The 121,896-nt window shown below is 37.1% G+C and overlaps 3 protein-coding genes across 9 annotated transcripts; 2 read left to right on the top strand and 1 right to left on the bottom strand.

Moving 5' to 3' along the window:
• Positions 1-548: 548 nt before the first annotated feature.
• On the top strand, positions 549-29,152 carry slc44a1b (solute carrier family 44 member 1b). Of its 5 annotated transcripts, none has more exons than XM_039649072.2 (16): positions 549-807; positions 4,409-4,498; positions 7,079-7,221; positions 14,047-14,183; positions 16,296-16,389; positions 16,489-16,658; positions 16,956-17,045; positions 18,145-18,311; positions 18,400-18,586; positions 19,400-19,568; positions 21,425-21,581; positions 23,184-23,267; positions 23,399-23,536; positions 24,550-24,786; positions 26,731-26,808; positions 28,941-29,152. In XM_039649072.2, the coding sequence occupies exons 1-16, from the start codon at positions 688-690 to the stop codon at positions 28,962-28,964; spliced, it is 2,085 nt and encodes a 694-aa protein (XP_039505006.2). In that variant the 5' UTR covers positions 549-687; the 3' UTR covers positions 28,965-29,152. The 5 variants fall into 5 exon arrangements, with proteins under 5 accessions (XP_039505006.2, XP_039505004.2, XP_039505002.2 ...); XM_039649070.2 differs by having other exon boundaries at positions 26,731-26,835; XM_039649068.2 differs by lacking the exon at positions 28,941-29,152 and having other exon boundaries at positions 26,731-27,254.
• A 5,662-nt stretch (positions 29,153-34,814) lies between these two features.
• tbc1d2 (TBC1 domain family, member 2) lies at positions 34,815-51,004 on the bottom strand. 3 transcript variants are annotated; one of them, XM_039648883.2, is made up of 14 exons: positions 50,588-51,004; positions 48,700-49,134; positions 46,883-47,027; positions 44,166-44,289; positions 42,582-42,691; positions 42,299-42,501; positions 41,810-42,193; positions 40,963-41,073; positions 40,535-40,707; positions 39,113-39,613; positions 38,074-38,194; positions 36,784-36,969; positions 36,499-36,620; positions 34,815-35,170 (listed from the first exon to the last, which is right to left on the bottom strand). In XM_039648883.2, the coding sequence occupies exons 2-14, from the start codon at positions 49,132-49,134 to the stop codon at positions 34,969-34,971; spliced, it is 2,817 nt and encodes a 938-aa protein (XP_039504817.2). In that variant the 5' UTR covers positions 50,588-51,004; the 3' UTR covers positions 34,815-34,968. The 3 variants fall into 3 exon arrangements, with proteins under 3 accessions (XP_039504817.2, XP_039504815.2, XP_088991147.1); XM_039648881.2 differs by having other exon boundaries at positions 48,700-49,137; positions 50,588-50,728; XM_089135021.1 differs by having other exon boundaries at positions 48,700-49,142; positions 50,588-50,715.
• Positions 51,005-51,289: 285 nt separating this feature from the next.
• elp1 (elongator acetyltransferase complex subunit 1) lies at positions 51,290-72,310 on the top strand. Its single transcript, XM_039648884.2, has 37 exons — positions 51,290-51,429; positions 51,935-52,114; positions 52,219-52,371; positions 52,458-52,539; positions 52,673-52,753; positions 54,382-54,467; positions 54,619-54,718; positions 54,799-54,889; positions 55,001-55,124; positions 55,410-55,503; positions 56,240-56,470; positions 56,626-56,796; positions 56,876-56,960; positions 57,680-57,835; positions 57,964-58,070; positions 58,207-58,310; positions 58,404-58,457; positions 58,558-58,663; positions 59,106-59,221; positions 59,629-59,702; positions 59,948-60,026; positions 60,155-60,234; positions 60,322-60,459; positions 60,631-60,716; positions 60,796-60,944; positions 62,196-62,319; positions 62,415-62,512; positions 63,025-63,226; positions 63,309-63,370; positions 63,447-63,509; positions 64,077-64,137; positions 64,216-64,329; positions 66,480-66,591; positions 66,821-66,948; positions 67,991-68,142; positions 71,973-72,048; positions 72,126-72,310. The coding sequence occupies exons 2-37, from the start codon at positions 51,965-51,967 to the stop codon at positions 72,191-72,193; spliced, it is 3,957 nt and encodes a 1,318-aa protein (XP_039504818.2). The 5' UTR covers positions 51,290-51,429; positions 51,935-51,964; the 3' UTR covers positions 72,194-72,310.
• The last annotated feature ends 49,586 nt before the right edge of the window (positions 72,311-121,896 follow it).

Here is a 121,896-nt window from a genome sequence, read left to right as displayed (position 1 = left end):
ACTAACCCCAACACTAACAGAGCAAGGCGACCATTTGAGCTTATGAAACTTTTTTTTTTAAATGAGCGATTGTTTCACTTGATAAGGCCCTTATTCATCGTCTGAAATCGTTTAAAGCCCTTTGAACAGTTTGCACTGAAACTGTCTTTTGGACCTTGAACCGTTTGGTTCCCATTGAAGTCCATATGGAGAAAAATCCTGGAATGTTTTCATCAAAAACCTTCTTTTCGACTGAAGAAAGAATGACATGGATATCTTGGATGACATGGGGGTGAGTAAATTATCAGCAAAAAAAAGTGTTTTAAAAGTGAACTACTCCTTTAAATGTAAACGTCTCACATGCTGAATAAAATAAAAATCCTTGTGATCTTAAACTTGTGAACTTTTGTATAAATCTGAAATATAATGACGCACGACATGATAAAATTATATCTTGAAAGCAATCCAGTGGAATTGGTCCGTTTTTATCATAGTTTTTATTCATATTTGTTGTGTCTGAGCTCCCTCTAGTGGGCAGACACATTAAAGTACAGTCAGATTCGACAACCAAATCACTTATGTTGTTTACAGTAATCTGTAAGGATTTTCCCCTCCTCTTTCTTTGTCTTTTCTCCCTATCTCTCTCTGTGACACACGCACACACAATAAGTCACTATGTTCACTCTCTCCCTGGTACAACAGTGAACAATGGAACAATGCAGCAGTTCTGTGGCCGAGGCTTCACCCCTCAGACAGAGCGCTGTGATGAGCGAGGTGAGACGGTCAACATCCAGCTCCTATCGCCCGAGCTCCAGCTGGAGGATAAAGGTGGGACAAAGTTGTTATGATTGACGAGTTTAAAACTTCTAAGATTAAATAGAGCTTCGAAAAAAATAGTTCCCCTCTGTTTTTGTGCTCGTTTCTTCAGGGGGGAAGGTCTGTCACACAGCAATACTTGTGTTTGTTTGTCTGTCACACAGCAATACAAATAGCCTAGTAACATGTGTTTATCTATCTATTAATCCTGTCACAATCATTTATGTCAGTTATACTCGATTACGGAATCAATTCAAAGTGGTCAAAACGTAAAAATGAATGTTGTGACTTTCACCACTTAGATTTAGTAGAAATTAAGGCAGCAATTTATCTTTAAGAGTTGGGAAACTTTGGAAGTTTATATACAACTTTATTAAGTTGACATTTTTGCAACATTTAAAGTTGTGTTTTCAGGAATTCTCAAACAACTATTTATAAAAATACTATTTTTTTTTTTTGCAGTAGGATAATGGTAATTTATTATTATCCTCCTAGTTATGTTTATTGGTCTTCAAAGCCAAAATTGTAATAATCTCCAGTTAAAGTGTATGAAGAGTTGGGGTGGGAATAGAGTGCCTGTATTAATGTGTGTGTTTTAGGGTAGTTTTGCAGTGACTAGCACACTGAGAGGCAGAAGTGACGCAGATTCCCAACTGGGTGGTGATGATGATGACCGTATGGACTGACGTTTGTGCTGCTCATACAGTAGTGGTCAAGCAGAAATGAGCTTTTGCTCCTGTTTTTATAGCAATCTGTGGGAAAATGCTTTGAGGTCAGGGTGGGGCAACAGCCATATCTTTTTTTTTTCTTAGCCAAAGATAAATGTTTACATCACCAGAAGTTCTGAATGCTTATGATTACAGTTTTTTTATTCCCTACACATAGTTTCTTAAACTAAATGGCTCCTTTTTACTATACCACAAAACACCCACATACCGCAAAACATCACACATCTCTTGCGAAAGCAAACACTCAATTCAAAACTATTTAATATTTTCTAAAAGTGGTATTTTTGCATTGTAACTGTACACAGAACCATCAAATGATTAGTAATATACACTTCAAAACACTGTAAAACACTACAGTGTATATATTTAGTAGCCTATATTTCTGTAAATGCAAAGGTGAAACTTTTATTTATTTCTCAAAACATTGAGCTTAGATTTCTGAGTGATCATATTAGGGATGTTTCAGAGATGCAATAGGTGGAAATTAATTAATTTATTTCTGAAAACATTGAGTTTTGATTTCTAAGTGATCAATTTATGTACAAGTGTTTTCACATGATCATTGGGTGATGGGTGTAGGTAATCAGGATTGAAATGATTGTGGCATTTAAATGGGAGTGTTTCCTGAATGAAACACAAGAGCTGTTAGCTTTGAATCAGAATTAGCTTTATTCGCCAAGCAACATTTATATAAGAGTAGACTAAGGAAAAAAAATGATAATGTGGTATAAATCTGGAACAGAAGACTTATGTACAGATGTGTGCATTATGTGCTGTATGTACAAATAAAAGTGTTTTTCAAAATGATTTATCAGAGATTGCACTCAAAGATCTGATATAAATGTTGAACTTATTAGTTATTGTAATTACTAATAAGTACATAGCATGTGGAAAAGGACGGTAAAATAAAATGCTACTGAAATTTAAATATCTTTCATAATTTTTACAATTTTGGCATGCACAAACCCCTCTATTACCAGGTTCGAGAACATGTAGCTTATAATGAACAATCATTCTGACATTTAAGTTGTGCTTAAAGAGATAGTTCACTTTGAAATTAATTTTTGATATGTTTTAGCTTACCTCAAGGGCATCCAAGATGTAGCTGTCTTTGTTTCCACAGTATTTTCAATTTTGATATTTTTTGGTCAAACCGTTCTTGTCTGTCAGTCACGAGCGAGAAATCACTTCCGGGGCACGCTTGCGCAGAACGAAGCGCCCTCACCCTCAGATCACTGTGATTACAAGAGGTAAAAACTATATAAATACTGTTGGTTTTCTCACACAAATTGCTCGTTTCATGTCTCAGGCCATCAATGTGTGCTTACATTTACATGAGTCATTAAATCATGTTTAATTTGGACTGCAGAGGTGGTGACCATAGACCTCCATTATATGACTGACAGACAAGAACAGTTTGACCTAAAAATATCAAAATTGAAAATACTGTGAAAATACATCTTGGATGCCCTCGAGGTAAGCTAAAACATATCAAAAATTAATTTCAAAGTAATCTATCCCTTTAAGGTCAGAAATGTTGATACAGTTTTGCATAATTTTGTATATAATTATTTCTTAAGTGAAGCTGTTTTAAAATATGACGAATCTGTCGTGTTATTAACATAATATTGAATAAAAGCATATTAATAAAATACAATACATAAATTTAAAAGCGCATTTAAAAAATAGCCTAAAAAAACAGCTATTCCCTGTTTAAACTTCCCGGGTTCCTCCAGCATCCCTTCATCCCGCGCGCGTTCCGCCCCATCCAGCTCGTGCTGTGAATGGACGGCTGCCGTTCTTTTCCGGCTATACCTGCTCAACCCACCAGGAAGTGCTGGGCGATAAATCCTAAAGTAATAATCCCTTTTACCTGGAGCGAGAGGAGCGAACAAACATTATTATGCAGTGTATCCGGGGAAAGCCCTCCGATTAGATTCATGTGATCGACGCGCGCGATTAATGCAGGGTAAAAAACACCGTCAACTCCCTGCAAGTTGGGGTTATTGTTTTCCTGCGGTGTAGCGTTTAGTTCTTTTGCGGTCCTAACCTCCCTCCGGCAATGGGATGCAGTGAAAGCGTAGAGGTAAGCGATGCTGCCCGCGACTATACGCGATACAGTGTGTGTCGAATCTCGAGCGGGTGTGTTGATACGTTGTTTCATTGTTTCACGGCTGATCGCCTTTGACGGGCCAGTGAAGTGCTGGACTGTCTCTTGCGCTGCATGTAATCCTATTATTATGTCCTATGCGGCCGCACATAGCGATGAATACATTTGACCATGACAGTTATATGTAGATTTCGCCTGTGCATGATAACACAAACCGTTAGACCTGTGTCAGCTGCACACTGATGATCTTCATAACACTGTGCAGTGTGTTAGTAAACATGTTTATAGGGACTGCTGTCATTTACAACATACTGGTTACACAAAGGTACTTATAACTGGATATATGGCCGATGCTCGTTTTGTTGAAATTGATTTACATTTGTTATAACATTCATATGAAATTACTAATTAACATTTGCAGCGTGTTAGTTAAATGTAAACAAGAGATTGACTGATGTATTTTTTTATGATTCATTGATAAATAATACAGATTATTTGTTTTTTTAAACAACAATAGATGTATTATTCATTACTAATCTCAGAAGTAGACAATAACAATATAATAATAATCAAATAATACTATTATTATTAATAATAAAAGCATGTTCTTTAACATAATATTAATGCTCTTAAAAAAGGCATGATTTATTATTAGTCAACACAATTAATAATATTAATAATAGACATGCTTAATCACCTTATGTTTATCATTTGAATCATATGATAATCAGTCTAAGCATGACTGAACATGAAGCACTGTGTTTTTGTGTCGCAGAGGACAAAAAGAGAATGGAAACCTTTGGAGGACCGAAGCTGCACGGATCTGCCGTGGTTCCTGTTATTTACATTGTTCCTTGTGGGAATGGTAAATCAACAATTCACTTTATTCATAATTTATATACAATATTATGTTCATATATGCATGTTATGAAGGTGCTTCTGCTCACATGTGTTCATGTTACTGTGTATTTACATATATGGGTACTAGTGCTGCACAATTCACAATTAAAAGATCGGGATCTCTATTTAAACACCCACCTAATCGAATTCCTTAACACCAATGATTCAGCTGTCTTTGACATGTAAAACTTTATAGTTTGGATTTAAACACTGATGTCTATGGTATAGCGAGCAAAATGGAGTAAATCACCTTTTGAAAGTAACTTGACGTTTCAAACACTGTCATTGAATCATTCTTACAAAATGCTGATTCATCCAGTAATGAATCAAATCTTGAATCATGCATTCAAACCGTCAATTTGAACAAAAAAACAAACACTCGTTGAGTGGTTTAATAGAATAGTTAATAGTTAAAACATGTAAACTTAATAAATCCTTATCTGGAGCAAAATAAGCAAGCTGACATTATTTAGAATATATACAAATTTAAAGTTTTAGTTTGTCGAGAGAGATTTAAAGAGCCGTTTTTGAATGGTGCACATGTAAGAACAAGTCTAGAGAGAAGAGAATTAGTCCTCAGATGCCATGTCCGTAATTTATAGCAACAAATCTTGCATTAATTAATTCTCTAACAAATCGATTAAAGAAAGTTATTAACCTGTGTGACATTATTAACCAAAAGCGGTTAAACGAAAAAAAAAAAAAAATTGGGACAGTCTGGTTTCGGGAAACAGTCGTGACTAGCTAGTTGATTTCTTCAACATTGCATCATACTATGGTAGTTAAGCAGCGAGTTACTGTACGTCATTGTACAGGAACCCCAGATTGGTTAGTCATGGCATTCAACAGTCAGATGTCGAGGACAACGCTGTGTAACTGTATTTTTGATTAATCTATCTATTTTGGTTAAAATAGAGATCACGATTCTCTCACAATGAATGATTCAATGACTCACTCATAAAGACTTTACTTGTTTCATTTCTAGATCAATCAGTGTTTTTTTATGAATCTCTTCAATGAATGAATGGGCTCTATGCACGGCGGTATTTCCGGTGAAGGTGTGGATGCACTGAGAATTTATATTGAATTTTATACTCCATGGTTATACTAAAGAAACATTAGTCACAAAAACAGACAAAACAGACACCCCTCGTTGTGTTTATGCTTCTTTTTAAAATTATATTAAATAAACATAGCTATATGTAAAATTACATCTAAATGTATGAACGTTTCGTTTCAAAGACGGAGGACAGTAAATTTTGAAGACTGTGCCATAATCCCGTTTTCCTCGGTTTTCCTCCGCTTTAATCTCCCTTTTTTGTTGCAAACTGTTGAGCATCCTTGTGCCAAATGCGGAACTTGTGCATGTATAAAGCCCATTCAATAACAAATACAATTTTTAACAGTAACATGTCGCCACCTACTGGTGTAACAATGTAATGATACAATCTTTATTTGAAGCTTCAAGTTACGTTCAAATGGTCATTTGGTCTATTTTGCCCACTATCATAGACATCAGTGTTTATATATATATATAATATATTAACTTTTATCCCAGTACTTCTGTGATAATGTTTGTAAGACAGAAACAATGATACTGTGTGGTTGAAAAAACTTGTTTTGTTTGTGAAGCATATATGTCAACTGCTCTCTCTGGGTCAGCAGCGGCAAACGCAGATTTTGAATGTTTGCTGTGATTGTACTTGTCAAAGGTTTAATAGAAAGGCGAATTGTTGTCAATAGCAATAAAATTGCCTGGGTGTTTGAATTGAGATTGTATTATTTTTAACGAATAATCATGCAGCTCTACTGTATTTTATGCATTGATTTATTATTTTTTTTATTTTATTAGCAGATGGTCATATAAGTCACATAAATCAGGACTATGATGTGAAGCAGAAGTGGACTCTGCAGACTCGACAGTCTCTTCTCTTAATAAAACAATAAAATAACTTAAGCATAGAATAAATAACTGAAAGCAATAGTTTATGGCATTTAATTTATTTAGTAAAAAGCCATATAATACAACATTCTACCATACTAATTCATTCAATACTTTTTTCAGGATGACACTGCATAAATATTTTATGGCCCAGCTATTAATGACGTTTTTAATATGTGGGGTTTTGTCACCTTGTGATTTCTCTGGTCTTCACAAACAATTGGGAACATTTAGTTTAGCTCTATACGTCCCACCGAACTAGCTATTAACGCAACATCTCTTCCAATGAAAATCTGAGCAAGCCACGATTAGTCTCACTTGGTTTCTATTTCTGTGGTGTTTTGCGGGGTACCTCCACCCAGTGTGAAATCTCACTGCTTCAAATCCCGTTTCACATACCTGTATTATAGTACATTAAATATTTTCTGATTGGTTGTGATTGCAAGGATGCTGACCTTTGACCAAATGAAGAAACTCACAGGAATCACTTTTGTCGGTTTTGATGAATCCTGTAAATGTTTTAGGAGCTTTTCACACATCTTTGCCTGTAGTTATTTTAAACAAACACTGTCCATGATTCCTGCTAATTCACTCTCATTCCAGTGTGGCATCTGTGGGTTTACCATCGCAACTGGAGGGGCGGCGCGGCTCGTCTTCGGATATGACAGCTACGGGAACACGTGCGGCCAACGCAACGAGCCCATCGAAGGGGTCCGGCTGAGCGGTCTCGACCATATTGACAGAAAGTGAGTCAGCTCGCCTTTCATCCCTCTTTGTACACTTAGCCCGCACGCACCATCCCCTCACCTCCTCCTCATCCTCATCGCACACCAGTTTTTCTCCGTCGTAAAGTGGTCAGCAGTGAAATCAGAGCGCTCCAGCTCCTTGCCCTTTGATTATCACATCAATGCAAATGTCAAACGGCTGGCGTTTCACCTCGAGATGGCTGAGGACTATCTGAGCTACACACACAGTGCCTTGAATAATTCAGTACTGGCCCCGAGGACGGGCACTGTCACAGTGTGCAGCCCTTAATGGGTGCTAGCCTGCAGGAAAGACAGGTATTGCAGGCTATTTCATTTGTAGAGCTGTCAAATTACGTTTTTTTTTACTCTCCTGTGTGGTTGAACTGAATTGTATGTAGCTTTTTAGAGATGGGACTGAGATCTGACTCATCACAAGGCAGAGTGATTCATTTGGTGGAGTGAAGTTAATAATGGCTTGAAAATGTCTTGCTGGAGCTGTCAGAGAGATGGCTGTGTTGGCAGAGGGCATGCGGTTTACCTTTCTATTAAATGATGTCAAGGCTTCATACAAATGCAATTAGAAGCTTGTAAAGGAATATCTCTGACATTATTTACTAGGGCTGGGTAATAAATATCGATTTTTCGATATTAATCGATTCTCATTTTTACGAACCGATATCGATTCTTAAATCTCAAGAATCGATTAGTCATCCTGTTTCATTTGATGAATGGGACATTGTATCGCGGCTGTCCGCATCCAAAAATCGCAATAATCTTTGTCCTTTGTTACTATTGATATGAAACAAAGTCTCAATTTTCAAATTACGTCCATTTTCTTTAGAAATTCAAAAACATAAATAGTGTTTTGGCGCTGTGGCGTGAGATCACTCTGGCGCAACGCAAGAAATAAACATGAATGAGCATCTGAAAGTGAGTTAAAGATAGAGTACAACTTATCGAAATCCGTATCATGTCACATTGATTCGCTCAATCAGCGTTTCAACCGTGGAAAGACGTCAGTTAAACTAATCAATGTCGTACAGTATATCGTCATATTTACCTCATAAACCTCATACATAAACTCGTTAGTCAGCTAGAAAAAATAACTCCAGAGAGGAGAATTTTGCTAAATATACACCATATTACATATGCATTATAATCTTAATGTTCTTCAATATTTAATGCATATTTGAATAAATCTGGCAAGTTTTTATGACAGCCACAATTTAAATGTTTATATTTCATATAATCTTCTTATTATAAATATAAATAAAAGTGTAATTTAAGTGTTTGTATAACTACAAAACAGTTTATTATTACCTTCATATTAGGCTAATGAAATCTATAGGCTACAACTAGACTCCCATAGTTTACAGCATTAGTTAAGAGATTTGATTCCCTTGAGAAAAATGGCCATTTATTGTAACTGATATCCAAAATAATCGATATTGAATCGAATCGAATTGCAAGCTTGTGAATCGAAATCGAATCGAATTGTGAAATTTGTCTCAATACCCAGCCCTATTATTTACTCATTAACACCCTCATGTTGTTCCATACCTGCAGGACTTATATATATATATATATATATATATATATATATATATATATATATATATATATACTATTTACTTATATATATATATATTTCTTGCTCATCCAATGGAAGTCAGTGGGGTCCAATCTCACTAACCCCAAACTTTATGAAAACCAAGTTACAAAAAGTTATGTTTTATCATAACTAAACCCATATTAACATTTTTCCATGTTTACATATTCAGACATCTGATCCAGCCATGATGAACAACAGTGTGGACTGACTGTGCTACACTGGAATTTGCTAAACAGAGGTCATTTACATATACCGTAAAACTTCAAATAATAGCCCGGGTTTTTATTTTCCTAAATTGTTGAACTGCACCTGTTTGTATATGAGACAGGCCTTTATAATTTAGTGTTGAGATCTTGTTCATTGAGTGTAAGCCTAGAGTCTCTGATCTATAAAAAGTCTCCAAATGCTCCATATGAAACTGCGGTCTTTCGACCTTTTACTATTTTGTCAATTGATTTTGATTAATGTGCGTGAGGGAGAGAGAGCAAGATAGTGCTCATGTTGTTTGAAGACGTGAGAGTGTGCATGCGCGTCCGGCGCCCTATCAAGCGCAGCAGTCGATCTATTCTACATCACTCACCGATCAAAAAAGGCTTTGGCGGGACAAAAATTTGCTTTGGCGACCTCCAAAAAGTGGACGATCTGACGGGTTTTAGAAGATTAAATACAAACCGAAACTAAAAAAACAGACTATTTACCCAAACCTGCTGCCACACCAGGTGTGTAAAAGAGACGGGAATCATCTAAGTCTTATGTAGCCTACTGTTTTTTTTTTTTTTTTTTTACTCTACTAAAGCACATATTTACCATAATATGTATGAGATTTAGAAAACATGCTAAGTTCACAAACATGTTTCTCAGAAAAACAATGCTACAGCCAGTGACGTGTGTTCCGTGTCTGAATGTCTGTTTTATTTTGGACTGTGTGATCGCCATAGACAGTAAAAGAAATGGACAGAGCGACCCCATTGATTTCAACGGAGAAGACTGAAGCCCAATTTTTGCACTTCCTGTCTGATGTCTGAGCGACTGCGCAGGCTCAAACTGAGTGTGACAACAGTCTGACAGTTGTAAATGTTCTAGTAGCTGTGCCAAGCCAAATCTGAATCACCTAATTCCTCAAAAATGTTGTTGAAATATTTTGTCCCATTGCTTTTATGGGCTTCTCCCTCAACTTTGTGCATCCATGTCTAGGGTTGGGTATCGAGAATCGAGTATCGATTGGAACCGAGACTAACTTTTAGTTTTTCCCGGAATCGTTCAAAAGTTAAAATTTCGATTCCTAGTTTCGATATTCACAGTCCGCCGAGCGGAAGAAGAAACCGCTGAACAACACCAACGAAGAAGCGTCTACCGGAAGTGTTGGCATAACCACGCGAGTCGAACATGAGTACCTTGCGTCGGCGATCCAAAGTGTGGCTTCACTTTTCTAAAAATAACGAAATCTCGGCAAAATGCTAAATTTGTGACAAGGAGTATTTTTATAGAAGGATTATTTCCTTCAGAAAGGCCGTTGGTTAGCAAGGTTAGCTAAACTTTTTTGACCCTGCCACTTAAAAGAATCGGAATCGAGAATCGTTAGGAACCGGAATCGAAACAAGGAATCGGAATCGGAATCAGAATCGTTCAAATTCAAACGATGCCCAACCCTATCCATGTCCCCCCGATTGCCTCATAGACCGTAGAAGATTGCCTGCGAGCTTCTCCTCCTGTCTATATGGTAATGTCTCTACTGTGCGACAGAAAGTTGCGTAGTGATGAGGCCATAACGTAAGACACAAAGTAGTGGAGCATTTTATACATTGTCGTGTTTCTTTATAAATAAATAATGGACAAATTAAGTCTTTGGACACCTCAGATGTAAAGTTATTGACTGTCAAAGTGATGCCAAAATGAATGGGAGTCAATAGGATGCTGACAGCAGTGATGGTAGGCTACAATGGCAGCTCCCGGAAGGCTTCAACTTCTGGCTGATGGATTACCCCATAGATATGTATATAAAGGCTAGATGTGTCGTCTGCGCTGCTGGCCAATGGAGGTCGACGTCAGCACCTGGCGGCCATCTTGTCACAGGCAGCTCGCTCACTGGTAACATTGTTTTGATGTTGCATGTACTTTTTAAATCACCGTAACTTGCTCAATTTTCTACCGGTCTGGTTTGTTATAAACGGCTTGTAGTTATGACACTGCATACTTATGAATAATAAGTGTATAAATAAATAATCATCCAGAATTATAGCCACGTTAATAACGTTTGTAAGAAACCAAACCGTTTGTAAGTCCGTCAAGATAAGAGTATTTCTTACATCAGATACCACAGAGCCCGCCAGAAAGCCTGTCTGTGACAAGATGGCCGCCGGTGATGACGATAAATACTCCGCCGTGAGACATCTAGCCTTTATATAGATATCTATGGATTACCCCCTTGGTGATTGCCTTGTTTTTGCTTCTTTTTCACCTGTACTCTTTCAGAAGATGCATTATAGCGCCCTCTACCGCATAACAGTAAAAACACAGATTGCCGGAAATTTCTGTCAATGCCGGGGAAACAATGTTCCATCAATTATGAAAGATTCCGTAAATGGCAGGAAAGAGCCAACGTGTTACCACATACACTATACTTGAGTGCTAGAACAGCATAATATGCTGACTTCCGGGATAAGAATAAAATATTAAGCCTGTAAAATATATATAATTTTCATGTAGACAATACGGAAACGAAAATAACCACTGAACCTAATCTAACCCAAAGCTTGCTGCACAAAAACTGCTGACAACCTTTACAGCATGCAATAAACGATGAAGTACATGAGAGGAAAAGATGGACCAGAGATGGATAACGTGAGGGAGCGTGGGTAGTGGGAGCAGCCTGCTGGATCACGCTACTAGAAGCTGAGAAAGTAAAACTAAGCTAAGCGTATTAGCCAGATGAACTTTGCTCGGCTAACAACATTAGCTTGCTAAGTCTGCCTCCTGACACACACAAATTACATCCCAAGCATGTACTTTATCCAGTACAGCAATGAGTCTTGATGGGTAACCACTGGCCTAAGGAATTGGAAACTGGAATGAATTGTATGTATAGGTACGTTAGGTAGAGACTCGTATTTCCAATGAGGCGAGCCTAGGTTGGCGACGTGTGTCTGTGTATAAAGAGAGAATGATATGGAGGGTATGTAGTTCTGTGGTAGAAACAGAGATAAAGCTGTAATATGAGGAAGATGAAAAGAAATAAGCATTCACATCTTCTAGGTGCTATTTACCACATCTGTCTCTTTTATAACAAGATTAAATGAAGTAATTACTCCCAGCTATATGTTGTAATAGGATACGCAAACACCTGGACACGTGCTACATCACACACAGGCAACATGATGTGAAAAAAAAAAGTGAAACGCCAACATAAATCGATGCTTTTCACAAAAATGTATTCTGTAAATGGGCAACTGACATAATTTTACTGTCCTCAAAGGCTGTAATTTTAAACTCATATTCTATCAAGACTGGACAGCAAAGAACATTTTTATCATAAACATAAACATGTGCTTTGTTTTGTTTGTAAAAATTGTAATTGTACCCCTGAAGAACTGTGAAACAGTATATCAAAATGAGTTTGGGGTCTGTAAAAAATGATATTGTCTCAGTCTCATGTTCACCAAGGCTGCAATAAAAACAGTAATATTGCAAAATATTACAATTTAAAATAACTTTTTTTCTCTTTGAATGTATTTTGAAATGTAATACATTTTTCAACATCATAACTCTGATCTTCAGTGTCACATGATCTTTCAGAAATCATTCTAATATGCTGATTTGCTGCTCAAGAAACATTTCTTATTATTATCATCATTGTTAAAAATAATTGTTGCGTAATATTTTTGTGGAAACCATGATGAATTTTTTTTTCTTTGCTGGCATTTATTTAAAACAAACACTTTTTATCAATTTAAAATATATTCAAATAGAAATTTATTTCAAGTTGTAATAATATGTCTGTTTTTTACCATATTTTTGATTAAATCAATGCAGCTTTGGTAAGCATTAGAGACTTCTTTAACCCTAAAACCGTATTCTGGACAAATGTGGGCAAAATAGTTTTGATTTATTTTTTAAAAATACTTCCCTTGATCTGAGCGGTACAAGACTTGGCTACTTTTCCTAAGTTTGCCTCCTGAACACACACACACTTTTTTGACTCAATTCTATAATGTTAAGTGGGTGAAATGGGAAAAACTGTAATTTAGAGCATTCTAAAATAAGCCAAAATAAGACACCAGGTGACAGTAAAGTCACTTCATCTTTAGGTTTTAGCTCTAAGAACTTAATGGAATGATATTTTAATGTAGTTAAATTAAAAAAAAATAAAACATAAAAATAAGCATTATTTACATAGAAAATATGGTACTTTTTGAAGTAAATCAATTCAAAAATACCCCCAAAATAAAAAAAAAACACCATAAATGGATAGACAAAACTTTATCGAAGACAGTGATATAACATTTATAATAAATAAAAATTAGGATCACACCTGAGTCCTCTGTGTCCACAATTACAGGATTAAGGGCTATAAAGTGAATACGGTTTGAGGGCTACAAAACATTCTTAACAACCACAAACTTTTTTCAGTGTATTTTCTATGTAGTAAATTAAGCCTTTATAATAAAACAAGAAATTCAGTAGAAAAACTGTAGTTGTAGTTTGCGAATGCTATATTCTTGTCAAATCTTTTCACATTAGACTCCCCCGAGGACAGGTCTGGGCTCCGTACAGTAAACCTCTCCTATGACCAGGCCGTTTTGACAGGATCTGTGCTAACGCTGAAGTGCTCTTTCCTCAAGCGCGTGCGTCCCCTGCTACTGACAGTCTGTTTTTGTGCCGAGCACACAAGACAATGGGTCCCTCGTCCCCGCGTGGGCACCGTGCCCACTTCACACCACAGGAAAAGATGAAGTAAAGCCACAGCCACAGAGGAGGATTGGCTTATAAACAAGCTCTCAGTTCCCCTCTGCCAAAAAAACTGGGCTGAACGGTCCTGTGACGAAAAATATCTGCTGTTCAGAGTTGATCTTTATCGCACAATGCTGTGTTCTAAGCCCCACTGTGGTACTTCATGTAATAAACATCTTGCTTTGGTATTTCATTTGTCATCAGATTTGAGGTTATGTACTTTTCCTGTCTTGAAAAATGAGAGTTTGGTGTGGTTTTATTCACAGATTCGTCTTTTTCCTGGATCCATGCAACATAGACATCATTCAGAGGAAGATTAAGTCCATGGCGCTGTGCGTGTCACTATGTCCTACCGAGGAACTGGCGACTTACTACGACCTCAAGAGGTTTGCCATGATGAATGGTGAGTTGATCACCCAGTTAGCTATTGTGTAACGTCATCGTCACAGATATAATGCCAGGACATCTACCCAATGGGAAAGACAAAGGCGTTGCTTATATATGTGGTTATGACCCCCAGTCTGTGTCTTTACATTCTTCTTTTCTCAGGGGCTCCAACAAGAGCAACACACACACACACACACACACACACACACACACTCAGATTTCGACATATGTTCCTGTCGGGCACAGACCCGGTTGAGTTGGCTAAACAAAGGTTCCACTGACCCATCTTGCTGTAGGGTCTCTGTTGTTTACAGTCCAGTCTTGCTGTCTGTAGGGTTTGACACGTTCCATCTGACACCAAGCGGGAATATGAATGACATCATTGTTTCCCACTCAGAGACATGGACTTTCTCTGCGTTTTCTGTGCATCTGCTTAAGAGGACAGTTCACTTCATATTAAATACGTAGTGAGTTAACTGGATTAATTAGTGACCTTAATATCTCCTGTTGATAGCTGATATCAGTTATTTTAGTACTATTTATGTACTGTTATATAGCACTTATGTTTTGAAGTGGATTTTATTTTTATACTTTTCAATTTAGTAATATTGTTCTGCACTTTTTTAAAAAAATATTTCTGTTTAGCTTAAATTTATCTTAAGTTCAATTTTAGTTTAAGTAATTTTTGTACTTATTTCAGTTTAAGTTTAAAAATGTTTTTTCATCTAAAATATATTATATATTTTTAGTTGATTACTTTGAACATTAGAAATGTCTTAAAGGAGTAGTTCACTTTTTTAAAAAAAACTTTTGCTGATAATTTACTCACCCCCATGTCATCCAAGATGTCCTTGTCTTTCTTTCTTCAGTCGAAAAGAAATTAAGGTTTTTGATGAAACATTCCAGCATTTTTCTCCATATAATGGACTTTATTGTGAACCAAACGGTTCAAGGTCAAAAAGACAGTTTCAGCGCAAACTGTTGAAAGGGCTTTAAATGATTCCGGACGATGAATAAGGGTCTTATCAAGCGAAACGATCGCTCATTTAAAGAAAAAAAAAAGTTTTAAGTTTTATAAGCTCAAATGGTCGCCTTGCTCTTTTCTGTGATGCGCGTTCATGACTCTCCTGATCAAACTCGTTCATCAAAATGAACAAATATTTTTTTGTGTCATTTGGTTCATTCAACGAACGAAATGAACGAATTGACTCAGAAAAAGATTTGTTCATTTTGATAAACGACTTTCAACAGGAGAGTCACGAACTTAAAATTTGTTTTTCTTTTAATGAGAGATCGTTTCGCTTGATAAGACCCTTATTCATCGTCTGGAATCGTTTTGAACAGTTTGCACTGAAACTGTCTTTTGGACCTTGAACCGTTTGGTTCCCAATGAAGTCCATTATATGGAGAAAAATGCTGGAATGTTTCATCAAAAACCTCAATTTCTTTTCGACTGAAGAAAGAAAGACATGGATATCTTGGATGACATGGGGGTGAGTAAATTATCAGCAAAAGTTTTTTTTAAAGTGAACTGCTCCTTTAACTGTCACTTTTGATCAACTGAATGTGTCTTGAATTATAGAATGAATTTCTTACAAAAAAAGAAAAACAAAGTCTTATTGACCCCAAACTTTTGAACAGTATGTGTTACATCCCCATATCTATTTTTTTAGAGCAATGTTTATTTTAATTTTTTTCGTCTGACCATTTTGGTCAACCTGATTAAAGCTGGTTGACTTTTGAATTGAGCTAGTCAGGTCACCTAATGAAGCTTGCTTCCTCTTATTGAAAGTAATCTAAACTTATTGTTTTGACTTATTGTCCACCTTAAAGGTATCGTTCACCCCAAAATAAAAATTCTGTCATTATTTACTCACCCTCAAGTTGTTCTAAAAAATTAATGGAAGTCATTGGGGGCCAGCAACTGTTTGGTTACCAACATTCTTCAAAGTATCTTCTTTTGTGCTCAACAGAACAGAGAAATTCATATAGGTTTAGAACAACTTGAGGGTGAGTAAGTGACCATTTTAATTTTTGGGTGTACTATCCCTTTAAGTTGGCATGAGCTAGCATTAAAGGGGTGATGTTGTGTGTATAATGCAAATGCCTTTTTTTTGTTCTCTTTTAGCATCTGAGCTTTGTTCGTATGAGTTACCTGGTCATAAGTACCCTCAACTTCCCGAGCGCTTCGAAAAGTGTCCCAAACTTCCAGTACCAGAGAGGTATGAAACAAACTCTTGACAAACAAACTCTCCCTATAAAGCGCGGCTCTTTTCCCCCTTGATCTGTCCTCTATCCTCTGGCCTTTTCTATCTCTGCAGCAAAGCTCTTCCAGTGTTTAACCGCTGCACGCCTGTGGATATCTCCTGCTATGCTAAGTTTGCTGAAGCGGTGGTCACGTTTGTCAGTGATAACAGCATGTTAAACAGGCTGATTGCCGGGGTGGCGGCCAGCAAAGAGATCATTGTTGGGCTGTGTCTGCTGGCGTTAGGTAAACGTCTACTCTCTCGGGCTGCTGAGATTACATTTTCTTACTATGTTTTTACCTGTAAATGGATAGTTACGGTCCCTGATATCCATATAAAATCAACAAACAAGCATCTAAATATAAGGCTCACTATAGTAATTATTGCAGTGTTCTGAGCCACTATCAGATGGAGGCTTAAGTATTCCATCATCCCTTTAAGAAACAACATTTGCAACATATGGAAATGAAATTCCATAATACAATATTTTTCGATTGAGAATATCTTAATCTGAATTTGTTCCTGTTTTGTGCATGCTGCAGTTTTGTCTATGATCCTCATGGTGATCATTCGTTACATCTCTGCTGTCCTGGTTTGGATCCTCACTGCAATGGTGGTTCTGGGTTCTTTGGGCAAGTCTGCTTTCTTTGATCTTTTCTCACCTCCTGAGCTGAAAATAACTTTCTTTCTTTCTTCATTTGCACGTACTCTTACACAATAGCACAATAGCGCAATCTGATCAATTAAACAGTTTAGCTAGTTGTCAAGGATACATTTGTGATCATATGAGCATCACACAAAGTGAGCCGTTTTTAATGATCATGTCGGTCTGATATTTGATTTCATTTTATTTGACTATTTTACTTGGTTATATTTTAATTGGTTCTATTATTTTTAGGGCTGTCAAACGATTAATCGCGATTAATCGCATCCAAAATAAAAGTTTGTGTTTACATAATATATGTGGGTGCACTGTGTATAATTATTTTATATATATAAATATTAAGAAATATTTTCATGTATATACTGTGTATAGATTTATATATTTATATAATTTATATTATATATAAATATTTTACATATAAATAATATTTTTTTCTTAAATATACATGCATGTGTGTGTATTATTTATATATAAAATAATTATACACAGTGCACCCACATATATTATGTAAACACAAACTTTTATTTTGGATGCGATTAATCGTTTGACAGTCCTAATTATTTTATATTTTATAATTGTGATATATTTTTATATTTAATATTGGTAATTAACATTGTTCTTTTCTATTGTATTTTTGTTTTATTTTATCATTTTGTTCTATTTTATTTTATTTAGTTTTCTTCAGTTTTATTTTTAGCTATTTTTCTCAAACAATCTATTATTTGCTGGTTTCAAAACTACTATTATCTATTATAAGTACAATTATCCATCTTAAAACTGTAATTTACGTATCGTTTTTATAGTTTTTGATGCCTGTTTTTACTTCCATTTCCAAAATTTAGTGCAAGTTTGTTTTTCAAGCAAAAATACGACTAAACAATATAGATTTATAATATAACTCTTCATATGATCATATTGACTGTCAGCCAATATTATTATTATGTATCTGTTCCAAAAGGATGCACAGTCCCAAACAAAGGTGAATCACCATTAACACAGTGTTTTATTCTAGGCTTACACCTGTTTTTGCAGTGTTGAATGTGAATTTGGCTTGCGTTCTTTCTCAGGAGGCACCAGCGTTCTGTGGTGGTTATACATAGACTACCGAATGACGATGAATGAGACCATGTCTAAGGATCTGAGGGAAACAGAAGAACCCAACGGTGGCATGAAACCCACCAAAGACTACGCTCAAGGACTGCTCATCTACGCAGTTTCAGCAACTGTGTTCACTGTAAGCTCTCCAAGAAATGAGGATATGAAATATGGCTGATGTTTTTGGTTGTGTCATGCTGCAAATGTCCCTCTTTCTGCTCCTGCAGGGAATATTGTTGCTTCTGATGTTGTTTATGAGGAAGAGGGTTGCCCTGACCATCGCCCTGTTCCACGTGGCAGGAAAAGTGTTTATCCACCTGCCACTGTTGGCACTGCAGCCCTTCTGCACCTTCCTCGCGCTTTCTCTTTTTTGGGTTTACTGGATCATGGTCCTCCTCTTTCTCGGCACCACTGGTGAGATGAAGATGTCTTTGGGTTTTAAAGGGATATTTAACCAAAAAAGTCACTTAACTACCCTTATTTTGCTCCTAAATTTGCTTCTTTCTTACATAATTTTTTATTAAAAATTAAAAAGCGGCGTTAATATTGTTTTAAAGGAGTAGTTCACTTTAAAAAACACTTTTGCTGATAATTTACTCACTCCCATGTCATCCAAGATGTCCAAGTCTTTCTTTCTTCAGTCGAAAAAAAATTAAGGTAATAATTAAGGTAAATAAATTTTCTCCATATAATGGACTTCAATGGGAACCAACCGGTTCAAGGTCCAAATGAAAGTTTCAGTGCAGCTTCAAAAGGCTTTAAACGACACCAGACGATGAATAAGGGTCTTATCTAGGACCCTTCAAGTCATGACTGGAAAAAAAGATTTGTTCATTTTGATGAACGGGTTTGAACAGGAGAGTCACGGACGCTCATCACAGAACAGAGCAAGGCGAGCATTTGTGCTTCTAAAACTTAAACTTTTTTATTTATCTTTGAAATGGCCGATCGTTTCGCTAGATAAGACCCAACTACTCCTTTAACTGTTTCATTTTGTTTTCCAAGGAATGGAATGGAATGATTTGAGGGTGGGCAAATGTTGTCAGGATTTGCTTTGCATTGTTTTTTTTGTCAGGACATAATGTCTACAACGCTTAAAATAGCCTTTTAACATTTACGTACTGCTGCACAAATTAGCCGACTTTGCTCGGGCACCTTGTTTTCATTTTGATGGTGTATTATTATTGCTAAAAGTTCTTTAAAAGCAAAAATCTGTCCTGTCCACAGGGAACCCGGAGAAGAATGAGGATACTGGGCTGGTTGAGTTCAGGCTCACAGGAGGGCTGCAGTACATGACCTGGTACCACGCAGTGGGATTGATCTGGATTAGCGAGTTCATCCTGGCCTGTCAGCAGATGACCGTAGCCGGTGCTGTCGTAACCTACTATTTCACAAGGTCTGTCTTTTAAGTGGAAAATGTTCTCAAATGCAACTGGTCAACATTGTGTTGTTAAAGGTGCAGTAAGCCATTTCTGAAAAACGAGGTTGAATGAGGATCGGGCCGAGCAGCACGACACGCTTGTAGCCAATCAGCAGTAGGGGGTGTGTCCAATCATAATGGGCTAGGAGAGAGGGAGATTTGAACTGTAGAAAGAGAGATGGCTAAGAGACATTACAAAAGAGTATATCTGGAATATCACTGGAAAATGAAGCTTTTGTAGAAGAAGAGCTTTTCAAGTTTTTCAGCGCTGGAGAATCCCGAGCAGGAAGGCCTGAAATCGGACGCTGAGGTTGCAATTTTACCATTAAAACAACAGCTATTATTTTGTAATACTATATTGGTTTACATTATTTGAAATGACTTTGAATAATCTAGGATAAGTCCTAGTCTATAATTTCATTTGTCTTCTACTAATCCTGCATTCAAGGTATTGTTCTTAAAATAGTCAGTCAGTCATGTTTATTTATAAAGCACATTTAAAAACAACAGCTGTTGGCCAAAGTGCTGTAAAATGTATAAACACTTTAAGCCAGAATCATAATTTGGGTGTAAAAGAACGTAACACTGAGTATCGTCTGCGTAACAGTGGTAAGATACATTATACTTAGTAAAAATACAGCGGAAGTAGGGCTGGGTATTGACACAAATTTCACAATCCGATTCGATTTCGATTCACAAGCTTGGAATTCGATTCGATTTCGATTCGATTCAATATTTATTATGTTGGATATCAGGTTTATTTTTTACAGTTAGAAAGTTATATGAAATATAAACATTTAAATGGTGGCTGTCATTAAAAACTTACCAGATTTATTCAAACATGCATTAAATATTGAAGAACATTAAAAATTATAATGAATATGTAATATGGTTCATATATTTAGCAACATTCTCCTCTCGAGTTATTTTTTCTAGCTGACTAATGAGTTTATGGTCGCATGTTTTTTCTGAGGTAAATGTGACATTACATGTTTACAAGTTGTTTTACTGACGTCTTTCCACGGATGAAACACTAATTGAGCGATTCCTTGAAGTTGTACTCTATCTTTTAACACATTTTCAGATGCTTGTTCATGTTTATTTGGAGCTGTAACTGGTATTATTAAGGTGGAAGAGGAGATCATGTGCGTTCCTCGCTGCTGCTTCTCTAGAGCTGAGCCAGAGCGATCTCACGCCACAGCGCCAAAAATGCTATTTATGTTTTTGAATTTTGTAAGAAATTAGATGCAATTAGAAATTTGAGACTTTACTAATAATAGTCATAATAATAATAATAGTCACAAAGCACAAAGATTATTGCGATTTATTGGATGGGATGTGCTATACAATGCTCCATTCATTCATCAAATGAAAACAGGAAGGCTAATCGATTCTTGGGATTTAATAATCGATATCAGTTCGTAAAAATGAGAATCGATTAATATTGAGAAATCGATATTTTTTACCCAGCCCTAAGCGGAAGCATGTATAAAGAAAATAAAACAGCACCCAGGATGGAGCCCTGCGGGACCCCATATTTAACTTGTTCACGAGTTGATAAAAAAACTGCCTATCTCTACTGAGAAGGTTCGGTCCTTTAAATATGAAGCAAACCAACTCAAAGCACAACCTTGGATCCCTATTTGCTGTAAACGATTTAAAAGAATATCATGATGGAGAGTGTCAAATGCTGTGCTAAGATCCAGCAGAATTAAAACAGCACATTTACCAGAGTCGAGAATCAGAAATAAATCTTTTTTTTTTTTAAATCATCACAAATAGCTCACAACTATAACTGTGAAAGAGGAGTAATTTATTTCATATCCATTCAGGGACAAAACCAAACTCCCGCTGACACCCATCCTGTCATCAGTGCTGCGTCTGGTGCGGTATCACCTGGGCACCGTGGCCAAGGGCTCCTTCATCATCACCCTCGTCAAGATCCCACGACTCATTCTCATGTACATCCACAACCAACTCAAAGGCAAGGTAAGGTCACAGCTCACTTTACGTATCCTTCATGCATGTTTATGCTTATACCAGGCAGTTTCCATTAGCACAAGAAAGTCCTTATGTTGTGCTTGGTACAATTACATCAGTGATTAACTAATGCGATTTATTATTGTCAGACTGTACGAACATGATCCTCGCTGTAAGCCATGTCACACTGTAAGATCTCAGTTGTCATAAATGTCAGACTGTACGACAGTCAAGACGTGTTAAAAACAGATGCATGCGAGAAAACTTGTCTGCAGTTTTACATCATCAGTCAATGACGCGTTTGGTGACGTGAGCTGCCTTGAAATGGTTGCTACAAAGAAATCTCAAATGTTATTTTTGGTCATGCTTTTCTTGAAAAATAAAGACAATCAGACGGTCGTCTTAGGAGAAGCCACACTGCTGGACTGTGAGTCAAATCTTCTGACACTGCCAGAATTTCGTCGGAGATCAAATTTGAAAATCTGTCGGTGAACATGTCAAAATAACTTTCAAAGACTTCAGGTTTTAGTCTAGGATCAGAGGATTATTTTATTTTAAATTTGTCTCAGATTGTAAAACATAACCTGAGAAACACTTTTTTGGTTGTCCTTTCATGGTAGAGACATGTTCTTTCAGTTTTATGCATATACTATTATAGTGTTTGTTCATATTATTTTAAATTAGATTTTATTTTTATATTTTAATTTGAAAGTTTTAGCAATTTTGTGTCCGGTTTAATTTGTTGTTGTTGTTTTTTTTTTCATTTTTTTTTTAAATATGTATATGTGTTTTTTGTTAATTATTTATTAGTTTTAGTTACTAGAGATTGGCATGGGGTACTTTCCATAAGATAATCTCTCAATGCAAATCAAACCAGCTATTAGGCTAACTGAAATAAAACCATGCCAATCTCTAGGTATGGTGAAGGGTGTGTGATGATGTGGGGTTATTTTAATTCCAAAGGCCATGGGAACTTTATCAGGATCCATAGTATCCTGGATCCATGAAATATGCCTGCCTATGGGAATTTTAACGTAGGGGTGTCCTGACTTATGCACCCTGTATTTCAAGGAAGAACATTTATTTATTTACGATACATTATTCATTCACAAAGACAATTGGTGTACTTAAAGGTTGGATTTTTCCTAATTTTTTAATCGAGGCATTACGATAAATTTCCAAAAGACTATTTTTTTTATTCCTCTTTTTAGTCAACTTTATCATGGGTGTATTCACTTATGCTAAGCAGTGTATACTGTAGAATGGCTTAAACTGATTTTTTCAGATTACTTTTCTTGTCTGAAAACTTTTTTCTAAATACTTGCTTTGGTATTTTCTAGTGTCTTGGGTGGGTATCTATCTTTTGAAGTTAATACCACAAGCTATTTATTACTGTCCTCTTGGGTTCCACTTTGGTGAACTGTCGTTTACTTGATATATGGCTAGTGATCTTGGGAATATAATGAACTCTAATAGATATCAGCACCAGCTTTATAGAGGCAGATTTGGAGCATTGAGGTAGTGGCTGACAAATATGCAATAGAAATGCACTGTGGGTAACTTCCTGTGCGCTTGCTCTGATTCTGTTCCATGTTACGCGGCGCCCCACAGGAAAACGCTTGTGCGCGCTGCATGCTGAAGGCCTGTATCTGCTGTCTGTGGTGTCTGGAGAAGTGCCTCAACTATCTGAATCAGGTAGGTCAGTTAATGAATTATTACAAATTGATGTGGTGTTTTTAATATGCTCTATGACAAACCATGTGCAAATCAGCCTTTAAAGATTTCAAAAGAACTGTGATCTATTAATTCTTGTAATCCGTTTCTAGAATGCTTATGCAGCGACGGCCATAAACAGCACCAGTTTCTGCACCTCGGCACGTGATGCCTTCATGATCCTGGTGGAAAACGCTCTTAGGGTGGCGACCATCAACACCGTTGGAGATTTCGTTCTCTTCCTGGGCAAGGTGAAAGACAGAGGAGTTTTGATAGTAGTAGTTGAATATTTTAAGAACTATAAATGATGCAAGATAAACTCAGTGTGTAAACCAATATAGTGTTACAAAATAATAGCTGTTGTTTTAATGGTAAAGTTTCATTTAGTGGTTTGAGGAGTGCCATTTTCTTTTGTAAGTTGCCATACACTACCATTCAAGTTTGAGGTCAGCAAAAAAAAAAAAAAAAAATCACATTCTCTTCAATTTATCATTTATTTGATCAAAAATACAGTAAAACAATTGCATGTGTTGCATATGATTACAATTTAAATTAACTTTTCATTTATATATATATATATATATATATAATTTTTTTAAATATATTTAAATATATATTCCTGTGATAAATTATTCAATTTTCAGCATAATTTCTCTAGTCTTCAGTGTCACATGAAACTTCAGAAATCAATAAAAAAAAATTCGAAATGCAGATTTGGTGCTCAAAAACATTTCTTATTATTAATGTTAAAAACAGTTGTGCTGCTTAATATTCTTTTTTGTGAAAAGCGTGATACATTTTTTTCACGATTCTTCAACGAATAGAAAGCTCAAAAGAACAGCATTTAATGTATGCTTGTTGAATTAAAGTGTTAATTTATTGTGTTAAAAAATCTTACTGACCCAAGACTTTTGAATGGTAGTGTATGTCCTACATCCAGCATTTATTAATGATAATAATAATTCTGTTAAAGTAATGAGGCCAGATTTAGTTTTAGGTTATATTTCTAATTTTAAATGATTAAATTGCTGCTAAAAGTTTATTTGTCAACTTTTATGGCCTCAAACAGACATGAACTATAAGTCGAAAGCTTGCAAAATGTGTACTCATGCTAACACAATGTTACTGGTTAAGCCGTTTCTCCATCTTTCTGATCTTTCTGAAACTGTTTTACCAAGAACCAACGTTGTAAACCAAAATCTTTCCAGTAGGATTTCTTTCTTGGTTGTTATAGCTGCTAATTGAGCGTTTGGGTGCCATGCAGATCCTGATCGTGGCGTGCACGGCGTTCGCTGGGGTGTTAGCGCTGAACTATCAGAGAGATTACACCGAGTGGGTCCTGCCGCTCATCATCGTGTGTCTGTTCGCGTTCCTGGTGGCACACTGCTTCCTGTCCATCTTCGAGATCGTAGTGGACGTGCTCTTCCTCTGCTTTGCCATCGACACCAAATACAACAATGGCACACCTGGGAGGGAGTTCTACATGGACAAGGCCCTGATGGTGAGTCGACGCTGAAGACTATCTGTGCAATCTCTCCTTCTGTCATCATAAATAGTCTCAGTGTTGAGAGCGCACTTGCCATCTGAGTCACGTTTCTGATTTGTGTTGTAGCTTCGTTCGTTCTTTTGAATGCGGGCTCTCCGCTGGCCTGGTTACGTTAATATTTTAAGATTCAGATGGTGTCCCAGATATTCTCTCTTGGCAACTTTCACCTTTTATTTTGAAAAGCTGGTTGATTTTGCAAGGGGGAAAAAACTCGCACAAGGCTGGTTTTATGAAAGCGTTCTCCTTTTCACATAGTCAGCCAAATCGTGTAGCCAACAGCTTTGTGAAATCAAAAGAGCCTTGAGGTGCTGCACAGAATCACAGCCCTTCAGATATGCAAAGTCAACCGTAAAGTTTGTAGCACAGCAACTGCTTTTCTTCTGAGAGCTGCTTTGGTTAAAAATATGTGTTCAGACTGCAATTACTGGCATCAATTCAGAACGTTTTTATTTTTGGCGGGAAAGCTGTTTTCCAACTGCACATTGAGCTGTGCCCTAGTCTGCTTGAAAATGCTCTTCTGGTGTAAGAAATGTGGAATACTATTTGCAGTTGTTTTGAAAACGATCTGAAAATTCGTTGCTATTTGTTACGCAAAATCGTCATTCAACAAGGTAAAGTGGAAATGATGAGTTGTTTTACTGGAATGTAAATGTTTTTTAGAAGCAGAGCTGAGCTGGAAAACAACATTTTCAACAGAGATTTTCAAAATATTAACTTTTAAGTATTGTAAATAAAGCTTTGAATAGCTTTGTGGGGTGGTGATGGCGCAGTGGATAAGACGCATGCCTTTGGTGTGAGAGACCCGGGTTCGAATCCACTGTGAGACACCAATGTGTCCCTGAGCAAGACACTTAACCCCTAGTTGCTCCAGAGGCATGTGACCTCTGACATATAAGTCGCTTTGGATTAAATGTGTAAATGTAAATGAATAAAATTGAAGGTCTATAATTTTGGTTCCATTTGAATTTGGATAATATTTTCATAATAAAAAAAGCTTTTTTTTAAAGGTGCATTGTTCAAGTTTCTGAGTTTTTGCAGAACTATGCCCCCTCTGGTGGCAAGCGAAACTGCAACCGGAGGTGTGGACCACACGCACGCTTGTGGAAAAAAGAAAAAGAAAAGAGTCATCAGTAATTCCAGTTGTATTTACTTCTCGAACTATTGTCGGTTTGAAACAAATTTGCGTAATTCCAGCCTATGGTCTTCATTGGCTGCCCGCCGCGAACCGCGTCTACGTTGACCTCTAAGCATTGTAGTTGCAGCTGAGACCGGATACGACTGCTGCGTGTTTTCGACATGAGAAGAAGCCGTTTTCAGCACTGCGAAAGCAAATCCACATTCACTTTCAAAGGAAATCTGACCAATCAGAGAAGAGTAGTCTCGTGAACGCGCATGACGTCACGCCCAGTCTCAAATTCCGTCCCGAAACCCTCTTATTCGGATTATAGAGGCAATCGCAGTGATCAGAGAAGGACTCATTCAGCCCATCAAGCAATTGTTTAAGCATGTATGGGTTAGAAAAACGGCTATTTTTAACATGAAATGTTGCGCAATGCACCTTTAAACAAAATGTTTAGTTTTAGTCGATCATGCATCAATATGTTGTATAATTAAATTATAATTCATTTTATTCTCAATTGTGATTTTCATTACTGTCATGAAGTAATTTTATTGTATTAAATACTGTTAGATATTATTTTATTAAAATATATAAAAAGATAGAGGACAGTAATGAGAATTTGGGAATTAAAACATGATTAATTATCATTAGAATGTCTTAATTCTTCTTGCATAAATCAAACATGAACTCAAACTGAGAAATGGTCCATGGAGCCGAGAGTGAAAAAGCCTCTTGGTGTTCGGGACGGTAGTTTGATTTCTTTCTTTTATCTTCTGCAGGAGTTTGTGGAGAACAGCAGGAGGTCAATGGCGATGGAGGAGCGGGGGCGCAGCAAGCGTGCCCGTCCCAAGGAAGAGGTAGAGTTGACGGAGGTTAAGGCCATGGTGAGTGGTGATGTGGGTGAGGCAGGGGCGGAGTGGAAGGAGCTCCAGGAGTTCCACCTGTACTATCTGCTGCTGTGTGTGCTGATGGACTGGGCCCTGACGGAGCATAACCTGGTGCTGTGCCTCACACAAGACATGATCATCTTCCTGTCTGTCTGCCTGCCCACCTCCACCCTCTTCTTCCTGGTCACAATGCTCCAGAACACACCTGTGGCTGTTGCTGCATGCTGACTAACGCTTCCTCACCTCCTTCTATCATTTCATCCATCTTTCTATGCATCGCACTAACAGAGCATGAGCATCTATTTTTCTATCTGTGGATTATTTTATTTTATTTTTTTTTCATTCCATTTTTTTGCCTCCTCTTTTTATACTGACTGTCTTGAACTCATATGGCAGCTATAAACTGTACTTGTATATCCGTGGCCTTAAAAACACCGTGTTGCTCTTCGGAGGAAAGATAATTGAAACTGCCGAGCTGGAAAAACAAGAGGAGGAGAGCAAGGGAAAGACTTTATCTTTCACATCGATGGTCATATTATGATCTATAATATAAAAGGATTCTCCACAATTCTTAACTCAGACACTTAACCCTTGGCTTACTGGATAAACCACTGCAAATCGTGAGTTTAAACACCCAAACTATCAAAATGACTATTGGGTCAGTTTAGTTTGTTTAGTAAGATAATATTGGGACTGACTGTATATGGGTCGTTGACGGGTTCTTTTGTGTGACATGCTATTAAAGGAGTAGTTCACTTTTAAAAAAAATTTGCTGATAATTTACTCACCCCCATGTCATCCAAGATGTCCATGTCTTTCTTTCCTCAGTCGAAAAGAAATGAAGGGATTTTCTCCATATAATAGACTTCAATGGGAACCAAACGGTTTAAGGTTCAAAGACAGTTTCAGTGTAAACTGCAAACTCTTCAAAGGGATTTAAACGATTCCAGACGATGAATAAGATTCTTATCAAGCGAAACGATCGCTCATTTAAAAAAAAAAAAAAAAAGTTTAAGTTTTATAAGCTCAAATGGTCGCCTTGCTCTGTTCTGTGATGCACATTTGTGACTCTCCTGTTCGAACTCGTTCATCAAAATGAACAAATCTTTTTTCGAGTCATTTGGATGATTCAACGAACGAAATGAACCAATTGACTTGGAAAAAGAATCTTTTTAAAGATTCTTAAAAAGAAGCCATTTTCAGCACTGCGAAAGCAAATCCACATTCACTTTCAAAGGATATCTGACCAATCAGAGAAGGGTTAACCAATCTCGGTTAGGCAGGTTTAGAGAAACTGAATACTTTATCAAACTATTTTACTGTGAGAAATGAGGTGATGCTGCTATGTACATTGCAGCATCACCTCATTTCTCACAGTGAAATGAGAAAATGTAAAAAAAAATAGATTTTTTTATTTTTTACTTTGGATTCATTGTATTGTAGGAGACCTCCAAAACAAAATTAGGAGCCTTTAAAATAACATTTTAGTGGAGCTTAAAAAAACTACAACTTTTTTTTTTTTTTTTTAAACCACTAAAATATCGTTTGTCACTCCACAAGATTATTTAAAGGGATAGTTGGCTCAAAAATTAAAAAAAAAAAAAAAAAAAGTCTTATGTTGTTCCAAACATAATCATAGTATGAAAGTCTATGGCTGGGCAAAAAAATAAATAAAATACATTCAAAATGTTAGTTTTTGGGTCAAACATCTTTTTACATGAACTGCAAGAAAAATAAATACATTTCCTTACATATTTCCTTATTTAACCCTAAACTCTTGATGTTGAAGAATTTCGTGGTCATTTTAAAAAAGTTCACATTATTTGTCAACTACCCATATACTTTCTGTGTTCCTGAAATCTGTTGTTACTTATTAATATTGTTGGTGTGTTTTAGAGGGGAGAATCTGGTTTCAAGATTGCCTTTACCATCCATCATAACACCCTCTCAATAAGCATGGCTTCTCACACCTGCTTTTTGCAATGCTATTTGATGGCATTCTGCTCCTTGAAAACTGATGAAGTGGACTAACTCCTCACGATCCAGATCAGATGAATGGTTGTTGGTTTGTTTGGGACTAATGATGTCTTTCTTTCCCGTAGGCTCCCGGGACAAGCTCTGCTTGACCAAAATCAGCCCATGGGACTTTTTAAAGACATTCCAAAATGTTTATTTTTACCAATGTGTAACATGTTTACTATGGTTTCACTCCAGGGAATACAATATTTTAATAAGAAACTGTAAAAAAATGAAATAACAATGTAATGAAGCACTTTATATTGGAGCGCTGCATATTTTAAAAAGCCTGATGCATTTTTCGTAGTGATGTCCTTTTTATAAGACTAAAAAAAAAACAGTTGCCATCTAGTGAAACACAGTATTAATAATGTCTAGAATCACTGTTTTTATTGTCAATTTTTTCATAACAAAATTTTCTTTGCGTTTATGAAAAACCCACATACTGCAGTGCAGCACTTGTTTTTTTCTTTTAATCCAAACACTGAAGCATCTATGCTTTTTATTTCTTAATTTAAAAAAAAAGAGAGAGAGAGAGAAAATGCTTGGTTGTGTTATTTTACTAAAATAATGTTACCATGCTTGCAAATGAAGTCTGGGGGCCTTTCACTTCTTTGTACAAAGATTGGTTGGTTGCTTTCCCTCCAATGATGTTGATTTTTAGTTAGTTTCTGAGTTGTGATAAAATGAGGTCATTTTTTCCTGCTGTGTCTGTTAGTACTGGAAGAAACTGGGTTGGATTACCTTAAACTGGGAGGATGATAATGATAATGGTTTCTAACTACAATCCACAGTTGCTGTAACTATGTAACTAGTATGAGTGACATTTACAACAAAAAGCACAAACGGAAACAAATATATTACACAACATGGTGATTTCACCTGGTCAGTTACACTACCAGTCAAAAGATTATTTTTTTCTAAGTCTTATGCTCACCAATGCCACTTTTATTTGAACAAAAAAATACAGTACAACAGTAATATTGTGAAATATTATTACTAGTTAAAATAACTGTTTTCTGTTCAGATGTAATTTATTCCTGTGATGCAAAGCTGAGTTTTCAGCATCATTACTCCAGTCTTTAGTATCACATGATCTTTCATCATTCCAATATGCTGATGCTCAAGAAACATTTCTTATTATTATCATTGTCAAAAACGGTTGTGCTGCTTATATTTTTGTGAAAACCATAATACTTTTTTTCAGAATTTGAACAGCATTTACTTGAAATAGAAGCATTTTGTAACATTTTAAATGTCTTTACTGTAACTTTTAATCAATCGAATGATTTCTTAAAGGAGTAGTTCACTTTTAAAAAAAACTTTTGCTGATAATTTACTCACCCCCATGTCATCCAAGATATCCATGTCTTTCTTTCTTCAGTCGAAAAGAAATTAAGGTTTTTGATGTAAACATTCCAGGATTTTCTCCATATAATGCACTTCAATGGGAACCAAACGGTTCAAGGTCCAAAAGACAGTTTCAGTGCAAACTGTTCAAAGGGTTTTAAACGATTCCAGACGATGTGCGTTCGTGACTCTCCTGTTCGAACTCGTTTATCAAAATGAACGAATCTTTTTTCGTGTCATTTGGTTCATTCAACAAATGAAATGAACGAGTTGACGCGGGAAAAGATTTGTTCATTTTGATAAACGAGTTCAAACAGGAGAGTCACGAACGCACATCACAGAACGGAGCAAGGCGAGCATTTGAGCTTATAAAACTTTAACTTTGTCATTTTTTTATAAAATGAGTGATCGTTTCGCTTGATAAGACCCTTATTAATCGTCTGAAATCGTTTAAAGCCCTTTGAACAGTTTGCACTGAAACTGTCTTTTGGACCTTGGACCGTTTGGTTCCCATTGAAGTCCATTATATGGAGAAAATCCTGGAATGTTTTCATCAAAAACTTTAATTTCTTTTCGACTGAAGAAAGAAAGACATGGACATCTTGGATGACACGGGGGTGAGTAAACTATCAGCAAAAGTTTTTTTTTTTTAAAGTGAACTACTCCTTTAATACGCATAAGAGACTAATTTTAAAAACATAAAAAAATCGTAATGATTCCAAACTTTTGACCGGTAGTGCATGTAGAAACGGTTTGTTAGCTAAACAGCATCCGTCAAAGAAATGCAAGGCTACTCCTGTTCGTAAATCAGCAGTGGGGCAATTCTGGTGCTGTAATGTGGCTTGAACATTGTCTTTGGTCGTTAAAGTAACTTGACTTTGCCTCATTTGACTGAAATTGAGTGCATGTGTATCTATGATGGTGATCCACAGCACAAAGCACTGATCTCTCTTTGGGTGCAATGCCTTATCCATCCTGTAGGAGTAAAATGGCACAATGTTGCCTTTCCTACTTTGGGAGATATGTGCTAATGTTAGCTTTTAAATAGTTTTGTAGATTTAGCTTTAGAACAAGTCATTTCAGCTGTTCTCTTTTGCTTTGCAACCCATGGAGAGTGTGGTCGCTTTAAGCTACTGAGAGTTCGAGGGGCACCGACTGCATCAAACTTAAGTCTTCCTACTTGTGTATCTAGAAAGGAATCTTGAGAGGAAAAGTATCCTAAAGGAAACATCATTTTATTTTCTGCTAGACCGTGCGGGAGGAGGAGAGTCACACACAACTCGTATTTTGCCTTAACCAACTGAGTGAATGTCGCCCCCTGCTGGATTACATAGACTCGGAATTGAAACGGTTCATAAGCCTTAAAAGATCTAGATCTAACCATTCACAGTATTTTAACTAACCCATCGAATGCCAGAACGTGGTATATATGGCCGAGGATCTGCAGTCTTTTGGGTTTTTTTTCTAACAAATGTCAGATTTAGCAAAAATGTCTGTGATGTGTGCAGTTTTTGTATGGATGTTTTGAACATGTCATGTTACATATTGATAAATATTGACTGAGGAATAGTTTTTTTTTTTTCTTTATGATTTTTATTCCGTGTTTTCGTGTCTTGCATTGGAGGGAAATGTTGTGAATTGTGTTAAAATGAAGAGTTGTTGTTTGGGGAGGGTTCAGAAATGTACTTATGAGATATTAAGAGCATGAAATAAGAAAAAAAAATCTTGGAGATTTAACATTTGCCACTCAAAACTTATGCTGAAAGCATGTTAAATATTGCACTAAGATGGCATACATTAAACACAGAGATGAATTAAAGATATCTGTAAAACATTTATAGTTAAAATCGTCTTATAGCGCATTCAATATAGAGATGTTTCATAAAGAAAATCTTCTCGGTCAACAAAATTGTCTTGACGTTGCAGTTTCTGGTTACGCAACCAACCCACAGTTTTGGTAACATTAACTTGATGACTGAACAAATAGGTTGTGATTAAAGATGAACGGTGGAACTTGCCTTTTAGGGTGAATCTCACAAAAACATCACCCCAAATAAAAAAATAAAATAAAAATAAAAAAAGAAATGATTTTGCATGAAGAACATTAGAACCATTAAGGTTATTTGTAATTGTGACACTATTTTCATGAGAATCCCGAGTGATAATGTGCTTAATTTAAAGACTATATTTTTTATTATTATTTTACATAAAATTTTTATTGAATTCAGCACATATGTGCCCTAATATGAGGTATAAATGCAATGTAGAACACACGCGTGTGTAGGTGTAACCCTTTAGTAAACTTATTCCATTATATTATTATTTTTTATTAATACCGATCTTGACAATTGTGCTTAATTGTCATTCAATAATGTCACAATGCAAAAAATGTTTTGTTTATGCAAAATAAAAAATAAAAAAAACTCTAAATGAACTTAGGGATTTAGGCCTAAAAAAAAAAAAAGTTTTTGTATGGATACCAGGATCTTTTTGGCCTCAAACATGGTCTTTGGCTCTCCACATTATATTGTCAAATGTGCACATAAGGTAATGTAAGCAGTGCACAAACTCTCTCTTTTGCTACCTGATTAGCTTTTGTTTTGTTCATAGCCTTTTTTTCCCCTCTTTAAATCACAGAAAGCATCTCAGTAACAGCTGTGATCGCTAGTCCTGTCAGTGTGTATTAGAAAGAGACAGACGAGCTGTGCTTAGAGGCAAGCAAGTAAAACCCATAACCACACACACACACACACACACACACACACACACTGATGACCTGCATGCTCCTGACAAGGGATTTTTCTAACTCTTTAAAACAATGAGCCATTTTTGTAGGAACGTGAACTGTTTGGCATTAGAGTACATGTGACTTAACACTGATAGAACAATAGCTTTATTATGCGACAAGCCACTGTTTTTATTTTTCGAGGTGAGATTGTGAGTCCGTTTCTCCTCTTTGTTTTGGGAAACTGTGCTTCTGTTCGTCACACAGGGGGGTAGGCCGATACAGTCATGGATAGGCAATACATCAGTTTACTCTTCTGGTGTGATGTTAGCTATTAGCTCTTACCTGCAGTAAAGTTGTTTGTAACATTGAACTAAGTTTTTGTTGATTTGTTTGATTTTTATATTTATGATTTCATATGTATCCTGTTTTTTAAAGTAATAAAATGGGGGAAAAAATGACTGTTTCTTCAGTGTCAGCTGATCAGACAGACTTTACACTGGGGTTTCACCAAATATAAAGACAAAGTGGAATGAAAAACAGTTTTAGATTTATTATGTGCATGTTTTCTGGATAATATTTTGGTTTGTAAATTATGCATGAGGCTGATAACATGTGCATGTGTTATATACAGTAGCAGCTCTTAAAAAAAAACTAAGTTTCACAACTTAAATCAATTGTTTGCTGAAGGGGTTACATATACACTACTGTTCAAAAGTTTGGGGTCATGAGATGTTTTAAGTTGCCCTCAAACCGTATTCACTTTATAGCCCTTAATCCTGTAATTGTGGACAAATGTGGGCACAGTGTGATCCTAATTTTTATTTATTATAAATGTTATATCACTGTCTTCGATAAAGTTTTGGCTATCCGTTTATGGTGTTTTTGTTAATTTTGGGGGTATTTTTGAATTTATTTACTTCAAAAAGTACCATATTTTCTATGTAAATTATTTCTATGTAAATGAATTACTATGTAGTTTTATTTTTTGATTTTGTTTTTAGAGCTAAAACCTAAAGATGAAGTGACTTTGCGGTCACCTGGTGTCTTATTTTTGCTTATTTTAGAATGCTCTAAATTACAGTTTTTCCCATTCATTTCTATGGGTGCCCATTTTTGACCCAAATACAATATTAAGGAGGTTTTTTTTCACCCACTTAACATTGTAAAATTGAGTCAAAAAAAAAAAATAATAAAAAATTGTGTGTGTTCAGGAGGCAAATTTAGGAAAAGTAGCCAAGTCTTGTACCGCTCAGATCAAGGGAAGTATTTTTTTAAAAATAAATCAAAACTATTTTGCCCACATTTGTCCAGAATACGGTTTTAGGGTTAAAGAAATCTCTTATGCTCAACAAGGCTGCATTTATTTGATCAAAAACCACAGTAAAAATTGTGAAATATTACATTTTATTACAACTATTTCCTATTTATTCCTGTGATGCAAAGCTGAATTTTCAGCATCATTACTCTAGTCTTCAGTGATCCGTCAGAAATCATTCTAATATGCTGATTTGCTGCTCAAGAAACAATTTTCATCAATGTTGAATTCTTTGATTCTTTGAGGAATAAAAAAAAAAAACAGCATTTATTTGAAAAATATTTTAATTTATTTAAAATAAAATGTCATAACAAAGTAAAACTGTTTTCATCAATTTAATGCATCCTTGCTAAATTACATTCATGTCCATAAAATTGACCCGAATCTTTTAAACAGTGGCAAAGTTGCATATATGCAATAGACATGCCCAATACTGAGGTCAGCTGCCCCGACTGATACAAATTTTTGATTTGGTTTGTTCCTCATGCAACCTATTGCAGCATATGACTTTTGGAATATAGTGCATGTAGTTTTATGACTACTTATATGGTGCTTTTTTGGCCAGAATCCATCTCCATTTACTTTTACTAAATGGAAATGGCTGATCAAATGAGATTGGGACTAAATGAGGGTGAGTAACTGATGAGTTATTTTTATGTAGTGTTTCTCAGTCAGCATTCAAGGCATTTGCACATGCATCAAGAGCTTATGTTTGCCTACTCTATACCTCCTCTTCATCTTCACTCGCCAGGGTGTCCAGCTCTTTGTCTTTGCACCGGACGTGTTCAGCTTTGTATGCGTTCTGCAAGTTCTCCAGCTCTCTAATCTCAGTGCGGAGTTGTTCCAGATGCACGGCGCGCCGGTTCCGCAGCAGCTTCATGGGCAGTGGGTTCATGTCATTGAAGGCGATGCTTGTCAGCTTTCTGTGGAAAAGGAAGATGAGGTATATCGACATTATATCTAAGAAAACTATACAGTAGACTAGCTGACATGTTTATTTCCTGCAGGAACATGTGATTTGGAAAGAATCTCCCAAAGCAAGCTTTTCTTCTTTGTGTTTTTTAAACTATGCCATCCATGCACTAAAAGCAGGAAGCATGCATAGTATCATGGGCGTATGTTTAAAATAGCCACCACAGAAGCATCTGACCCATATTCTGTTTCTGTCAGTGTGACAGATGCAGGCTGTTTTGTTTTACTGTGACTCAATGAATTATATGTATATATATATATATATATATATATATGTCTGACAGTGGTGAAAAAAGCTACATTGTCACTGTCTACAATTACCAGGAGCTTGAAATTAAATGGAAGAAACAGACTATATATATATATACTTACATAGTTAAATATATATATATATATATATATTTACATAGTTAAATATATATATATATTTGAAGAGTTCAGATGCAAAAGCCTCTAAATGCCATTTGAAATTTTCTTCTTTAATGATGATTTTTATCTTTTTATCAAACTTGTATATTTAAGTTCATTAATTTCACTTAAATAACAATTAATAGGTAATTATCATTGCCATTTAAGTGAAATCACTGAACTTACAAGCTTGATAAAAATGATCATTCTAGAAGAAAATTTCAAATGGCACTTAGAGGCTTTTGCATCTGAACTCCATATATATATATGCAAAAGTCTTAGGTACGTTAGTATTTTCACACAAAAAAAGTCAGTAATTTTTATATTTTGCTGTAGTGTGTCAGTAGCAAATTTCAGTTTTCATTTCCAAACATTAATTTTGACATTAATTGCAATAATCCAGTGATATTTTTGTATGCACATTGAGCCTGACAACAGCAGGTATGATTCTCACGGAGATCTGATGTCCGTTGAAGGTTTCTTCAAGTGTCTTGTAGATGTTTTCACTGTTCTTCTGGATTTATTCTGTCTCCGTTTTTCTGTTTCTTGATGTAATCACAGACAGCCTTGATGATGGTGAGATCAGATCTTTGTGTGGAGCGCCGGCTGTTGTCAGACTCCTTGTGCATACAAAAATCTCACAGGATTTGTGTTAGAACTCATCCTTAAAAAGTGTAACCATGAATACTATTATATGGTATAGTGTAAGGCTTTATGAATAGATACATTTATTGTATAACGTCTTAATACCTTTAGAATGCATCAAATACAGAAAATATGACTATTCTACACTTCCGTTGCTGTACATTACTCTACTATAAACTGAGTGTGTATACAGTAAATATACTTTTTTTTCTATCCTTCATCTCACCTTCCATCTGCAATGGTGATGGGGAAGATACGGAGATACTGGTACATTTCAACACTGTCTTGAATCTTTAAGATGTCTTCCTCTCTGTATTTAAAAAGAGCCAGTGCATATCGAAATATCACCTATGAAAAAGATGAATGGGGGATTTAGTCCACAAAACTATAGCAGAGTGTTCCGCAGAGTGTTCAACTATTATTAATTTGTAATCTCTTCAGTAATACTGGAGAAACCCAGTACTGATCCATACACTATTTCCAAGAATGCTCTGTCATAGATCCAAGGTACCTTGATGCCCTCATACAGGAAGGTGTCCCATACTTTAAACAGTATGCGGGTAGGCAGATTCTCAACGAACAGCACCAGGAACCACTCAACAGTGATTAATGATACGTCTACTTTTAGAGCTTCCAGATGCGCTGTAAGTCGAGGCAGTTTCTCCGACATGAGGTCCTTTAGTACACGCTGGTCAGCCTGGATAGATGAGAAGAAGCGAGATGGAAGAAGCGAGTGAGACAGTAAAATGAAGACGGGCCATTATAGAGCTATTTTGAGGAATACACTCTCACTTAAAGGATTATTAGGAACACCATACTAATACTGTGTTCAACCCCCTTTCGCCTTCAGAATTCAACGTGGCATTGATTCAACAAGGTGCTGAAATCATTCTTTAGAAATGTTGGCCCATATTGATAGAATAGCATCTTGCAGTTGATGAAGATTTGTGGGATGCACATCCAGGGCACGAAGCTCCCGTCCCACCACATCCCAAAGATGCTCTATTGGGTTGAGATCTGGTGACTGTGGGGGCCATTTTAGTTCAGTGAACTCATTATCATGTTCAAGAAACCAATTTGAAATGATTCGAGTTTGTGACATGGTGCATTATACTGCTGGAAGTAGCCATCAGAGGATGGGGACATGGTGGCCATAAAGGAATGGACATGGTCAGAAACAATGCTCAGGTAGGCTGTGGCATTTAAATGATGCCCAATTGGCACTAAGGGGCCTAAAGTGTGCCAAGAAAACATCCCCCACACCATTACACCACCACCACCAGCCTGCACAGTGGTAACAAGGCATGATGGATCCATGTTCTCATTCTGTTTACGCCAAATTCTGACTCTACCATCTGAATGACTCAACAGAAATCGAGACTCGTCAGACCAGGCAACGTTTTTCCGGTCTTCAACTGTCCAATTTTGGTGAGCTCTTGCAAATTGTAGCCTCTTTTTCCTATTTGTAGAGGAGATGAGTGGTACCCGGTGGGGTCTTCTGCTGTTGTAGCCCATCCGCCTCAAGGTTGTTCGTGTTGTGGCTTCAAAAATGCTTTGCTGCATACCTCGGTTGTAACGAGTGGTTATTTCAGTCAAGGTTGCTCCTCTAGGAGATTGTCTTGACCAGGACCACACCCCTAAATGCATTGAAGCAACTGCCATGTGATTGGTTGTTTAGATAATTGCATAAATGAGAAATCGAACAGGTGTTCCTAATAATCCTTTAGGTGAGTGTACATTACTGCTTTGCCGCGTACTTTAAGATTTATAGATATTTATCTATGATTTTCCAAGTTCTCACCTGACAGCCCAGCAGATCTTTAGTGTAGTAATTGTGAGGCATGATGTACTCCACAACCACTACCAGACACCAGAAGGCATCTTCCTCATCCTGCAGTACCAGCAGAGCAATGGCCGCCAGTCTGAACACAGTGGCATAGATACTGGTATTATTTACCTTTCTTTTTGCATATAGGTGTCATAACCTAGCCCTAATATGATGAGCCCGTAAGGTGCCCTCTTCAGCAAGTTGTTCAACAAATGACCACTAGATGTCAGTATATCACATGACATGGTCAATATGAGGTCAGCATGATGTTAGTTATAGCTAGTTGGCACTCGGTGTTCAGCATGGCAGACAAGACAACAAACGTGGTGGTAAAGGGGTGTACTCAGTTATGACATTAAATGTAAAATTAAGCATGTTAAAAAAACCCTTTTTTATAAATTAATAGACATTTTTAAAGAGTAACTAAACACTAAACCAACTTTTTTTAGTTAATGATCTGTAAGAACGGATCTTTATTAAAACCAGTCATTGATTCGAATAACTTTTTTGACATTTGTGTATAAAGTGTTTTATTTCTACAATATATGGTGTAAAAACGTCTTAGTGCTGCCCTCTTCAGGTTAAACGGTGGCTACTGCAGTTAAATTTTCCTATTGGATGTTCCGCACTTCGTGACGTACGCAGGTTTCAGCTCACCACGCGAGCTACGCCATTGGCAGTATAAAAACCAGGAATTGGAATTGCGAGTATTGAAAACAATCAGGATAGTGTTTTAGCATCTATTTCGTCCCCTCTATCTCCGCTGGGGTCTGCCCACTTTTTCAGCATTTTCAAATATTGCCAGTGGGTGGAGTCAGGCTAGTAAATCTGGCACTTTTTGGTTTGGTAACGTGTTATTCATGATTAAATTTTTATTTTTATTTTAGGTGTAGTGGCCAATATTACGCTAAAAAGATATTGTGAGTACCACAACAATCAAAGCCATTTCTCTCTTCATCATGTCTATTGTGGCTCTGCATCAATTACCAGTTGTCGCTTGGAATGTAATTACCTGTTGAGTCCCTGCACATAGCCGATGGTGGGGTTTTGCCATGAGAACGCTTGCAGAACTCTCTCCAGCTTCTGAATCAAGGGGCTCGAAGGAGGGGAAAAGTATTGATTGGTGGTCAACGTACGATCCAGGTCCAGCTGGATCTGTCTGGGCACCAGGTGAGGCGAGGTTCTGCTCTTCTCGCACAGCTCCTGATAGCGGTCGGGATGACGCTCTCTTAACGTCTTGGTTCTAGTCTGTATCATAAAACGCCAAACCCTCACGCGGTACTCGCGTGGCAAGCCTGTCCGGAGTAGACCCTTTAATTCTGTTGACGAAGAGAGTTCAGCTTCAGGACGTCCGAACAGGAGCTGAGCGCAGCGAGCCAACAGCGGCCCATCGCATTCCTCGTGATTCAGCAGGTTTTGGGATCGGATCTCCAGGGCCTGGATCTTAGCAAGGAGCTTCAGGTCCTCAACTTTGTAGTCTACCGCGATCTTAAATCCATATTCATCGTACTCACTGTAGAATGTTGGGAATTGTGAATTTTTTTCCAACATAAACAGAACTTTGACAAACATTTAGATGGCAATATCTGTTCATGCTAATTAGAGCCAGACCGATATATCGGCCAGCCGATATTATCGGCCGATATTAGGCATTTTCCATAATATCGGTATCGGCAGTTATAATGGCCGATAAATTAATATTTATAAAATAAAATAAAAATGGACGAAACACGCTTCAATCATCTCTCCTTGGCCTGTAAAATTGAAAATGTATGTTTTACAATTTCCAGTATGTTATCTATTGCTAAATTATGGCTCATCATAGACTAGCTAACCACAAAGCTAGCTAATGCCACTATCATCAGTGGAAGACCGCTAACGTTAACATTAATGAGCTTGGAAACCACAATGAACTTTTTCTGCCTAAATAAAGTAATGATTACCGTATTTATAACTAGCATATCTCTAGTTACAGTCCCTGCATTGTAAAATGTAAGTTATACTTGTGAGGAGTGAACATTTAGACATAGAGAAAAAGCATCAAACGTATCTTGTGCAGAAAAGTTAGCTTTTCTTTTGCACATGTGTGAAATCCAATAATATTTAATAAAAAAAAAATATCGGCCGATATATCGGAATATCGGATTTTGAAACACAAAAATATTTGTATCGGCATCGGCCTTCAAAATCCTTAATCGGTCGGGCTCTAATGCTAATACAAGTTATTTCATTTAAGTTCTACATTCTTCTTCGACTTTCTTTTAACATCGGCCTTATCTAAGCAACAACTGATCTATTTCTTTATAAATCTCAGTATGAGTCATTTATTTTATACAGCCATCCATGTCTGGAATGGTTTACAATTCCAAGTGTGAATGAGAATTGAGAGCTCCAAAGAAGATAAGAACAGGTGAACTGATGGGACTGTGTGTACCTGATGGGGTTTATTTTGATGGCTGCGTTCAGGTCTGCCTGAACTGCATCTTTAAGCACCTTCTTGATTGCTTCCCTCAGCTCCGGATTCAATTCCTCACTCTCCTGGAGTTTCTGGAGGATTCCCAAATATCTGCTTTCCATCTGACAGTTATTGGCCTCTAAAACAGCACACTGACACACACATAGTAAAGCTTCAGTAAATGTGGTTTCAAACACTTTTTAAGTGACATTTACCCAACAATCATGCCATTAGATTCATATTCTAAAAATGGAATTTCCCTTAAAGTTGTATAAGCACACTAACTTTCAAAACTCAAATCGCTCAGTTCATAAAGACATTTTCAGTGTTCAGATGAAGAGATTAGCCAGTCTTTAAAGTACAGCAGGAAGAAAATATGCCTGTTTTGGTGCAAGAAAAAAATTCACCTTTACTATCAGACTTTGCTCTTGTTCTGAACTTTTTCTCCAAAGAGTCGTCAGCTGGTAGATCTCAGAGTTTAGGTACTGGTTCTGGGTTTTATATGCTTTCAAATCATCCTGAAATAGAGATATGATAATGATTCTGTTTACAGTAGAGCTGTGATCATGCTTGGCACAACCATTTCAGAATCGGACAAACTATTCATAAATAATGAGTATTATATAGACCATTTTGCAAGATGAAAACAACACTGGTCCAGAAACACTTCCTGTTTCAGTTTGTAACTGTTTTCTTTATTTCACATGTAAAGAAAACATCCTAAAGATGTTATTTAACTTTTTGATTCAGTTTTAAATGTTCTGTTGGTTGTATTTTATCCCAGCTTTTATGTAGTGTTAAAAAACTGAAACAGGAAGTGCTTCTGGACCAGTGTTGTTTACATCTTGCAAAATGGTCTATATACTACTATCATGGCAAAGCCATGTTTTCAACATCATTACTCCAGTTTTCAGTGTCACATGACCCTTAATAAATCATTCTTATATGATTCTTTGATGAATATAATGTAAAAAACAAACAAAACAAAATAGATTTTTTTTGTATCAATGTCAATCCTGTCACTGAATGCATCCTTGCTAAATCAAAGTATTAATTTCTTCAAAAATAAAAATAATCTTACAGACCTCAAAAATTTAGTAGTCATGATTGCAAGAAACCAAGATATTTTTGTCTTGTTTTTTTTTTCAAGAATATTTGATAAATAGAAAGGTCAAAAAAGAAAGCTTTGTTACAAATGTCTATATATATATATATATATATATATACTGTATTGTAAAAAGTTTATTTTCTCACTTTCAAATGCATATTCTCCAGTGTAAGCTGTTTGAAGGTCTCCGTTTCCAGCCCATTGGTGCAATGCTGGTCTTCCCCACAGGCTGCTAACTTCTCAGATAGTTTCAATATCACTTCCTGTTTGGCCTGGTTCTTGTGCATCAGGAGCTGGACACTCTCTTGGAGTTCAGCGACATGAGAGTCCCTCTGGTTCAGATCCCTCCGTAGGTTCTCGTTCTCCTGCTGCAGGGACTCCAGATGGTCTCTCAGTTTGGCTGCCCGCCGTTCACCGTGTCTGAGGAGCTCCAAACGTTCCTGCTCTCCCTCCGCAGCTAGAAACTGAGCACAGGTTCGTTTCTCCAGCTGAGCATCTTCCAGCACTTTATGTAACAGCAACACCAACTCCTGACAAATGATATGATACATATGCAGCTTTTAGTAGATTATATGAGTGATAAATAATCCAGCAGGAAGATGAAGGTGAAGTGGTGGTTAATGTCCTCACTTTACCTTCTGTGCTTTGACCTCTTCAGCCAGGGAAAGTTTTTCATGTTGAAGTTGAGATCTGTCTAGCTCTAGCGGTTGGAACTTTTCTTTCCAACTCTTCCTGTTTTGTGACGCTGTGGATGGATTATTTTTGTGCAGGTCCACACACCTGGCGTTTGAAGGGGATTCTGGGGTTTGAGAAGATCTGGGTGTGGGAACTGATAAAGCTGAGGAGGAAGGTGGGCATGAACATTTAAAACGATTGTTTATTATTATTTTTTTCTGGCAAGAAAGTAGTAGCGCTTACTGTGTGTCTTAGATGAGGGTGTTTTTTGGTTGTCATTTGGGTCGTCAATATGGAAAACGCTTTGTCTAATTTCCTGTGACTGCCGGTTACGGAAACTGTGCATTGTGTTCCTGTAAATCAAACACAGATACACGTCTGAAGAAATAACTCACAATAATAACCACATTTTGTTTTAAGAAAAAGGCCAGTGTAAACATTGCAACATGAAGCTGAACATGTTGTGGATGGTTGCCAGGGCATTGTTATGTCATGTGGTTGCTAAGGTGCTCTAAGTCTTCTAAGTGGTTACAAGAATGTCATTAGGTAGTTGTTCTGGGTGGTTGTTTACTGGATCAAATTAACAGAGCCCACTCGAGTCCCTCCAGTTTCAGTCTGAAGGGTTTCATTGCCAATTTAATCAACCATCTGGTGAAATTTGTAAGTTAAATCACTTTAAAAAAGTAAAAGCAAAAAACTCATGATTTGGATCATGTCCATAGCACAGTAGCAGGACAAGTACTGAAGTTTAGTATTATTGATAACTGAAACTAACCAATCATAAGTATGAGCAATAGTAAAAGATTGCCTAATAATTAACATCTTCCTTTGTGTGTAGGCTATGTAATCTATTTAATGTTTGACATTGCAGATGATGACGAAACAATGTTAGTCATGATGTGTTTTATTCAGAAAAAGAAGCAACTTACCACATCCTTATTGAGACAGACGTGAAACTACAATTACTTCCTAATCTTATATTAGATAGACTATACTTTGCAATGCCTTCATAATTCAGAAACCAAACAAGCAGAGATTGACAACACAACTTCCTTACTTGAGTGAAAGTACAGACACTACTGGTCAAATATTACTTTGTTACAAGTAAAAGTTGTAAAGACTGATTTTTACTTCAGTAAAAGTGCAGAAGTGCTTGTTTTAGAAGTACTTAAGTATTAAAAGTATATAAAAGTAAATGTCAATGCATTGTTTTATTATTGTATAATACTTGCAGTACCTTATGCCTCTGAATCTATGCCTGCCTAGTGCCTACCCTCATATCAGTATCACATTTATTTCTAGAACACGGTTCCAGTAGTCGGATTGAATGTGAGATTGGATAAGTGCACTCAATAACGTCCACCATAGTTTCGGACACACAAAGTTTCTGATCTTATTAAGATCATCTAAATATGATTTCGGGTTCAGATACTCAAAAAGAGTTCAGCACTCAAGTAAAGTACTTTGTTACCGTCCACCTCTGCAAACAAGCCAATTTTCTTGGTTTATTTTGTATCTTATTTTTTTTTAACTTAATAAGTCAAGTCAAGTCAAATATATGAATATATGAAGTCTATGAACCCCTCATACAAGTGACAGCTTGGTCACTGTCATACATAACATGTCAGGAAGTATATGTGTGTGACAGAGTAATGATAACTTCCCTAAAATAATAATTCTAGAGAAATTTAGATAACACCTCTTTTTTGGAAGGTATGATGTATTTTTCATTTTACCCAAAAGATATGCCATGATGTCAGTGTCCATTTTGTGAATTTTTTTAGACCAGACAGAGAAAACATAATAAGTAGGCCTACATGTACTCACTGCAGCTCAATTAGCGGATGTTTGATTGACATATTGAGGGGGTTGTTTAATCCTGGTGCGGGCAGACTGGCAGCTTCTTCACCCACCAGGCCTGAAGGAGTCTTCACCATCGGCAAGAAGTTAGCTGTTTAGAATAAAGCAGAAAGATTGTTCAACAAACCCATTGAGTTAAATACATCTGATAGTCCAGTATTACAAGGTGCTTTAGATAATGAAACTTACTTGTTTCTATTTTTGTCATGTTTTCGCAAGAAGAAATCACATGCTCACCAAGGATGCATTTATTTGATCAAATAATTTTGTGAAATATTATTGAAATCTAAAACAACTGTTTCCTATTTAAATATGTTTTAAAATATAATTTATTCCTTTGATGCAAAGCTGAATTTTCAGCATCATTACTCAGTATTACATGATCCTTAAACATGATCAACTGTTGAAAACTGTGATATTCTGCTCTTTCTTGCTCCACCTAGTTCTTTTCTTATGACACAGCCACACAATGTTGTACATTTATCACAGGGTGAGGTACATGTATCAGCATGCCTGAAATTCCTGATAATAGCAGAAGTGTTGTTTAAAAGATCCATATGCTAACCATAGCTAGCACAGAATAAAACAACAAACAAATCTTATTTCGGTCTCTAAGAACACTTTCATGTTATATTTGGCTGGTAGTGCTATATTTTGCATTTTCCATGGATTCAGCTGCTCAGACATTCACTTCCTCATTTCCTGCATTTGACCCTCATCCCACAGCTGTTTCCTAATGCGTAGATAACAGAGCTTGTGGTTGGAAGGGGGTGTCTGTGTAAAAGGAATGAAAGTGCTTTTAGCACAATGATGACAAGCCCAACCCTACTTATTCCTGGAAATGATGCATTTAAGCATTGTGAATTAGAAGAGACGGGGATAAGAAGAGAAGAGAGCAATTTGCAATATTAATAAGTCATATACTGTAGCAGATACACTCTCAAAAAAAAGGTACAAAAGCTGTCACTGGGGCTGTACCTTTTCAAAAGGGACACTTTTGTACCCAAAGGCTGCATATTGGTACCTTAGTGGTACATATTAGCACCTGAAATGTACATATTAGCACATAAAATGTACATATTAACACCTAAAATGTCCATATTAACACCTAAAATGTACATATTAGTAGCTAAATATAGATTTTAGCACCTAAAATGTACATATTAACACTTAAAATGTACATATTAACACCTAAAATGTACATATTAGCACCTTAAATGTACATGTTAACACCTAAAATGTACTTATTAGCACATAAAATGTACATATTATCACCTAAAATGGACAAAAGTTTACCTTTTGAAAAGGTACAACCCCAGTGACAGCTTTTGTACCTTTTTTTTCTGAGAGTGTATACATTTTAAAGCAATTTTATATCAAATTACTGCTGCCACACTTCTACTGTAAATCCCCAAAGGTTTCTGTGCCTTTCTGTTTAAATTAAATGTCAGACTATAACATATTTTTGGATTAACTTAAATGTCAGTACACTACATAGCAGTTAAAGACACGTAATGTAAAGCTAGACCATGTTTTGAATGAACTTTTGTTTTTATACTTTCAGTTTTCATTTTAACTGTGCCTTTAGAATATATTTGTTGTGTGCTAATTTGCATGTGAATATGTTATAAGTTCATCACAGGGATTTTCACACAGCTCTATATTTTTGTAACTCAAGATGTACTAATGTAATGTTATAATAAGTATATACTTCTATATTTGGGTCATGAATTACTGCTCTGTGAAAGCAAAGAAATAGAAAAAGTTTCTCTCGCAGATAAGAGTGGATAATGGCTTTTTGCTCATTTAAATGTCTCCTCTTAGGTTAAGTGCACAGGGAAACTGAACTCAGCAGTCATTTTGTGTTCAGTCCACTTCAAACCCCAGATTGTCAGTTAAGTGCTATGCAGCACTGATATTGGCCGCAAACCACAGTATGTTGCATAGCTGTTCTTCAACTTAGTGAATAAGATGGATATCAACATCCATCCCACCCTTTTCCAGAATTACTAAACGTTTAGATCTTGCAGATGACTAACATTTCCTTTCCTGTCACACCCTCTTGCTGTGATTTGCCAGACAACACATGCACAAACATAGTTGGAGACTGTATGAGAGCTGGTTAGCATTAAGCCCCTTGGGCTAATGATGACTAAACTAAAACAATGCAACCTGCTGAGTAACGTGCTATCTGATTGGTCGCTTTCAGCAGCCCCCTTCCTTCTAATCATGTGCTTTCCTCCCTCTATCCTTGCTTTTCCTTTCTCCGTCTCTGGCCTGTGCTCATGCTCAGAGCCTATGGTTTAGTAACATTGTTTAGTAACAATTGGGATGTTATCTTGAACACCAAATGTAGGTAGCACATAGTAACATATATAAACTCAGATTATCATCTGAATGAAGGATTTTATAATAGTTTGAAGGTTAAGAAACTCCTCTTTCAATTAAAACAGTCAGTTAAAACATTCTGGAATAATCCTCAAGTTCTGACTGGGCTGATCTTTCCCTTTCTATTAACTTATTATCACATGACTAGCCAAATAATTTGACTTTCCTTTTAAACCAAGTAAATTCCCCCTCAGATCATATTTCATAAACAGTGTAATTTCCAAGGTGCAGTAACGGCTATTTAAATAACTGTTTTCAGATGAGAAATGCTAGGTTTCGTATGGTCTTCCTCTTACCAGGGCAGTTTGCTGATGGTGTGCTTTCCACAGTTAGGTTGTCTGGTCTTGGCATGGACTGATGTTCAGCATGCTTCTCCCTGAATAGGGCACGTTTCAACTGCAGCTGTTGCAACCAGTACATCTGGGTATCCCTGTTTGCTGCCTGAAAACAGAATGATGTTTGAAGACACATGGTTTAGGCTGGTTGCATAAACCTCTAAGGCTAGTCTTACGAGTAACACGTTTTTTTCAAAACTGTTCATAGCTTTTTTAAATCAGTTAAATTAGCCTAATTTGTTACCGAAAACCAAGATTAACTGCCCTACTTAGTCGGTCACATTAGAACTTAAAGGGATGGTTAACTTTGAAATGAATTTTTGGTGTGTTTTAGCTTACCTCAAGGGCATCCAAGATGTAGTAGGTGTCTTTGTTTCGGCAGTGGTTTCAATTTTGATATTTTTAGGTCAAACCGTTCTTGTCTATCAGTCATATAATGAAGGTCTATGGTCACCACCTCAAAGAGCATGCAAAGAGAAGTCCAAATTAAACATGATTTAATGACTCGTAAATGTAAGTAGGCCTACACATTGATGGCCTAAGACACGAAACGAGCGGTTTGTGTGAGAAAATAAACAGTATTTATATAGTTTTTATCTCTTGTAACCACAGCCACATCCAAGTGATCTGAGGGCAGGGGCGCTTTATGACTGTGGTAACGAGGTAAAAACGATATAAATACTGTTCGTTTTCTCACACAAACCGCTCGTTTCGTGTCTTAGGCCATCAATGTGTACTTACATTTACGAGTCATTAAATCGTGTTTAATTTTAACTTCTGTGTGTGTTCTTTGAGGTGGTGACCATAGACCTTCATTATATGACTGATAGACAAGAACGGTTTGACCTGAAAATAACAAAATTGAAACTACTGCGGAAACAAAGAAACCTACATCTTGGATGCCCTTGAGGTAGGCTAAAATATCAAAAATTAATTTCAAAGTGAACTATCCCTTTAAGACACTGTCTTAACATAATGGCTGTGTTTTCTAAAGCATTGTTGTTTTACTCAAAATGCTCGTCGGTTATTCCTCCACACTTAACCCTAATGTTAAATAATGAAATGAGGAGGAGGGAAGTCCCTTTATAGAAGTACCACATTATTCAATATACTGGAAGGCCATGTTTTAAACATTAAAAAATGTAAAAAAAAAATGTTTTTTTAAAAATCTGTTCAAAACACACTTTATCAAGATATGTACAGCAAGCAGCCTTTTCTCTCTGACCTAATTTCAGCTCGGTTGATACTCAAGAATGTGATGTGTAAGGCCTGTCTGACTCTACTGATAACAACAACAAGCTTTTGGAGAAATAAAGAAACGGAAAGTATATATAATAAATATAATATAATAAGTAAGGCTTTATATTCATCCCTCATTTATACATCTGAAGCTTGTTTTCTGAACAGCAACTGACCTTTGGAATCTCAAATGTTTTAAATCATGAACTGTCTTAAGGCAATGGTTTCACTTTTTGTTTCTTATTTTTTTTCTCCTTTCGTTTTAGTCCAATGTATCTTTTATGAACATTCCCAGGTCCTTAACCTAATAACATTTCATATTTAACAGAAGATAGAACACATGAAAGGCATTGACGTTTATTCATTATTTTCACAACCACATATTCCCTCCAATTTCATATTATTTCCCCCCTGTATAGTTGCCATGTTCTTCTCATTGATTACCACCCAATCCTAAACAACTCGTCCCCCTTTTTTTCTTCAAAAATCACAGTTTATGGAAGCCTGTTATTTCAAACCAAACCATGTGATAACATTACCTTGAGAATGAAAGTGCGCTCTGGTGTCTGTATATGAAAGGTTCCCTCCTCTCCCTGCAACGGGTAACTGAACGTGGCCCGAGACAGATCCACCTTACCCAGAGGATTGATATCCTGTGCCATGCGGTAGTAAAACAGCTGACAGCTTTTCTCCTCATAGGCAAACCAGCGGGACTTCCAGGCTTTGAGAGGTCCACCCTGCTTGTTGAGGTAGCCACATAGCTTACTGCCGGACTGAACGGGTGCCCTTCTGAAGGTGGCAGAGGTCCCATCAGGCTGAGCAGCATGGATATCGGTGTCCTCTTTAGCCTGAGCCCCATCTGACCGACCCAAACTCTGCTGTTGGTTCTCCTCAGCGCCGACACACTCACCCACAAGAGATACGTGCATGTCTGGTGGTGGAGGTAGAGTGCTGGAGCTTCCCGTGCTCTCCATCTGCTTATCTCAACAAAGTGAATAAGTGCATGAGCATAGTCACACCAGAAGTATATGATCAAATAGAGCTTCAGTAAAATATATGCATAATACACTGAATCAGCGATAGGTTCGGTCCTAGAGAGCCGCTGGCAGAGTTTGGCTCCAACCCTGAACAAAGCCCTCACCTGCGTATAGCCTTAGTGATCCTGAAGACATGGATTTACTTGTTCAGGTGCTCTCACAGCAGCTCTCTAGGACCGAACTTGCCTAGCCCTGCACTACATGAACAATTAGGGTAAGATGTCCGCTTAAGAACGAAGTGCATTTACTATTAAATTAAGCATCCACCTATATTTTAATAAGGAAAATAAATAGAAACATGTGCTTATAGGAAGAGCACAAAATGTAAAATGATTATTTTATTATCATATCTAGCCCCACTGTTGTCATTAATAGATTTGTATTAATAGAGATTTTCATTTGAAAGGTAACTTAATGACATGCATATGTTTAATTGCCAATATTATCATTGAAGATGTCATAATAGCAGCACTGAATTTAATTTTAATTTAATTCACTTATTACCTTAGTCTGTAGTCTATAAGTTTTAATGAATTGCAAAGATGTCTGAAATGTGCATCGGATCCAAGGATGTAATTTTGAAATAATAACAACCACATTAATTGAATTTTTTTTTTTACTACAAAATAAAAATATTTTCTCCATATCTAAAAACATGAAAACATGTGTCAACGAATCCCTAATTAATAAATAGACACAAAAAAAACTTTGATATTCAACATAATGCAATATCACAGATCACTGTCTATATCCCACAGACAAAACAATTTGAGCAATTCTAACGTAAAACTGTTTTGACTCAATTTTTCTATATGGTCAAGGGAAAATATTAATGCAGGAGGTCATCTTCGGACATCTTACCCCATCTTATCTTACTTCGAAATAATAATTCGTTTAAAAAAAGAGAAATGTTCGTCATACAAAATAAGTTACCCATTTCAAATGCACAATACACACTGCTAAGTAATTTCAATTTCAACCTAAACAGATTTCACATTTAAATATTACCAGCATTTGTCTAGGTAATTCTATAAAGTAAACTGCCTATATTATAATTTATATAATTTATTAACAAACATTATGGTTCATATTATGAGTAAATCATGATTCATATAGAAAATATGGGATCAAATTTCAAGCTGCATGACATTTTAAAAAACAAACAAATATGTTAATGTACATTAATAAACTGTTAAACAGTATATAATGTAGGCTATTATGTTAATAATTAAACAATACATAAAAATGGTAACTCATGGTGTCAACGCTGAAGTAACGTGAATTGTGAAAAGTTACACGCGCGCATAGTTCGCGCTGTCAGTTGGAATAAATAAACTGAAACAAAACACACAAACATAACCCAGCAAATGATAATAATCACAAAACCTACCTTGTTTTTAAAAGGCTTAAAAGGTTATTTAGTCCATGTGTTTGTCCAGGGCGCGTCTATATGGCAGTATCATATTTCTCACAGAGAGTTCCAGCCTTTTCTTACAGTCTATGGTTCCAGCATGAAGGAGATCAGGAAATGTCAGTCACACATCAGGATTATCATGTAAATGTGTCTCGCGGACTTTTGGCAGGCGTGTCGTCATGAGGCATCGCCTTTATGCACTGATTTGAAGCACTGTTCCCAGAGACTATTTATATAGCCTATACTTTGCTGTTCCTTTCAAGCTGGTTTCAAACTCAGGAACTTATGAACTGTTAGTCAGGGTTATTTTGATTAGGCCTAAGCCATATAATTATATGGGAGAATGACCTGTAATAAATACTATATATCATTTGAATTTTATTCTTAACGATGTCCGTCCGAATTCGACTCTTAAACGAATCGGTTTGCTCGGTTTGGTTCGAACCGGTCGATCAAAAGATCCGTTTGCAGTCAAAATAAATAAATTAATTTTAGTATTGTTTAATAATGTAAATGGAAACTGTATTATTTACCAAGAGTATTCATTGCTTCAACACTAAATCGAATCGCTGGATTGTGTTTTTAAACGATTCTTTGAAGAGCACAGTTCAAAAGAACCGATTCAAGGACATAAATATGACGTCTGGCTGTTTCCTCCACGCCGCTAGGGCGCACATTTGTTCATGTCTGCTCAAAGCGACATTTTTTTCTACGATCATGTCAGAGAAACTGTGCTGACAACAACGTGCGTGTGTTGTGAATTAATATTCCACAAATGATAATTTACCTCATATAGAAAGAATAGAAAATACAGCAAGGTAGGTGTAACGTTAACTTCTTTTAGATATACGCTGACTTGATTGTGTGCCATGATAAAGACAGGCGTTTACTTGACATTTTAGAGTCCTAAATAAGAGCTTGTTGTCTAATTGAACATATCTATGTTATCCAATTTAGTGGCACTCTTCTGAGAAGTTATGAAACAACCATATCTTGTTTGCGCCATGGCAATAACTTGTTCTTAGACATACCATGTTTGTTTTTTCCCGTCGAGTTACCTTATAAATAAGTTACCAAGATGCAAGAATATAGTAACCACTTGCGATGGTAGGCACTACCAGTCAAAAGTTTGGACAGAATTTATTTTGTTAGTAAAGGGAAGTGAGCAACCAATCTCTAGCATGAATGTGTTTTAAGAGCATACCAGGATGCATGTCATGAAGTTTTAAGTGGAGACAGTGTCTTTTCCACTATGTCATGCTACAACATTTCTTATATCAAATTAAATCAATCAGTAATACAAAAAATTAACTATTGTTTCAGATCTCATCTTGTTGAAAGCATCCATCCAAAATGAGAAACCTCAGCCTGCTGCAGCGCTTCAGATGTGTGGATCTTCCTATCCCGGGATCCCCGCAGTGTTTCACCATCAGAAGCGAGGATGGAACAGTGCTTGTGGCCTCCGAACTTGCCATCACAGAGTACGACCCACGGACTGGAGAGGTACTTCTAGAATAAATTTAAGTTTCCATATGGGTTCAAATCTGACTTAGTGTCTAGTACCAAATAGCTATACATTAATCTTGCTGTATAATGTGCTTTCATAGGTTTATAAAGAGGTTTCATTGACGACAGATGACTATCTCCCAGAGGATGGTAGTGGGCTTGTGGTGGGAATACAAGATCTGCCAGATCAGGAGTCAGTGTGTGTGGCTACTGCCAGTGGTGATGTCATTCTCTACAACCTCAACACCAGTCAGGTGATCATTCATTTGATCTAAATGCTCAAAACATTTTTATAACACATGTGTGCTCTAATTGTGCTTTAATAATTTCTCTCTAACAGTTGGAGTGTGTTGGCAGCGTGGACAGTGGTCTAACCGGTATGACTTGGAGCCCAGACCAGGAGTTGGTGACTCTAACCACAGGTCTGTATCTCTAGCAATGTTATTTTAGAGTCATTGAAATACACATTTCTGTGCAACTCAATTAGTTCTGTTTAGAAGTGCATAATAATGACATTTTGCATTGTGTCCATTTGTGTCTTATATGGCATATCAGGTCAGGAGACCATTATCATGATGACCAAGGACTTTGAGCCAATAACCGAGGTTGGAATCAATCAGGATGACTTTGGCGAAGGTATAGCTAAAATAAGTTTTCATTTAGCGCTCAATATCATTAGGATTGGGTATCATTTCAATGTTAACAACCCCAATTCCGATTCTTCTTATCGATTCCTAATTTTGACAAAAAGAAAGAATAAAAAAAACTTGGATTTATTTCACATTTATTCTAACATTTTATTGTAGCTGAATACCATGAACATCAATAGGCTATAAAACACTTACACAAGCAACTTTTGCCTATGGTTTAAAAATACCATAGCAAAAACAACTAGCCTAACTAATTAAATGTCAAGCATTATTAAAGACAAGTAAAATCCAACTAAACAAAGCAACAATTAAAATAAACAGTGTTTTAAGATTTTCAGAGATTCAGGTACAGAAAAATGTGAAATAACACTGCAGTTAATAAAAAATAAATAAATAATACATTTCATATATATCTACAAAAATGATTCAATCAAGAATAGGGAGTGAATTCTCTTTTTTCTTTAGTTGTTTGATAAGCGTTATTCTAGAGATGGCTGTGTAGATCCAATATAGTTACACATGTGTTTTCTTTGTCAACTGTTTACATTCACTTAAGACATAACTGACTATGTTAACATGTGAAAGTTCACAACAGCGTGTGATGTTCTTGCACATTATAATCACTTTTTTGTGTGTGCACTTTGGATTAGTGTGCTGCACAGAAAACAGTGCACGGGTCTTCTTGCGTCTGAATTATTACAAATCATTAAAATGTACGCAAAGGAATCAATAAGAGGAATCAAAATTTTAATTTTGTAACAAGTATCCAATTCCTGACCTTAAAGGAGTAGTTCACTTTAAAAAAAACTTTTGCTGATAATTTACTCACCCCCATGTCATCCAAGATGTCCATGTCATTCTTTCTTCAGTCGAAAAGAAATTAAGGTTTTTGATGAAAACATTCCAGGATTTTTCTCCATATAAAATGGACTTTACTGGTAACCAAACGGTTCAAGGTCCAAAAGACAGTTTCAGTGCAAACTGTTCAAGGGCTTTAAACGATTTCAGATGATGAATAAGGGTCTTATCAAGTGAAACGATCGCTTATTTTAAAAAAAAAATCTTTTTGGTCAAATGAACGAATTGACTCGGAAAAAGATTAGTTCATTTTGATGAATGAGTTCGAACAGGAGAGTAACGAACGCGCATCACAGAACAGAGCAAGGCGACCATTTGAGCTTATAAAACTTAAACTTTGTTATTATTTTTTTAAAATGAGCGATCGTTTCGCTTGATAAGACCCTTATTCATCGTCTGGTGTCGTTTAAAGCCCTTTGAACAGTTTGCACTGAAAGTGTCTTTAGAACCTTGAACCGTTTGGTTCCCATTGAAGTCCATAATATGGAGAAAATCCTGGAATGTTTTCATCAAAAACCTTAATTTCTTTTCGACTGAAGAAAGAAAGACATGGATATCTTGGATGACATAGGGGTGAGTAAATTATCAGCAAAAGTTTTTTAAAAAAGTGAACTACTCCTTTATGTGTCCAATTTTAGAATTGGAATCGATTTTTGATTCCCAACTGTAAATATCATGCTTTCATGCAGCTGACTTGTGTTCACTGCATATGAGCAGATATAGTGCCTGATTGGTTATTTTGCTTCTGTGCATCAGATAAGTTCATCACAGTTGGTTGGGGCAAGAAGGAGACTCAGTTTCATGGCTCTGAGGGCAAGCAGGCTGCCCAACGGAAAGCAGCAGTAAGTTTTTGTTCTGTTTAGTATTTTTCTGCTTTACCAAACCAACCCACTGCAGCCAGCAAGTATGATACCGAGCAGAGGAGACTATTGGCATTTTGACCTGGTTTGAATATGATCCTCCTTCTCACCTAGTTCTGATCCACTTTCACAGGAAGTGCAGCCTGCCCTGCCATGGGACGACAGGAAGCCAAGGGTCACTTGGCGAGGCGATGGGCAGTTCTTTGCCGTCAGTGCTGTTTGTCCCAAGGCTGGTGAGAATTTCCCTTTTTTATGGATCTTGTTACATAAAAAAGTTTGTGACTGTTAAAATATAGCTGCATTTTTGTTTCAGGCGCTCGAAAGGTTCGTATCTGGAACCGAGAATGTGTCCTGCAGGCCACCAGCGAGGTCGTTAACGGTCTGGAGCACCCTCTCTGCTGGAAGTAAGACATCCTGAACGTCTGAACTTTTCAAACTATTTAGAGAAAGGGAAATTATGCCCTTTTAGCTGTCATCAATTAAAGTGCTAATATTGAATTGTATTTTTCTTGTAGACCCTCTGGCAGCCTGATCGCTTCCACACAGCGACACCCTAACAAACACAGTGTGGTGTTTATGGAAAAGAACGGACTGATGCATGGAGATTTTACACTGCCTTTTGGAAAGGACCAGGTCAAGGTAGATATTAACTCCTCTAGTGTTGTCAAAAGTACCGACTTTGGCACCAAGTCGGTACTGAGATGTTAAAAATTTGATGATACCAGCATTTCCCTCTAGCATTTTGAGCGTTGTTGATGGATTCTTAAACACCTCTGATTGGCCATTGTGTTCACACTCTCAACATACATGTCTCTGATTGGCCACTGAAGTACTAAACTAATTTCCTTTCTACATGATTTTGATTTTTAAAGATTCAAGCTATAAATCATGGGGAATAAATATAAAATGGTCTGTGTTTTTCAGGTGAAGGAGCTGCTGTGGAACAGTGACTCGACTGTACTAGTGGTTTGGATGGAAGACTTGAAGCTTGGAGAGAACAACCATCCCAACACTTACAGTAAGAGGCAAATTTAACTGCTTTGCATATTCAGTGATGGGGTGAGTAATAATCAGTGGTGCTGATTAGGGCTGCATGATAAATCAAAATAAAACCAAAATCGCAATATGGCTTTGTACAATTATCAAATCACAAAGATTGTATATATGTGCTGTTTTCATGTTACTCATTAGCCGCCAGTGTTTTCGTTCTCACATCGTCACTTTTGAGTCACTTACACATGCATTCGGCAAAGCAATATGTTCCAACCAATCTTCCCATACTTGTAATGAGAAGAGCTTATTAACAAAAGAGTCATATGTACTTGTAATGTAATATAAAAATATTATTATATAATTTTAAATACCTGTTTTTTTATTTTACAATAAAATATTATATTTCTTTTTTTTTTTTTTTTTTTTTTTTTTATATATAATAATATATATTAATAATAATAATTATTATTATTATTAATTTTATATTATTATATTGATATATAATCACAAGATTTTGGCCAAATTGTGCTGCCCTAAAAAACAAGCAAATCATACCTGGAATTTTATTTATTTTTTATTCGCAATCAATTTTTTTTTTTTTTATCAGGAAAATCACACTTACATTCTCCCACCCTGTACCTAAGCTCTAAAAAATAAAAAATAAATAAAAAATAAAAAATCAGTTCATTCAGTCCTGGCGATGATACTCATTATCTGGGTTAGGGCTTTTGTTTTAAACTTCTCACCTTTTTCGTTCACAGTTCAGCTGTGGACTGTTGGGAATTATCACTGGTATCTGAAGCAGAGTTTGCATTTCGGCAATGAGCCCCTCAGGGCTCCGGCGTGTGTGTGTTGGGATCCGGAGAAGCCCTTGCGTCTCCACCTCCTGACTCGAGGATGGGCCAGCTACACCTACGACTGGGGCTGGAGCACTCAGCGCAGCTGTGGCAATGATTCATATGACAACGCCAATGTGGCAGTGATTGATGGAGGTAGGGGTGGCCATTTTCCAACTCTTGAATAATTGATGAATCTCTAAAATGTTGTAAACAATGCACTATTTCTCATTTGTGCTGTAAATTAGGCATTTTAACAATTGATGATTGAAGTGAATGGTTTCAGTGTTTAACTAACATGTGTTTTGCAGATAAAATTCTGGTGACAACATTCCGCCAGTGTGTGATCCCTCCACCTATGTGTGCTTTTGAACTTCAACTTCCTGTTCCTGTCAACTTGGTCACCTTCCATTCTCAAGCCCAGAGGACCAATGAGCTCGCAGCTCTCACAGCCGATGGGCATATTTATGTATATGGGGAAGGTGAGTCACACTCGAATTGGTATTGAAACATCAGTATCATGTAATGTAGGATTTATTCACTTGTGTTTTCTGTATTCAGGTGGTGGAGTTGAAAATGGAGGTGTACCCAAGGTTCTTGGCTTTAAAGTCACCTCAGCACCATTAGTCTTAAGAAAGACATACAGGTACAGGATGATTTTTGAGTTTCTCCAATCTGTATTTAACAAGAAGATGCCACTGAATGAGAAATATGAGGAATAGTCTCTTATGCTCAACAAAGCGGCATTTATTATCAATTATAAAAATGCAGAAAACATGCAATTTAAAATCACAATTTATTTTTACAATACAATTTCTATTTTAATACATTTTACAATGTGATTTAGTGGTGCAAAGCTTTCAGCATTATTACTCCAGTCTTCAGTGTCACATGATCCTTCAAAAATCATTATTATATGCTAATTTGGTGCTGAAGAAGCATTTATTATTATTATCAGTGTTAAAAAAAACTTTCCCTGCTTAATATTTTTGTGAATTTTTTTTAATGAATAGAAAGTTCAGAAGAACTGTCACGTTTTATCAATTTAATGCATTCTTTGTTGAATAAAAGTTTTTTTCTTCTTCTTTAATAAATGTTTTGATGACAAACTTTTGAATGGTGGGGCAAAATATATTGCATTTATTGTATATTTTAATACAGCTCTAATAAAAAATGTTTTGACAAATTTGTGTGAAATAACCTTTCAGAGCAAATCAAATATATTTAATGTCTTTTTCACTGTTTTCTCTAAAACATTTGTTTGCGTAAAGTTGCGTAGAGTCAGGCAAGCAGATTGAATGAGCACTACTGTGTGACTATGACATGCAGCCTGCATTCGGTGTGCTGATGCAGATGTGTGTGCAGGGTCGCCGTGGATCATGGGGAACCTCTGACACTGCGCTTGCTGCTCTGGTTGAGTGAAGATTTGTTTTTGGCTGTGGCCCACGGTGTGTGCTTGACGCGCCTGCTGAAACTGACCCCATCAGACAGCCAGGACCCCAAGGACACACTGGAGATCAGGTACTGCCGCTAAAATACCCAACTCCTCCGGTCTTGTTCAAATTTGTGTTTAGTGTAGCCCACACAAAGAGCATAGACATGAGCTCTTGTTTCTTTTTCTTACATTCTTGGGGTTGGTCATTTCTCAGGTCAGACGTTCCTGTGGATGGTCATGTGATCAGCTTGTGCCACAGCCTCAGAAATGGCACTGTGGCCCTGCAACTTGAAGATGGACAGATCCGGAAACTTCTTATGGGTCAGTCCGTGACAGAAACTGAAATTGCTACCACACAATTTATGTTTAATCATGTATTAATTCTTTTAAAAGAAAAGTAAAAAAAGATGTCTAAAATGACTAATGACATGTATTAATGCTAGAATATTTCATACAGACTCTTCAGAGCTCAGTCTAACAGAATGGAAGGATTCAAGTGGCAATACCATCAACTTCCCTCGGCCTTGCGTTCAGACGGCACTGTGTTCCCTCAGCGGAGAAGTAAATATATATTCTCCAGACAGAACTGAGTTTTTGTTCATGCTTTGCCCTTAAATTGCATCACATGCTTCATATGAATTTGTCTTTTAATAGGAATACTTGATAGGCCTCACTGAGAGATCACAGCTCTATATCGGTGACTCACTGGTAGGTGTGAGGACCCCAAAAATGAGATAAATTACATTACATTTGTTGTGTTCGTTACAAAATCTTGGCTGTTTTGCTCATTAGAGTTTCTCTTCCACAGGTGGCGTCCAATATATCTTCATTTGTAGTTTATGATGACTTCCTTTTGCTCACCACACACTCTCATATGTGCCACTGTCTCAACATCAGCACGCTGTCTGTTAAAGGTACATGTGAACGCAGCAAAGACATTAAATATGGAAATATATATCATATAAATATACACAACTGTTCAAAGTTTGGGGTTGGTAATATGTTTTTTTTTAATGTAATTTATTCCTGTGATGATTTTTTTTGTATCATTATGTTACTTTAGTGTCACATGATCCTTCAGAAATCATTCTAATATGCTGATTTGCTGCTCAAGAATCATTTATTATTATTAAAGATGTAATTCATTATTCTTGAATAGTTCACAATACCATTTATTTTAAAATATAAGTGGTAGCATTATAGATGACTTTACTTTACAAATGATCAATTTAATGCATATTTGATGAATAAAAGCATTAATTTGAGACCCCAAAACTTTTGACCAGTGTTTTATCTAAATATAGGTATATCTAAATGTAAATATACATGTATGATGTCATTGTTGTCCCTGCATAGGCCTGCAGTCAGCTCTGAGCTCAGATGCCAATCAGAATGATGAGACCGTAAGAAAGGTTGAACGAGGCTCTCGTATTGTTTCTGTGGTTCCCCAGGACACCAGACTCATACTGCAGGTGAACAGAACGTGATTAAAGCAGTAGTTCACTTTTAAAAACACGTTTGCTGATAATTTACCCACCCCATGTCATCCAAGATATCCATGTCTTTCTTTCTTCAGTCGAAAAGAAATTAAGGTTTTTGATGAAAACATTCTCCATATAATGGATTTCAATGGGAACCAAACGGTTCAAGGTTCAAACGACAGGTTCAGTGCAAACTGCGAAATGTTAAAAGGGCTTTAAACGATTTCAGATGATGAATAAGGGTCTTATCAAGTGAAACGATCACTCATTTAAAAAAAAAAAGTGTAAGTTTTATAAGCTCAAATGGTCGCCTTGCTCTGTTTTGTGATGCAAGTGTGTGGTTGTATATTTGGTGGTGTGTGTTTATATAAATATATATTTTCGTTTTTGCTTTTTAGATGCCACGAGGGAACCTGGAAACCATCCATCATCGGGCTCTTGTACTTTCTCAGCTCAGAAAATGGCTTGATGGGTATTTTACATTTACAAAAACTTCAGACATTGCTAAGTAAACAAAAAGCATACTGATCTTTAAATATATAAACATTTCCACATTGAAAAATAAATGTATTAGTATTTTAAAATGTAAATATATTTTATTTTACATTTCTTATGTCTGTATTTTCTATTAAGCTTATGAACTTAAGATGAAAAAGATAAATGAAGTGAACCTGGTTTGAATTGATTCGAATCATTTTAATGTGTTGTTTGTTTCAGTCTCAGATTTAAAGATGCTTTCGAGAGCATGAGGAAGCTGAGGATCAACCTCAACCTCATTTATGACCACAATCCCTCTGTGAGTGACCTCATTTCCTGTTACAGTAACATCTAAATGCAATCCTCTACTACACCATGGATTACATTTCCTTTCAGAGAATAGTACTAAATGAATAATCCACCTGCATCCCATAAATCCTCACACAGGTGTTTCTTGACAACATTGAGATGTTCCTGAAACAGATTGACTCCATCAACCACATCAACCTGTTCCTCACTGAACTTAAGTACGTTTTTAATGCAAAGGCATTGATTAAATGTCTTTTGGTGTTTTTATGATTTATCTATTCATTTAAGTATTTTGTCATTCTTAGAGAGGAAGACACCACCACAACAATGTACCCGAGTCCTTCACGCTCAGCCTCCAGTGCAGCTTCAGGGAAAGGAGGAAAGAAGGTGGACATCGTCTGTGACGCTTTCCGGTCCACAATGGAGACTCTCGATCCACAGAAGTCAGTTTCTCTGTTATAAATGCTACATATGTTTAAATGCATCTCAGGAAGTATAGTATAGCCTACTTCTACTTCCTTTTTTTAATTACAAATAAGATTAGATTGAATTTCACACACAGTGTACGGCAAGCCCCTTTCTTCCTCCTCTGACATGCTTTAATCTATACACAGATATTGTTTATGTGTTCTTACATCACACGTGAGAAAAACTACACCAGAACTGGAAATCGCTCTACAGAAGGTCCATGAGTTACGAGGTGAGCCTCAACAGACACATAATCAAACATGTTTGTTTACTGGGCTTGAGTCAGTTACATGTGTGTGTTTTGTGCTCAGTGAACCCCCCCAGCGGCTCCAACAGCGTGAGCGCAGAGGAAGCGCTGAAGTATCTGCTCTTCCTCGTCAATGTAAACGAGCTGTATGAGCATTCCCTCGGCACATACGATTTTGACCTAGTGCTCATGGTGGCTGAAAAATCTCAGAAGGTCAGTCAGAAGATTCCCACTCTTGATGTATCTCAACTCTTAATAGATATTAATATTATATCTCAGTATATAATATTGTAAAATTAATAAATGCAATTCTTTAAATACATAATCAATACGATTCACCCTTTCACATTTGATATTTATATTACTAAGTTGGCTTGGAAAAGCCAACTTACTGATATTGTACTTAAACTTATTATACTTCTTCCACTTCTTTCTTTCTTTCTTTCTAACTAATCCATCTTTCTTTCTTTCTTTTTTTTTCAAACTAATCTTTCTTTATTTCTAACTACTTTTTTATTTCTTTTTTCAAACTAATTTTTCTTTCTTTCTAACTAATCTTTCATTCTTCAAACTGAGCTTTTTTCTTTCTTTCTTTCTTTCTTTCTTTCTTTCTTTCTTTCTTTCTTTCTTTCTTTCTTTCTTTCTTTCTTTCTTTCTTTCTTGTTTCTTTTCTTTCTTTCTTTTCTTTTAACCTTTTCTTTCTTTTTTCAAACTAATCTTTCTCTTATTTCTAATTACTCTTTATTTCTTTTTCAAACAAATTTTTCTTTCTTTCTAACTAATCTTTCATTCTTCAAACTGATCTTTCTTTCTTTCTTTTTTACTTTTCTTTCTTTCTTTTTAACCTTTTCTTTCTTTTTTCAAACTAATCGTTCTTTCTTTTAACTATTCTTTCTTTCTTTTTAAAAAGAACAGAATAGTTTAAAACTTTTTCAAACTTCCTGGCTAGGCTTTTCTAAGCCAACTTAAAGTTAGTAGTACTCTAGTAGTATTATAGTCTATGATGCTACACATAATTAATAGTGTACCTTTCCATATATAAGCAGCCATTTCAAATATTTGTATTACTATATTATGTTTTATATAATATATCTGAAGTGATTTCACATATAATATTTTTATTATATAATAGAAAAGAACAAATATAATTCTGTAAATATAATGAATGTAATGAATCATTTCATATATAAGCTGCCATTTTACATATTTGTATTAAATTGCATTATTTTATATTATAAAAATGAACTAGTCCAATTTAATTAATAAAAAATGAATACTATAATATAATCTAATAATATATAAACGCATATTTGTATTCCTAAAATGTATGATTTTATATTATAAAATGATGCAACACAACAGACACTTTCAGCGTTTTTGATGATGAGATTGATCTAGTTTCGGTACACGTCTGTCGTAGACGCTGTTTTGCAGTGGTTTATAGGCTTCTTCTCAAACATGTAGGACCCTAAAGAGTACCTGCCCTTCCTGAACATGCTGAAAACCCTGGAGCCTAACTACCAGCGCTACACCATCGATAAACACCTCAAGAGATACAGGAAGGCCTTACATCACCTCAGCAAGTGTGGTAAGGGCCTTGTAGAATGTCCCAAGTGAATACAACACTAAATATTCACTGTTGTCTCCATGTTTATTTCTCTTGTTCTACCTCATGTTTCCCAGATGAAGAACACTTCACAGAGTTGTTAAACTTGGTGAAAGATCAGAAACTGTACAGTGATGCTCTTGAGCTCTATCCTTCAGACAGTGAGCAATACAAGGCAAGTTTTATAGATGGTTCATATTTTAATATTTGTAACATTTTATTTTACCCCTGAAGTTCGTTAGTCAAGGTTTGTCTCACCAATATATATATATATATATATACACCCATATACACTGCCGTTCAAAAGTTTGGTACTTATCCAAAAATTCTGAGATAGTAACAAATTATCTCAGTTTTCCCTGTAGTATAGAAAATGGTTTTTTTAAGGTATCATATTTAAGTTGGAAATTCCAGTATCGTGACAACACTAGGCTGAATACTCTATTCTGATTGGTTGGAATGTATCCATTGAAACACTTTAATGCAGAGGTAGCTCTTAGTCAGTTGAATCACCGTGCTGTTTTCATTGAAGCACACACACATACGCCACTCACACACAGAGATTGGAGATCGTGTTGCGCACAGTCAGAAACAGGAGAACAGAAACCTTGTGACTTTCATTAATCAATTAACTTAAAATAGCAATGCTGACATGATCTTGACCCTCGACCCCTGTGATGTCATCAGACACTGAGCGTGGCCTATGCAGAGCATCTAGTTGAGCAGCAGCAGGCGGAGCAGGCGGGACTGTTGCTATGGAGATGTGGAGAGACGGGCCTTGCCCTGCAGGCCTTCATCAGCTGTACGAGCTGGCGGCATGCCCTCGCCGTGGCGACACACATCCCGTTGCCATCCGAACAGCTGGCACTGCTTGCCAGAGACCTAGCAGGTTAAGACATTTCTGTTATGTATCTGTTTCCCACTGAGATTACGAATGTCCGTAAGCCATCTTGTATGTGTGATGTTTTCAGAGAAACTTCTAGAGGCCAGAAGGCACACAGAAGCCGCCGTGTGTTTGGAGCAGTATGCGAAGGTACACTGCATATTTCATAGTCATCATAGTTCCGCTCTCCAAGAATGTGCTGTGCTTAATGTCTGTGTGTCATCAGGACTGTGAGGAGGCGATATCCGCTCTGATACAGGGAGCTGCATGGGAAGAAGCGCTGAGATTGGTGAGCCTGTGTCTTTCATTACCTTTTATTATTATCAGGTTATGCTGTTTATTATTGTTGTACTAGAAAACTTGATTCTGATTGCAGCATTGTTGCTAAACTGTATGAAATAATCTTTGATTTTTTTTATATAGCTGTAATTAACCAACAAATAATAAATGAACTACATATATGCTCTATCATTCTAAGGTTTGGGGTCCGTAATTAATAATTTTATAACTTAGTTTTATTCAGCAAGGATGCATTAAATTGATCACTAAAGACATTTATAATGTTACAAAAGATTTCTATTTCAAATAAATGCTGTCATGGGATCATGGCACTGGATCATGTGACACTTAAGACTGGAGGAATGATGCTGAAAATTCAGCTTTGATCACAGGAATAAATTATATTTTAAAACATTCAAATAGAAAACCAATTTTAATTTGAATAATATTTCACAATATTACAGTTTTTGTTGTGTTTGTTTAATCAAATAAATGCAGCCTTGGTGAGACTTAGTATCGACCATACTTATATGGATCATAACTTAATTTTTTTTTTATTTCTTATTTGTCATTTCAGATTTATTTGTACAACAGACAGGACATCATTGAGACAAATCTGAAGTCTGCTCTTTTAGATGGTAAACCATTTTATTTTACTTATCTTGGCATTGACCTGTTTATTTTGTATCATATTTGTACACTTGGTTTGCCTTCAGCTCACAGTAATCATACGTCCTTCCTGGAGTCCCAGAAGACTTTGTTCATCCGCCACAAAAACCGTCTTGCTGTGGTCCGAGAACTTAAAGCCAAGGCCAGACTTGAGTTATTTGGTAAGCCATTTCACATGTTTGATCTCATCAAATATTTTATTGAAGAGCTCATTCAGACCCTTTGTCCATTACAATGGACATCACATGTCAGCCCCCTTTTTCAAACTTCTGGAGCATTTCACCTAGCTTAAAGGTGCCATCTAACATCATAAATCAAATCCTACTCCATATTCCATAACAGATGGGGGCAGTATACCTCCAAAAAATGACTTGTGCTCCTACCATCGCGCATGTTATTCAAATCATTTGACATGATAGTAAAAGGTTGGAAGACCGCAGTTTCACGTGGAACATTTGGAGATTTTTAGAGATCAGAGACTCAATGAACTAAACACTAGAGTGAACTAAACTAAACACTATGAATCTCAACACTAAATGATGAAGACCGCCTCATAGATCTCAAAAACAAGCTGGTGCATTTCGACGGTATGGGAAAATAAAAGCTTGGGCAATTATTTGAAGTTTATGGTATTCGTTTTGTTCATATTACACTTTTATTGTTAGTGAATTAATTTGACAGACAGCATTCGCTGATGTTGATCAAGCTAGCGCCGTGAATTCACCGTGAGACACACGCAATTGACACTTAGCAAGCAGGTTAGTTAAGCTCTCAGATTCTGTCAATTATATTACGCAATTCAAAGAATAAATACCGTTTTGGCGCTTGTACATGTTACACTACAGATCCCTAGCGCACGTGAACCGATCGTCTCTACTAGCTGGAAAAAGAACACGAACACTGGTGAAAGATACAGTATGCTACAACTTACCAAAATGTATTCCTCATGCATAATGTCGACCAATCATTTTTTGAACTCTTCCCTGAACTGAAATGTAGTAATTGGCTGTATTTCCACACGACTGACATCAGGTTCAAGTACACACAAGCCGGCGCGAGCGCGACTCACTCGTCTATTGCAGTTTGGCTGGTGCTAACGTTGCCCGTCCGCATACCGCCTCCCATGGCCGGAACTGGTATTACGATACCTGCCGGGCCGGGGCTAGTAATTTAGCATGCTAATTCAGGTTAATATCTCGGCAGCACTATAACTTGTCAGTTTTTTAATGACATCTTTGCACTTATTTCTTCTCATTCTTTTGATGCGTGTAGCTCATTTTTCGTATATTGTTACCTCAATTATTACATATGGCACCTTTAAAGCCTGCAGTCCATGAGATTGGACGTTTGTCATCCAATCAATTGCCAGTAAAGCTCTGCATGTAGTAATTATATATATATATATATAAAAAAAACTCTACATTGAAGAGAAGCATGGCAGCACTTCACTCCAAACACAGATGCAAGGAACATTTTCTAAGGTGTATTTACATTTTGTATATATTGTTGCCAGTATTTCATAGTTTTTTATGTAAAATAGAAAGATTTAACTTATTAATTAAAGTTAAAAATCGACTGTAGAATTGCACGTTTTAAATCAGGATTTTTTTTAAATGTGTCTGTCCATTAGAATGGACAGTAGGTTTGAAAGCCTGTTACTGAAGTCACATTTTCAGTGATTCTGATTGAAATTTCTTTTATTAAAAAAAATATATATCACAGATACATTTTTGAAACTTTTTCATGTGCATAATATACAGTTCTGAAGTGCTTGAACATATAGCTGATGAAAATATCTCAGATGTTGACTATGTGGAGTAATGAGGAAGAAGAAGATGTAAGAAAAATATCCATATTTAAAACGTTTTAAAGTAAAATAACTTCCTGCCAAAATAACATATGGATTTGACTTAAATCTAAAGCACAACTTAAATATGAATATTTTAAATAATTTATATTAATATATATTTTTTATGGATAGATGCACTTTTAATGGGGTTTCAGGTAGTATATTTGATAGACATTTTAACTAAACTATTTTACTGCACTCAGCAGGCCCCCCGGGGTCCGTGGCACCAAGCGCCGTCCCAAAATTCCACCGTCCGCGAACCCACTATTTTTATAATGGCATAAATGCTACGTGGGATCTCAATATCTCAGCTCTGGAAGTCAGCTGATGCAAGCTTGACTAACGTGACCTGCCAGAACTAACGCTACACTTAATATTCCTTATTCACATGCAAACATAAGTACACTTAGTTTTAAACTATTTCCTGTTGCTCACTGATAGTCTCTTCCTGTTCTATTTCAGACGAGGATGGTGCTGACTGTGCAGATGCTGAACTCTACTCTGAGGCCAGCAGCGTCCTGACCGGCAGCCATCTTGGCTCAAAATACTCCCGCAGCAACTCTCGCATTTCATCGTGAGTGACATCACTGCTACCACAAATACAGTTCACTTAAATCAGTGGTCTCAAACTCCGCTCCTTGAGGGCCACTGCCTGAACCTAATTAAAGAAACCTGAACCAGTTAATCAAGGTCTTCAGCATTACATGGAACTTCCAATTACGTTTGAGGCCACTGATTGAAATGTTTCATCAACTCAAATGTCAAAAGCCAAGTCTGATGCAGATATTGAAATTTGTCTGCAGGAGGTCGTCTAAGAATCGTAGGAAAGCAGAGGGAAAGAAACACAGTCTGAAGGAGGGAAGCCCATTTGAGGACATCGCCCTCCTGAACGCACTTAATCAAATGATCACCATTGTTGATAAGATGAGAGGTGAGCCGAAGGAAAAAAAAAACATTATACATGCATATATATATATATATGAAGAGTTCAGATGCAAAAGCCTCTAAATGCCATTTGAAATTTTCTTCTTTAATGATGATTTTTATCAAACTTGTATGTGTAAGTTCAGTAATTTCAATTAAATAACTATTAATAGGTAATCATCATTGCCATTTAAGTGAAATTACTGAACTTAAATATACAAGCTTGATAAAAATCATCATTAAAGAAGAAAATTTCAAATGGCATTTAGAGGCTTTTGCATCTGAACTCTTCATATATATATATATATATATATATATAGTAAAATCTGGCATAAACAATTGTAAGTCCACAACTGTAAGAAATACTTATGCATATATGTAGTTATACATGAATGCATACAAAATAAACAGCATTCACACTAAAGTTTAGTGAGGAATTGTGAATTGTTCAAGTAAAATCATAGCCCAGAAATCTAGACGCACCCTACCGGCAGCAAAAATGATTTCACAGCCAGTGTGGTCTAGCAATTCTCCGAAGATGTTTTAGCTGGAAAAACCAAACTCTGGTCAGGCCAATCACATCGTGTATAGAGTCGGCGGGCGGGCTTAACATAATGATGACAGTGTTGCGATGGTTCACTGCTACTTGAAACAAAGAATGGCTGCTGCTTGCGAACAGCTGTCTTTCGATTCGGCTTTGACCGCGACTCTGGATGATTTGAACTTAAGCTTGAAACCAGAACAAAGAACGGCACTTGAGTCATTTAAAAAAAAAAGAAAAAAAAAAGATTTGTTGGGAGTTTTGCCGACTGGAAAGAGTTTAATATATCAACTTGCTCCGCTAGTGGGAAAACGCATGGGACTCAGTCGTCACCTTCTTCGTTGCTCTGATTGGTTGTAGCGCTTGGTTGTGGCATAGTTTGACTCAATGTATCTTTAAAACTGTACAGAATTGACATGAATGAGATCATTTTAATTATTAAGCTGTATTCTGTGTTTGTGTTGAACATGTGATTCACACTGATGATTGTTATCGTCTGACCCTGCAGAGGAAGTTCACAGCTTGCTGAGAGCTCTGGTGCTCTTCCAGTTTGACGGTCCGGCCAGCAGCCTGCAGAGAGACTTCAGTGTCCTGCTGCAGCTCATGGAGGCAGCCCTTCCAGAGATCTGGAGTGAGAACCTGCAGCACGGCCAAACTCCAGTGAGTCACTCACACACGGGCTCTCCCTAACAGTTTTAACAGCTTAGCTCAGAACTTTTTTGTGTATTGTTTGAATACAAAATATTTTTAAGGTTATTGGAACTTTTATTTTATTTGGACCTTGAGGTTATTGGAATATTCAGATTTTTCTCAGAGAATGTTACATTTAAAAATATATATATCAGTGTTTCCTCTAGGATTTTTCCAAGCTGTGGGGGCAGGCCCATTTCCCCGGTGGGGGGGGCCTTGTCTCCCCAAAGTATTATAATCGATCATGCGCATCCCGTGTGCAGAATGATGCACTTGAAGCAACACCAAGTCACAGCAAGCAATGCTTCACATTGAAAAGAACATAGCGAAGGGATTATATCTATAATATGCTTAGTAGGGCTGGACGATTTGGGGAAAAAGTCATATTGCCATTGCAATTACTGAGGTCAATATTGCAATTGTGATATGCGATTCCGATATAATAAAATGGTTTCATGAGTCCAACTTGCTTGGTTCTAAAGTAAAATGCACACACAGATTAGTGATCATTCTGTGTATTAATGTTTATTTCTCAACTCAAACTACAGACAACAACTAAATGATTGATAACACCTATAATGATCAATAAACCATCAACCAAACCATCATTACAGTGAAAGCTATCAACTTTTTAAAAAAAATTATTAGGCTAAAAAAAAAAATTAACAACTTTTAAATTAAAGGAACACTCCAACTTTTTGGGACTTTAGCCTATTCACCTTACCCCCCAGAGTTAGATAAGTCCATACATACCTTTTTCATCTCCGTGCGTGCTATAAGTCTGTTTGACGCACCCACCGCTAGCCTAGCTTAGCACAAAGACTCGATGTGACTGGTTGCAGCTTTCATACTGATCCAAATGAGTGGCAAAATAACGCAAACGTTTTCCTATTTACATGTTGTGATTTGTATAGTCACATAATGTACAAATAACAAAGTCAAATGAGACACAGACATCTTTTAACCGTATAAAACCTGGGAACTATTCTCTGAAGGCGAAGCACTGCTACTTTGACGGCGTAATAACCGCATCACCGGAGACACGCCGTGGTGAGGAGCGGAGAGTTCGCTCGGTGTTTGGGTAATAGAGTCAGCAATTTATAAATAGTAAAAGCGTAGTTGACAGTCATGGGTTTTCGCTCTATTGTAAATAGCTGTGACTGTAAACAGGGGAGGTAATGTTTCACAGAATTCCAACTAAAAACGCTGACTGGATGAAGAAATGGCTAACTTACTCTGGATATTTATCCAAACACACCGAAGATTATCAAGGGACATTATGTTTACTCGGTACATTTCAATGAGGACGACTATTTTGAAAAAATGGAATTTGCCACACGGACCATAATGTGCTGAAGGATACGGCCATCCCATCGATAGCACAGACAGGACAAGTGGATCACCTGCGGCTGAGGTAAGTGTTCCGTTATGTTTTTAGATGACCTACTGTAACAGTGCCTTTAGCCAGATCTAATGTAACGTTAGTGAGACTATTATATGATTAGGGTATGAATATGTTTTTATCTTGATGCGGTGCGGACGCGCTTGGGAAAAAAAAAACGAGCGCGTTCACCGCGTTGAACTTGCACCCTGCGCGCGGCGCGCCTATAGCCTAAATTTGAAATAACCATGGAAATAACGAACTTGAGCGTGCAAAAGGGTACGATAGGCTGTGAGTTCATTGTGCAAAAACAATTTGTGCTATTACTTTCCCCTTATTCTATCCTATAGTAATGCAATACTGTATATTATATAGGCTACTGTTGAATACATTTGGTTCAGCTAATAAATTGCATTTAAAATATATTGATTCCTGTAATAATAATTATTTATTCATGTGATATTTATAAATCTGGGTGCGTTTTTGGTTGGAAATCAATGAAACATGGTACTGTATTACCTGGTCTCCCCTGTTTATTGTCACAGCTCATACAATAAAGCAAACACCCATGATAAACTATGCTTTTCTATCTAACGTTAGTAATTGCTGACTCTTTATTTCAACGCTGAGCGAAGCGAACTCTCTGCTCTTCGTCACGGTGCGTCTCAGGTGATTGTTATCACTCTGCCCAAGTAGCAGTGCTTCCCCTTCAGAAAATATAGTATTTATACGGTCAAAAGATGTCTGTGTCTCATATGGTCTTGATATTTGCACACTCTGTGACTATACAAACCACAACATGTAAATAGGAAAACGTTTGCGTTATTTTGCCACTCATTTGGATCAGTATGAAAGCTGCAACCATTCACATCCAGTCTTTGTGCTAAGCTAGGCTAGCGGTGGGTGCGTCAAACAGACTTATAGCACGCACGGAGATGAAAAAGGTATGTATGGACTTATCTAACTCTGGGGGGTAAGGTGAATAGGCTAAAGTCCCAAAAAGTCGGAGTGTTCCTTTAAGTGAACTTCAAACAATCCCCACATAAACCCATAATAAAAACCATATTTACCTGTGCCCTTCCTGTCTTAACAGGTAGGATACAGAAATTGAATAAAGTTATCAAACAGTCTGTGCTGCATGAATTATAAATTATATATAGAATAATCCTTATTAAAGCTATAAAAGTTCTTTAGTCAAGATCAGTGAGTAATTTTCTAATTTCCCTTTGTTCTTTTAACTTGACTGACAGAACGCTTTATTCGCTGCTGGCACCCGTTGCCGAGACGCGGATCTCACATGCGCCTCATAGCACAACTCTTTTCGTCCTTAAGACTTTTCTTACGTTATGAAGATACTCGACAAAACGACATTTTGGCATAATTGTGTGTATTATTGTTCGTTCAAGCTCGATAGAGAACTGTATTCTGGCACGCGTCAGTGCATGCGCATTATGGCGCGCGTCTTTCTGCGAGTCTCATTTAGGGCATTCACAGGCAGCTTTTCAGTTCTTGTCGTGCAAAATGCGAAATGGCATTTGCACGAATAAGAGCAGGATCGTGTAACACTAGTCAAAGGATGACAAAAAAGAAGAGATGCTGCGTTAATAGCCCTAATTTGTTTATTTCATATAAAATCGCGTCATTTTGCGTTATATAATTGCATTATGCATAGGTTTGAGATCGCTATTACGATTGCGATATGATTAATCGTGCAGCACTAATGCTTAGTGTATTCTATAGTTTTTTTGAGCCTTTTCTTTTAACAGTTTTAAATTTCAGTGCGCATGAAGAACAATAGCACTCTCTCGACTCCATGCTGTAATCTTACTTAAAGGGATTGTGAAAGGTATGGGCAATAAACTCCACTCCAGCAAGATAAAGTCATTTTATGAAAACCATAGACCTTTATGCTTTATCTACAAATGAAGTAATAATGGGAATATTGACCTTGAAGAGAGTGTCGTCGTGTCGCAAACGAACGCGACGCGCTGTGTGAATTCTGAATGGAGAATGACTGAGGCCGCCTGAGGCGAGATGACTTTCCGTTAACTTTAACTTAGCAACTAAAATTACACATTATGCAATGACTTTAGAAGTCTTGGAATATAGGGTGAAAACTTGATTGTGCTTTACAAAGTTTTTTATGCCTTTAGTGGGGCTTAACAAAATAACATAATACTATGCAGAATATCAGACGTCACTGAGAAGCTGTAGCCGTGGCGGGAGGATTTTAAGTGTGGCGGCCCGCCACGGGAGAATGAATGTAGAGGAAACACTGTATATATAATCTATTTATCATGTTGTTCAGTTTCGTGTCTCATTTCTCTCCCACCCTTACAATTGTGTTCTAAAATGTACTTTTATTTATTTACAAAAGGACATTTTTTTCACTTGTGAATCATGTTTCATCTTTCTCCAGCTCACGGGTCCTAACTCAACAGCCAATAGCATTACGGCATCATTTCAGCAGCAGAGACCCGCTGTGCCTCAGCAAGGTAAAGAGTAACTCTGTAGATTTAAAACAGAATGAAACATCCTCACTGAAAGTACAATCATCCTTTTCACCCCTCAGACACAGAAGCCCTGACTGCTCCCAAGATGAGAAACACCATCCAATGGAAACTTAGTATTCTCAAATAGTTTGCATGCGTATTTAGGCCTTTTTTTTGTTTTGTTTTAATAATTGTATTTTATTCAGATAAAATGTTTGGATTGTTTTAGGGTATATTATGGATGAATTAAAGATTATAAAATGTCTTGTCTGCTTGATTGGATAGCTGTAATTATCATTTAATATAATTATTCATCGTTTACAATCTTATTTTTGGTATAAAGAGTTTTTTTTATCATTAATACAAAACTATTATTTTAAGGTATTGTTATTAAGCCTCATAATCTATTCTAAAATAACCAATGTCAGGTTAAAAAAAATTTGACCTGTTTGCATTAATCTGAAAAGTAAAGTTTTAATTTCGGCAATTAATATTTGCTTTAATCTAGGCCTGGTTTATACTTTTCCTTTAATGTTGAATGGCTATAAGTGCTTATTTTATATCTCAGTATTGCAATCAATGATGCTGACCTTCATTCATGGCATTTAGAAAAACAAATTTGATGAAAATATCAAATATTTAAATTGCTATCTTTATGTATTTCAACATGAAAATATTTTTATGTCACTTAAGATTAATCACAAATATTGCTTTGGCTATTTTTTCAAACAATCTACATCTCTAGCGTTTCGACATTCAACAGCTACAACTACTTTCAGTCAAATGTTTTAATAGACAGAAAAATAAATGACAAGAAAAAACTATTGAAAATGATTAATGTTGGATCAAAAAAAAAAAATCTTGTTATTATAAATTAAAAATGCTTAGATTAACCAAATGCACTTAAAAAACAAGTATATAAACAAAAAGTGGTAAAAATAGGCAACATATTTTTAACTCTTTTTGAGTATTTTTTGGACATTTTAATTAAAGTTCCTATCATGATAAAAACTATTTTACTGCACTCAGGGGGGCCCACTGAGTCTGTGGCACCAAGCTCCATCCCATAATTCCACCGTCCACGAACCCACTATTTTTATAATGGCATAAATGCTACGTGGGATCTCAATATCTCAGCTCAGGAAGGGTCTAGAGACTCCATTTTTGCACTCAGGTCTAAGTCTCATGGCCCTCTGTCAGAATACAGAGTTTCGAGAAGATCAGAGAAACTCAAAATTTCGACCCAAAAAAAAAAAACGACAGTGGTACCCCTGAAATTTTGAGTTTCTCTGATTTTGACCTGAGTGCAAAAATGGATGATCTAGACCCTTCCAGAGCTGAGATATCAAAATTCAAAATTTCGACCCGAAAAAAAAAACGACAGTGTTACCCCTTTCGTTTTTTTTTTTCATTTTTGGGCGAAAAATTAAGTTTCTACAATCTTCTCAAAACTCTGGATTATGATAGAGGGCTGTGAGACTTTGACCTGAGTGCAAAAATGGAGGCTCTAGACCCTTCCAGAGCTGAGATATCAAAATTCAAAATTTCGACCCAAAAAAAACGACAGTGTTACCCCTTTCGTTTTTTTTTCGTTTTCGGGTGAAAAATTAAGTTTCTCCAATCTTCTCAAAACTCTGGATTATGATAGAGGGCAGTGATACTTTGACCTGAGTGCAAAAATGGAGGCTCTAGACCCTTCCAGAGCTGAGATATCGAAATTCAAAATTTCGACCCGAAAAAACAACAACAGTGTTACCCCTTTCGTTTTTTTTCGTTTTCGGCCGAAAAATTAAGTTTCTCCAATCTTCTCAAAACTCTGGATTCTGTAAGAGGGCTGTGAGACTTTGACCTGAGTGCAAAAATGGATGATCTAGACCCTTCCAGAGCTGAGATATCGGAATTCAAAATTTCGACCGGGAAAAAAAACGACTGTGTTACCCCTTTCGTTTTTTTTCATTTTTGGGCGAAAAATGAAGTTTCTCCAATCTTCTCAAAACTCTGGATTATGATAGAGGGCTGTGAGACTTTGACCTTAGTGCAAAAATGGATGATCTAGACCCTTCCAGAGCTGAGATATCAAAATTCAAAATTTCGACCCGAAAAAAAAAATGACAGTGTTACCCCTTTCGTTTTTTTTCATTTTTGGGCGAAAAATTAAGTTTCTCCAATCTTCTCAAAACTCTGGATTATGATAGAGGGCTGTGAGACTTTGACCTGAGTGCAAAAATGGAGGCTCTAGACCCTTCCAGAGCTGAGATATCAAAATTCAAAATTTGACCCAAAAAAAAAACGACAGTGTTACCCCTTTCGTTTTTTTTCGTTTTCGGGTGAAAAATTAAGTTTCTCCAATCTTCTCAAAACTCTGGATTATGATAGAGGGCAGTGAGACTTTGACCTGAGTGCAAAAATGGAGGCTCTAGACCCTTCCAGAGCTGAGATATCGAAATTCAAAATTTCGACCCGAAAAAAACAACAACAGTGTTACCCCTTTCGTTTTTTTTTCGTTTTCGGCCGAAAAATTAAGTTTCTCCAATCTTCTCAAAACTCTGGATTCTGTAAGTGGGCTGTGAGACTTTGACCTGAGTGCAAAAATGGATGATCTAGACCCTTCCAGAGCTGAGATATCGGAATTCAAAAATTCGACCCGAAGAAAAAACGACAGTGTTACCCCTTTCATTTTTTTTCATTTTTGGGCGAAAAATTAAGTTTCTCCAATCATCTCAAAACTCTGGATTATGATAGAGGGCTGTGAGACTTTGACCTGAGTGCAAAAATGGATGATCTAGACCCTTCCAGAGCTGAGATATCGAAATTCAAAATTTCGACCCGAAAAAAAAAAACGACAGTGTTACCCCTTTCGTTTTTTTTTTTCATTTTTGGGCGAAAAATTAAGTTTCTCCAATCTTCTCAAAACTCTGGATAATGATAGAGGGCTGTGAGACTTTGACCTGAGTGCAAAAATGGATGATCTAGACCCTTCCAGAGCTGAGATATCGAAATTCAAAATTTCGACCCGAAAAAAAAATGACAGTGTTACCCCTTTCGTTTTTTTTCATTTTTGGGCGAAAAATTAAGTTTCTCCAATCTTCTCAAAACTCTGGATTATGATAGAGGGCTGTGAGACTTTGACCTGAGTGCAAAAATGGAGGCTCTAGACCCTTCCAGAGCTGAGATATCGAAATTCAAAATTTCGACCGGAAAAAAAAACGACAGTGTTACCCCTTTCGTTTTTTTTTCATTTTTGGGCGAAAAATGAAGTTTCTCCAATCTTCTCAAAACTCTGGATTATGATAGAGGGCTGTGAGACTTTGACCTGAGTGCAAAAATGGATGATCTAGACCCTTCCAGAGCTGAGATATCGAAATTCAAAATTTCGACCCAAAAAAAAACCCCGACAGTGTTACCCCTTTCGTTTTTTTTTTTTCATTTTTGGGCGAAAAATTAAGTTTCTCCAATCTTCTCAAAACTCTGGATTATGATAGAGGGCTGTTAGACTTTGACCTGAGTGCAAAAATGGAGGCTCTAGACCCTTCCAGAGCTGAGATATCGAAATTCAAAATTTCAACCCGAAAAAAAAACGACAGTGTTACCCCTTTTGTTTTTTTTCATTTTTGGGCAAAAAATTAAGTTTCTCCAATCTTCTCAAAACTCTGGATTATGATAGAGGGCTGTGAGACTTTGACCTGAGTGCAAAAATGGATGATCTAGACCCTTCCAGAGCTGAGATATCGAAATTCAAAATTTCCACCCGAAAAAAAAACGACAGTGTTACCCCTTTCGTTTTTTTTTCATTTTTGGGCGAAAAATTAAGTTTCTCCAATCTTCTCAAAACTCTGGATTATGATAGAGGGCTGTGAGACTTTGACCTGAGTGCAAAAATGGATGATCTAGACCCTTCCAGAGCTGAGATATCGAAATTCAAAATTTCGACCCGAAAAAAAAAACGACAGTGTTACCCCTTTCGTTTTTTTTCATTTTTGGGCGAAAAATTAAGTTTCTCCAATCTTCTCAAAACTCTGGATTATGATAGAGGGCTGTGAGACTTTGACCTGAGTGCAAAAATGGATGATCTAGACCCTTCCAGAGCTGAGATATCGAAATTCAAAATTTCGACCCGAAAAAAAAACGACAGTGTTACCCCTTTCGTTTTTTTTCATGTTTGGGCGAAAAATTAAGTTTCTCCAATCTTCTCAAAACTCTGGATTATGATAGAGGGCTGTGAGACTTTGACCTGAGTGCAAAAATGGATGATCTAGACCCTTCCAGAGCTGAGATATCGAAATTCAAAATTTCGACCCGAAAAAAAAACAACAGTGTTACCCCTTTCGTTTTTTTTTCATTTTTGGGCGAAAAATTAAGTTTCTCCAATCTTCTCAAAACTCTGGATTATGATAGAGGGCTGTGAGACTTTGACCTGAGTGCAGAAATGGAGCCTCTAGACCCTTCCAGAGCTGAGATATCGAAATTCAAAATTTCGACCGGAAAAAAAAACGACAGTGTTACCCCTTTCGTTTTTTTTCATTTTTGGGCGAAAAATGAAGTTTCTCCAATCTTCGCAAAACTCTGGATTATGATAGAGGGCTGTGAGACTTTGACCTGAGTGCAAAAATGGAGGCTCTAGACCCTTCCAGAGCTGAGATATCGAAATTCAAAATTTCTACCCGAAAAAAAAACGACAGTGTTACCCCTTTCGTTTTTTTTTCATTTTTGGGCGAAAAATGAAGTTTCTCCAATCTTCTCAAAACTCTGGATTATGATATAGGGCTTTGAGACTTTGACCTGAGTGCAAAATGGATGATCTAGACCCTTCCAGAGCTGAGATATCAAAATTCAAAATTTCGACCCGAAAAAAAACGACAGTGTTACCCCTTTCGTTTTTTTTCATTTTTGGGCGAAAAATTAAGTTTCTCCAATCTTCTCAAAACTCTGGATTATGATAGAGGGCTGTGAGACTTTGACCTGAGTGCAAAAATGGATGATCTAGACCCTTCCAGAGCTGAGATATCGAAATTCAAAATTTCTACCCGAAAAAAAAAACGACAGTGTTACCCCTTTCGTTTTTTTTCATTTTTGGGCGAAAAATTAAGTTTCTCCAATCTTCTCAAAACTCTGGATTATGATAGAGGGCTGTGAGACTTTGACATGAGTGCAAAAATGGAGGCTCTAGACCCTTCCAGAGCTGAGATATCGACATTCAAAATTTCTACCCGAAAAAAAAACGACAGTGTTACCCCTTTCGTTTTTTTTCATTTTTGGGCGAAAAATTAAGTTTCTCCAATCTTCTCAAAACTCTGGATTATGATATAGGGCTTTGAGACTTTGACCTGAGTGCAAAAATGGATGATCTAGACCCTTCCAGAGCTGAGATTTCGAAATTCAAAATTTCGACCCGAAAAAAAAACGACAGTGTTACCCCTTTGGTTTTTTTTTAATTTTTGAGCGAAAAATTAAGTTTCTCCAATCTTCTCAAAACTCTGGATTATGATAGAGGGCTGTGAGACTTTGACCTGAGTGCAAAAATGGATGATCTAGACCCTTCCAGAGCTGAGATATCGAAATTCAAAATTTCGACCCGAAAAAAAACCGACAGTGTTACCCCTTTCGTTTTTTTTTTTCATTTTTGGGCGAAAAATTAAGTTTCTCCAATCTTCTCAAAACTCTGGATAATGATAGAGGGCTGTGAGACTTTGACCTGAGTGCAAAAATGGATGATCTAGACCCTTCCAGAGCTGAGATATCGAAATTCAAAATTTCGACCCGAAAAAAAAATGACAGTGTTACCCCTTTCGTTTTTTTTCATTTTTGGGCGAAAAATTAAGTTTCTCCAATCTTCTCAAAACTCTGGATTATGATAGAGGACTGTGAGACTTTGACCTGAGTGCAAAAATGGAGGCTCTAGACCCTTCCAGAGCTGAGATATCGAAATTCAAAATTTCGACCGGAAAAAAAAACGACAGTGTTACCCCTTTCGTTTTTTTTTCATTTTTGGGCGAAAAATGAAGTTTCTCCAATCTTCTCAAAACTCTGGATTATGATAGAGGGCTGTGAGACTTTGACCTGAGTGCAAAAATGGAGGCTCTAGACCCTTCCAGAGCTGAGATATCGAAATTCAAAATTTCGACCCAAAAAAAAACCCCGACAGTGTTACCCCTTTCGTTTTTTTTTTTTTCATTTTTGGGCGAAAAATTAAGTTTCTCCAATCTTCTCAAAACTCTGGATTATGATAGAGGGCTGTTAGACTTTGACCTGAGTGCAAAAATGGAGGCTCTAGACCCTTCCAGAGCTGAGATATCGAAATTCAAAATTTCGACCCGAAAAAAAAACGACAGTGTTGCCCCTTTCGTTTTTTTTTTTCATTTTTGGGCGAAAATTTTAGTTTCTCCAATCTTCTCAAAACTCTGGATTATGATAGAGGGCTGTGAGACTTTGACCTGAGTGCAAAAATGGATGATCTAGACCCTTCCAGAGCTGAGATATCAAAATTCAAAATTTCGACCCGAAAAAAAAACGACAGTGTTACCCCTTTCGTTTTTTTTCATTTTTGGGCGAAAAATTAAGTTTCTCCAATCTTCTCAAAACTCTGGATTATGATAGAGGGCTGTGAGACTTTGACCTGAGTGCAAAAATGGATGATCTAGACCCTTCCAGAGCTGAGATATCGAAATTCAAAATTTCCACCCGAAAAAAAACCGACAGTGTTACTTACCCCTTTCGTTTTTTTTCATTTTTGGGCGAAAAATTAAGTTTCTCCAATCTTCTCAAAACTCTGGATTATGATAGAGGGCTGTGAGACTTTGACCTGAGTGCAAAAATGGAGGCTCTAGACCCTTCCAGAGCTGAGATATCGACATTCAAAATTTCTACCCGAAAAAAAAAACGACAGTGTTACCCCTTTCGTTTTTTTTTTTCATTTTTGGGCGAAAAATGAAGTTTCTCCAATCTTCTCAAAACTCTGGATTATGATATAGGGCTTTGAGACTTTGACCTGAGTGCAAAATGGATGATCTAGACCCTTCCAGAGCTGAGATATCAAAATTCAAAATTTCGACCCGAAAAAAAACGACAGTGTTACCCCTTTCGTTTTTTTTCATTTTTGGGCGAAAAATTAAGTTTCTCCAATCTTCTCAAAACTCTGGATTATGATAGAGGGCTGTGAGACTTTGACCTGAGTGCAAAAATGGAGGCTCTAGACCCTTCCAGAGCTGAGATATCAAAATTCAAAATTTGACCCAAAAAAAAAACGACAGTGTTACCCCTTTCGTTTTTTTTCGTTTTCGGGTGAAAAATTAAGTTTCTCCAATCTTCTCAAAACTCTGGATTATGATAGAGGGCAGTGAGACTTTGACCTGAGTGCAAAAATGGAGGCTCTAGACCCTTCCAGAGCTGAGATATCGAAATTCAAAATTTCGACCCGAAAAAAACAACAACAGTGTTACCCCTTTCGTTTTTTTTTCGTTTTCGGCCGAAAAATTAAGTTTCTCCAATCTTCTCAAAACTCTGGATTCTGTAAGTGGGCTGTGAGACTTTGACCTGAGTGCAAAAATGGATGATCTAGACCCTTCCAGAGCTGAGATATCGGAATTCAAAAATTCGACCCGAAGAAAAAACGACAGTGTTACCCCTTTCATTTTTTTTCATTTTTGGGCGAAAAATTAAGTTTCTCCAATCATCTCAAAACTCTGGATTATGATAGAGGGCTGTGAGACTTTGACCTGAGTGCAAAAATGGATGATCTAGACCCTTCCAGAGCTGAGATATCGAAATTCAAAATTTCGACCCGAAAAAAAAAACGACAGTGTTACCCCTTTCGTTTTTTTTTTTCATTTTTGGGCGAAAAATTAAGTTTCTCCAATCTTCTCAAAACTCTGGATAATGATAGAGGGCTGTGAGACTTTGACCTGAGTGCAAAAATGGATGATCTAGACCCTTCCAGAGCTGAGATATCGAAATTCAAAATTTCGACCCGAAAAAAAAATGACAGTGTTACCCCTTTCGTTTTTTTTCATTTTTGGGCGAAAAATTAAGTTTCTCCAATCTTCTCAAAACTCTGGATTATGATAGAGGGCTGTGAGACTTTGACCTGAGTGCAAAAATGGAGGCTCTAGACCCTTCCAGAGCTGAGATATCGAAATTCAAAATTTCGACCGGAAAAAAAAACGACAGTGTTACCCCTTTCGTTTTTTTTTCATTTTTGGGCGAAAAATGAAGTTTCTCCAATCTTCTCAAAACTCTGGATTATGATAGAGGGCTGTGAGACTTTGACCTGAGTGCAAAAATGGATGATCTAGACCCTTCCAGAGCTGAGATATCGAAATTCAAAATTTCGACCCAAAAAAAAAACCCCGACAGTGTTACCCCTTTCGTTTTTTTTTTTTCATTTTTGGGCGAAAAATTAAGTTTCTCCAATCTTCTCAAAACTCTGGATTATGATAGAGGGCTGTTAGACTTTGACCTGAGTGCAAAAATGGAGGCTCTAGACCCTTCCAGAGCTGAGATATCGAAATTCAAAATTTCGACCCGAAAAAAAAAACGACAGTGTTACCCCTTTCGTTTTTTTTTTCATTTTTGGGCGAAAAATGAAGTTTCTCCAATCTTCTCAAAACTCTGGATTATGATAGAGGGCTGTGAGACTTTGACCTGAGTGCAAAAATGGATGATCTAGACCCTTCCAGAGCTGAGATATCAAAATTCAAAATTTCGACCCGAAAAAAAAAACGACAGTGTTACCCCTTTCGTTTTTTTTTCATTTTTGGGCGAAAAATTAAGTTTCTCCAATCTTCTCAAAACTCTGGATTATGATAGAGGGCTGTGAGACTTTGACCTGAGTGCAAAAATGGATGATCTAGACCCTTCTAGAGCTGAGATATCGAAATTCAAAATTTCGACCCGAAAAAAAAACAACAGTTTTACCCCTTTCGTTTTTTTTTCATTTTTGGGCGAAAAATTAAGTTTCTCCAATATTCTCAAAACTCTGGATTATGATAGAGGGCTGTGAGACTTTGACCTGAGTGCAAAAATGGATGATCTAGACCCTTCCAGAGCTGAGATATCGAAATTCAAAATTTCCACCCGAAAAAAAAACGACAGTGTTACCCCTTTCGTTTTTTTTTCATTTTTGGGCGAAAAATTAAGTTTCTCCAATCTTCTCAAAACTCTGGATTATGATAGAGGGCTGTGAGACTTTGACCTGAGTGCAAAAATGGATGATCTAGACCCTTCCAGAGCTGAGATATCGAAATTCAAAATTTCGACCCGAAAAAAAAAACGACAGTGTTACCCCTTTCGTTTTTTTTCATTTTTGGGCGAAAAATTAAGTTTCTCCAATCTTCTCAAAACTCTGGATTATGATAGAGGGCTGTGAGACTTTGACCTGAGTGCAAAAATGGATGATCTAGACCCTTCCAGAGCTGAGATATCGAAATTCAAAATTTCGACCCGAAAAAAAAACGACGGTGTTACCCCTTTCGTTTTTTTTCATGTTTGGGCGAAAAATTAAGTTTCTCCAATCTTCTCAAAACTCTGGATTATGATAGAGGGCTGTGAGACTTTGACCTGAGTGCAAAAATGGATGATCTAGACCCTTCCAGAGCTGAGATATCGAAATTCAAAATTTCGACCCGAAAAAAAAACAACAGTGTTACCCCTTTCGTTTTTTTTCATTTTTGGGCGAAAAATTAAGTTTCTCCAATCTTCTCAAAACTCTGGATTATGATAGAGGGCTGTGAGACTTTGACCTGAGTGCAGAAATGGAGCCTCTAGACCCTTCCAGAGCTGAGATATCGAAATTCAAAATTTCGACCGGAAAAAAAAACGACAGTGTTACCCCTTTCGTTTTTTTTCATTTTTGGGCGAAAAATGAAGTTTCTCCAATCTTCGCAAAACTCTGGATTATGATAGAGGGCTGTGAGACTTTGACCTGAGTGCAAAAATGGAGGCTCTAGACCCTTCCAGAGCTGAGATATCGAAATTCAAAATTTCTACCCGAAAAAAAAACGACAGTGTTACCCCTTTCGTTTTTTTTTTCATTTTTGGGCGAAAAATGAAGTTTCTCCAATCTTCTCAAAACTCTGGATTATGATATAGGGCTTTGAGACTTTGACCTGAGTGCAAAATGGATGATCTAGACCCTTCCAGAGCTGAGATATCAAAATTCAAAATTTCGACCCGAAAAAAAACGACAGTGTTACCCCTTTCGTTTTTTTTCATTTTTGGGCGAAAAATTAAGTTTCTCCAATCTTCTCAAAACTCTGGATTATGATAGAGGGCTGTGAGACTTTGACCTGAGTGCAAAAATGGATGATCTAGACCCTTCCAGAGCTGAGATATCGAAATTCAAAATTTCTACCCGAAAAAAAAAACGACAGTGTTACCCCTTTCGTTTTTTTTCATTTTTGGGCGAAAAATTAAGTTTCTCCAATCTTCTCAAAACTCTGGATTATGATAGAGGGCTGTGAGACTTTGACATGAGTGCAAAAATGGAGGCTCTAGACCCTTCCAGAGCTGAGATATCGACATTCAAAATTTCTACCCGAAAAAAAAAACGACAGTGTTACCCCTTTCGTTTTTTTTTCATTTTTGGGCGAAAAATGAAGTTTCTCCAATCTTCTCAAAACTCTGGATTATGATATAGGGCTTTGAGACTTTGACCTGAGTGCAAAATGGATGATCTAGACCCTTCCAGAGCTGAGATATCAAAATTCAAAATTTCGACCCGAAAAAAAACGACAGTGTTACCCCTTTCGTTTTTTTTCATTTTTGGGCGAAAAATTAAGTTTCTCCAATCTTCTCAAAACTCTGGATTATGATAGAGGGCTGTGAGACTTTGACCTGAGTGCAAAAATGGAGGCTCTAGACCCTTCCAGAGCTGAGATATCGAAATTCAAAATTTCGACCCGAAAAAAAAACGACAGTGTTACCCCTTTCGTTTTTTTTCATTTTTGGGCGAAAAATTAAGTTTCTCCAATCTTCTCAAAACTCTGGATTATGATATAGGGCTTTGAGACTTTGACCTGAGTGCAAAAATGGATGATCTAGACCCTTCCAGAGCTGAGATTTCGAAATTCAAAATTTCGACCCGAAAAAAAAACGACAGTGTTACCCCTTTGGTTTTTTTTTAATTTTTGAGCGAAAAATTAAGTTTCTCCAATCTTCTCAAAACTCTGGATTATGATAGAGGGCTGTGAGACTTTGACCTGAGTGCAAAAATGGATGATCTAGACCCTTCCAGAGCTGAGATATCGAAATTCAAAATTTCGACCCGAAAAAAACCCTACAGTGTTACCCCTTTCGTTTTTTTTTTTCATTTTTGGGCGAAAAATTAAGTTTCTCCAATCTTCTCAAAACTCTGGATAATGATAGAGGGCTGTGAGACTTTGACCTGAGTGCAAAAATGGATGATCTAGACCCTTCCAGAGCTGAGATATCGAAATTCAAAATTTCGACCCGAAAAAAAAATGACAGTGTTACCCCTTTCGTTTTTTTTTCATTTTTGGGCGAAAAATTAAGTTTCTCCAATCTTCTCAAAACTCTGGATTATGATAGAGGGCTGTGAGACTTTGACCTGAGTGCAAAAATGGAGGCTCTAGACCCTTCCAGAGCTGAGATATCGAAATTCAAAATTTCGACCGGAAAAAAAAACGACAGTGTTACCCCTTTCGTTTTTTTTTCATTTTTGGGCGAAAAATGAAGTTTCTCCAATCTTCTCAAAACTCTGGATTATGATAGAGGGCTGTGAGACTTTGACCTGAGTGCAAAAATGGAGGCTCTAGACCCTTCCAGAGCTGAGATATCGAAATTCAAAATTTCGACCCAAAAAAAAACCCCGACAGTGTTACCCCTTTCGTTTTTTTTTTTTCATTTTTGGGCGAAAAATTAAGTTTCTCCAATCTTCTCAAAACTCTGGATTATGATAGAGGGCTGTTAGACTTTGACCTGAGTGCAAAAATGGAGGCTCTAGACCCTTCCAGAGCTGAGATATCGAAATTCAAAATTTCGACCCGAAAAAAAAACGACAGTGTTGCCCCTTTCGTTTTTTTTTTCATTTTTGGGCGAAAATTTTAGTTTCTCCAATCTTCTCAAAACTCTGGATTATGATAGAGGGCTGTGAGACTTTGACCTGAGTGCAAAAATGGATGATCTAGACCCTTCCAGAGCTGAGATATCAAAATTCAAAATTTCGACCCGAAAAAAAAACGACAGTGTTACCCCTTTCGTTTTTTTTCATTTTTGGGCGAAAAATTAAGTTTCTCCAATCTTCTCAAAACTCTGGATTATGATAGAGGGCTGTGAGACTTTGACCTGAGTGCAAAAATGGATGATCTAGACCCTTCCAGAGCTGAGATATCGAAATTCAAAATTTCCACCCGAAAAAAAACCGACAGTGTTACTTACCCCTTTCGTTTTTTTTCATTTTTGGGCGAAAAATTAAGTTTCTCCAATCTTCTCAAAACTCTGGATTATGATAGAGGGCTGTGAGACTTTGACCTGAGTGCAAAAATGGAGGCTCTAGACCCTTCCAGAGCTGAGATATCGACATTCAAAATTTCTACCCGAAAAAAAAAACGACAGTGTTACCCCTTTCGTTTTTTTTTTCATTTTTGGGCGAAAAATGAAGTTTCTCCAATCTTCTCAAAACTCTGGATTATGATATAGGGCTTTGAGACTTTGACCTGAGTGCAAAATGGATGATCTAGACCCTTCCAGAGCTGAGATATCAAAATTCAAAATTTCGACCCGAAAAAAAACGACAGTGTTACCCCTTTCGTTTTTTTTCATTTTTGGGCGAAAAATTAAGTTTCTCCAATCTTCTCAAAACTCTGGATTATGATAGAGGGCTGTGAGACTTTGACCTGAGTGCAAAAATGGAGGCTCTAGACCCTTCCAGAGCTGAGATATCAAAATTCAAAATTTGACCCAAAAAAAAAACGACAGTGTTACCCCTTTCGTTTTTTTTCGTTTTCGGGTGAAAAATTAAGTTTCTCCAATCTTCTCAAAACTCTGGATTATGATAGAGGGCAGTGAGACTTTGACCTGAGTGCAAAAATGGAGGCTCTAGACCCTTCCAGAGCTGAGATATCGAAATTCAAAATTTCGACCCGAAAAAAACAACAACAGTGTTACCCCTTTCGTTTTTTTTTCGTTTTCGGCCGAAAAATTAAGTTTCTCCAATCTTCTCAAAACTCTGGATTCTGTAAGTGGGCTGTGAGACTTTGACCTGAGTGCAAAAATGGATGATCTAGACCCTTCCAGAGCTGAGATATCGGAATTCAAAAATTCGACCCGAAGAAAAAACGACAGTGTTACCCCTTTCATTTTTTTTCATTTTTGGGCGAAAAATTAAGTTTCTCCAATCATCTCAAAACTCTGGATTATGATAGAGGGCTGTGAGACTTTGACCTGAGTGCAAAAATGGATGATCTAGACCCTTCCAGAGCTGAGATATCGAAATTCAAAATTTCGACCCGAAAAAAAAAACGACAGTGTTACCCCTTTCGTTTTTTTTTTTCATTTTTGGGCGAAAAATTAAGTTTCTCCAATCATCTCAAAACTCTGGATTATGATAGAGGGCTGTGAGACTTTGACCTGAGTGCAAAAATGGATGATCTAGACCCTTCCAGAGCTGAGATATCGAAATTCAAAATTTCGACCCGAAAAAAAAATGACAGTGTTACCCCTTTCGTTTTTTTTCATTTTTGGGCGAAAAATTAAGTTTCTCCAATCTTCTCAAAACTCTGGATTATGATAGAGGGCTGTGAGACTTTGACCTGAGTGCAAAAATGGAGGCTCTAGACCCTTCCAGAGCTGAGATATCGAAATTCAAAATTTCGACCGGAAAAAAAAACGACAGTGTTACCCCTTTCGTTTTTTTTTCATTTTTGGGCGAAAAATGAAGTTTCTCCAATCTTCTCAAAACTCTGGATTATGATAGAGGGCTGTGAGACTTTGACCTGAGTGCAAAAATGGATGATCTAGACCCTTCCAGAGCTGAGATATCGAAATTCAAAATTTCGACCCAAAAAAAACCCCCGACAGTGTTACCCCTTTCGTTTTTTTTTTTTCATTTTTGGGCGAAAAATTAAGTTTCTCCAATCTTCTCAAAACTCTGGATTATGATAGAGGGCTGTTAGACTTTGACCTGAGTGCAAAAATGGAGGCTCTAGACCCTTCCAGAGCTGAGATATCGAAATTCAAAATTTCGACCCGAAAAAAAAACGACAGTGTTACCCCTTTCGTTTTTTTTTCATTTTTGGGCGAAAAATGAAGTTTCTCCAATCTTCTCAAAACTCTGGATTATGATAGAGGGCTGTGAGACTTTGACCTGAGTGCAAAAATGGATGATCTAGACCCTTCCAGAGCTGAGATATCAAAATTCAAAATTTCGACCCGAAAAAAAAAACGACAGTGTTACCCCTTTCGTTTTTTTTTCATTTTTGGGCGAAAAATTAAGTTTCTCCAATCTTCTCAAAACTCTGGATTATGATAGAGGGCTGTGAGACTTTGACCTGAGTGCAAAAATGGATGATCTAGACCCTTCCAGAGCTGAGATATCGAAATTCAAAATTTCGACCCGAAAAAAAAACAACAGTTTTACCCCTTTCGTTTTTTTTTTAATTTTTGGGCGAAAAATTAAGTTTCTCCAATATTCTCAAAACTCTGGATTATGATAGAGGGCTGTGAGACTTTGACCTGAGTGCAAAAATGGATGATCTAGACCCTTCCAGAGCTGAGATATCGAAATTCAAAATTTCCACCCGAAAAAAAAACGACAGTGTTACCCCTTTCGGTTTTTTTTCATTTTTGGGCGAAAAATTAAGTTTCTCCAATCTTCTCAAAACTCTGGATTATGATAGAGGGCTGTGAGACTTTGACCTGAGTGCAAAAATGGATGATCTAGACCCTTCCAGAGCTGAGATATCGAAATTCAAAATTTCGACCCGAAAAAAAAAACGACAGTGTTACCCCTTTCGTTTTTTTTCATTTTTGGGCGAAAAATTAAGTTTCTCCAATCTTCTCAAAACTCTGGATTATGATAGAGGGCTGTGAGACTTTGACCTGAGTGCAAAAATGGATGATCTAGACCCTTCCAGAGCTGAGATATCGAAATTCAAAATTTCGACCCGAAAAAAAAACGACAGTGTTACCCCTTTCGTTTTTTTTCATGTTTGGGCGAAAAATTAAGTTTCTCCAATCTTCTCAAAACTCTGGATTATGATAGAGGGCTGTGAGACTTTGACCTGAGTGCAAAAATGGATGATCTAGACCCTTCCAGAGCTGAGATATCGAAATTCAAAATTTCGACCCGAAAAAAAAACAACAGTGTTACCCCTTTCGTTTTTTTTCATTTTTGGGCGAAAAATTAAGTTTCTCCAATCTTCTCAAAACTCTGGATTATGATAGAGGGCTGTGAGACTTTGACCTGAGTGCAGAAATGGAGCCTCTAGACCCTTCCAGAGCTGAGATATCGAAATTCAAAATTTCGACCGGAAAAAAAAACGACAGTGTTACCCCTTTCGTTTTTTTTCATTTTTGGGCGAAAAATGAAGTTTCTCCAATCTTCGCAAAACTCTGGATTATGATAGAGGGCTGTGAGACTTTGACCTGAGTGCAAAAATGGAGGCTCTAGACCCTTCCAGAGCTGAGATATCGAAATTCAAAATTTCTACCCGAAAAAAAAACGACAGTGTTACCCCTTTCGTTTTTTTTTCATTTTTGGGCGAAAAATGAAGTTTCTCCAATCTTCTCAAAACTCTGGATTATGATATAGGGCTTTGAGACTTTGACCTGAGTGCAAAATGGATGATCTAGACCCTTCCAGAGCTGAGATATCAAAATTCAAAATTTCGACCCGGAAAAAAACGACAGTGTTACCCCTTTCGTTTTTTTTCATTTTTGGGCGAAAAATTAAGTTTCTCCAATCTTCTCAAAACTCTGGATTATGATAGAGGGCTGTGAGACTTTGACCTGAGTGCAAAAATGGATGATCTAGACCCTTCCAGAGCTGAGATATCGAAATTCAAAATTTCTACCCGAAAAAAAAAACGACAGTGTTACCCCTTTCGTTTTTTTTCATTTTTGGGCGAAAAATTAAGTTTCTCCAATCTTCTCAAAACTCTGGATTATGATAGAGGGCTGTGAGACTTTGACATGAGTGCAAAAATGGAGGCTCTAGACCCTTCCAGAGCTGAGATATCGACATTCAAAATTTCTACCCGAAAAAAAAAACGACAGTGTTACCCCTTTCGTTTTTTTTTCATTTTTGGGCGAAAAATGAAGTTTCTCCAATCTTCTCAAAACTCTGGATTATGATATAGGGCTTTGAGACTTTGACCTGAGTGCAAAATGGATGATCTAGACCCTTCCAGAGCTGAGATATCAAAATTCAAAATTTCGACCCGAAAAAAAACGACAGTGTTACCCCTTTCGTTTTTTTTCATTTTTGGGCGAAAAATTAAGTTTCTCCAATCTTCTCAAAACTCTGGATTATGATAGAGGGCTGTGAGACTTTGACCTGAGTGCAAAAATGGAGGCTCTAGACCCTTCCAGAGCTGAGATATCGAAATTCAAAATTTCGACCCGAAAAAAAAACGACAGTGTTACCCCTTTCGTTTTTTTTCATTTTTGGGCGAAAAATTAAGTTTCTCCAATCTTCTCAAAACTCTGGATTATGATATAGGGCTTTGAGACTTTGACCTGAGTGCAAAAATGGATGATCTAGACCCTTCCAGAGCTGAGATTTCGAAATTCAAAATTTCGACCCGAAAAAAAAACGACAGTGTTACCCCTTTGGTTTTTTTTTAATTTTTGAGCGAAAAATTAAGTTTCTCCAATCTTCTCAAAACTCTGGATTATGATAGAGGGCTGTGAGACTTTGACCTGAGTGCAAAAATGGATGATCTAGACCCTTCCAGAGCTGAGATATCGAAATTCAAAATTTCGACCCGAAAAAAACCCGACAGTGTTACCCCTTTCGTTTTTTTTTTTCATTTTTGGGCGAAAAATTAAGTTTCTCCAATCTTCTCAAAACTCTGGATAATGATAGAGGGCTGTGAGACTTTGACCTGAGTGCAAAAATGGATGATCTAGACCCTTCCAGAGCTGAGATATCGAAATTCAAAATTTCGACCCGAAAAAAAAATGACAGTGTTACCCCTTTCGTTTTTTTTTCATTTTTGGGCGAAAAATTAAGTTTCTCCAATCTTCTCAAAACTCTGGATTATGATAGAGGGCTGTGAGACTTTGACCTGAGTGCAAAAATGGAGGCTCTAGACCCTTCCAGAGCTGAGATATCGAAATTCAAAATTTCGACCGGAAAAAAAAACGACAGTGTTACCCCTTTCGTTTTTTTTTCATTTTTGGGCGAAAAATGAAGTTTCTCCAATCTTCTCAAAACTCTGGATTATGATAGAGGGCTGTGAGACTTTGACCTGAGTGCAAAAATGGAGGCTCTAGACCCTTCCAGAGCTGAGATATCGAAATTCAAAATTTCGACCCAAAAAAAAACCCCGACAGTGTTACCCCTTTCGTTTTTTTTTTTTTCATTTTTGGGCGAAAAATTAAGTTTCTCCAATCTTCTCAAAACTCTGGATTATGATAGAGGGCTGTTAGACTTTGACCTGAGTGCAAAAATGGAGGCTCTAGACCCTTCCAGAGCTGAGATATCGAAATTCAAAATTTCGACCCGAAAAAAAAACGACAGTGTTGCCCCTTTCGTTTTTTTTTTCATTTTTGGGCGAAAAATTAAGTTTCTCCAATCTTCTCAAAACTCTGGATTATGATAGAGGGCTGTGAGACTTTGACCTGAGTGCAAAAATGGATGATCTAGACCCTTCCAGAGCTGAGATATCAAAATTCAAAATTTCGACCCGAAAAAAAAACGACAGTGTTACCCCTTTCGTTTTTTTTCATTTTTGGGCGAAAAATTAAGTTTCTCCAATCTTCTCAAAACTCTGGATTATGATAGAGGGCTGTGAGACTTTGACCTGAGTGCAAAAATGGATGATCTAGACCCTTCCAGAGCTGAGATATCGAAATTCAAAATTTCGACCCGAAAAAACAACAACAGTGTTACCCCTTTCGTTTTTTTTCATTTTTGGGCGAAAAATTAAGTTTCTCCAATATTCTCAAAACTCTGGATTATGATAGAGGGCTGTGAGACTTTGACATGAGTGCAAAAATGGAGGCTCTAGACCCTTCCAGAGCTGAGATATCGACATTCAAAATTTCTACCCGAAAAAAAAAACGACAGTGTTACCCCTTTCGTTTTTTTTTCATTTTTGGGCGAAAAATGAAGTTTCTCCAATCTTCTCAAAACTCTGGATTATGATATAGGGCTTTGAGACTTTGACCTGAGTGCAAAATGGATGATCTAGACCCTTCCAGAGCTGAGATATCAAAATTCAAAATTTCGACCCGAAAAAAAACGACAGTGTTACCCCTTTCGTTTTTTTTCATTTTTGGGCGAAAAATTAAGTTTCTCCAATCTTCTCAAAACTCTGGATTATGATAGAGGGCTGTGAGACTTTGACCTGAGTGCAAAAATGGAGGCTCTAGACCCTTCCAGAGCTGAGATATCGAAATTCAAAATTTCGACCCGAAAAAAAAACGACAGTGTTACCCCTTTCGTTTTTTTTCATTTTTGGGCGAAAAATTAAGTTTCTCCAATCTTCTCAAAACTCTGGATTATGATATAGGGCTTTGAGACTTTGACCTGAGTGCAAAAATGGATGATCTAGACCCTTCCAGAGCTGAGATTTCGAAATTCAAAATTTCGACCCGAAAAAAAAACGACAGTGTTACCCCTTTGGTTTTTTTTTAATTTTTGAGCGAAAAATTAAGTTTCTCCAATCTTCTCAAAACTCTGGATTATGATAGAGGGCTGTGAGACTTTGACCTGAGTGCAAAAATGGATGATCTAGACCCTTCCAGAGCTGAGATATCGAAATTCAAAATTTCGACCCGAAAAAAACCCTACAGTGTTACCCCTTTCGTTTTTTTTTTTCATTTTTGGGCGAAAAATTAAGTTTCTCCAATCTTCTCAAAACTCTGGATAATGATAGAGGGCTGTGAGACTTTGACCTGAGTGCAAAAATGGATGATCTAGACCCTTCCAGAGCTGAGATATCGAAATTCAAAATTTCGACCCGAAAAAAAAATGACAGTGTTACCCCTTTCGTTTTTTTTTCATTTTTGGGCGAAAAATTAAGTTTCTCCAATCTTCTCAAAACTCTGGATTATGATAGAGGGCTGTGAGACTTTGACCTGAGTGCAAAAATGGAGGCTCTAGACCCTTCCAGAGCTGAGATATCGAAATTCAAAATTTCGACCGGAAAAAAAAACGACAGTGTTACCCCTTTCGTTTTTTTTTCATTTTTGGGCGAAAAATGAAGTTTCTCCAATCTTCTCAAAACTCTGGATTATGATAGAGGGCTGTGAGACTTTGACCTGAGTGCAAAAATGGAGGCTCTAGACCCTTCCAGAGCTGAGATATCGAAATTCAAAATTTCGACCCAAAAAAAAACCCCGACAGTGTTACCCCTTTCGTTTTTTTTTTTTTCATTTTTGGGCGAAAAATTAAGTTTCTCCAATCTTCTCAAAACTCTGGATTATGATAGAGGGCTGTTAGACTTTGACCTGAGTGCAAAAATGGAGGCTCTAGACCCTTCCAGAGCTGAGATATCGAAATTCAAAATTTCGACCCGAAAAAAAAACGACAGTGTTGCCCCTTTCGTTTTTTTTTTCATTTTTGGGCGAAAATTTTAGTTTCTCCAATCTTCTCAAAACTCTGGATTATGATAGAGGGCTGTGAGACTTTGACCTGAGTGCAAAAATGGATGATCTAGACCCTTCCAGAGCTGAGATATCAAAATTCAAAATTTCGACCCGAAAAAAAAACGACAGTGTTACCCCTTTCGTTTTTTTTCATTTTTGGGCGAAAAATTAAGTTTCTCCAATCTTCTCAAAACTCTGGATTATGATAGAGGGCTGTGAGACTTTGACCTGAGTGCAAAAATGGATGATCTAGACCCTTCCAGAGCTGAGATATCGAAATTCAAAATTTCCACCCGAAAAAAAACCGACAGTGTTACTTACCCCTTTCGTTTTTTTTCATTTTTGGGCGAAAAATTAAGTTTCTCCAATCTTCTCAAAACTCTGGATTATGATAGAGGGCTGTGAGACTTTGACCTGAGTGCAAAAATGGAGGCTCTAGACCCTTCCAGAGCTGAGATATCGACATTCAAAATTTCTACCCGAAAAAAAAAACGACAGTGTTACCCCTTTCGTTTTTTTTTTCATTTTTGGGCGAAAAATGAAGTTTCTCCAATCTTCTCAAAACTCTGGATTATGATATAGGGCTTTGAGACTTTGACCTGAGTGCAAAATGGATGATCTAGACCCTTCCAGAGCTGAGATATCAAAATTCAAAATTTCGACCCGAAAAAAAACGACAGTGTTACCCCTTTCGTTTTTTTTCATTTTTGGGCGAAAAATTAAGTTTCTCCAATCTTCTCAAAACTCTGGATTATGATAGAGGGCTGTGAGACTTTGACCTGAGTGCAAAAATGGAGGCTCTAGACCCTTCCAGAGCTGAGATATCAAAATTCAAAATTTGACCCAAAAAAAAAACGACAGTGTTACCCCTTTCGTTTTTTTTCGTTTTCGGGTGAAAAATTAAGTTTCTCCAATCTTCTCAAAACTCTGGATTATGATAGAGGGCAGTGAGACTTTGACCTGAGTGCAAAAATGGAGGCTCTAGACCCTTCCAGAGCTGAGATATCGAAATTCAAAATTTCGACCCGAAAAAAACAACAACAGTGTTACCCCTTTCGTTTTTTTTTCGTTTTCGGCCGAAAAATTAAGTTTCTCCAATCTTCTCAAAACTCTGGATTCTGTAAGTGGGCTGTGAGACTTTGACCTGAGTGCAAAAATGGATGATCTAGACCCTTCCAGAGCTGAGATATCGGAATTCAAAAATTCGACCCGAAGAAAAAACGACAGTGTTACCCCTTTCATTTTTTTTCATTTTTGGGCGAAAAATTAAGTTTCTCCAATCATCTCAAAACTCTGGATTATGATAGAGGGCTGTGAGACTTTGACCTGAGTGCAAAAATGGATGATCTAGACCCTTCCAGAGCTGAGATATCGAAATTCAAAATTTCGACCCGAAAAAAAAAACGACAGTGTTACCCCTTTCGTTTTTTTTTTTCATTTTTGGGCGAAAAATTAAGTTTCTCCAATCATCTCAAAACTCTGGATTATGATAGAGGGCTGTGAGACTTTGACCTGAGTGCAAAAATGGATGATCTAGACCCTTCCAGAGCTGAGATATCGAAATTCAAAATTTCGACCCGAAAAAAAAATGACAGTGTTACCCCTTTCGTTTTTTTTCATTTTTGGGCGAAAAATTAAGTTTCTCCAATCTTCTCAAAACTCTGGATTATGATAGAGGGCTGTGAGACTTTGACCTGAGTGCAAAAATGGAGGCTCTAGACCCTTCCAGAGCTGAGATATCGAAATTCAAAATTTCGACCGGAAAAAAAAACGACAGTGTTACCCCTTTCGTTTTTTTTTCATTTTTGGGCGAAAAATGAAGTTTCTCCAATCTTCTCAAAACTCTGGATTATGATAGAGGGCTGTGAGACTTTGACCTGAGTGCAAAAATGGATGATCTAGACCCTTCCAGAGCTGAGATATCGAAATTCAAAATTTCGACCCAAAAAAAACCCCCGACAGTGTTACCCCTTTCGTTTTTTTTTTTTCATTTTTGGGCGAAAAATTAAGTTTCTCCAATCTTCTCAAAACTCTGGATTATGATAGAGGGCTGTTAGACTTTGACCTGAGTGCAAAAATGGAGGCTCTAGACCCTTCCAGAGCTGAGATATCGAAATTCAAAATTTCGACCCGAAAAAAAAACGACAGTGTTACCCCTTTCGTTTTTTTTTCATTTTTGGGCGAAAAATGAAGTTTCTCCAATCTTCTCAAAACTCTGGATTATGATAGAGGGCTGTGAGACTTTGACCTGAGTGCAAAAATGGATGATCTAGACCCTTCCAGAGCTGAGATATCAAAATTCAAAATTTCGACCCGAAAAAAAAAACGACAGTGTTACCCCTTTCGTTTTTTTTTCATTTTTGGGCGAAAAATTAAGTTTCTCCAATCTTCTCAAAACTCTGGATTATGATAGAGGGCTGTGAGACTTTGACCTGAGTGCAAAAATGGATGATCTAGACCCTTCCAGAGCTGAGATATCGAAATTCAAAATTTCGACCCGAAAAAAAAACAACAGTTTTACCCCTTTCGTTTTTTTTTTAATTTTTGGGCGAAAAATTAAGTTTCTCCAATATTCTCAAAACTCTGGATTATGATAGAGGGCTGTGAGACTTTGACCTGAGTGCAAAAATGGATGATCTAGACCCTTCCAGAGCTGAGATATCGAAATTCAAAATTTCCACCCGAAAAAAAAACGACAGTGTTACCCCTTTCGGTTTTTTTTCATTTTTGGGCGAAAAATTAAGTTTCTCCAATCTTCTCAAAACTCTGGATTATGATAGAGGGCTGTGAGACTTTGACCTGAGTGCAAAAATGGATGATCTAGACCCTTCCAGAGCTGAGATATCGAAATTCAAAATTTCGACCCGAAAAAAAAAACGACAGTGTTACCCCTTTCGTTTTTTTTCATTTTTGGGCGAAAAATTAAGTTTCTCCAATCTTCTCAAAACTCTGGATTATGATAGAGGGCTGTGAGACTTTGACCTGAGTGCAAAAATGGATGATCTAGACCCTTCCAGAGCTGAGATATCGAAATTCAAAATTTCGACCCGAAAAAAAAACGACAGTGTTACCCCTTTCGTTTTTTTTCATGTTTGGGCGAAAAATTAAGTTTCTCCAATCTTCTCAAAACTCTGGATTATGATAGAGGGCTGTGAGACTTTGACCTGAGTGCAAAAATGGATGATCTAGACCCTTCCAGAGCTGAGATATCGAAATTCAAAATTTCGACCCGAAAAAAAAACAACAGTGTTACCCCTTTCGTTTTTTTTCATTTTTGGGCGAAAAATTAAGTTTCTCCAATCTTCTCAAAACTCTGGATTATGATAGAGGGCTGTGAGACTTTGACCTGAGTGCAGAAATGGAGCCTCTAGACCCTTCCAGAGCTGAGATATCGAAATTCAAAATTTCGACCGGAAAAAAAAACGACAGTGTTACCCCTTTCGTTTTTTTTCATTTTTGGGCGAAAAATGAAGTTTCTCCAATCTTCGCAAAACTCTGGATTATGATAGAGGGCTGTGAGACTTTGACCTGAGTGCAAAAATGGAGGCTCTAGACCCTTCCAGAGCTGAGATATCGAAATTCAAAATTTCTACCCGAAAAAAAAACGACAGTGTTACCCCTTTCGTTTTTTTTTCATTTTTGGGCGAAAAATGAAGTTTCTCCAATCTTCTCAAAACTCTGGATTATGATATAGGGCTTTGAGACTTTGACCTGAGTGCAAAATGGATGATCTAGACCCTTCCAGAGCTGAGATATCAAAATTCAAAATTTCGACCCGGAAAAAAACGACAGTGTTACCCCTTTCGTTTTTTTTCATTTTTGGGCGAAAAATTAAGTTTCTCCAATCTTCTCAAAACTCTGGATTATGATAGAGGGCTGTGAGACTTTGACCTGAGTGCAAAAATGGATGATCTAGACCCTTCCAGAGCTGAGATATCGAAATTCAAAATTTCTACCCGAAAAAAAAAACGACAGTGTTACCCCTTTCGTTTTTTTTCATTTTTGGGCGAAAAATTAAGTTTCTCCAATCTTCTCAAAACTCTGGATTATGATAGAGGGCTGTGAGACTTTGACATGAGTGCAAAAATGGAGGCTCTAGACCCTTCCAGAGCTGAGATATCGACATTCAAAATTTCTACCCGAAAAAAAAAACGACAGTGTTACCCCTTTCGTTTTTTTTTCATTTTTGGGCGAAAAATGAAGTTTCTCCAATCTTCTCAAAACTCTGGATTATGATATAGGGCTTTGAGACTTTGACCTGAGTGCAAAATGGATGATCTAGACCCTTCCAGAGCTGAGATATCAAAATTCAAAATTTCGACCCGAAAAAAAACGACAGTGTTACCCCTTTCGTTTTTTTTCATTTTTGGGCGAAAAATTAAGTTTCTCCAATCTTCTCAAAACTCTGGATTATGATAGAGGGCTGTGAGACTTTGACCTGAGTGCAAAAATGGAGGCTCTAGACCCTTCCAGAGCTGAGATATCGAAATTCAAAATTTCGACCCGAAAAAAAAACGACAGTGTTACCCCTTTCGTTTTTTTTCATTTTTGGGCGAAAAATTAAGTTTCTCCAATCTTCTCAAAACTCTGGATTATGATATAGGGCTTTGAGACTTTGACCTGAGTGCAAAAATGGATGATCTAGACCCTTCCAGAGCTGAGATTTCGAAATTCAAAATTTCGACCCGAAAAAAAAACGACAGTGTTACCCCTTTGGTTTTTTTTTAATTTTTGAGCGAAAAATTAAGTTTCTCCAATCTTCTCAAAACTCTGGATTATGATAGAGGGCTGTGAGACTTTGACCTGAGTGCAAAAATGGATGATCTAGACCCTTCCAGAGCTGAGATATCGAAATTCAAAATTTCGACCCGAAAAAAACCCGACAGTGTTACCCCTTTCGTTTTTTTTTTTCATTTTTGGGCGAAAAATTAAGTTTCTCCAATCTTCTCAAAACTCTGGATAATGATAGAGGGCTGTGAGACTTTGACCTGAGTGCAAAAATGGATGATCTAGACCCTTCCAGAGCTGAGATATCGAAATTCAAAATTTCGACCCGAAAAAAAAATGACAGTGTTACCCCTTTCGTTTTTTTTTCATTTTTGGGCGAAAAATTAAGTTTCTCCAATCTTCTCAAAACTCTGGATTATGATAGAGGGCTGTGAGACTTTGACCTGAGTGCAAAAATGGAGGCTCTAGACCCTTCCAGAGCTGAGATATCGAAATTCAAAATTTCGACCGGAAAAAAAAACGACAGTGTTACCCCTTTCGTTTTTTTTTCATTTTTGGGCGAAAAATGAAGTTTCTCCAATCTTCTCAAAACTCTGGATTATGATAGAGGGCTGTGAGACTTTGACCTGAGTGCAAAAATGGAGGCTCTAGACCCTTCCAGAGCTGAGATATCGAAATTCAAAATTTCGACCCAAAAAAAAACCCCGACAGTGTTACCCCTTTCGTTTTTTTTTTTTTCATTTTTGGGCGAAAAATTAAGTTTCTCCAATCTTCTCAAAACTCTGGATTATGATAGAGGGCTGTTAGACTTTGACCTGAGTGCAAAAATGGAGGCTCTAGACCCTTCCAGAGCTGAGATATCGAAATTCAAAATTTCGACCCGAAAAAAAAACGACAGTGTTGCCCCTTTCGTTTTTTTTTTCATTTTTGGGCGAAAAATTAAGTTTCTCCAATCTTCTCAAAACTCTGGATTATGATAGAGGGCTGTGAGACTTTGACCTGAGTGCAAAAATGGATGATCTAGACCCTTCCAGAGCTGAGATATCAAAATTCAAAATTTCGACCCGAAAAAAAAACGACAGTGTTACCCCTTTCGTTTTTTTTCATTTTTGGGCGAAAAATTAAGTTTCTCCAATCTTCTCAAAACTCTGGATTATGATAGAGGGCTGTGAGACTTTGACCTGAGTGCAAAAATGGATGATCTAGACCCTTCCAGAGCTGAGATATCGAAATTCAAAATTTCGACCCGAAAAAACAACAACAGTGTTACCCCTTTCGTTTTTTTTCATTTTTGGGCGAAAAATTAAGTTTCTCCAATATTCTCAAAACTCTGGATTATGATAGAGGGCTGTGAGACTTTGACCTGAGTGCAAAAATGGATGATCTAGACCCTTCCAGAGCTGAGATATCGAAATTCAAAATTTCCACCCGAAAAAAAACCGACAGTGTTACCCCTTTCGTTTTTTTTCATTTTTGGGCGAAAAATTAAGTTTCTCCAATCTTCTCAAAACTCTGGATTATGATAGAGGGCTGTGAGACTTTGACCTGAGTGCAAAAATGGAGGCTCTAGACCCTTCCAGAGCTGAGATATCGACATTCAAAATTTCTACCCGAAAAAAAAAACGACAGTGTTACCCCTTTCGTTTTTTTTTTCATTTTTGGGCGAAAAATGAAGTTTCTCCAATCTTCTCAAAACTCTGGATTATGATATAGGGCTTTGAGACTTTGACCTGAGTGCAAAATGGATGATCTAGACCCTTCCAGAGCTGAGATATCAAAATTCAAAATTTCGACCCGAAAAAAAACGACAGTGTTACCCCTTTCGTTTTTTTTCATTTTTGGGCGAAAAATTAAGTTTCTCCAATCTTCTCAAAACTCTGGATTATGATAGAGGGCTGTGAGACTTTGACCTGAGTGCAAAAATGGAGGCTCTAGACCCTTCCAGAGCTGAGATATCGAAATTCAAAATTTCGACCCGAAAAAAAAAACGACAGTGTTACCCCTTTCGTTTTTTTTTTCATTTTTGGGCGAAAAATGAAGTTTCTCCAATCTTCTCAAAACTCTGGATTATGATAGAGGGCTGTGAGACTTTGACCTGAGTGCAAAAATGGAGGCTCTAGACCCTTCCAGAGCTGAGATATCGAAATTCAAAATTTCGACCGGAAAAAAAAACGACAGTGTTACCTCTTTCGTTTTTTTTTCATTTTTGGGCGAAAAATTAAGTTTCTCCAATCTTCTCAAAACTCTGGATTATGATATAGGGCTTTGAGACTTTGACCTGAGTGCAAAAATGGATGATCTAGACCCTTCCAGAGCTGAGATATCGAAATTCAAAATTTCTACCCGAAAAAAAAACGACAGTGTTACCCCTTTCGTTTTTTTTTTCATTTTTGGGCGAAAAATTAAGTTTCTCCAATCTTCTCAAAACTCTGGATTATGATAGAGGGCTGTGAGACTTTGACCTGAGTGCAAAAATGGATGATCTAGACCCTTCCAGAGCTGAGATATCGAAATTCAAAATTTCGACCCGAAAAAAAAACAACAGTGTTACCCCTTTCGTTTTTTTTCATTTTTGGGCGAAAAATTAAGTTTCTCCAATCTTCTCAAAACTCTGGATTATGATAGAGGGCTGTGAGACTTTGACCTGAGTGCAGAAATGGAGCCTCTAGACCCTTCCAGAGCTGAGATATCGAAATTCAAAATTTCGACCGGAAAAAAAAAACGACAGTGTTACCCCTTTCGTTTTTTTTTCATTTTTGGGCGAAAAATGAAGTTTCTCCAATCTTCTCAAAACTCTGGATTATGATAGAGGGCTGTGAGACTTTGACCTGAGTGCAAAAATGGAGGCTCTAGACCCTTCCAGAGCTGAGATATCGAAATTCAAAATTTCTACCCGAAAAAAAAACGACAGTGTTACCCCTTTCGGTTTTTTTTCATTTTTGGGCGAAAAATGAAGTTTCTCCAATCTTCTCAAAACTCTGGATTATGATAGAGGGCTGTGAGACTTTGACCTGAGTGCAAAAATGGAGGCTCTAGACCCTTCCAGAGCTGAGATATCGAAATTCAAAATTTCGACCGGAAAAAAAAACGACAGTGTTACCCCTTTCGTTTTTTTTTCATTTTTGGGCGAAAAATTAAGTTTCTCCAATCTTCTCAAAACTCTGGATTATGATATAGGGCTTTGAGACTTTGACCTGAGTGCAAAAATGGATGATCTAGACCCTTCCAGAGCTGAGATATCGAAATTCAAAATTTCTACCCGAAAAAAAAACGACAGTGTTACCCCTTTCGTTTTTTTTTTCATTTTTGGGCGAAAAATTAAGTTTCTCCAATCTTCTCAAAACTCTGGATTATGATAGAGGGCTGTGAGACTTTGACCTGAGTGCAAAAATGGATGATCTAGACCCTTCCAGAGCTGAGATATCGAAATTCAAAATTTCGACCCGAAAAAAAAACGACAGTGTTACCCCTTTCGTTTTTTTTCATTTTTGGGCGAAAAATTAAGTTTCTCCAATCTTCTCAAAACTCTGGATTATGATAGAGGGCTGTTAGACTTTGACCTGAGTGCAAAAATGGAGGCTCTAGACCCTTCCAGAGCTGAGATATAGAAATTCAAAATTTCGACCCGAAAAAAAAAACGACAGTGTTACCCCTTTCGTTTTTTTTTTTCATTTTTGGGCGAAAAATGAAGTTTCTCCAATCTTCTCAAAACTCTGGATTATGATAGAGGGCTGTGAGACTTTGACCTGAGTGCAAAAATGGAGGCTCTAGACCCTTCCAGAGCTGAGATATCGAAATTCAAAATTTCGACCCGAAAAAAAAAACGACAGTGTTACCCCTTTCGTTTTTTTTTTCATTTTTGGGCGAAAAATTAAGTTTCTCCAATCTTCTCAAAACTCTGGATTATGATAGAGGGCTGTTAGACTTTGACCTGAGTGCAAAAATGGAGGCTCTAGACCCTTCCAGAGCTGAGATATCGAAATTCAAAATTTCGACCCGAAAAAAAAAACGACAGTGTTACCCCTTTCGTTTTTTTTCATTTTTGGGCGAAAAATTAAGTTTCTCCAATCTTCTCAAAACTCTGGATTATGATAGAGGGCTGTGAGACTTTGACCTGAGTGCAAAAATGGAGGCTCTAGACCCTTCCAGAGCTGAGATATCGAAATTCAAAATTTCGACCCGAAAAAAAAAACGACAGTGTTACCCCTTTCGTTTTTTTTTCATTTTTGGGCGAAAAATGAAGTTTCTCCAATCTTCTCAAAACTCTGGATTATGATAGAGGGCTGTGAGACTTTGACCTGAGTGCAAAAATGGATGATCTAGACCCTTCCAGAGCTGAGATATTGAAATTCAAAATTTCGACCCGAAAAAAAACGACAGTGTTACCCCTTTCGTTTTTTTTCATTTTTGGGGCGAAAAATTAAGTTTCTACAATCTTCTCAAAACTCTGGATTATGATAGAGGGCTGTTAGACTTTGACTTGAGTGCAAAAATGGAGGCTCTAGACCCTTCCAGAGCTGAGATATCGAAATTCAAAATTTCGACCCGAAAAAAAAACGACAGTGTTACCCCTTTCGTTTTTTTTCATTTTTGGGCAAAAAATTAGGTTTCTCCAATCTTCTCAAAACTCTGGATTATGATAGAGGGCTGTGAGACTTTGACCTGAGTGCAAAAATGGAGGCTCTAGACCCTTCCAGAGCTGAGATATCGAAATTCAAAATTTCGACCCGAAAAAAAACGACAGTGTTACCCCTTTCGTTTTTTTTTCATTTTTGGGCGAAAAATTAATTTTCTCCAATCTTCTCAAAACTCTGGATTATGATAGAGGGCTGTGAGACTTTGACCTGAGTGCAAAAATGGAGGCTCTAGACCCTTCCAGAGCTGAGATATCGAAATTCAAAATTTCAACCCGAAAAAAAAACGACAGTGTTACCCCTTTCGTTTTTTTTCATTTTTGGGCGAAAAATTAAGTTTCTCCAATCTTCTCAAAACTCTGGATTATGATAGAGGGCTGTGAGACTTTGACCTGAGTGCAAAAATGGAGGCTCTAGACCCTTCCAGAGCTGAGATATCGAAATTCAAAATTTCGACCCGAAAAAAAAAACGACAGTGTTACCCCTTTCGTTTTTTTTTTCATTTTTGGGCGAAAAATTAAGTTTCTCCAATCTTCTCAAAACTCTGGATTATGATAGAGGGCTGTTAGACTTTGACCTGAGTGCAAAAATGGAGGCTCTAGACCCTTCCAGAGCTGAGATATAGAAATTCAAAATTTCGACCCGAAAAAAAAAACGACAGTGTTACCCCTTTCGTTTTTTTTTCATTTTTGGGCGAAAAATGAAGTTTCTCCAATCTTCTCAAAACTCTGGATTATGATAGAGGGCTGTGAGACTTTGACCTGAGTGCAAAAATGGATGATCTAGACCCTTCCAGAGCTGAGATATTGAAATTCAAAATTTCGACCCGAAAAAAAACGACAGTGTTACCCCTTTTGTTTTTTTTTTCATTTTTGGGGCGAAAAATTAAGTTTCTCCAATCTTCTCAAAACTCTGGATTATGATAGAGGGCTGTTAGACTTTGACCTGAGTGCAAAAATGGAGGCTCTAGACCCTTCCAGAGCTGAGATATCGAAATTCAAAATTTCAACCCGAAAAAAAAACGACAGTGTTACCCCTTTTGTTTTTTTTTCATTTTTGGGCAAAAAATTAAGTTTCTCCAATCTTCTCAAAACTCTGGATTATGATAGAGGGCTGTGAGACTTTGACCTGAGTGCAAAAATGGAGGCTCTAGACCCTTCCAGAGCTGAGATATCGAAATTCAAAATTTCGACCCGAAAAAAAAAACGACAGTGTTACCCCTTTCGTTTTTTTTCATTTTTGGGCGAAAAATTAAGTTTCTCCAATCTTCTCAAAACTCTGGATTATGATAGAGGGCTGTGAGACTTTGACCTGAGTGCAAAAATGGAGGCTCTAGACCCTTCCAGAGCTGAGATATCGAAATTCAAAATTTCGACCCAAAAAAAACGACAGTGTTACCCCTTTCGTTTTTTTTTATTTTTGGGCGAAAAATTAAGTTTCTCCAATCTTCTCAAAACTCTGGATTATGATAGAGGGCTGTTAGACTTTGACCTGAGTGCAAAAATGGAGGCTCTAGACCCTTCCAGAGCTGAGATATCGAAATTCAAAATTTCGACCCGAAAAAAAAACGACAGTGTTACCCCTTTCGTTTTTTTTTTCATTTTTGGGCGAAAAATTAAGTTTCTCCAATCTTCTCAAAACTCTGGATTATGATAGAGGGCTGTGAGACTTTGACCTGAGTGCAAAAATGGATGATCTAGACCCTTCCAGAGCTGAGATATCGAAATTCAAAATTTCGACCCGAAAAAAAAAACGACAGTGTTACCCCTTTTGTTTTTTTTCATTTTTGGGCGAAAAATTAAGTTTCTCCAATCTTCTCAAAACTCTGGATTATGATAGAGGGCTGTGAGACTTTGACCTGAGTGCAGAAATGGAGGCTCTAGACCCTTCCAGAGCTGAGATATCGAAATTCAAAATTTCGACCGGAAAAAAAAAAACGACAGTGTTACCCCTTTCGTTTTTTTTCATTTTTGGGTGAAAAATGAAGTTTCTCCAATCTTCTCAAAACTCTGGATTATGAAAGAGGGCTGTGAGACTTTGACCTGAGTGCAAAAATGGATGATCTAGACCCTTCCAGAGCTGAGATATCAAAATTCAAAATTTCGACCCGAAAAAAAAAAAACGACAGTGTTACCCCTTTCGTTTTTTTTTTAATTTTTGGGGCGAAAAATTAAGTTTCTGCAATCTTCTCAAAACTCTGGATTATGATAGAGGGCTGTGAGACTTTGACCTGAGTGCAAAAATGGATGATCTAGACCCTTCCAGAGCTGAGATATCGAAATTCAAAATTTCGACCCGAAAAAAAAAACGACAGTGTTACCCCTTTCGTTTTTTTTCATTTTTGGGCGAAAAATTAAGTTTATCCAATCTTCTCAAAACTCTGGATTATGATAGAGGGCTGTGAGACTTTGACCTGTGTGTAAAAATGGAGGCTCTAGACCCTTCCAGAGCTGAGATATCGAAATTCAAAATTTCGACCCGAAAAAAAAACGACAGTGTTACCCCTTTCGTTTTTTTATTATTTTTGGGCGAAAAATTAAGTTTCTCCAATCTTCTCAAAACTCTGGATTATGATAGAGGGCTGTGAGACTTTGACCTGAGTGCAAAAATGGATGATCTAGACCCTTCCAGAGCTGAGATATCGAAATTCAAAATTTCGACCCGAAAAAAAAAACGACAGTGTTACCCCTTTTGTTTTTTTTCATTTTTGGGCGAAAAATTAAGTTTCTCCAATCTTCTCAAAACTCTGGATTATGATAGAGGGCTGTGAGACTTTGACCTGAGTGCAGAAATGGAGGCTCTAGACCCTTCCAGAGCTGAGATATCGAAATTCAAAATTTCGACCGGAAAAAAAAAAAACGACAGTGTTACCCCTTTCGTTTTTTTTCATTTTTGGGTGAAAAATGAAGTTTCTCCAATCTTCTCAAAACTCTGGATTATGAAAGAGGGCTGTGAGACTTTGACCTGAGTGCAAAAATGGATGATCTAGACCCTTCCAGAGCTGAGATATCAAAATTCAAAATTTCGACCCGAAAAAAAAAAAACGACAGTGTTACCCCTTTCGTTTTTTTTTTAATTTTTGGGGCGAAAAATTAAGTTTCTGCAATCTTCTCAAAACTCTGGATTATGATAGAGGGCTGTGAGACTTTGACCTGAGTGCAAAAATGGATGATCTAGACCCTTCCAGAGCTGAGATATCGAAATTCAAAATTTCGACCCGAAAAAAAAAACGACAGTGTTACCCCTTTCGTTTTTTTTCATTTTTGGGCGAAAAATTAAGTTTATCCAATCTTCTCAAAACTCTGGATTATGATAGAGGGCTGTGAGACTTTGACCTGTGTGTAAAAATGGAGGCTCTAGACCCTTCCAGAGCTGAGATATCGAAATTCAAAATTTCGACCCGAAAAAAAAACGACAGTGTTACCCCTTTCGTTTTTTTATTATTTTTGGGCGAAAAATTAAGTTTCTCCAATCTTCTCAAAACTCTGGATTATGATAGAGGGCTGTGAGACTTTGACCTGAGTGCAAAAATGGAGGCTCTAGACCCTTCCAGAGCTGAGATATCGAAATTCAAAATTTCGACCCGAAAAAAAACGACAGTGTTACCCCTTTCGTTTTTTTTCATTTTTGGGCGAAAAATTAAGTTTCTCCAATCTTCTCAAAACTCTGGATTATGATAGAGGGCTGTGAGACTTTGACCTGAGTGCAAAAATGGAGGCTCTAGACCCTTCCAGAGCTGAGATATCGAAATTCAAAATTTCGACCCGAAAAAAAAAACGACAGTGTTACCCCTTTCGTTTTTTTTCATTTTTGGGCGAAAAATTAAGTTTCTCCAATCTTCTCAAAACTCTGGATTATGATAGAGGGCTGTGAGACTTTGACCGGAGTGCAAAAATGGAGGCTCTAGACCCTTCCAGAGCTGAGATATCGAAATTCAAAATTTCGACCCGAAAAAAAAAACGACAGTGTTACCCCTTTCGTTTTTTTTTCATTTTTGGGCGAAAAATTAAGTTTCTCCAATCTTCTCAAAACTCTGGATTATGATAGAGGGCTGTTAGACTTTGACCTGAGTGCAAAAATGGAGGCTCTAGACCCTTCCAGAGCTGAGATATAGAAATTCAAAATTTCGACCCGAAAAAAAAAAACGACAGTGTTACCCCTTTCGTTTTTTTTTTCATTTTTGGGCGAAAAATGAAGTTTCTGCAATCTTCTCAAAACTCTGGATTATGATAGAGGGCTGTGAGACTTTGACCTGAGTGCAAAAATGGAGGCTCTAGACCCTTCCAGAGCTGAGATATCGAAATTCAAAATTTCGCCCCGAAAAAAAAAACGACAGTGTTACCCCTTTCGTTTTTTTTCATTTTTGGGCGAAAAATTAAGTTTCTCCAATCTTCTCAAAACTCTGGATTATGATAGAGGGCTGTTAGACTTTGACCTGAGTGCAAAAATGGAGGCTCTAGACCCTTCCAGAGCTGAGATATAGAAATTCAAAATTTCGACCCGAAAAAAAAACGACAGTGTTACCCCTTTCGTTTTTTTTCATTTTTGGGCGAAAAATGAAGTTTCTCCAATCTTCTCAAAACTCTGGATTATGATAGAGGGCTGTGAGACTTTGACCTGAGTGCAAAAATGGATGATCTAGACCCTTCCAGAGCTGAGATATTGAAATTCAAAATTTCGACCCGAAAAAAAACGACAGTGTTACCCCTTTCGTTTTTTTTCATTTTTGGGGCGAAAAATTAAGTTTCTCCAATCTTCTCAAAACTCTGGATTATGATAGAGGGCTGTTAGACTTTGACCTGAGTGCAAAAATGGAGGCTCTAGACCCTTCCAGAGCTGAGATATCGAAATTCAAAATTTCGACCCGAAAAAAAAACGACAGTGTTACCCCTTTCGTTTTTTTTCATTTTTGGGCGAAAAATTAAGTTTCTCCAATCTTCTCAAAACTCTGGATTATGATAGAGGGCTGTGAGACTTTGACCTGAGTGCAAAAATGGAGGCTCTAGACCCTTCCAGAGCTGAGATATCGAAATTAAAAATTTCGACCCGAAAAAAAAAAACGACAGTGTTACCCCTTTTGTTTTTTTTTTTCATTTTTGGGCGAAAAATTAAGTTTCTCCAATCTTCTCAAAACTCTGGATTATGATAGAGGGCTGTGAGACTTTGACCTGAGTGCAAAAATGGAGGCTCTAGACCCTTCCAGAGCTGAGATATCGAAATTCAAAATTTCGACCCGAAAAAAAAAAACGACAGTGTTACCCCTTTCGTTTTTTTTCATTTTTGGGCGAAAAATTAAGTTTCTCCAATCTTCTCAAAACTCTGGATTGTGATAGAGGGCTGTGAGACTTTGACCTGAGTGCAAAAATGGAGGCTCTAGACCCTTCCAGAGCTGAGATATCGAAATTCAAAATTTCGACCCTAAAAAAAAAAGACAGTGTTACCCCTTTCGTTTTTTTTTTCATTTTTGGGTGAAAAATTAAGTTTCTCCAATCTTCCCAAAACTCTGGATTATGATAGAGGGCTGTGAGACTTTGACCTGAGTGCAAAAATGGATGATCTAGACCCTTCCAGAGCTGAGATATCGTAATTCAAAATTTCGACCCGAAAAAAAAAACGACAGTGTTACCCCTTTCGTTTTTTTTTTCATTTTTGGGCGAAAAATTAAGTTTCTCCAATCTTCTCAAAACTCTGGATTATGATAGAGGGCTGTGAGACTTTGACCTGAGTGCAAAAATGGAGGCTCTAGACCCTTCCAGAGCTGAGATATCGAAATTCAAAATTTCGACCCGAAAAAAAACGACAGTGTTACCCCTTTCGTTTTTTTATTATTTTTGGGCGAAAAATTAAGTTTCTCCAATCTTCTCAAAACTCTGGATTATGATAGAGGGCTGTGAGACTTTGACCTGAGTGCAAAAATGGAGGCTCTAGACCCTTCCAGAGCTGAGATATCGAAATTCAAAATTTCGACCCGAAAAAAAACGACAGTGTTACCCCTTTCGTTTTTTTTTCATTTTTGGGCGAAAAATTAAGTTTCTCCAATCTTCTCAAAACTCTGGATTATGATAGAGGGCTGTTAGACTTTGACCTGAGTGCAGAAATGGAGCCTCTAGACCCTTCCAGAGCTGAGATATCGAAATTCAAAATTTCGACCGGAAAAAAAACGACAGTGTTACCCCTTTCGTTTTTTTTTCATTTTTGGGCGAAAAATGAAGTTTCTCCAATCTTCTCAAAACTCTGGATTATGATAGAGGGCTGTGAGACTTTGACCTGAGTGCAAAAATGGAGGCTCTAGACCCTTCCAGAGCTGAGATATCGAAATTCAAAATTTCTACCCGAAAAAAAAAACGACAGTGTTACCCCTTTCGTTTTTTTTTCATTTTTGGGCGAAAAATGAAGTTTCTCCAATCTTCTCAAAACTCTGGATTATGATATAGGGCTTTGAGACTTTGACCTGAGTGCAAAATGGATGATCTAGACCCTTCCAGAGCTGAGATATCAAAATTCAAAATTTCGACCCAAAAAAAAACGACAGTGTTACCCCTTTCGTTTTTTTTCATTTTTGGGCGAAAAATTAAGTTTCTCCAATCTTCTCAAAACTCTGGATTATGATAGAGGGCTGTGAGACTTTGACCTGAGTGCAAAAATGGAGGCTCTAGACCCTTCCAGAGCTGAGATATCGAAATTCAAAATTTCGACCGGAAAAAAAAACGACAGTGTTACCCCTTTCGTTTTTTTTCATTTTTGGGCAAAAAATTAAGTTTCTCCAATCTTCTCAAAACTCTGGATTATGATAGAGGGCTGTGAGACTTTGACCTGAGTGCAAAAATGGATGATCTAGACCCTTCCAGAGCTGAGATATCGAAATTCAAAATTTCGACCCGAAAAAAAAACGACAGTGTTACCCCTTTCGTTTTTTTATTATTTTTGGGCAAAAAATTAAGTTTCTCCAATCTTCTCAAAACTCTGGATTATGATAGAGGGCTGTGAGACTTTGACCTGAGTGCAAAAATGGAGGCTCTAGACCCTTCCAGAGCTGAGATATCGAAATTCAAAATTTCGACCCGAAAAAAAACGACAGTGTTACCCCTTTCGTTTTTTTTCATTTTTGGGCGAAAAATTAAGTTTCTCCAATCTTCTCAAAACTCTGGATTATGATAGAGGGCTGTTAGACTTTGACCTGAGTGCAAAAATGGAGGCTCTAGACCCTTCCAGAGCTGAGATATAGAAATTCAAAATTTCGACCCGAAAAAAAAACGACAGTGTTACCCCTTTCGTTTTTTTTTTTTCATTTTTGGGCGAAAAATGAAGTTTCTCCAATCTTCTCAAAACTCTGGATTATGATAGAGGGCTGTGAGACTTTGACCTGAGTGCAAAAATGGAGGCTCTAGACCCTTCCAGAGCTGAGATATCGAAATTCAAAATTTCGACCCGAAAAAAAAACGACAGTGTTACCCCTTTCGTTTTTTTTCATTTTTGGGCGAAAAATTAAGTTTCTCCAATCTTCTCAAAACTCTGGATTATGATAGAGGGCTGTTAGACTTTGACCTGAGTGCAAAAATTGAGGCTCTAGACCCTTCCAGAGCTGAGATATCGAAATTCAAAATTTCGACCCGAAAAAAAAAACGACAGTGTTACCCCTTTCGTTTTTTTTCATTTTTGGGCGAAAAATTAAGTTTCTCCAATCTTCTCAAAACTCTGGATTATGATAGAGGGCTGTGAGACTTTGACCTGAGTGCAAAAATGGAGGCTCTAGACCCTTCCAGAGCTGAGATATCGAAATTCAAAATTTCTACCCGAAAAAAAAAACGACAGTGTTACCCCTTTCGTTTTTTTTTCATTTTTGGGCGAAAAATGAAGTTTCTCCAATCTTCTCAAAACTCTGGATTATGATAGAGGGCTGTGAGACTTTGACCTGAGTGCAAAAATGGATGATCTAGACCCTTCCAGAGCTGAGATATTGAAATTCAAAATTTCGACCCGAAAAAAAACGACAGTGTTACCCCTTTCGTTTTTTTTCATTTTTGGGCGAAAAATTAAGTTTCTCCAATCTTCTCAAAACTCTGGATTATGATAGAGGGCTGTTAGACTTTGACTTGAGTGCAAAAATGGAGGCTCTAGACCCTTCCAGAGCTGAGATATCGAAATTCAAAATTTCGACCCGAAAAAAAAACGACAGTGTTACCCCTTTCGTTTTTTTTCATTTTTGGGCAAAAAATTAAGTTTCTCCAATCTTCTCAAAACTCTGGATTATGATAGAGGGCTGTGAGACTTTGACCTGAGTGCAAAAATGGAGGCTCTAGACCCTTCCAGAGCTGAGATATCGAAATTCAAAATTTCGACCCGAAAAAAAACGACAGTGTTACCCCTTTCGTTTTTTTTTCATTTTTGGGCGAAAAATTAATTTTCTCCAATCTTCTCAAAACTCTGGATTATGATAGAGGGCTGTGAGACTTTGACCTGAGTGCAAAAATGGAGGCTCTAGACCCTTCCAGAGCTGAGATATCGAAATTCAAAATTTCAACCCGAAAAAAAAACGACAGTGTTACCCCTTTCGTTTTTTTTCATTTTTGGGCGAAAAATTAAGTTTCTCCAATCTTCTCAAAACTCTGGATTATGATAGAGGGCTGTGAGACTTTGACCTGAGTGCAAAAATTGAGGCTCTAGACCCTTCCAGAGCTGAGATATCGAAATTCAAAATTTCGACCCGAAAAAAAAAAACGACAGTGTTACCCCTTTCGTTTTTTTTCATTTTTGGGCGAAAAATTAAGTTTCTCCAATCTTCTCAAAACTCTGGATTATGATAGAGGGCTGTGAGACTTTGACCTGAGTGCAAAAATGGATGATCTAGACCCTTCCAGAGCTGAGATATCGAAATTCAAAATTTCGACCCAAAAAAAACGACAGTGTTACCCCTTTCGTTTTTTTTTATTTTTGGGCGAAAAATTAAGTTTCTCCAATCTTCTCAAAACTCTGGATTATGATAGAGGGCTGTTAGACTTTGACCTGAGTGCAAAAATGGAGGCTCTAGACCCTTCCAGAGCTGAGATATCGAAATTCAAAATTTCGACCCGAAAAAAAAACGACAGTGTTACCCCTTTCGTTTTTTTTCATTTTTGGGCGAAAAATTAAGTTTCTCCAATCTTCTCAAAACTCTGGATTATGATAGAGGGCTGTGAGACTTTGACCTGAGTGCAAAAATGGAGGCTCTAGACCCTTCCAGAGCTGAGATATCGAAATTCAAAATTTCGACCCGAAAAAAAAAACGACAGTGTTACCCCTTTCGTTTTTTTTTCATTTTTGGGCGAAAAATTAAGTTTCTCCAATCTTCTCAAAACTCTGGATTATGATAGAGGGCTGTTAGACTTTGACCTGAGTGCAAAAATGGAGGCTCTAGACCCTTCCAGAGCTGAGATATAGAAATTCAAAATTTCGACCCGAAAAAAAAACGACAGTGTTACCCCTTTCGTTTTTTTTTCATTTTTGGGCGAAAAATGAAGTTTCTCCAATCTTCTCAAAACTCTGGATTATGATAGAGGGCTGTGAGACTTTGACCTGAGTGCAAAAATGGATGATCTAGACCCTTCCAGAGCTGAGATATTGAAATTCAAAATTTCGACCCGAAAAAAAACGACAGTGTTACCCCTTTCGGTTTTTTTTTCATTTTTGGGGCGAAAAATGAAGTTTCTCCAATCTTCTCAAAACTCTGGATTATGATAGAGGGCTGTTAGACTTTGACCTGAGTGCAAAAATGGAGGCTCTAGACCCTTCCAGAGCTGAGATATCGAAATTCAAAATTTCGACCCGAAAAAAAAACGACAGTGTTACCCCTTTCGTTTTTTTTCATTTTTGGGCAAAAAATTAAGTTTCTCCAATCTTCTCAAAACTCTGGATTATGATAGAGGGCTGTGAGACTTTGACCTGAGTGCAAAAATGGAGGCTCTAGACCCTTCCAGAGCTGAGATATCGAAATTCAAAATTTCGACCCGAAAAAAAACGACAGTGTTACCCCTTTCGTTTTTTTTCATTTTTGGGCGAAAAATTAAGTTTCTCCAATCTTCTCAAAACTCTGGATTATGATAGAGGGCTGTGAGACTTTGACCTGAGTGCAAAAATGGAGGCTCTAGACCCTTCCAGAGCTGAGATATCGAAATGCAAAATTTCGACCCGAAAAAAAAAACGACAGTGTTACCCCTTTCGTTTTTTTTCATTTTTGGGCGAAAAATTAAGTTTCTCCAATCTTCTCAAAACTCTGGATTATGATAGAGGGCTGTGAGACTTTGACCTGAGTGCAAAAATGGATGATCTAGACCCTTCCAGAGCTGAAATATCGAAATTCAAAATTTCGACCCAAAAAAAACGACAGTGTTACCCCTTTCGTTTTTTTTTATTTTTGGGCGAAAAATTAAGTTTCTCCAATCTTCTCAAAACTCTGGATTATGATAGAGGGCTGTTAGACTTTGACCTGAGTGCAAAAATGGAGGCTCTAGACCCTTCCAGAGCTGAGATATCGAAATTCAAAATTTCGACCCGAAAAAAAAACGACAGTGTTACCCCTTTCGTTTTTTTTTCATTTTTGGGCGAAAAATTAAGTTTCTCCAATCTTCTCAAAACTCTGGATTATGATAGAGGGCTGTGAGACTTTGACCTGAGTGCAAAAATGGATGATCTAGACCCTTCCAGAGCTGAGATATCGAAATTCAAAATTTCGACCCGAAAAAAAAAACGACAGTGTTACCCCTTTTGTTTTTTTTTCATTTTTGGGCGAAAAATTAAGTTTCTCCAATCTTCTCAAAACTCTGGATTATGATAGAGGGCTGTGAGACTTTGACCTGAGTGCAGAAATGGAGGCTCTAGACCCTTCCAGAGCTGAGATATCGAAATTCAAAATTTCGACCGGAAAAAAAAAAAACGACAGTGTTACCCCTTTCGTTTTTTTTCATTTTTGGGTGAAAAATGAAGTTTCTCCAATCTTCTCAAAACTCTGGATTATGAAAGAGGGCTGTGAGACTTTGACCTGAGTGCAAAAATGGATGATCTAGACCCTTCCAGAGCTGAGATATCAAAATTCAAAATTTCGACCCGAAAAAAAAAAAACGACAGTGTTACCCCTTTCGTTTTTTTTTAATTTTTGGGGCGAAAAATTAAGTTTCTGCAATCTTCTCAAAACTCTGGATTATGATAGAGGGCTGTGAGACTTTGACCTGAGTGCAAAAATGGATGATCTAGACCCTTCCAGAGCTGAGATATCGAAATTCAAAATTTCGACCCGAAAAAAAAAACGACAGTGTTACCCCTTTCGTTTTTTTTCATTTTTGGGCGAAAAATTAAGTTTATCCAATCTTCTCAAAACTCTGGATTATGATAGAGGGCTGTGAGACTTTGACCTGTGTGTAAAAATGGAGGCTCTAGACCCTTCCAGAGCTGAGATATCGAAATTCAAAATTTCGACCCGAAAAAAAAACGACAGTGTTACCCCTTTCGTTTTTTTATTATTTTTGGGCGAAAAATTAAGTTTCTCCAATCTTCTCAAAACTCTGGATTATGATAGAGGGCTGTGAGACTTTGACCTGAGTGCAAAAATGGAGGCTCTAGACCCTTCCAGAGCTGAGATATCGAAATTCAAAATTTCGACCCGAAAAAAAACGACAGTGTTACCCCTTTCGTTTTTTTTCATTTTTGGGCGAAAAATTAAGTTTCTCCAATCTTCTCAAAACTCTGGATTATGATAGAGGGCTGTGAGACTTTGACTTGAGTGCAAAAATGGAGGCTCTAGACCCTTCCAGAGCTGAGATATCGAAATTCAAAATTTCGACCCGAAAAAAAAAACGACAGTGTTACCCCTTTCGTTTTTTTTCATTTTTGGGCGAAAAATGAAGTTTCTCCAATCTTCTCAAAACTCTGGATTATGATAGAGGGCTGTGAGACTTTGACCGGAGTGCAAAAATGGAGGCTCTAGACCCTTCCAGAGCTGAGATATCGAAATTCAAAATTTCGACCCGAAAAAAAAAAACGACAGTGTTACCCCTTTCGTTTTTTTTCATTTTTGGGCTAAAAATTAAGTTTCTCCAATCTTCTCAAAACTCTGGATTATGATAGAGGGCTGTTAGACTTTGACCTGAGTGCAAAAATGGAGGCTCTAGACCCTTCCAGAGCTGAGATATAGAAATTCAAAATTTCGACCCGAAAAAAAAAACGACAGTGTTACCCCTTTCGTTTTTTTTTCATTTTTGGGCGAAAAATGAAGTTTCTGCAATCTTCTCAAAACTCTGGATTATGATAGAGGGCTGTGAGACTTTGACCTGAGTGCAAAAATGGAGGCTCTAGACCCTTCCAGAGCTGAGATATCGAAATTCAAAATTTCGCCCCGAAAAAAAAAACGACAGTGTTACCCCTTTCGTTTTTTTTCATTTTTGGGCGAAAAATTAAGTTTCTCCAATCTTCTTAAAACTCTGGATTATGATAGAGGGCTGTTAGACTTTGACCTGAGTGCAAAAATGGAGGCTCTAGACCCTTCCAGAGCTGAGATATAGAAATTCAAAATTTCGACCCGAAAAAAAAACGACAGTGTTACCCCTTTCGTTTTTTTTCATTTTTGGGCGAAAAATGAAGTTTCTCCAATCTTCTCAAAACTCTGGATTATGATAGAGGGCTGTGAGACTTTGACCTGAGTGCAAAAATGGATGATCTAGACCCTTCCAGAGCTGAGATATTGAAATTCAAAATTTCGACCCGAAAAAAAACGACAGTGTTACCCCTTTCGTTTTTTTTCATTTTTGGGGCGAAAAATTAAGTTTCTCCAATCTTCTCAAAACTCTGGATTATGATAGAGGGCTGTTAGACTTTGACCTGAGTGCAAAAATGGAGGCTCTAGACCCTTCCAGAGCTGAGATATCGAAATTCAAAATTTCGACCCGAAAAAAAAACGACAGTGTTACCCCTTTCGTTTTTTTTCATTTTTGGGCGAAAAATTAAGTTTCTCCAATCTTCTCAAAACTCTGGATTATGATAGAGGGCTGTGAGACTTTGACCTGAGTGCAAAAATGGAGGCTCTAGACCCTTCCAGAGCTGAGATATCGAAATTCAAAATTTCGACCCGAAAAAAAAAAAAGACAGTGTTACCCCTTTCGTTTTTTTTCATTTTTGGGCGAAAAATTAAGTTTCTCCAATCTTCTCAAAACTCTGGATTGTGATAGAGGGCTGTGAGACTTTGACCTGAGTGCAAAAATGGAGGCTCTAGACCCTTCCAGAGCTGAGATATCGAAATTCAAAATTTCGACCCTAAAAAAAAAAGACAGTGTTACCCCTTTCGTTTTTTTTTTCATTTTTGGGTGAAAAATTAAGTTTCTCCAATCTTCCCAAAACTCTGGATTATGATAGAGGGCTGTGAGACTTTGACCTGAGTGCAAAAATGGATGATCTAGACCCTTCCAGAGCTGAGATATCGTAATTCAAAATTTCGACCCGAAAAAAAAAACGACAGTGTTACCCCTTTCGTTTTTTTTTTCATTTTTGGGCGAAAAATTAAGTTTCTCCAATCTTCTCAAAACTCTGGATTATGATAGAGGGCTGTGAGACTTTGACCTGAGTGCAAAAATGGAGGCTCTAGACCCTTCCAGAGCTGAGATATCGAAATTCAAAATTTCGACCCGAAAAAAAAACGACAGTGTTACCCCTTTCGTTTTTTTATTATTTTTGGGCGAAAAATTAAGTTTCTCCAATCTTCTCAAAACTCTGGATTATGATAGAGGGCTGTGAGACTTTGACCTGAGTGCAAAAATGGAGGCTCTAGACCCTTCCAGAGCTGAGATATCGAAATTCAAAATTTCGACCCAAAAAAAACGACAGTGTTACCCCTTTCGTTTTTTTTTCATTTTTGGGCGAAAAATTAAGTTTCTCCAATCTTCTCAAAACTCTGGATTATGATAGAGGGCTGTTAGACTTTGACCTGAGTGCAAAAATGGAGGCTCTAGACCCTTCCAGAGCTGAGATATAGAAATTCAAAATTTCGACCCGAAAAAAAAAACGACAGTGTTACCCCTTTCGTTTTTTTTTTTCATTTTTGGGCGAAAAATGAAGTTTCTCCAATCTTCTCAAAACTCTGGATTATGATAGAGGGCTGTGAGACTTTGACCTGAGTGCAAAAATGGAGGCTCTAGACCCTTCCAGAGCTGAGATATCGAAATGCAAAATTTCGACCCGAAAAAAAAAACGACAGTGTTACCCCTTTCGTTTTTTTTCATTTTTGGGCGAAAAATTAAGTTTCTCCAATCTTCTCAAAACTCTGGATTATGATAGAGGGCTGTTAGACTTTGACCTGAGTGCAAAAATGGAGGCTCTAGACCCTTCCAGAGCTGAGATATCGAAATTCAAAATTTCGACCCGAAAAAAAAAACGACAGTGTTACCCCTTTCGTTTTTTTTTCATTTTTGGGCGAAAAATTAAGTTTCTCCAATCTTCTCAAAACTCTGGATTATGATAGAGGGCTGTGAGACTTTGACCTGAGTGCAAAAATGGAGGCTCTAGACCCTTCCAGAGCTGAGATATCGAAATTCAAAATTTCGACCCGAAAAAAAAAACGACAGTGTTACCCCTTTCGTTTTTTTTTTCATTTTTGGGCGAAAAATGAAGTTTCTCCAATCTTCTCAAAACTCTGGATTATGATAGAGGGCTGTGAGACTTTGACCTGAGTGCAAAAATGGATGATCTAGACCCTTCCAGAGCTGAGATATCGAAATTCAAAATTTCGACCCGAAAAAAAAACGACAGTGTTACCCCTTTCGTTTTTTTATTATTTTTGGGCGAAAAATTAAGTTTCTCCAATCTTCTCAAAACTCTGGATTATGATAGAGGGCTGTGAGACTTTGACCTGAGTGCAAAAATGGAGGCTCTAGACCCTTCCAGAGCTGAGATATCGAAATTCAAAATTTCGACCCGAAAAAAAACGACAGTGTTACCCCTTTCGTTTTTTTTCATTTTTGGGCGAAAAATTAAGTTTCTCCAATCTTCTCAAAACTCTGGATTATGATAGAGGGCTGTGAGACTTTGACCTGAGTGCAAAAATGGAGGCTCTAGACCCTTCCAGAGCTGAGATATCGAAATTCAAAATTTCGACCCGAAAAAAAAAACGACAGTGTTACCCCTTTCGTTTTTTTTTCATTTTTGGGCGAAAAATGAAGTTTCTCCAATCTTCTCAAAACTCTGGATTATGATAGAGGGCTGTGAGACTTTGACCGGAGTGCAAAAATGGAGGCTCTAGACCCTTCCAGAGCTGAGATATCGAAATTCAAAATTTCGACCCGAAAAAAAAAAACGACAGTGTTACCCCTTTCGTTTTTTTTCATTTTTGGGCTAAAAATTAAGTTTCTCCAATCTTCTCAAAACTCTGGATTATGATAGAGGGCTGTTAGACTTTGACCTGAGTGCAAAAATGGAGGCTCTAGACCCTTCCAGAGCTGAGATATAGAAATTCAAAATTTCGACCCGAAAAAAAAAACGACAGTGTTACCCCTTTCGTTTTTTTTTCATTTTTGGGCGAAAAATGAAGTTTCTGCAATCTTCTCAAAACTCTGGATTATGATAGAGGGCTGTGAGACTTTGACCTGAGTGCAAAAATGGAGGCTCTAGACCCTTCCAGAGCTGAGATATCGAAATTCAAAATTTCGCCCCGAAAAAAAAAACGACAGTGTTACCCCTTTCGTTTTTTTTCATTTTTGGGCGAAAAATTAAGTTTCTCCAATCTTCTTAAAACTCTGGATTATGATAGAGGGCTGTTAGACTTTGACCTGAGTGCAAAAATGGAGGCTCTAGACCCTTCCAGAGCTGAGATATAGAAATTCAAAATTTCGACCCGAAAAAAAAACGACAGTGTTACCCCTTTCGTTTTTTTTCATTTTTGGGCGAAAAATGAAGTTTCTCCAATCTTCTCAAAACTCTGGATTATGATAGAGGGCTGTGAGACTTTGACCTGAGTGCAAAAATGGATGATCTAGACCCTTCCAGAGCTGAGATATTGAAATTCAAAATTTCGACCCGAAAAAAAACGACAGTGTTACCCCTTTCGTTTTTTTTCATTTTTGGGGCGAAAAATTAAGTTTCTCCAATCTTCTCAAAACTCTGGATTATGATAGAGGGCTGTTAGACTTTGACCTGAGTGCAAAAATGGAGGCTCTAGACCCTTCCAGAGCTGAGATATCGAAATTCAAAATTTCGACCCGAAAAAAAAACGACAGTGTTACCCCTTTCGTTTTTTTTCATTTTTGGGCGAAAAATTAAGTTTCTCCAATCTTCTCAAAACTCTGGATTATGATAGAGGGCTGTGAGACTTTGACCTGAGTGCAAAAATGGAGGCTCTAGACCCTTCCAGAGCTGAGATATCGAAATTCAAAATTTCGACCCGAAAAAAAAAAAGACAGTGTTACCCCTTTCGTTTTTTTTCATTTTTGGGCGAAAAATTAAGTTTCTCCAATCTTCTCAAAACTCTGGATTGTGATAGAGGGCTGTGAGACTTTGACCTGAGTGCAAAAATGGAGGCTCTAGACCCTTCCAGAGCTGAGATATCGAAATTCAAAATTTCGACCCTAAAAAAAAAAGACAGTGTTACCCCTTTCGTTTTTTTTTTCATTTTTGGGTGAAAAATTAAGTTTCTCCAATCTTCCCAAAACTCTGGATTATGATAGAGGGCTGTGAGACTTTGACCTGAGTGCAAAAATGGATGATCTAGACCCTTCCAGAGCTGAGATATCGTAATTCAAAATTTCGACCCGAAAAAAAAAACGACAGTGTTACCCCTTTCGTTTATTTTTTCATTTTTGGGCGAAAAATTAAGTTTCTCCAATCTTCTCAAAACTCTGGATTATGATAGAGGGCTGTGAGACTTTGACCTGAGTGCAAAAATGGAGGCTCTAGACCCTTCCAGAGCTGAGATATCGAAATTCAAAATTTCGACCCGAAAAAAAAACGACAGTGTTACCCCTTTCGTTTTTTTATTATTTTTGGGCGAAAAATTAAGTTTCTCCAATCTTCTCAAAACTCTGGATTATGATAGAGGGCTGTGAGACTTTGACCTGAGTGCAAAAATGGAGGCTCTAGACCCTTCCAGAGCTGAGATATCGAAATTCAAAATTTCGACCCGAAAAAAAACGACAGTGTTACCCCTTTCGTTTTTTTTTCATTTTTGGGCGAAAAATTAAGTTTCTCCAATCTTCTCAAAACTCTGGATTATGATAGAGGGCTGTTAGACTTTGACCTGAGTGCAAAAATGGAGGCTCTAGACCCTTCCAGAGCTGAGATATAGAAATTCAAAATTTCGACCCGAAAAAAAAACGACAGTGTTACCCCTTTCGTTTTTTTTTTTCATTTTTGGGCGAAAAATGAAGTTTCTCCAATCTTCTCAAAACTCTGGATTATGATAGAGGGCTGTGAGACTTTGACCTGAGTGCAAAAATGGAGGCTCTAGACCCTTCCAGAGCTGAGATATCGAAATTCAAAATTTCGACCCGAAAAAAAAAACGACAGTGTTACCCCTTTCGTTTTTTTTCATTTTTGGGCGAAAAATTAAGTTTCTCCAATCTTCTCAAAACTCTGGATTATGATAGAGGGCTGTTAGACTTTGACCTGAGTGCAAAAATGGAGGCTCTAGACCCTTCCAGAGCTGAGATATCGAAATTCAAAATTTCGACCCGAAAAAAAAAACGACAGTGTTACCCCTTTCGTTTTTTTTTCATTTTTGGGCGAAAAATTAAGTTTCTCCAATCTTCTCAAAACTCTGGATTATGATAGAGGGCTGTGAGACTTTGACCTGAGTGCAAAAATGGAGGCTCTAGACCCTTCCAGAGCTGAGATATCGAAATTCAAAATTTCGACCCGAAAAAAAAAACGACAGTGTTACCCCTTTCGTTTTTTTTTTCATTTTTGGGCGAAAAATGAAGTTTCTCCAATCTTCTCAAAACTCTGGATTATGATAGAGGGCTGTGAGACTTTGACCTGAGTGCAAAAATGGAGGCTCTAGACCCTTCCAGAGCTGAGATATCGAAATTCAAAATTTCGACCCGAAAAAAAAAACGACAGTGTTACCCCTTTCGTTTTTTTTTCATTTTTGGGCGAAAAATGAAGTTTCTCCAATCTTCTCAAAACTCTGGATTATGATAGAGGGCTGTGAGACTTTGACCTGAGTGCAAAAATGGATGATCTAGACCCTTCCAGAGCTGAGATATTGAAATTCAAAATTTCGACCCGAAAAAAAACGACAGTGTTACCCCTTTCGTTTTTTTTCATTTTTGGGGCGAAAAATTAAGTTTCTCCAATCTTCTCAAAACTCTGGATTATGATAGAGGGCTGTTAGACTTTGACTTGAGTGCAAAAATGGAGGCTCTAGACCCTTCCAGAGCTGAGATATCGAAATTCAAAATTTCGACCCGAAAAAAAAACGACAGTGTTACCCCTTTCGTTTTTTTTCATTTTTGGGCAAAAAATTAAGTTTCTCCAATCTTCTCAAAACTCTGGATTATGATAGAGGGCTGTGAGACTTTGACCTGAGTGCAAAAATGGAGGCTCTAGACCCTTCCAGAGCTGAGATATCGAAATTCAAAATTTCGACCCGAAAAAAAACGACAGTGTTACCCCTTTCGTTTTTTTTTTTCATTTTTGGGCGAAAAATTAATTTTCTCCAATCTTCTCAAAACTCTGGATTATGATAGAGGGCTGTGAGACTTTGACCTGAGTGCAAAAATGGAGGCTCTAGACCCTTCCAGAGCTGAGATATCGAAATTCAAAATTTCAACCCGAAAAAAAAACGACAGTGTTACCCCTTTCGTTTTTTTTCATTTTTGGGCGAAAAATTAAGTTTCTCCAATCTTCTCAAAACTCTGGATTATGATAGAGGGCTGTGAGACTTTGACCTGAGTGCAAAAATGGAGGCTCTAGACCCTTCCAGAGCTGAGATATCGAAATTCAAAATTTCGACCCGAAAAAAAAAACGACAGTGTTACCCCTTTCGTTTTTTTTCATTTTTGGGCGAAAAATTAAGTTTCTCCAATCTTCTCAAAACTCTGGATTATGATAGAGGGCTGTGAGACTTTGACCTGAGTGCAAAAATGGAGGCTCTAGACCCTTCCAGAGCTGAGATATCGAAATTCAAAATTTCGACCCGAAAAAAAAAAACGACAGTGTTACCCCTTTCGTTTTTTTTCATTTTTGGGCGAAAAATTAAGTTTCTCCAATCTTCTCAAAACTCTGGATTGTGATAGAGGGCTGTGAGACTTTGACCTGAGTGCAAAAATGGAGGCTCTAGACCCTTCCAGAGCTGAGATATCGAAATTCAAAATTTCGACCCTAAAAAAAAAAGACAGTGTTACCCCTTTCGTTTTTTTTTTCATTTTTGGGTGAAAAATTAAGTTTCTCCAATCTTCCCAAAACTCTGGATTATGATAGAGGGCTGTGAGACTTTGACCTGAGTGCAAAAATGGATGATCTAGACCCTTCCAGAGCTGAGATATCGTAATTCAAAATTTCGACCCGAAAAAAAAAACGACAGTGTTACCCCTTTCGTTTTTTTTTTCATTTTTGGGCGAAAAATTAAGTTTCTCCAATCTTCTCAAAACTCTGGATTATGATAGAGGGCTGTGAGACTTTGACCTGAGTGCAAAAATGGAGGCTCTAGACCCTTCCAGAGCTGAGATATCGAAATTCAAAATTTCGACCCGAAAAAAAAACGACAGTGTTACCCCTTTCGTTTTTTTATTATTTTTGGGCGAAAAATTAAGTTTCTCCAATCTTCTCAAAACTCTGGATTGTGATAGAGGGCTGTTAGACTTTGACTTGAGTGCAAAAATGGAGGCTCTAGACCCTTCCAGAGCTGAGATATCGAAATTCAAAATTTCGACCCGAAAAAAAAACGACAGTGTTACCCCTTTCGTTTTTTTTCATTTTTGGGCAAAAAATTAAGTTTCTCCAATCTTCTCAAAACTCTGGATTATGATAGAGGGCTGTGAGACTTTGACCTGAGTGCAAAAATGGAGGCTCTAGACCCTTCCAGAGCTGAGATATCGAAATTCAAAATTTCGACCCGAAAAAAAACGACAGTGTTACCCCTTTCGTTTTTTTTTTTCATTTTTGGGCGAAAAATTAATTTTCTCCAATCTTCTCAAAACTCTGGATTATGATAGAGGGCTGTGAGACTTTGACCTGAGTGCAAAAATGGAGGCTCTAGACCCTTCCAGAGCTGAGATATCGAAATTCAAAATTTCGACCCGAAAAAAAAACGACAGTGTTACCCCTTTCGTTTTTTTTTTTTCATTTTTGGGCGAAAAATGAAGTTTCTCCAATCTTCTCAAAACTCTGGATTATGATAGAGGGCTGTGAGACTTTGACCTGAGTGCAAAAATGGAGGCTCTAGACCCTTCCAGAGCTGAGATATCGAAATTCAAAATTTCGACCCGAAAAAAAAAACGACAGTGTTACCCCTTTCGTTTTTTTTCATTTTTGGGCGAAAAATTAAGTTTCTCCAATCTTCTCAAAACTCTGGATTATGATAGAGGGCTGTTAGACTTTGACCTCAGTGCAAAAATTGAGGCTCTAGACCCTTCCAGAGCTGAGATATCGAAATTCAAAATTTCGACCCGGAAAAAAAAACGACAGTGTTACCCCTTTCGTTTTTTTTCATTTTTGGGCGAAAAATTAAGTTTCTCCAATCTTCTCAAAACTCTGGATTATGATAGAGGGCTGT

Source organism: Pimephales promelas, chromosome 9 (genome assembly GCF_988280905.1).
Source record: "Pimephales promelas chromosome 9, fPimPro1.hap1.1, whole genome shotgun sequence".
NCBI classification, from domain to species: Eukaryota; Metazoa; Chordata; class Actinopteri; order Cypriniformes; family Leuciscidae; genus Pimephales; species Pimephales promelas.
Note: the sequence above shows the minus strand (reverse complement) of the source record. Positions and strands in the feature narration are given on the sequence as shown.

What these genes read in the sequence shown, in the direction of transcription:
- slc44a1b (XM_039649068.2), top strand. Translation starts at nt 688, where the DNA reads ATGGAACAATGCAGCAGTTCTGTGGCCGAGGCTTCACCCCTCAGACAG. An exon ending in CTCGACCATATTGACAGAAA is followed by an intron (nt 7,222 to 14,046) that starts GTGAGTCAGCTC and finishes TTTTATTCACAG; the next exon opens with ATTCGTCTTTTTCCTGGATC. An exon ending in TTTCAGCAACTGTGTTCACT is followed by an intron (nt 18,312 to 18,399) that starts GTAAGCTCTCCA and finishes CTGCTCCTGCAG; the next exon opens with GGAATATTGTTGCTTCTGAT.
- tbc1d2 (XM_039648883.2), bottom strand. Translation starts at nt 49,134, where the DNA reads ATGGAGAGCACGGGAAGCTCCAGCACTCTACCTCCACCACCAGACATG. An exon ending in ACCATCAGCAAACTGCCCTG is followed by an intron (nt 44,290 to 46,882) that starts GTAAGAGGAAGA and finishes TATTCTAAACAG; the next exon opens with CTAACTTCTTGCCGATGGTG. An exon ending in TCCTGTATGAGGGCATCAAG is followed by an intron (nt 36,621 to 36,783) that starts GTACCTTGGATC and finishes TCTTTTTCATAG; the next exon opens with GTGATATTTCGATATGCACT.
- elp1 (XM_039648884.2), top strand. Translation starts at nt 51,965, where the DNA reads ATGAGAAACCTCAGCCTGCTGCAGCGCTTCAGATGTGTGGATCTTCCT. An exon ending in ACATCACCTCAGCAAGTGTG is followed by an intron (nt 62,320 to 62,414) that starts GTAAGGGCCTTG and finishes CATGTTTCCCAG; the next exon opens with ATGAAGAACACTTCACAGAG. An exon ending in GGGAAGAAGCGCTGAGATTG is followed by an intron (nt 63,510 to 64,076) that starts GTGAGCCTGTGT and finishes TTGTCATTTCAG; the next exon opens with ATTTATTTGTACAACAGACA.